The following is a 114,905-nucleotide window of genomic DNA, read 5'->3' on the forward strand; positions in this document are numbered from 1 at the left end:
TCTACCATTTCACCCCAAATCAATACTACTTATAACTCTTTTTTTCTTGTCAATAACCCTACAGAGAATAACTTTGTTTATTACACTTTGACTTTCGCAAAAGTGAATCTAGCGAAAAAATTTGCTGTAGAAGTGAACTCAAGTGAGCAAACCTTTCATCTATCAATATCCTTCATTCATCCCTGATGTATTTAAAACCCTGCTGATACTGAGGATAAAGTGTATCTCTCATACTTCAGCCTGTGGCTTTCATCTGTTCATTTTTGTTTACAGAATCACAGAATCTTTTAGGTTGGAGAAGACCTTTAAGATCATTGAGCCCAAGCCAAGCCCACCACCAAACCATGGCCCCAAGTGCCACTTTTAAATACCCCAGGGATGGCTGACTCAACCACCTCCCTGGGCAGCCTGTTACAGTGCTCAACCACCCTTCTGGTGAAGAAATTTTTTCTAAGATCCAATCTAAATCTCCTCTGGTGCAACTTGAGGCCATTTCCTTCTGTCCTGTTGCTCATTACCTGGGAGAAGAGGCCGTCCCCCACCAGGCTACACCCTCCTTTCAGGTGGTTGTAGAGTGATCAGGTCCCTCCTCAGCTTCATTTTCTCCAGGCTGAGCCTCCCCAGCTCCCTCAGCTGCTCCTCATCGGGAGGGACAAAAAAAGAGACCAAGAAGTTCAATTGTCTTCTGTTTTTGAGGTTTGTTATGTGGTCCTGTACCCAGATGTGACTTGGGCATGTGCCTGCTTTGTTGTCGTGCGTCAGCTGGGTGATCTCTGTTCCTCTGCAGGGCCCAGTGGGGAGTCTAAGGGCTGCAGCACACATCACCACAGGCTTGGACAGGGCCATGACCTTGTCTTGCCTCCTGGCCTCGAGCAGGGTCAACATTCTAGCTGTCTTTCATGGTCTGTTTCATCTCTTCCATGTTCCACTGCAAAAATGCACACTCCAGTTCCTCCAAAGCCTGGATTGGTGCAGTTTCTCTGAACTTTTCCTGAGTTTTTTGTCATACTTTCTGGATTGCTGATCATTCAGACCATGAGCTTGCTCTCATGGAACCACTTCCCTGTGGAATGCGCCTCGCTGGCACTGAACAGAGCTGAGGAATATCCTGTGCCATGGAGCTCTGCTCCTGCTCAGATATCCCAGGTTTCTTTGTTGTTATTGCAGGATGATGCTGGGTTATATTCAGCTTCTGGTTTCCTGTAGCTCCCAGGGCAAAAATTGCTTTTTTTTTTGGCACTGTAATCAATATATGGTGTTTCCCTGGTTGCATGTTCCGCAGGCAACATCCCTGCACATCAGTAGTGCGTTTAAGCTGGGAAGTACATCATGCGTGATGGCAAAGAAATCTGGTGTTTTGTGAAACCTTCAAATGTACTGAATTTTAGTGATTACTTGAAGAATAGCAGTGAGCTTCTTTCTCTAGACCAAGGCTGAATTGTTACCGTTCTGTGATTGTATTGCATTTGATTGAAATTTTGGTTAAGCCGTGGTTATGGTAACTAACAATTGATTTTGGATGTAGTGGCCATCAAAAGCACATCCCTCAGGTTTCTGAGGATGGTGGACTGGTTCCCCTGGTACCAGTTTTTGATGTGTGCTGATGATGCAGGTCTGTGATAGGGCTGACTTTTTGGCAACCTGCAGTTGTTCCTGTCATGAAAAGCCAGCCAGAGATTTCCCATAACTGCCTTACATGTGATTTTGGGATTATAAAGAAGGTTTTCTGAAAACTCTGAATATTTTCTGATGCCCTCTTACTAAGTCTGTGGTTAATGTATTTTACTGTCTCCCTCTCGGTGCGTCTGCTTTTCTTATCAAGCAAAATAGACATTTCAGCCTTGAATTCCCTGCACATTTGATGAAATCATCAGTTATTTAGCAGGATTGTTTTTAACCTCCAGCTTATTGGAGAAGCTCTGTGTTTTGGAAGGAAAAGATTTCTCAGTCCCAGCTGTACCTCATGCAACCTCTGTTCTCAGCAGTTAAGTACCATTCCAGTGCTGCTCTGATTGCAAGTGGCAAGGCCTGTGACATCAGAGGATGGCAGTTCATCATTTGTCTTAGTGGCACATCCATCTGCCTACAGCCTTGAGAGAGGTGGGCATATTTGATAGATTAATGTTAAATCAGTTTCTTAGCACTCTGCAAGGAGGAGCTTTATCACTGATGTGCCGTGTCATTTGGAGACTGAGGTTAACTTTTGCTTCTCTGCTTTGCTCCCTTACTCCCAGGATTGCAATAGAGAATCTTTGATCTCTATATTAGGGATGATTACAACTTTAGGAGAATTAATTAATTATGCTTTGCTTGATTTTCTCATCTGTAAAGTAGATAAGCAATGTATTTTGTGGGCGTGCTATGAGGGATTTTGAGAACCTCCCAAAGAAAATGTTGCTGGAATGAGAAATAGGAATTTTAGCAAAGTATAAACTGAGCTTTGTCAAAGTAGAAGGTTCTTACTATTCATGATTTTTGTTGTTGGTATTTGTGGAGTTTAATAATTAAACATTCTTACCAGAATTAGGAAAATGCTATCTTTTTTAACTTTTATAGATTCTTATGGATTTTTTTCTACAGCATTGATCACGTGCTCAACTTTTTCTTTCAAATATTGTCAAACTCTGATTGCAACTCATTTATTTTTATAACAAAATGCACATTATTAGAAGTAGGAAACCTTGTACTTGTGCTGTGCATTTCCATGAGGTTTTTGGGCAGGAAAAGGACAAAAAAGTGTGGCCTGAATTCATATTTGCTGTGTGCCAGTGCAAATGTGAATGAAGGCTGGGCTACACTTACTGGTGAACATTGCTCAGTCAGAAAATGAGTTTGAGGGATAAAGTGGTGTAGTGTGTACAATTTGATTCACTAAGTGGAAAAATTTGCTTTGCTAACATATTAAGGGACTGAAGGAACAAGGATCCTACCAAATTCAGCAATTTAACTGTGAAACTGGCATCTCCTCACTTGGTTTTACGTTTCCTCAGCTGCTTCCTTCAAGGTGGCACAAGCAGAGCATTATGAAAGCAATTGTGGGCTGTACATCTATTAATTCTCACAGTGGCGTGGTTTGTAACGGCAGTTTTTTGTGTCCACCTTCTATCTGACTGTTAACCCATTGCTTCTGTCGACACCAAGTTTGGCCTCCTGCTTTGCAGAGGGGGCTCCCAATGGCTTTTCCTGAACAGCTGGGCTGCTGATGGATTTATCCGAGTCGGGATGTTTTTTTCTCCTTGTACTGTAAACAGTGAAAGAGGTCGGTAGTGCCATCTGTTCTCACTGAGGTCCTGTGGGGCAAATGTGTTTCCACATTTGTGACCCTTGAATCTTTTAAATTGAGTAGTGTCCATCCTGGGTTCCTCTTCTGTTCCAGAATTTATCAGGAACATTTCTATATTAATTGATTTTGTCAGTATGACCAACTTCAGAAAGGAGAATAGGGGCTTTTCTGCCAGCACCCTGACTTACTTTTGATAAACATACCTCATTAAACCCATAATTTGACAAATATTCTTGATTGTGGTAGCTTAATAGTAACAACAGTAATAAAAATGTGACCTTTTTTTTTAATATAGCTCTTCTCATCCATGGAGTTCAAAGTACATTATGAAGGAGTGTAAGTTTTATTTTGCTCCTTTGTAGATGGAGAAATGACTGTAGAGAGATTAAATGTCCTGAAGACACTTTTTACGTAAGAAACAGATGTTGCCATATACAGGGAAGAGATCCTTTGGATCTTCATCCGGCACTTTCTTCTGTAAATAGAATTTAGGGAAATTCCTAATCCACATTTTTATAATATGGTCTCTATAATAGGATTTTTTGGCTGTGACTGTCTTCTGATTTAGATGAGCAGCTGATTTCCTATTCACTTAAATTGCTACTTAAGCAAATCACAGAGAGTTTTTCCAGTGTGGTTTATTTGCCTGACTCCTTTATGTCTGAGATAGCACATGGCATTTTTCCAGACACCAAAACATTTTCAGAATAACAACAAAAAGAAGTGTTATGAGTTAGGGCAGAGCCCTGAAGAATGGTATTATGCAGGTTTCTCATGGTGTAAAGCCCATATTAACAGGAAGGGTATTTCTGCCTTGCTCAGTCATGTGGTTCATGATCACAGTTTACACGAAAGGGCAACATTAGGGAAGTACTGCATGTGCTTTAAATTAATTCTAACATACTTGAACAGTTAGAGAGGGGAAGATCATTACATGACAGGGAGCTCCATGCAGGTTGTGGCATGAGTGCCATTGCTTTATACTGCCCATCCCACTTTGGAAATCGGTGGATGTGTAATGTGCTCCCGTAAAAATACGGGTTCAGTTTACAAATGTTTGCTCATGAAAACATAAGATGTAATGCAGAGGACACAGAAGGATGAAACAGGTCTGGTCCCTTGACCCTTTCTGCACACGGTGAGGCACAGCTAAGGGTGCAACAGAGTTTCTGTGTAAAGCCAAATTCTGCAACTAGAGAAATTTACATAATCTGGAAAAAATAAATCTGGAAACCGAAATGAGGAAACAGCTTACAATAGCCTGAGGAAGAAAACAGGTTATGTTACTAAGGGTTAGATTATGTAGAAGTTGGGTTATCAAGGGTATCATGAGATAACATCCTAAAAATACACTCTCTTGTACACTGCTAAAGAAAAAAATGGGATATGGCATGCACATGAATCAGAGGAATCATTATATCACTGGACTTCCATTCTGGAGACTGAGAGAACACGCTAAGAAGAAGAGGTTGTCTTTGAAAATGCAAAGCCTTCAGATCTTTTCTGGTACTGCAGAAAGGCAGCAGAACTCATAGCTGTTTTTCAGGAGGCTGGAGAACACCATACAGATTCAAGAGAAAAGCTGCTGTACATGCTGGGAGGGAGGAGAAGATGCTCAGAAAAAGAGGCCTGTAGACTTGGGGTCCTGTTCTCACTTCTGTCATTAGCACCAGCGAGTGTGTACAGTAAAAAACTATGGAACAGCAATTTCATTGCCCTCTTTCAAGGCATGGGACAACACACTTGAGAGCAGAGTCACAGAAATAGGACTGGAGCTCAGAAGTGCCTGTAGTTTGTCCTCCTGCCCAGAACACAGGCGTCAAGCATTTACCTCAGGCCTGTTACCATTTGAGATTTTAGGTTGGAAGCTGTACTGTTTATCCAAATGCTTCATTCTCTAACCTTTATAAAATGTTTTTGGCAAGTCTAACTCAAATTATCATTGTTGTAACATAGCTGAATCTGAGGACTTCCATGTCTAGGAAGAGAATCTGGTATTCCCAAGTGTTACTTCTATTCCCAAGTGCTACTTCCTCCACCGTGCTGCTTGTCAGTGCAAATCCATCAGTTCTGTGTCTTGGGCCATCCTGACTGCTGCTGTCACTTTCCTGGGTCAGGCTGGAAGAATGCAGACTGTCTGCCTCAGCAAAGAGTCTTTCAAAAGAGTCTTAATCATTAAATAAATGGATTAATTAATAGCTTGGGAGCTGAAGTTTAGCTGTAGTTACCCGATGCTCATGTGCTGCTGCCATCACAGAAGGAGCTGTTGTGATTCTCGATGGTGGAACTTCCATTTTTCTGGTTTAGAGAAGGTCACAGCTAAGTTTGTGCCTAACACAAGATCAGATATTTTACCAGCAGCTATCAAAAAGGTCAGCTTTACCTTGCTTGTTCTGAAGGGCTTGCAAGGATTTTCCAAAGTTACAATTGGAAAGCATCAGGAATAAATCTCAGAGCCCTCCCATAAAAGATGCTTATTTACTCAGTCTGTTCTCCTTGGGGATATTAGACCAACTCTTTGTACTTGATCATGATGTAAACAGTATGGTTATTGCCACAGTAAATTGCACCCAAGTGAATTTGTATTTTACTTCTGCAGACTGAGTGAAGTTGTATATACTGAACAGCCCTGTGGTGATAGATTAGATCCACACAAAAGCCAGTCAATAGCTTAAAACTTCCATGTGTTTGCAAATAAACAATTTTAACTGGAATTTTGATATGCAGCTGCTTAACAGCTGTCAGCCCCAGTGCCTGAGTTCCCATTTCCAGTGAAATGGTTGCTAATTGTGGGTATCCAGAAAGACTGTGTCATTCAGGAATGGCAGGGGGAGAGGTGGGGAGTATTGCAGAGTGCATGAGGAAGAGTTGCTTGGTTAGGCTAAAATGGAAGCTGGATTTAGAGCAGCACTAAGAGCTGGGTTAGCAAGAGGAGATCTGTGGTAGTGTCAGGACTGAAGTCAACAGCACTACTTGCTGTAAGAACTTTTAGCTGTAAGAACTTCATGGAATACAGTGGGGTTTTTTTTTATGTATTTCTAGCAGTCTGTGGAAGCCTACCATGCTATTGCTTGTGTTTGTGTAAGAATGATTTGTATTCTGAAAGCAATGGGTACTTATGAGACAGAGAGGCATTTTTCTGTATCTCTCCACTTAGTTGACATTTTTAGGGATATTTTGTACACATCATCTTACTCAGAGAAAACACAAATGATCCACTTAGAACTGAAAATAAATAATAAATAATTTGGTCTCCTGTAAATTGGACTTATAAAATAGCTTGATTGCAATTACCAGCTTTGCAGTAATCTTGAAGGAATTAAGATGAAATGGTGTTATCATAAGCAATAGTAAAAATGAAAATACACAGCCATTTGTCTTGATCTTGTGAAAGTGCAGAACATTCTTCTCTCTTCCGAAGGGGGACCATGGTCCCCCAAAAAGTAGAGTCACAACCATTCTGTGGCAGCACCAAGCAACCACAATCCTGGGTCCTGCTCTATCCCTCCTTGGGTTCAGAGATAATCATCCTGGGCAGTTCTTTCCATCGCTGACTCATAACATCACATGCTCTTTTCTCTGCACTTCTCCAAGGCCTGAGGTTCTTTTGTGGGGCCAGGGAAGAAGTATGGAGGATACAGTCTCTTTTCCTTTCTGATAATAATAATTCCAGGTTAATACCATCTGGAGTTACGCGGGTGAGCTGGCAGGTGTGACATGGTTGTGACAGCACAGTACCCACATTTTAAAACTCCCCCTCACTCTACACGGTGGGATTCATGTCCCAACAAGTGAGGCTGTTGTTTCAGGCTTTGTCCCCTTCTCTTTTGACACTCAGAAATGTTTGCCCAGATGGAGGAATCCACCTTTCAAGTCTAGCAGAGTCCTTCCCTGCTGGTAGCCTGTACATCGCCTGTCACTGCTGCCTTTATCCAGTGCACCTGTCTTAGAGAGGTGAAAGGTACAGCCTAGGACTGATTTTGTCAAGACTAGGCTGGTCTGTAGAGGCTAGGATATTTAAGTTCAAAGGGAAAATCCCAATGAAAATACTCACCAGATAAAATACATGAGCGATTGCACAATGTGTGCAGATGAAGCCCAACTCCATTATGGAAATTAGGTCATGATGGGACGTGCCTCTGCACAGTGGCTGTAAGAGATGCCAGTGGAAGAAATTGCAGGAAGGGGCATCTGGTTATAAAAGATGGGTACATATCTGTCTTTACATGCAGGCATGCACTAATGCACTTAGCATGCACCTCATTAATTTTATGGATAGGTGGATGGGTAGGGAGGAAGATAAATAGAGAGATGTATGCACATATGCTGAGTAAGAGTAAGAAACAACAACCAAAAAAACCAAACCAAAACCACAACCCAGGAATGAAAAGGCAAAAAATAGACTGCACTCATTGACACTTTCCAAGGTTCTTATGCTGGTTTTAGCATTTACAAGGTTGCTTTTTCCTCTGAAAAATGGATGAATGCTGCCTCTAACGCTTCTGTTTAGGCGCAAGAGCGATCCTGGATTTATGTGAGGGATGGAGAGCGGGATAGTGTTGGTATATTTAGATTCTATTTCATTTTTATTTCATATTCAGTAACGTTACAGAGACGGACTTCATTCCTCATTTCAAAGAGAAATCCACCAGATAGATTGCATTCACTGTGGGGAGAGGAATTTTGTCAAAACCAAGATGAAAGATGCCTTTCTGCAGTAGCCTTGATGTACTGGGAGGTGTGTTTCCTGAATGCTACTGGTAGGTGTATTTTTAAACTCTGGGTTCTGCATGTGGAAGAGTTTTCTTGGTTCTTCCAAAAGGCTGTCTGAGAAGCCTTGTACTTAGACCAGGTAGATCTGTGCTGCTCAGGAAGTCAGTATTTCAACTAGGCCAAGGTTACAGGACTGAAAAAAAGAGTATTTTGGACTTTTTTTTTTTAGAATGCCAACGTTATAAGAATGTTAATATATGTAAGGGGCCACTCATTTAAAGTAGCTCAGAATTATGTCGACTACAGGTTTTGCTGCAGTCCTTTAGTATCACAGGTAAATGATTCATGACTTTTGCCATCCTGGCATGTTTAAAGCTGTGATTTAAAAATTCAGACTTTCAGGGAAAACAGTTATAAATCTGATGTGGTTTTTTATATATTTTATAAATCTGATCTGATAATTATTTTTTTCCAAAGGAACAATTTAGCAGCTCACAGCTGCAGCTCTGTAGTCATCTTAGCATTTGCTTTTTATGATCCCTTTTTGCCATACTTAATCTCAGTTTAATTCTTTGGTTGTTTTACTGGAGAGGGAATAGTCCTTTGGTAGTGCATATATACCTATAGTGTTAGAAAAAATATTTTCCATATGCTGATGTTTTCTGTCCTTGCAGTCAAGTGATTCTGTTATCGTAAAATCTCCTCTGAAGTGCAAACCCAAGGCAGTGCAGGGAGCTGCAGCAGGGTGTCAGGAGCCAATGGGACTGGCAGCTTACTGTGAATGTTAACACGAGACTGCTGTTTGTTAGCTTGGAAATCCATTTGCTAGTTTTTCCCTGATCTGAACGTGTTTGGAAATAGGATGATGTAGGCATTTTCCTATTCATCAGCTTTCCATTTCTCCTGTGAATTTCCTGTCTTGCTCCGGGGCAGTCATTCAGGCTGTGGGGACTCTGGTCACCAGTGGCACAGCCAAGTTTCCTACAAGAGCAAATCTGGATCCTCTGTATTACCTTTTATACTTGACCTTGGGAATGGAGGAGGCAGGGGTGAGAGAAGTTTGTATGAGATGAAGAGATTTGACCTCATGAAACAGTTCTAAAACGATGCCCCCCTCAATTTACATGCAGGGAAGAGGAAAATCTGCTTTTTCTACAACACAAGATGGTGCTGGTCCTTCTGGTTGGATGTACAGCCTCTCATTTCAGTGTCTGAAGACCACTCGTTCTTTCTTTCTCCCTCACATCCTTGTCAGTCCATGCTTATCTCTTCCTCTGACTTATTTTTAGAAGCACTTACCTGAAAATAAAATGAACAGGTGGACTAGTACCTTTTCTGGGAGATTCTGTGGGAAGCTACAAGGCAATTAAAAAATGTTTAATATGTCTCTTTTTGTAATTTGGCTCCCATTCAGCCTTCTCCAGATCATCTGGTCTCTCTGCTGTCTAGATCCACTAGCTTTTAAAAAATGTCTTCATGCACACTTTTTAACCATTCACCTTGACCAGAAATACAAAAAAGAGTCAGAAAAACAAGACAGGACTGTGCTAGATGGGGTAAAAGGTAGTCAAGGGATGTATTATTCAGAGCTTTTTGCAGAGCTTCCTTTTTCTTCCTAGTGGTAATGGTAGTTTCACTCTTGATTCTCTTACTGAACTTGACTGTATTCATTTGGATTGTTCTGGGCTTAGTGAGTTTTGAAAGCAAGGGCTGGTCAGTGTCCAGTCCTGAGTGTTCCTTACTATCAGTTCATATGATCCATGGTAGGAAGGGAATGATTTTGTACATCCAAGCTTAATAACCTGAATTTGTAAAGCTAAATAGCAAAACTGCTGCTTGCATGGCTCACTATTATTTTTAGCACTGAAGAGGAGACAGGGGAGCAAAGGTTCATCTTTCCATACCAAATGTGCCTTTTGTTGAACAATGTGGTATTGCTGAGAGGCTTAATGTTCATCTTTCTGTTTTTAACCAGGTTTCTGTGAGATGCCATGCATCTGTTCGGCTTCTGTTCATAATGAGCTCATTCCTTGAGAGAATGGCTCTCTGCTCTTCTGGTACTGTACAGGCTCTTGTACCTGACAGAGACTTTGCAACTTGAATTGTTGCTGGAAACAGCCAAAGTAGAAAATGTGACTGATTTAACTGAAACAGCAGTCTGTGGATTTGGTTTGTGCTGTTTAAAGTATAAATGTTTTCTCCATTTTCCTTCAGAGTGCTAATTATTTTATGTTTAAAGAATGATTTGTGGAGGTGAGACAGTTGGTAGTAGTGGTATAATAAAGGAAAAATCACATTTTCCTGTGGAATAACTGATCCAAATTCAGTTTGGAAAAGTGCACTGATTTCTGAAAGCTTTTGCTCCCAATCTCCTGGAGTGCTGCAAAGCCTACCAGGCTGCATGGCCTCTGCTCCTGCCAGGGTTACCTGGGGAATACTTGGTCAATAAAATCCTCTGTTGCACCCAAGCAGTTCCAGTTTCTAACATTGGATTTCTAAGCAAAAGAGAGTGGTGATACTGTCAGATATGAAGGAAAAAACATATTTGCACCTTAAAAAAGCAGTGAAGTGACTTGGGAGTTTAAGAACTGCTTTAGAATTAGCTTAAGCACTGAAATAAGCTTAGTCTTTCAGTGAAACAAAGGGCCTGAGCTACTGTGAAGGTACAGGGCAAACCAGAGAGGTGCTATTTGCTAAAGCTGTGGCTGAAGCAAAAACCTGCATTCAGATTACTGAATAGTGGGGTTTAGGTCCTAGTCTGTGGCTCATAACTTGATAAGGAGATTACTGGTTTTATGGTGACTTGAAGAAAAAGAAATTTTTTTCATCACTTTAAGAAACTGCACATACAGCCACTTTTTAATGGAAAAACCCCACCTTACCAGGATTTAAATCTAATTTGAATTCTCTCTTAAGAGGGACATAAGATGCTGAATGTCAACTGAGTGATGCTTGTATGTTCTCTGTAGTGAAGTCTTGGTCTGCTACATATGGAAGACTTATCTGAGCCAAAGAGGGAAGTAAGGACAGAGAATAAGGAGCACAGGGGAAGAATGTGCCTTGCATTATCAGGGGATTGCAAATTCAGATAAAGTAAGACACAGACATTTTGTCAAAGAAGTTGGGTATGTAAGTTTAAAGCTTGCTCTAGGCAGTTTAACTTAGCCAGCACTTCCGACAACTGATAACCTGAAGTGACAATGACCTTGGCAGACTTACAAGGGCAAGACTTGCACAGGGATAAATTATTTCTTGATCAGTTCCTCAAGTACATGAGATGCAGTCCAGCATTCCTTTGGTATTGATTATGGATGTTTGTTTGATCCCAGAACAAACATTCTGATTGCATACTGCAGAAGTAGAACAGTCTCTCTGTATGTTTGAGCTTTTCTCTATCCATTTTATTATATCCTGGGGCATGGTGATGCTACTGAGTTTGTGCTGTGCTGCTCTCCCCACTTGCCTTCTTGACTCATCTGTTTTTAAAGCTGTAATGCACAGAGTAGGAAGTAGAGGTTTTGTTCAGTAACTATGTGTACAATCAGGATTTTTGGCCAGATTGTCTTTTTTTCTGGCTTCATTGCCTTCATGCCCAGGAGATGTTTCATGACCTTGGTGTGTGGACACACAACTCCAATAGCACAAATAGTTTTCAAGTGGCTGCTTTGAGGCTGTCAGTGTTTAGAGACACAGTGGAGGCAACTTAGCCACAGCGTCACTATTTTTAATCCACCCTCTGTGTACTGAATCACCGTACCTCTTGCTAAATCCGTCAGGGTCTGTGGGTGGTAAATGCTGCTAGGATGTAATTCCTTTTTCTTGTGAGGAGCTACCCAGACTCAGGAAATAAAATGCCATAGTGGTAACAGAGCTCATCTGTACCCTCCCCATGCTCATTGTAGTGATTTCTGTGTAGCAGAATTGGGCAGTTCTGTAGTCATAGACCTTTCCTGGAAGGTCATCATTTGTGGCCCAATGGACAGAGCCTGTTGATTTCTTGGACTAACTGAATGCTGTCAATGCCAAAAGTCCCACAGATATTTTCAGCTTAATATATAAAAATGCCTGTCATAAAAAAAAACAAACAACAAAAACCAAAAAACCAAAAACCCAGCCCCCAAAAATGTTATGTGATACCTCTGGGAAAGTGACAGCTGAAGAGTCCCTTCTAGATCTTCTGTTGAGTGACTTGCTGGGTTCAGAGATGCTTTTGCACATGCTACTTTGCCCATCTGTTCTCCCTGCTTCCTCAGATCCCCTGAGCAGACAGAGGAGTACAACTCAGACGACTTTTCTCTCTGCTCTTCAGAGAGAAGAAATTGTGTCAACTGCAATAAACTATTTGGATGCAAAAACCCCTGAGCTGGCAGGTAAAAAAATCCCAGCTAGTATCCCTGATGTGTGTAAGGTGAGCTGCCCAAAGAATCCCAGTCCCCTTGGTTTAGCAGTAGTTGCTGAATTACAGACCTGACATTTTTGGACAGCTGTGGTTTTTTGTTTGCTTGCCCCTGTGTTAGATATTTATGTGAAGGATATAATAGTGAGGTGAGAAATGGTTTAATTTATACCATTTTCTTTACCAGCACGGCCTTTAAGTCAATAACATGTTGTAAGATTCAACCTCTTTCTGAGCAAAATCTCTGCTGACAGCACATGATTGATTTAATTTTGCAGATGGGACAGATTTCCGTGTTGTGTCTCAACCTGTCTTATGATTACTTGCACGCAGACCTAGCCACTGACAACCCAAAAATGTTAATGTGGGTGAATGCTCACACATATGCCTTACACATATGTGAACACCCACTCCTTTATGCGTTGCTGGAGGAAAAAATATACTTGTACACAAGAATCCTGTTCTTTATACATGGCGAATAGAGGATGCAAAGTTATGCAGCCAGAAATAGGAGCAGGGGGTTGAAATGTCAGCTTCTAAAAAAAATATAAAATTAATATTCAATGGTTGTATATTCAAGAGGGCTGAGCATGACAGGGATTTGTACTTGGTCATCAATACTTCTTCCTTCAGTGGGTCAGCACTTGTTAACTCCAAATCTAAAACTCCTTTCACCTGGAGGCCTTCTCTTACCACACTCTTGTGGGATACCTGTCTGTCCCACAGCCCTAGGCCACTTGACACTAATTCCCAGTAATTGCTGTCAGTGTTGAAGGAAAAGCTGGTACTGAGTCAGCAAAGAGAGGGAATTGTTCTGCTGTCCCTGGAAGTTTTACATTTAGCACCACATTTAGTTGTCCCACAAGGCTGCTGTGGCTTCCCCTGTGTATTTTCTGAGTGTTGTCTGGTTCAGTGAAGACCACAGGAGTTCTGCATCAGAAGTAAAATGTCACAATTAAGCAGAGAAATTCAGGTTCCAAATTTTAATGGAACTATTTCTTATTGTAGAATATTCTGAGTTGGAAGGGGCCCGCAAGGATCATGGAAGTCCAGCTCCTGGCTCTGCACAGATTGCCCCATGGATAATCCATTTAGGATCATACTTTTAGAGATACACTGAAAGCATTTGAAAATATAAAATTTAGCTCACTTTTCAATTTTCTTTAACTTAGTGCCAATTTAGAAATTGATATTTCTGTTCAATAGACTTAGGTTGTAGTAGACTAATGCCAACAGAACTTTTCTGCCCTACTTGATCCTGTAACTTATAAAACTGAGCAGGGGAGACCCTGGGTCTCTCTGAAGGCTAGATTGTGACTCCAGTTTATTTGCACAACTGATGGCTTGAATTTCTTTTAGGTTCCAGAGTTTGTCCTCTAAGCATTTATTTTCCCGTTTAATGAAAAATCTTTGCCTGGGGCTGAGCCCTGGCACATGAGGTGGCATTTCAAGATCTAATGTTATTAAGGTAAAAAAAAAAAAAACCAAACCACTGGAGACCACTGATTTAATTGAAGGACTTCATTTTCAGAGGTGATTTATCCCAAATTTCTATAAGTCCATGGAAGTTGTGATTTTTGTGTCATTTTTTTGAGACTGGATCCTGACCTGAGACACCTCAATCATATGGCACCATGAGTGAGGAAGGACTTCTGGCCACTGTACTGAAATCTCTTTAAAACATGACCATCTGCCTAGTGTTCTGCAAAGGCAGGAAATACTAATTAGAGAATATTCTGACATCTCTGGATTTGTGACACGGCTGAATCTGACCCAATATATTCACAAAATTGAAGTTGATGCATATTGAAAACTGCACAGCTCAGTAACACTTTCTTTTCTGAACTGCTTTACCTTTGTGTAAATGTCTTTGTGAATGCCTTTTAAAAATATACTCATTTTTTCTATTATATTAGACAAAATGAGTATATTTTTAAAAGGCGTTCAGTTCAAATTTGCATGAAAATGGTACTGTTGCTACAGGATTTATTATGAACTGTTACATAAATAATCTGCTTTTAAACAGCCTCTAAATACCTATTTATGCAATGTAGCAGTTGAAAAGTTAGTATATATTTTAAGACTGACAGTAGCTTACTGTGTTCAGCATCTTTGGCTCATACAGCAGAACATTTTTCACTTAACAACATATTTGAAAAACCAAAGCAAATAGCAAGAGACATACTGCACACACACACACACACACACACACACACACACACACACACACACAATTTAAATATAAAGTTCAAGCCACATAATGAGTCAGCTGTGAGCAGGAAAGTATTAAATCTGATGTTTTTTTAGTAGATGTGTTCCTGTGCTTAGATGCTATAAAGGTTATTTGTCAATAGATAATGCTGTACATGCTATGAGTTGAGTGACCTAAGCTGAAAAGGTTTCTAAATGGATAAATGTTAAGAACTGGAACTGCACAGTCTGATCCCCTTAGCCAGGCCCATGAGAGGACTCCTCTTCAGCCACACTGTTCAGCTCTGCCTTGCTCTGTCTGCAGAACTGCTCACAGACCTGCTGCCTGCTTAACAAGGGCAGTGCCTGCATCCTCTTGCCCTTTTAACAGCAGTGGCTCTTAGTGATGTCTCCCTGCTTTTGAATCCAGCTTCTGACTCTGAAATGAGAACCTCTCCCATGGCCTCTGGGTGAGGTCATGCGTCCCCTGCTACCAAAACCAACTGCATTCTGTGAGTGGTTTCACCTTTTGTTAGACCATTAATGAATCTTGCTCCAAACATCAAGCTTAACAGCAAAATTGCAGGTTTTTAGTAGGCAGTGAAAAAATCTTGACATTGCTCCAGGCTTGTATTTGTGGGATTTTTATGCAATGTGCTTCTGGAATGGAGTGGAATATTGTATTCTGCCTACTCATTCTTCTGTTCTTCATGTAAATATATACTCAAGTGTTTGCTGGAGGCAGTGATTTTTTAAATCAAACAGGTTATATTTATTTAAGCGTGGATCTTCTATCCACTCCACCCGAGCAGGTGATAGCTCCTAAGATTGATTATTCAGGATGAACACCTCTACTTACTCGTGAATATGTCTTCTGCATGTGCAGGAGGGCACTTGCCCCATTCTGAAGCAGTCACCACTTCTGCTCTCAGATGCTGTCTCTGCTTTGGCCTCGCCATGTGAATTCTCCAGGCACTGCTTCTGCCTCCAGGTGCCCTTGGAGCAAGTTGCCATAGTGTAGGATTTGTCTTGTTCTTAAGTTTGTATGGCCACGCCGAAGAGCTGCTGTGTGAAATGAAGGCAGTGCCTGTCCCTGGCCTGCCCATATGGGCTGATCCACAGCGATTCCAGTGCACGAATGGAATGCCATGCAGGAACAGCTGAGAAGTGCACCTTGGTTCACTGGGACACAGTGGTGAGCATCCAACCCATATCCTGCCCACGGGGTGAGTTTGTTTCAGGGGTGCAAAGCTGTGGCTTTATATTTGAAATCTGGAGGAATAAGTAGCTGAAGTAATTAAGTTGTGTTTCTATTAAATTTTGAAATGAATATATGATTTTTTTCAGGTCTGTGTTAACAGTGCCAAGTGGGAAGACTCCTTGGGCAAAAGGTCTGACTGCTTAGAAATTGAAATGGTGCAGAATAGATGTAATATCTAGAAGATGATAGTTTTATCCTTTGGGCATATGTCTGTGTAGGCTGAAGAAATTAGTTGAGCTGGTCTCCCACCTCAGTTTTCTTAATGCCCTGTATGTGTTTTGTACAACATTTTGGTTTTATAAGCAATCATGCACATGTGGTTCCTGGTTGCTGTTTCAGACTCTGGAAAGTTCTGACTTGTATAATGGGTGTGGAATTATAAAGATTTAAATGGTGAAATATGTTAAATAAATAATATATGTCTTCAGAATCATCCTCAAAACTGAAGACTCAAGATATTCTTTGTTTTGAATGCCTCTTGAAGACTAGCACTTTCTAAATCACTGTCTTCTCAATCTCTTGGAAGCAGGGTGTGATCACCTGTAGCTTACAGTCTGTCCTTGTACTAGGTGCAGTCCTTTGAGCTGCAGAGGCCATAGGTAATCAATCCTGCATTCATTTTTCAACAAAAGAATTAATCTGACTGAAATTCAGTAGAATTTTGCATGGAGAGAGAACTGCAGAAATATTGTGAACCATGCACTTAGACTTTCACATTTTTAACCTGTTTGCCCTTGTGTGTCTGTCTAATGTGTGCAGATGTCCATGACTAGAGCTTTCTGTTAAAAAAAGGTCAGAAAAGGAAACACTGACCATATATATTCCCCCTTTTCTCTGCAGTGCATTAAGCAAGAGTGCAACGTGGCAAAATTTTTATTGCTGCTTCTTCCATTTATTCTCACTGAGAAAATTCCTATAGAATCGTGAACTATTGTGACGTGAGCCTTTTGTTTCATCCTGGTAATAGTAAATTTTGAGATCACAATCATACTCCATAGGTGAGGTCTCAGCAGAAGAGGTGGAATTCTGCCACCCTTTGTCACTGCATCTGTTGTATCACAGGTCTTGTCTTTGGAATCTTGATCCTAAGAACACCGCTGTGGCCATGAAAGGGCAATTTCAGGAGAGGGTGCAACTTCTCACTACATGATTTGGAAGATCAATTTGATTTTGGCTTGTGGCATACTGGGTCATTGAGAATGTGTTCTTCCTTCCCTTAGTTATGAGCTCTGTAGCTTCTGTCTGCTGCCATGTACCGTGGGAGAGGGTAGCTGATCCAGAAGATCCAGAGTTGATCCAGTGAAAGATGGTAGTGTGCTTTGGCCATGTCTTCAAGTCATGGAAGAAGCCTTTAACCATGGAAGGAGGTTTTATAGTTACAGAAGCCATGTGGATATTGAATTAAGAACCCAGAAGACACTTCAGACTGCAACAGGCTACTGACCACTTGCCTTTGATTTTGAACGCAATGTTCATGATGTAGCAAATTGTGTAGAATGTTTTCTTTTCAGGGATTTGCTTTTTCCTTGGCCAGACATGGGAATTGAGATAGCCCAGTGGAAGTTTCATCTCTGTTGTTGAAATGATGGATGTAGAAGGTTGAAGATGAGTTGTCTTTCATAGGAGGCATAAAACTGCTGTTCACGGGTATTTATCTTCTTTTGTTGTACAGGAGAGAGTGGAATCTTATCAAACTACACCAGGGAGATGTTTTCAAAGCAGAAGACTATAACTGTCTGTTTTGGTCCTTTGTGAGTGTCTGAGAGGAATGTTTTAAGTCAGGGTAGCTGCAAGCTGAGCACTTCTCTTAAAGTCTCATGTTTGACTCATCAACACTTTACAGTTGGCTGTAACAAATTCCACTGCCTGGTCTAGTCTGAAGGAACTATTTTTCCTTTGCTGTTTGTGCATCAGTATCCAAGTCTGGTGTTATGCAGGTGCACATTTTAAAGGGGAGCTCATTTTCAGACACTTAAGATGTTATTAGTCAGTCTGGGGCTGAGCAGATAGAAAGCAGCTTGGGGGAGAGAAGAAGCTTGGGGTCCTGGTGGATAAAAAGGTGGCCATGAGCCAGCAGTGTGCCCTTGCAGCAAAGGCAGCAGCAGCATCCTGAGCTGCACTGGGAAGAGAGAGGGACTGGAGCTTGTTTCCTGTAAGGAGAGGCCAGGAGAAGTGAGGCTGCTCAGCCTGGAGGAGAGAAAGCTTGTGGAAACTCTTACTGATGTGTGAAAATAACCTCAATGAGGAGGATAAAGACAGAGCCAGGCTCTCAATGGTGCCCAGTGGCAGCACGGGAGGTAAAAGGCACAAACTGAAACACAGGAGGTTTCCTCTGAACGTCTGCAGTCAGTTTTTGCACGGTGAGGCAGACCAAGCGCTGGTTTCCCAGAGAGGTGGTGGAGTCTCCATCTAAGGAGATTTTCAGTGCCTTACTGGACACAGTCCTGGGCAGCCTGCTCTAGCTGTCCCTGGTTGAGCTGGGGCTGTGGACTAGATGATCAGAAAGTCCCTTCCAGCCTCAGCAGTTCTGTTTTTCCGTGATATACCACATATCACCACGCATCAGAGGAAGCCTCTCTGTCAGATTTGTTCATCAGTCCTGTCAGGGAAACGGGAAGTGTGGGAGACTGGAACACTGTAAAGTTCTGGAATGGCTGAATGCAATGTGCAGGTCATGTTCAAAGTACATGGTCTTATGACAAGGGTGTGCTCAGGACATAAAGAAGCAGATGAAGATGTCAGGCCTGCTATTTAAAATTTTAAGTGTATCCAGCAAGATTTGTATACACACATGTGGACGTTTTTGCTCATCTTCCAGAACCTGGATAATTCCAGCCTGGAAATATGGCCTAAGAAATATTTAATTCAGGCCACATGTAACTACTCTTCCTCCCCTTTCATATCTCTTCTAACTTTAGTCCAGAAAAATGGTGCACTTGATCAGGGTGAAACAGTTTAGCAACCCTTTAAATACAGAGTTAAAGATCTGTATTGCAATATAAGTGAAGGAAATGACAGAAAATTAAAATGATGAAGACATTAGGCACAGCAGTGCTATTGTGGTTTGCTGTTAGTGTTACCAACCTTGTTATTGCTGTTATGAGTGGCATAGTTGTTTTTAGCATAGCCTGGCTACCATCCTCAGCTGAAATTAGGAAGTTTGTTGCACTGGTGTCTTGATGAACACACAACATGACCGTATGCTGCCTTGGCTCAAGTAGGACCAAACTGCTTAGGCACAGGTCGTCTTCTTCAGTGTCCTTGTGTTGCTGCTTCCGTGGTAGGAGCAGATGGCATAGCAGGAGTGTTCCTGGCTTGGTTAAAACAGGATGCAGAAGGTCAAATGACCTGGCTTTCATTGGAATATACTGGCTATTACAGTTAGGTGTTGTCTAGCAATCAGTGCTAGATGTAATTCTCCATTGCGCAGATTATACCAAATATCTCTCAAATATGGTGTGCGCATACCACACAGAAAGGAAGATTTTTAGAAGCTGCAAAGTGAGTGATTTCACAGACATTTTCAGATATTTTTTCCCATATCTGATTGTGAATGTGTGAATACTTTTTTGTTGGGTAGCAATGAAATGGCTGCTCTGTTGGCAGCATCTTGTAGTTGGTTACATAAAAGCCAACATGGCCTTGAAACCTTGAATCTGGACAGAGGGATGAAGAATATTATATTTTAAGCTCATGATTCAGTGACCTTAGTTCAACAGTGACAAGAGATTCCTGCCATCTAAGTAGATAATTAAATGAACTCACACGTGTAAAATGGATTTTCTGGTTGCTCAGATGTCTGTATCCCACACGGTCTCCTCATGACCTTTCACAGTTTCATCAGAGGTGCCAGTTTTGGATGAGATTGTGGAAGCTGAACAGTGCTTGGTTGTAGAGTTTAACTCTTTGGGATCAGAGAGTGCTGCTGGGGCAACAGGAGAAATTTGCAATCACCCTCTACTATGGGTTCTGTTGTTCTACTTCATAGCATTTTACATCCATGTGAAAAGGAAAATGACTTTTACACTTTTTCAGCTATATTCAGTGGTGTTTGCTCGGTGTATTTTGGTCTTGTGGATATGCTATTAAATTTATGGTGGCTTGTGATTTCTTGTTGTACTTGCTCCTGAAAGTGGGGAGGGATCTGCAAAGTGATTTTACCTCATTTTCTCCTTGATTGCTTTAGCATTAGATTGATGTACATTCTCTTTGTTCTGGCATGCATTTCTTGGCCTCTTAATTTTCAGCATAAAATGTAAATAGTTACTCACTGATCCACATGTATATGAAAAGGTGAAAGAGGTCAGTGAAGAGTCTAATGATGAGAGGGAGAGGAAAAGTGCTTTTGAAAATACATTTCTAGTTTGATTAGATTTTACCCTAGTTCGAAATATAAAATCTTTGCAAACTTGTAACTCCTGTAATGAGGTTTGGTTATATATTCAATCAATTCAATCTTCTGGCCAGCACACCATTAAGGAGGCATTTTCTAGTTCATAACTGCAGGAGAGACAATACAGAGACTTTGTGAGGAAGGCCTTGTGTGACTGTGAGATGGTCTGTTTTTTATAATTATCTTAATTGGTCTAGTAAAATATATTTCTTTTCCTGACAAATGCCTTGATGTATCCTGGAGGCAATCACAGCTACAACAGTATTACTGCTTCTCTGAAAGTCACAGCTGAATATGTCAGTGGGAGTCAAAGTAAAAGGTGCAATAGAAATGTTATGAATTATTATTAAGATACATGAGAAAGCTCTGCAGGGAAGAACTGGAACATCTTGGGAAATGGTCTGCAGTCAGCCAGCTGGGAAGGCTGAAGACAGAATGTTAATAGAAATGTTGTTTTTAAAAATCACCATGACATCAACATTTATATCAAGTGCCTTGTGCTGGAGCTGCTTATATAACTGAGATTATATTAGGTGTGATGAACAGATGTGTAGTCGAGAGGGCCTGTGCTGTGTTGGGGAAGGTGGAGTTGGCAGCGAGGCTTGTAGCTAAAGCTGCTTCGGTAGGAATCCTTACTTTCAGTGCCCTGTAACTTTTTACTGAAGCATTTACCTGAAATTCTCTGTTCTTGTTATCTGGCTTAATAGCTTCAGATTTCGGGACATATTAGGGCAAGATTTTTTAGATACCTGATTGTGCTCACTGTGATACCCCTTGGGTTGCCTGTTAAGAGTTATTTTGGATATAAGAATTAAAGATAGCTTCAACTGACCAGTGTTACTGGTGGGGGTTCCAGTAACATATTTTTGTCAGTTATAGGAAAGAAAAGCCCAGAACTGATAGGTACCATCATCAGAGAAATCAGTGTGGTATTTCCCTGGCAGTACTGTCCTCCATTAGTAGGAAGAGAAAGGGAAATGTCACAGTTCCAGACCAAGTAAACGAAAATGTAAGTTTTTGTAATTGTGAAGTAAAGCCCCTCTGGCAAAATTTCTTGGTTAGAGGTATGATAGTTAAGAAATACCAACATATAAAGTCTTTATATTGTGAGTATCTTCTAAAAAATGACATAAGCAATTCAGAAGTGGTTCAGGGACTAGAACAAGTGATGAATATTTCACTAAATATACTGTTGAAGATACTAGTTGCAAACATACTATATCCTTTTTTTATCCTTTAAGCAAAATATGCTTTAAGGCAGATTTCTTCTGAAGAGCCATGTCAGGAATAGGATATAAAGCGCAGATGCTACTCTGTAGAAGTGCACTTTTAATATTGCCTATTTTTATGACATTTTGAAGGTCAGCTGTCTAGGGAACACGATCAGGTTATGCAAGACGTTGAGAGGTCTGAGAAAGCTCTGCTGTCTTTTCTGGAGAGCTGTGGTTTCATCCCCCTTCTTGCCAAGGCAACCGTGACATATATAAAACCTGTGTTCACACAGACTTCACACAGAGGAAAGAAGCTGCATTGTTTTCTTTTGCAAAACCCATAAAAAAGTTTATGTCTAGATAATGAAAATTTGATACTATTCTACGACCCTCCTGTATTTATATATGAATATCTGCTTGCAAAGGGCTGGCTCTCTTGAGTAACCTGCATTGCTTGTGCTACTCACCGTGGCTGAAGTGTTGCTGCATTTTTAGATAAAACAACTCTTAATTAAAGTTATTCTCATCCCAGTCAGATTTTTGTCCTTCCTCTTTGCATATTGAAAGGAGACAGTTACGCCATAAATTACATCTTTTCACAAAACCCTAAGCTGAAATAGGATTTGGTCTTAAGGCAAAGTCACTGCTTCTTGGAATTCAATTTCTCAGCTATAATTATTTTCATTAATTTCTCTGTCACTGTCAATAGCTTTTTCTTCTCTACAAAGACATCAGAGGCTCCCTCTCGTGGCTGTGTTAATTTCATTTGTATTTCAGGTTTTTTTTTTTATAGAAAGCTGAATAAAGCAGAGTGCCTCCTAAGACTGAAAGCCCAAACCAAAAGAAAAAGTAATAATAATAATAATAATAATAATAATAATAATAATAATAATAATAATAATAATAATAACACCTGTTGTACAGAAGCAGCAATGTAGATTCAAAACAAAGAGGGAAAAGGGAATTTCTTGCAGGCAAAGCTGAAGCATATTTGCAGCACAATACAAGCTTTAACAGATTCATACCTCATTGCTAATGAACAGGTGCTTAGAAAGGAACAGGATTCATATTTCTACTGAGTGAAAATTAGACCCGTTATCTTATTTAGAGTGAGAAACTACTTTGATTTTTGACTTTTCTTAAATAGAATTGTAATGCACAGAGGTTTTTTTGAAATAGTGATGGGGTCTGTTGTGCTCAAAAAATGCATCACCCAATTCCCATTAGTAATTTATTTTGTATTTATTTTCCTCCCAGGCTTTCCAAGCATATGTAAAATAATTCAGCAGTTGGGTTCTGCTGCTTGTTAGGAATCCATCTGGTAAATAGCATGGCTGCAGGAAGTTGAAGCCAATGCATTTCATCTCATGGGCAAAGAGAGTGCACAGGCTGCTGTTGCTGCAGCTCAGCTGCCACGCTACCTGTGCGAAGGGGAAGGGACAGACACCAGCTCCAGGCAGCCCCTTCCAGCCCTAGAAGTAGCACTGACCCTCCCAGTTGCCAAAGCAAGGCTTTTTTTAAGCACCAGTTTGAAGTGCCCTTCCCATTTGTACCCTGGGAGTTTGTGCTGTCCAGTTCATTCACTTTCTGTAGGTCATGAAGGAGCTGTGCTCCCTCCTCGCCACCTTCTGCCTCTCCCCTTTCACTCTAAAAACTGCCCACAAACACAGCAGCCATAATATACAGCTAAAGCCCTTTAAATGGCCCACTGGTTTATAAAACTGGCAAATTTTCTGCAAAAGTTTGATGGAGCCTAGAATCTGTGACAAAAAAGCACAACCGAAGTGCAGAGAAGCTTGTGGGTTATAACTGGATTTTTATACAGTCGTGATTCTCGCAAGGATTTCAGTTTCGCTGGAGTCTGTAACAGTAGATGAGACAGTTTAAAACACTTCAGAACCTTTCTTCCCAAAGAGAAAATGTATCACACAATGTCATTACCAAAAAGAATGTAACTCTTCATTGCCATTATAAATCACACTAAAGCAATTTCCTCCCTCGTTTGGGTATGCTGGGTTTCAGAAGTAAGTGTAGCCATGTGGGTTTTTGGCACCAGATTAAGTTTACCTGATTACTGATTAAATGAACTGTAAAAGAAAATGCTGAACTCATCCCAGTTTGGAGTATCTGTTCTTGTAATTTTTCCATACCACGTAGAACAGCTGATAACCCTGAGAGAGCATCCCTTGCCTCCTGAGAGAAAGCTGAGATATTTCAGCCAGGATTGCATACAGAGGCTTTGAGAAGTAGCAGTTTCCTCAATTTTTCCATGGGATACAGTTATTTTACCTCAGCCTTCACTCAGTTTCCAGTTAGACTTGTGTATGTGGTATACTGTGTGTATAATTGTATCTATAGGAAATATGCTGAGTTTTGAAATGCACAGGGGCATATATCTATGCAGTTTTTCCATTAAGGTAGTGGAAAATAAAAACAATACAGTTATCATTCACATATATATATATCTCATATATATAGCATATATATGCATGCCTAGTTTCAGCAGGCTGCTGATCAGGCACAAGATGCTGCATTTTACAAGGGCAGAAGGTCTAAATGCTTGGAGGACAGGCCTGCTTTGTGAGTGGGAAAGAACTTTAGGTGAAGTCATGTGTGATATCTCAGTTAGGGAACTTGCAACTACCTGTGCAGGTCACTCCTGCCTGATGTGTGATGATTGATGTGCCTTTGGTGAGCAGCATGTGGGCTACCAAGTGGCTTGAGTCAGAAATCGGGAGCAGAGAGGGTTCTTTTCATCCCAGGAACAAGTATTTCTTAGCAATAAGCCAGGAGAGATCCACTAAAGTCTCTGTGTTTATAGGTACAGCAACGTATTCACAGACAATTAATGACATGTGAAGAAAGGTGGCTTTTTCCAGGAACAAATAGTTAAAAAGTTAACATTTTCAGTCCAAAGTTAGGTCAGACTATGTCTGAGACCAACAAGTGTGGCAAGATGCTTTCTTGTCTGTGGATTTTATTGCCTAAACTCAAAGACCTCATGGAGAACAATCCTCAAAGGGGAAAGCAGCTTGGTCTGCCAAGAATAAATGAATTAAATGGAGTTTTGAGATGGGGTTTAAAAGACAACTGGACTTCAAAGGGGAAAAATGGGGGAATAGGAAGGTGTCATAAAAAGATAAATTTAAGCTTGAGGAAAAACAAAGCAGCCAAAACGATATCCTGGGGAGAATGTGGAATAAAATTAGGACACAGGAGAAATGGAGAATAGGGATGTATGTTGAGGAAGAACAGGCTGAGGGTCTGGAACTTCACAAGGAAAAGAAAGGAAAACAGTGAAGGGAACTGGGGCTGTGCTCTCATTGACCAGGGTACAGTCCCACAAGGCTTCAGCAGAGCTGGGGGCTGGTGATGGGGCCCAGGAGCAGCCCCAGAAGCAGCCAGGGGATGAACCCAGAGCAGCAGAATGTCCTGATGGGCCCAGCATCGCTCCAAGTCTCACCCAGAAGATGGGGCTGGAGACTGGCACAGCTCTACAGCATAGCCCAGGCAAGGTCTGGGAGCCCATGGCTGAGCTACCCTGGAGCTCCTGGCCATGGGCAGAGGGTGTGAGTGGGGGATTCCAGGTGGGGCCAGTCAGTGCCCTCAGGGTCCTGGCAGAGATTGACACAATGGCAGAGACATTGCTGGGAATAACAGAGGCATGGGATTTAAGGCAGTTCTAGAGAGGCGGTTTTGGCACTGGACATTGGATCAAATCATATTGGGCAACTCCCATCAGTCAGAATGGGAAGGAAGAAAGGCAAATATTTTAATAGAGGTGTTTGGAAGGTGGCACCCAGCAGAGCCACAAAGGAAAGTTACATAAGGATAGAGGAGACATGGAAACAAAGGGGCATTATTGTTCTCAGGAGGACAGTAAGATGGGTAATGATGAAGAGAAAAGGGTCAACATAATGTGGTGGTCAGGGAGCCGGTACAGGGACCATATCAATATTCTTTTCCCACCAGCATTATCAGCAACCAAGCTCAGAGTTTTGAGTTGCTGGGGCCAAAAAATACCCATGTGTTTCATGTAACAAAGACAAGTAGTCCGCCTAATCTGGCAAGGCCTCCAAGAATTTTGCAAGAATGGGGTGGTGAGGCACTGGCACAGGTTTCCCAGAGAAGCTGTGGATGCCCCATCCCTGGAAGTGTTCAAAGCCTGGTTGGATGGGGCTCTGAACAACCTGCTCTAGTGGAAGGGTGTCCCTGCCCATAGTACAGGGGTTTGAACAAGTTACTAAAAACTAACTTGCTTTTAAAATTCTTTCCAACCCAAACCATTTTATGATTCCATGATTTCTGACCTTCCTAAAGCAGTTATTTCTGGTCTCAAACAAGCTCCAAGATAGTGTCAGATCATGTAAAAAAAAAAAAAAAAAAACCTTCAAAGGTGGTCAGAAAGTGAAAGTGGGAGTATATTCAGGCGTGTTCATCTCACTTTTAGCCATTATGTTGTGTGACACACTGGATGAGGCACTGACTGGCTGGGGTTTGGCTTTCTGCTCACCACTGTCCCGTTAGCCCATGCTGCTCATGACCTCTGTTTGTCTCCATGACCCCCACGGATTCTGGTCATCTGTAAATCTGTCTTCATTACAAGGTAATCTGCAGCCTGGTTATAGGAATTAAAAAATCATATGTAATCATTAGATTAGGACTGGCATGCTGTAGTCACAACAGCTGCTGAAAGGCCACGCTGACTTTATAAGCTGCTCAGCTAACTCAGTTATTCTGGGTACAAGAAAGAGCTTGTAAATATAAAGTGTAGATATAATAATTAGGAAGAACAGGATTTTCTAAATAACCCAACCGCTCTTGCAAGTCAGGAAGCTTGATGTGCTGCTCCTGTCAGGGAGACTGCAATTCACCAAATGCTGGAAGGCGGGCTCGGAAAGCTGTGCACGGAAAGAAATGGCTGAGCCAAATATTTTGTAAAAACAAAGTAAGATTTGAAGAGAGAGACCCTGAATTAAATCAGGCAACCTATTATGTGCGTGGCTGGAGTCTGGTGTAAGGAAGGAGCCAGACTCCTGCATTTATTTAGGTCTGCTTACTATATAATTCAGGGTAGTGAGGTGAACTAAGGATGAAGCATTAGCTTCAGCATAGAATTTTTATTCTGATCACTGGAGCCTAAAGTTATTAAAAGAACAAACACAATTATGATATCCTAGGGGACTGGCACAGATATAAATCTGGATATGCTGCCTGTTTCTCACAAAGCGTATGTATGGATCTGTGTGCTGCCTGCTCTTTATTTTAACTAGGTTTGCTGCAACTGTTGCTCTGAAAAGAACCATCTAGCACTCTGGGGAAAGAGAGGCTGCAGAAATCATCAAATGAATATCTATTAAGAAAAACAAGTTTCAAATAAATTGCTTGTGTATATGGTTAAAACTCCTGTCCCTTGAATAAGAACGAACTATCACTTTACTAGCTGTAGGCCTTTCCTAGTTCCCAGTTAATCAACTTACAGTACCATAACAATTTAATAACAGCTTATTCTTCCTCTGTTTCTTCAAAATGATGAGAAACTATTTTCATGAAAGGTAGGGATGTGAATGCTTTCTGAAGAACAAAAGCCCATAATCTTTAAATTTAACTAGCATATGTGATTTTCAGATTGGCTTTTCTGAAAATATTTTGAGCATCAGGTAGTTCAGCAATACCTATTATCTGTGCACAAGAATACCCTAACTCTCAATCTTTCAGCTGACTAATAGTGATGTGTATATGTTATATAAATTGTATTAGACTTGATCTGACAGTCTCAACTTCAGTGTTCTCAACTCCAAGTACTTTATGGAGTCCAATTTTTAGAGGTGTCATCAGAAAAAAAAAAAAAATCAAGTTTTTCTGATCCAAAAGGGTAGGCCATTAACCTTTGAGGAGGCTCCCACAGTATCTTACCAGCCTCTAAAGCTGTCCTGTGGGGCACTGCCCATCTCTGTTGCCTTTGACTGTGGGCCTCTCCCTCTCTTCCCTCCTGTCCCTCTCCAGTTCCATGTTTTAGCATCCAGTGAACCCTGTTGGGCTGCTTCTTGTGTTCCCACCTCTTCCTCTCTGACCTGCTAGTGGTATCAACATCCAAACAGCTCTCGGTCACCTTCCAGGCTAACATATTTCTGTATGTCCCTACATCCCAGTTCTGTGCCTTTGCCAAGTCTCTCCTGCTGCTCCTGCTCCAGTTCCTTTGGATTCTCTTCCATCCTCAGCTTCCTCTTCTTCTGCCTAAGTTCACTGCCATAGAACTGAAATGGAGCAACTTCCAGTATTTCCCTAAGATGCTATCTGTAATAGTCACAGGTTAAAGGGGAAAAAAAGAAAGAAAACCACAGGATCTGGCAATCAGGGACTTGGATCTCTCACTTCAAAATTTGAGATTTTAGAGTTGTTTTAAGGTAGTGAAGTTAAAAATATTGGAGGTATGATATAAAACAAAACATTGCTGTATTAAAATGAAGGTTGTGTCAGAATAATCTGTTAATCTCCTGAGAAAGCAGCCGGTTTCTCAAGGATGGAAAATATAGTAGATATTGTCCATCCTGACTTTTGTAAACTAGTTTAAGTATTTGTGAAGATCTGGGGTCATGGAAGAATTGGGAGAATTGATAGAAAACTGACTAGAGGGTAAACAGACTGATTTGTAAGGGGAAATACTGGACCAGAAGGGACTTTGTACACCAATGATTTTTTGGTGATGCCACAAAAATTGGTTATGCCAGTGGAATTTGTCATTAACATTTTTCTGGATTTTTTTATTTTAGGGGGTTAAACATGGTGGCTGCATAGTTACACAGCATTTTAATTATAAATGTTTGCATCTTGCTCACTGTCTCTTCTGTGACTTTGCTCTGAGTTGCTTGTTCCGATGCTGTGGGCAGCCTCCCATCGCTTTCTATCCATTGAGAGTTCCTTGGAAGGACTTTATGAGGAAAATGGGCACATGAGGATCAAGTGTAACACAATTATGAATCAAAAAGGAAGGGAAGAAAAATGTGTCTGCATCATCTTGACCTCCCACTGATTTTTCCAGTCTTCTCAGTATGGACAGAATAACTCACAGGACAGAGCACTAAAATGAGTAATTTAAGTTAAAAGTGTTTGGATATGATGACAATACTTCATTATTAGTGCCCAGCCAGACTCCTGCTGCCTTTCTGTACAATTTTAGGGTTTATCACATACTTGGAAAAGAGCAAGAAGATTATGTTCCATTTTTCTTCAGAAAATGCATTCTCATGAAGAGAAACAGAGTAAAAGCTGTGTTTTACGCTAACAGTACTAGCAGAACACAGAAGCATACAGGAACTTTTCAATATAGAAGAAAATCAGTTCTCCTTGGGTCCAGATTAGGACCAAAATCAATAAGGGTATTATTTTTTTTTCCCCAGTGGATCTTATCTGCTTGCTTTCTAAAAGCTTTGCTTGAGTAGAAACGCTTTGCAGGGTGATCTGAAGCAAATGTGGAAGGTGCAGTGCCAGTCCTCATGTAGGAAATACCTGGTGAACCCACAAGGCTACCACGTCTTCCTTTACATCTTCTAGACCTGTAGGTAAGTAATATCCCAGCTTTGCAAGGCTAAGTAAATAAGTACCTGCAAGTAAAGCACATACAGAGGAAAAGGTGAATAAAAAATATATGGCTGTGATGAGGTTGCTGTTTAAGAGGAAAGGCCGTGGTTTCATGGGTAGGTGCATATAGGGAAAAATCACCGTAGGGCATAAGAGCTGTCAGAGTATCCAGCAGCACCAGAGGATTTGTGATAAGAAATCAGTGCAAAAGCTGGAAACAGTGTCTGTCTGCTCTCCTGTTTTAGTATGTACCAGCTTGTTAAATCCCCTGTCTCTCAGTCTTCTCTAGCGTGTACTTCATTTAAAAGTTTCATATTACGATATTCACACATTAATCCTGATTGTCCCCATATCCAGTTCTGCCTGGTCTTGGGAAAGTATAAAATCCATTTATACAGCACAGCTGAAAAGCAAAAAATGCTTGGATTACCATACTGTGGTGTACAATAAAAATATAGAGTTATCTAGGGAAGCCTGTAGCTGATGAGAGCATAAATATCAACCCCCCAGCTCATACCCCTGTGTATTTGATTCCGGCATCTTATAGAAACAAGCATCTCTGCTGAACAGTGTGACATTTCATCACTTTGGATTTGCTGTGATGAATAATATTATATGCTATTGGTCTAGAAGAAGTATTGTTATAGTAACTAGCTCATGATTCATTTTTTATGGGTTTTTTTTGCTATATTTCCTAAGGGTTGCCTGTCTAGACTAAGATTGTTTAAACTAACTCATGGTAATTATTTTTTTCCAGAGTGCTAAAAATATGGGACAGATAAACAACAATACTTAGATACTGCTCTTTGAAAAACACAGCAGACCCATAAAATTCTTGAAAATATGGGAATTTTGTTTTATTTTATTTGTTACATTTTTATTAGTGGCCTCCCTATGTTGATATTAATCCAGTTTAGTGACCCAAGGCTGGATTCCCGCATTGACAGTATTGCAAGTCTAATGAAATCCTTAGACAGTTAATATATGAAATGTTACATCTGAGGATGAAAACAGAAATAGGGATGGTTGGTTTAAATCCAAGTAATGAGCTCACTTATTCATTTAAATCAGTAAAAAGAAAATCTTGGCATAAGTGATGTCTTAATATTTTATGTTCTGGATTTGTACATATTTAATTCCTTGTGATGGTGCTTATGGGTCACCAGTCCACAAACACACATTGGCAAATATCATCTTTATTACAGTGCCTTATCAGCAAAATGAATAGGAGGATGTGTTAGGTATTTGCCCATTTACTGAAGCATATAGAGAGCTTAGTGTGCATTTACTGCATTCCTGTTTTTGCTATGGTAAAACGTGGTGTTTGATTATTTTTTATAACTGCATTGTTTCAAAAATTAGTCATCCTTGTCAAACCATGTTTAGAACTTTTTATAGATAGAAATTAGAATAAGTAAATTAAATAGAAACTAGAATAAATAAAATAGAAATTAGAATTCATAGATGTTCAAAGTTCTGAAAAGAAATGTGGAACTACCATTTCCAAGAAGAACCTTTTAAAAGCAGTTTAAATTACCTTAAGGATAATAAATATGCACACAGATAAGCTTATTTAAGCACATTTAGTATTTTAAATTAACTTAGAAACATGAAATATTATTGGAAATTGAAGAAGTCATTTATTCTCACATACTTCTTTTTCACAGAATAGGAAAAAACCTTTCTGATTTTATAGTTCTTTAATTCCTGGTGGAGTTTGCAGCTTGAATAGAACTAATCATTAAACTGAACTGGGTGAGTAAATGTAGATTCAGAAAATATTCACGCTATATTTGCAGAAAGCTGACCAAACTTTGTCTTCAGGTTTTTTAATTATTTCTTCCTAATACTTGATTTGAGCTTACCCCAGTCTAGGCCTCAGATTACCAGTTTTATAATTTTCAATGGCTTTATTGGAAAAGTAAATATCCAGTTTAAGAGTTTAGGAGCTGGGAGGAGGTTTTGGGATTTATTGTGTGGCAAATTGGCTTTTTTCACCCTGAATTATATCCCAGGATAGCCATGGTAACTTTCTGTAACAAAAACACAGAAGAAGTGAGCTCTGTCAACAGAACCAGCAGCAAATTTGCTTCTGCCTTTTGTTTTTCATTTAAGTGATGGCAAGTTCAGCAGATCACAGAGCAGCACATGACATTTCATAAGGTTTCATAAATTATGCAGTCAGACTTGTTGTATTACAAAAGCCTGGGAGTAACAAGTGCTTCTTGCATTATAAATGAAATGGCTTATTTACAAAGATGGCATAGCTATATTAATTGTGAGAAGTTGTGATTAAAGGGATAGGCCTGTGCAGTTTAAGATGTTAATTAGAAGAAACTCCTTTTCCAGAAGAAACAAATGCATGTTTTTAGTTTGCTGTGGGTTTACTGAAGAGCTTTGCTGATTGTGTTCTGAATCACCTTCCTTCTCCAGCAATTTTAAGTGGTTTTTCCTTGTGTATTAGCCTGATGTCAAGGCAGTAAAAGAATCCTGCATCAAGGTTCACATTCAAAATTAAAACTGGTGATGGTTTCCATGGGTAGGAAATTCAGCTTGTTCCCTGCTGTATGACACTGGTCAGGCACCAGCTGGGGTGTGCTGTCAGCTGTGAGTGTTGAATGGTAATTGGAGTAACTAATTGGAGGCGTGACCCCTGAAATAAAGATGCTGTTATTACATCTGCAGTCGTCTATGCAGTGCCCAGGAACCTGCCCTGCTGACACTGCAGCTTGTGCTCCTTTCTCCCTGCTGCTGTTCCAAGGCAGGAGCAGTTCCTGGGTGGTTCCTAGAAGAATCCATTTTGTCCTCTGAGGACACTTTGTCCTGCTTTCGGCTCCTCACAGTCCTTCCCCCGTACCTGCCCTGGAGGGAGCAGCAGTTCTTGGGCTTTCTAGGGAGATGCCAGTTTGTTTTAGCACAAAAATGCCCAGGGACTTGTCATACCTGGGTAGGGATTTTAAGGTTGAGCTGATGGTCACCCTTAGGAGCACCTGTGAGTGAGTGCCCCTTTCCAAGGGCCCCCTGAGAAGAGGAGAAAGGGAGGTGGTGAACATGGTGGTGGGCAAGATTTGGGGGCACGGCCGTCTTTGAGGAGAGTGCAAGGGCAGGCAGTGGGTTGTGGTGAAGGAGGATAGAGAACACAGGTGGGAGGCCAGGGCTCTGCGAGGAGATGAAAGATCAGGAAAACAAGGAATTGCAAATGAGTCAACCTTTCAGCCTTTTGAATGAGCAATTGCTTCTCTTGGAGTCTGTTGCCCTTCATGCAGAGCTTTCATGTTTGTTTTTTACTGCAGATGGGTCAGTTTGGCACTCATGAGCTGCATTGCACACTGATCTTCTTTTTTCTGCTATGATGCTCTTGTGTTATAAGAAGGATAAAGAAGCTTAATGGTGTTCTTGATTTAATAGATCAGCTTGTGACTCAAGCAAAACACCTGCCCTTGGAGGTCTTTTTTGCTGTTCTGTTCCTCCTGCAAAGTAATTTGAACTTCTCTGTTTCTCCCAGTGGCTTGTTAGGCTGCCCTGGGCAAGGCTTAGCCAAGTGAGGAGGGATTTCCAGCAGTGCTGGGAGTTGGGAGCGTGTTCTGCAAGGATAGCAAGGGAGGTTGTGATTCACATCTTAAACAGGGCAGGGTTTTACAAAGCTGCTGAAGTCTCAGGGAAGCTTAAGCGTTAGTGACCCTTCAGGGATTAAGGAGAGTTTGGATTTTAGCAGGCATTTCACTAATGAAATCATAGCTTTATAATTAAATTTCACTTCCAAGTCTAGATGCTAATCGAAGCACGTCTTTCCTTTTCTTGTTCCTGGGGTACATGGGTAGTTCAATTAACATCATCAACAGCAAGGAAGCAAAAACAGCCAGAGGCACACAGCGCTGTGCCTACGTGGCTTTCACAGAAACGGGGCAGAAACTTCTAAAGGGATGAAAATGACTTTCCCTTTGTACAAGACAAGCAAGCCCTTGGCATGTTTGCACTCATGACCCTTTTGTTTTAGTCCCAGAATGGCTTTTTGCTGAGAGCTGGCCTAAGATAACCTGTTCCTACAGCGTTTACACGCTCCCTCTACAATGTGTGTGCAGGCAGTCTGGTCCTGCCACACTCTGTGAAGCCTCTGCCTCCCTCTGCTTCTGGTTGAGACAGATTTAGTGAACCCAAATGCAGGTGTTGATGTAAAAGAAGCCCATTCTCCATCCTGCTGAAGACAAACACTGAAAATACTCTCTATCTTGAATATTACTGCACATTATATGTCACTTCTCATTCACTGGGTGTATGTAACAAACTGAAATGAGTGATGCCTCTGTTTAAGAATGAGTGCAGCCAGTTCTGAGCTCACATGCATCATCAGTGTGTCACTGAAATGTTTTATAGCAGCTTTAGGGGCAAAGAAGTCCATCAAATCTAGATTAGAAATCACCTTGCCAGCACCATGAATTTACAAGGAGCTGTAAGATATGGAGGTGAGGGAAGAGGGAAACAAGGAAAACAAAACATGAAACTGAGAAAAAGAAACAGAGAAAAACAGATTTATGGAATGAACTGAGGGATTCTTCCTCATGCCTTTTTTTAGGCATGTCTGAAGCTCAGTTGTGGCTATCATGATTTCTTGTCATCACACATATGTAATTTTCCCCTGGATTCCAACATTTCAGGTTTTTCACTGGGGATGAGATGAATCATTTTATGTTTGAGAATGTACAATGCAGGCAGAATTTTAGGAGCAATCTGATCAAGCTTTTTGCAATGATTCATTTTATACCCCAAGAACGGCATTGCTTATTTTTCAGTCTTCTCGTTGACCTTACATTATTTTACCTGACTGACAATACCAAGTAATTTAGGTAAAGTAAGCATCCATATAATCTGCTTGAGAGTTATCCAAATAAAGAGCATTGCTATGTTCTGGTTAGTCCAACAGTAGAAATGTGGTAAAATTTCCCAAAACCCAAAATACATTCTGTATCAACTGCATGCTTTGTTGGTGATGATGACCTTATGTACTCATTAACTTTGCAAGGAGACATTATTGTCCATGATGTTTTACACCATATCCCTTAAAGGTGCTGTGATACAGAAAGTCTGCCACCTGGACCAAGTATTAACCTATTTTGATTACTGAAATAGTTCCAGTAGTAATTGTGTAGTCTTTGCTTTAGGGATTTAAAGCCAGGCAATAGCATCCCATAAAGTTGCTGCTAATGATGCAGTATTGATTATGATGGCTGCAATGTGAAAGTTTACTACTTTATTTAACAAGTGTGTTGTATCATTTTTACTAGTAGGTGGTGATAATGAGTTCCCCTTCCCACCTTTTAACCATGAGAAAAAGTCCAGTAATCTTCTTTTCCCCAAAGACTCATTGAAAGGTTTGTCAAGAAACAGAATCCATTGTAGTTCTAAGTAACTTTTTATCTTATTTGATATACCTTTTTCCAGAAGGGTAGCAGCTTTTTATTACAGCCAAAAGATTGTCTTTCTCTTCCAAAGACTTCTATTGTGGCTCTGGCTGAGAAGTTTTTTGGCTTTTTTCATCACGTTCTAAAGGGATTGGAGCATAAGATATCTATAGCATCTCATCTATAATGTAAGATTACTCCTCCCATTACAAAGTTACTGTATCACAACTTGGAGTAGCTGCTCTTAAATGTAGAGTTTTGAAAAAGAAAAGAAAACAAAGATTGTGAGAAAAAGAAAAAATTACCAAGCTGTATCTCATTGAAGACACGTATTTACAAATTTCTGATAGGGTAGAGCTTAACTAGATGAGATTATATGGAGAGGATTATTGTGTAAAGGGTCCAAGTCTGCTGTGATTAAGAAGAACTGGAAGATGGCAATTCTCAGGGATGTTTGAGCACTGTTGTTCTTGAATATTGTACCAGAAATTTTATACTTAAATTGGAAAAGACTGATGGACTTAGCTGTCAGCTAAATAAGCTGTTGAAATTTCAGCGCAGCTCTTGTGCAAGAGAGGAGCAGCCCTGGTGAAAATCAGAGCAGTTCCTGGTGTCTGGTGCAATTGCCCCTTTGGAACACCTGCAGTTCCTGTTGTGCACTGGAGATCCACAGCCCAGGGGCAGCCTCCCCACACCTTCCTCATACGTGTCCTTCCTCCTTCCCAGCCCAAGCACAGCCCTGGCTTCACTGCTTTGTGCCTGGATCATCTGGATCATCATACAGGTGCCTTCCACTGATTCCAGTAGGACTTTGATTTGGGCCAAATCTACTGTTGCTACCTATGGAGCAAAGAGGGGATTAGGGTATTGTTTGCTTTGCCTTCATGGCTTTACCACGAGATGTTCCCATATTGCATGTGCTGTCTGCCTAACTGGCTCTTCCCTGAGGCTTTTTCCTTCTCCCTTGCTTCAGGAACAAGCCAGGAAGCAGTGATCCAGTACCGAGTCCATGTGTCATCTCTTATGCAGTAGCTGAATAAAAGCTGGCTGCTGGCTCTGTAGAAACTAGAGGGTGCATAATTCAATTTTCCCATTTGTGTCCCAGTTCCAGAATTGGGAATTCCCCTTGGGGATAGGTTTGTCTGCTTGCTAACTGCACTCAAGAAAAAAACCTGAGAGACCAACACACTGCAAAAGGATCCCTAGGAGGAATGAAAATCTTTGTTTGTGAAGGGTCACCAGAAAAGTGGCAGTGGGGTCACAGAATTAGCCTGCACCAAGAAAGAAAACATTCTTGCCTTCCGTGTTGGGTTTTGTGCTGATTTTAGACACAAAATCTCTCACTTTGCATATTTGACTTAATGAAAACTGAGAAATGAGCTTGGCTCATTTTTTTTTTTTTTACCAGGCAAATTGTGTGTGACCTCAGCACCTTTCCTTTTTTGATGTTGTTGCAGAGGCAAAGTAGTAGGCAGTAGTGTACTTTTCCCTGATGCAGCCAGTGAGAAAGGACACATATCTCAAGGTGGGTTGCAATATTCCTTGCCTGACTGCAAATTCCAAGATTACTGAAGTAACAAAATTGATCTAAATGTCATGTTATCCCTTGGTTTAATGGGAAATAATTAAGATCTTCGCTGACATTATTAAAGGACATGGGTTTGCTGTCTGAAGCATAAGAAGCTTATTTTTAATCTCCAGTAAAAATGGACAGCCTTTCTCTGTTAATAAGTGTTGCCTACAGCGTGTAATCCCATGATCATAATGATGGTGCTTCTCCTTGTTCATCCCATTGGCAAATGACAGAGAGCCTGGGGTGATTTGCACTGGAGGAGTTGAGATGTGTGGCAGATGAGCAGGCATGGGTGGAATTCAAGGATGTGTTTGACTTGGTCACTGCACTGACCCTTCAGTTCCCTGGACAAACTGCGCTGGATGGAGGAGTGAAGCTGCACAGCAGCAGCTGCTCTGCTGCTCTTGTGCTGTTTCAGCCAGGAGAGGGGATGCTGGTGCAGAGAGAGGTCCATGGGTGTTGGGGCACTACAGAGAGGCACAGGCTGTTGGTCATGGAATTCAGGCTGGGTTCTGTCCATCACGTCACATCCTTGGGATTGTAGCCTGGCTGTGTTCAGCACAGGACTTGGAAATCAGGAATGCACAATCCACCCTGGTGACTCCACAGTGTGTCCTGCCTCTGATCTCACAGGAGCAGGCAATGGGAATGGGACACAGTGGCTCAGTATGGGCCTTCTGCTTCTCCACTAGAGGCTGTCAGCCAGGGGACTGAGCAGAGACATCCAGTGCTCAAATGCAAGAGCCCTTCATCACCTTCAGTGCTCTCCATTTGGCTGCCACAGTGTCACAACAAGCTCTTGGCAGAGGCAATGATTTAGCCTCGGGAAAAGGAGATTTATTTTGAAAAGTCCTTTACTATAATATCTTCCTTCTCTCTGACTGCACCGTGGAGTCATCTCAATCTTATCATGCAGGAAGTAGCTGAGGCTCTCTGATACTATTCTTTTAAAATCAAAACATTAAAACTATCATGCAATGATTTTCACATTTTCCAGGCATCCCTCCCGCAGGCATTAATTGCCCCCCTGCTGTTGCTGTTCCAAAGCTATTTTCTCTTTCTGTATGCAGCCCTTGTTCAGTGCTGCACTAAACCTTTGCTGCTTTGCAGTAAAAAAAAGCTTCCACTTCTGCAAAAGACATTGAAATGAGCTTGATAAAGTGATGAGCAGTCACATTTAATGGTTGCAACTTTTGGGGTTTAGTTTGTTATTTTACAGTTAATTTTGTAGAGGTAAAGGATTTTACAAACTCCCTTCTGGTGTCAATGAAATAATACAGCACTCCCATAACAGTGTTTGGAAAGTGTGGTAGGGCCACCAAGCCAAAGTGATAAGGGGGTCACATTCATCCAACATCACAGTGTCCCTTTCCCCTGTGGCAGATCTCCCTCCCATCTTGAAATATCCCTGTACTTAGCAGTTCTCTTGTTTCAATTACTGTGTCTTTGGATGGCAGTTAAGTTTTATGCCTCTTTACTTCCTCTTCCTCTCTGCTTCTGACACATTATTATTCTTACCAGTGACTGCACGAGACCTCCAAAATCCCACAGTCCCCAAAAGTAATTACAGATACATTACTGAGCAATCCCCACTGGTAGGCTGGGTCAAGTGCTTTATTTTTATCCAGGGCAGCTACCAAGGAGTGTGGTTGACTTTTGCTTCCCCAGTAGCTGCATGAAAAGACAGGACTGCTTCTGTCAGCTGAGCATTTCAGCTGTAACTGGGGGTGGGTCCTCTCCCAGCTCTGGAGGACCTGGTGCCCAAGCAGGGTTGTTTGTGATCAATATGGAAGATACAAGGTCCTCATGAAGGTAATGGATAAAGACAGAAAAAGCATGAGGAGTAAATGAGCACAGTTTGATTGTACCTTTGTCTGGCGCAGGGTTTGATGACCTGCAAGCGTGTGCTGATCCTGGAGCTCCTGAACATGGCTACAAGACGCCCAGCGCAGGTGTTTTCTTTGAAAGCGTGGTGGTCCGGTTCCATTGCCAAGAAGGATACAGGCTCAATGGTACTTCCAAAAAACTTTGTGTGAGACACTTTAATGGCTCCCTGAGCTGGAAACCCAGTGATAAACCTGTGTGCCTACAAGAAGGTAAGTCAGTTTTCTTCAAGCTCTTCACCATGTTGGTTCTTCTCACTTGTCCATGTTCCATGTCTGTGTGTCTCTGGACAGAACACAGCAGGCTGGACTCCATTTCAGTGTGTCTTAATGGATATATGTATTAATTTTTCATCCATAATCCTTGTTTGTCAGTTAAACTTGTACTGTGAGAGGCTGTGTGTGTTGAAAGGGCCATAAAGAAATGTGGAAACAGAATTTAACATCACCTTTTAACTAGTTACAAATTGATGCAGAGAGGAAAACCAGCCTCCATCGTAAGTTAACTGTAACTATTTATTAGAGCTGCCCACTTAATATTGTTTTCTGCAATATTTTACTAGCAAAATACAATCAATTTCCAATGCAACTGCTCCTGCTAATCAGGAATTTTAAGCAACAGTATTTTATGATGTATGCATAAGTCAAGTAGCAAAATCAAATGCACGACTGCAAAAGTTTAAAGCCAGGGTAGAAGTTTACTCTGAGATAATTCAGACTCTTATGGCATAAACCAATTTATTTTTATTGTATATTTGAAAATGTATTTGGTTTTAAATACTTAGGATGTTACATTGCTTTCTTCTTCTAGGTCTTAGAGGCAGGATTAATTTGAATTTTATAACTGTAAATTTTGGCCAAAGTATGCCCAAGCAGCACAAATTATTTATTTCACCAAGTATATTAAAGATATAACCTGTCCTTGTTGTTGATTTATTTTTGGTCAACAGAGCTATTAAAGTCAAGAGACATGAAAAGTGTTAAATAAAGTGTTTACATTTTAGTGTTGTGACTTCTTCACTGAAGACATTAACCATTGGCTCATTGTCTTCATGGTGGAGCGAGATAAATTCTACTTCAGGTTACCTTTCACCATTTAAAATCAAGTAAATACATGGACTTTATTCAGAGGTATTTGAAGACTTATGTGGCTCACAGGCACACTTACTGCATAGGATCGTGCATCATTTAGCCTTTATAAAAGCTGCAGGTACTTGTTTGTGATCCTGGGGGGCTGGGTGTGAGAATCCTGTGACAGGACAGGGATATGTGCCACAGCAGCGACAAGCACAGCACAGTCAGGATGTGCATGTGAAGGGAACAACCTTAAACAGTGGCCAGTGGGAAAGAGGTGCGTGGGATATTGGAGAGAGTAGTCAGAGGCAGCTGGTAAGGAGTGCGTGGGCTTTCAGGCAGCTGGCCTGTTGGCAGGAGAGCTTTCGGTAAAAGATGTTCTCCTGGACATGTGTGAGGCCAGGGGCTACAGAGCCATGAGGGGAACAGTCGTGAGCTGTCCCATGAGGTGACAGCTGATGTCTGGAAGTAAAGGCAAAGGGGTGCCAATAGCACCTCATCATATGGTCACATGGGTCAGCTTCAAAGGAACAACATGTTGCCTTTAAAAATAGCTATATGTGAAAATCGTGCCCTCTTCTGTGACAGCCACTTTTCATAAAAGACCTTGTCTCATCTCATGGTTATTTAAGAAAAAATACACAGAGAGTGACAGCAGCCTGTGTCTAAACTGGCTATTGGAACTACCAGGAAAAGCTTTAATACTTGGAAATTCTGTTTCCTTCAGTACAGCAGGGAACTAGGAATGTTGATGTGCATCTTTGAAATGTTGCCTGTATCATCCACTGCAGTTGTTAAAATAAGCATTAATGTGTTTTACTGAATATTCAAACCTCTTCCCAGGCCCTCCAGCCCAGTGGAAATCTGCGGAGGAAGTTTCTGATCACAATGCCATCAGCAAAAAATTGCCACTAATGTCATTGTGATCAACACTGGAGCCAGGTGTTCTCAAAAAAGAAAGAAATTGGAAGATGAGGATGTGATGGATGATGTGACAACAGTTGCTTTAGAGATAATAATTACTTTCCAGCACAGAACGCTTAAAAAGGATTGCTAGTCAATGCTCTGATCAAGCAAAGCACTTAAGCTGGAGCATAACTGTAATTATGTGATTAGTCTTGTTAAAGTTCTGTGCTCAAAATTAGCCAGATGCAAAAATGCTTCTTATTATTTGGACCAAAGAGTAGGACCCTGATTTAGGATTTAGTGGAGCAAGTGCTTAAGTACTTCCCTGATTAACATTATAATAATACCTCAGGTATTAGGTTACAGCATTAATTCTTCTTTCCAATGCACAATAGCACCACTGATTCAGAAGAAATACTAAGCAAAGGCTCAGTGGCAGTCCATGAAGCCTAAGCATTGGCTTAAGTGATTTTTAGATTGATCCTTTTGCATACTGGGAACAGAATATTGAGAGAGGGCCATGGCAGGGAGGTGGACAGTGTAGGAACGTGGCACATCTGGAGACGAGTTAAGAGTGAATTACAACAGGGTTTGTGACTCTCAGCTGTCTAATGACATACATAAAAGTCTTCATTGCAGAAATTCTGTAATGATATATAGAAAGAAATTTGAAATTTCAAGCACCTGCTGGAGAAGGGAGAAGTTAATGTTTTCCCATTCATCATTACCTATCACAAGGTGAAATAAACTTTATGCTGCGTTTACCATTTACAGCAGGGGCTGGCTGCTCCATGGGCTATGGCATGCTCTACATGCCTCTCATCCCAGCATCTATAAATGTCAGGCAGTGCCAGCTGAGCTTGAACAGTAAAAACACTCTGTACTTTGGAGTTCATTTATCCTCAGGAGTTTGGATTCGGCAAAGGATAATTATATGTCTATATGTTATGTACGTTTAATTGTCGTTATGTGTTTACTAGCACAATCTCTAATCACAAATGGATGCTATTTACCAAAGGAAGCAAAACAACCTGTTTCAGAATGTAATTGATTTTAGAACTAATACGTTTGCCTGGGGCTCTTCACCCAATCAATTTGATTTTATAGGTCTGTCATTTCTCGTTAAGAGGCAGGAGATTTTAAGTGTCAGGACGAGAATTAAGTTGCATGACTTGGTGCCCAGTGAATGCCCTGTCAAAAATCTGTATGCTTAGAGTTATGTTCTTATGTTGATCTACAGCATGTTGTGACTGTACCTTTCATCAGCTCTAATACGGTTATGCACATAAATACCAAACCTCTGAGGTAGGAATTTTGTATTTACTGTTTAAGAGCAGTATGTCATGTTGTTCACACTTTAATCTAATCTTCTCCCACTGTGATAATGTGGCTGCTGAGGCTGTTGCCCTACTTGGAACAAACGCTAGCTCTTTCCTATGAGATTGAATCTAAATTTACAGTCTGCATGGAGATGGCAACGAAGCGAAGAGCTGTGCCCTCCTCTCCCTGTGCTTCTGCAGGCAGACACCTTGGAGATGTTCTCAGTGCCTCATTCTCCCACTGACAGGGATGATAAACCTGCAGTGAAAGTAGTGGACTAGTAAATGGTTTGGCTACAGCTTTCCTGTAGGACGTTTAGCCCTCCGTTTGCTTTGCCTTTGTCCCTGAGTCTGTGAGATGACTGGAATATTTTTATTTCCCCATCTCTTTTCTGTCTTGCTTGGTGTTTGCTTATTCTTAAGTCTGGTTATGAGCACTCTGTGATGTTTGTAACCAGGCCACAGCTTACTGTTGCAATACAAGCAAAGACAATAAAGTGTTGTTTAATATGCACTAAAATACTGTGTTTGCCATCCACAGAACAATCCTAATAACGTGGTACTGTGGATTTAACACTAGTTTAAAAAAACAGGAGACAATATTGCTCTTAAATGTGTACTTTAAAGAGCACACAGTATAGATGAGCTGTGCCTGCATCAAACCAATTCATCATACTCCTTTCATCCTTCCTCCCTGTTTCTCTCTGTTCCCAGCCTGCCAGTGGTGTGATTCGATGTAGTCAAGGCTTATTCAGAGACTTGGCCACAGTGAGGTACATGGGACTACCAGACCTCTGCCTTTGAATTTACGTACAGATAGTAAACAGAACTGTGCCAGAGCAGGGATTGGGACACTGTTTTTCAATTGTACATGCTCTTACAGTCTTGCAAAGGTCCTTGACATGGTTTTGACCAACATCCAGCAGTACTCCCAAGTAAATCCTACATGCACCTTCTTGGATTAGCATGGACCAGGGATGATTTTTGCATGGTAAGGGCTCACCTGCAATAGATACAATCCATCCCAGGCCAGCTGGTACCCGTAGATGGTGTGGCCATCTCCATGGTGTCTTAGGTCATGCCTTCCTTCTGAGTTGCTGTTGTGGTCCAAGTGCTCTTGGGAGGAGGCAGGGTGATCTTCCTTCCCCATGGCCTGGAAGGAACAGTTTTGAGTGGTTCTGCATGGTTGGTACCCGAGAAAAACACTCTAACCGTACTGTTTAACAAATTTTCTTCATCAGACTGATCTTCTGTGATGGGGGACACACTTGGTTTGCTAAAGCCATGCGTTCCTAATATACAAATCTTCATGAAAGTTAGGGCAAGGTGAGCCCCTGTGCCTGTGTTGAGCCTGCTGGCTCTACCCCACCTCTTTCTGCCCCTGCAAGATAAGAAATGTGTCCTTTTGGCTGGCTCATTTTGATACTCACACAGTAGATATAAGCAGATCATGTAAGACTGCCAGAAAGGAGTGTAAGTCATAGCCTTTGCTGTTTGATGCTGGTTAAAGACTGTATATTCCCTTAAAAGGTTTAGCAGCTTCCACGGATTTGCTGAGAAGGACTTAGAATAAAGCAGTTTATTTTCTAAGACAGGACATTTTAAAATTCAGTCACTTCCTTCTAGCTTTTCCAAGCAGAATTTGTGCCAGCTAATCCAGTTGTTTGTGGAGAGGTGGCTACTGCAGTTTATGCCTGACTGAGTGCTAAACAATATGAATTCAGCCAGTGGGAAAGCATTTGCTTGCAAGGCATCAGGAAAAAGAGCTGTAATATTGTGGTCCATTGGTCTGGTGTTTAGCTGGGGCTTGTAATAAGCCTGTTATCAAAGTCAGCCAGGATGTGGCAGGCGGAGGACGGAGCAGTCTGCAACTTATCGCTGTTCTCTGCCAACATCTATCCGATTAAAATGATCCCATCTACAGCTGCTCCTTGGAATAATAGGGATGGAGTCCCTGTGATAGATCATTGTTACAGAATCAATTTCCCCCACTTTGAAAGTGAAATCTCATGTTTTACTGTGCTGTGTGTACACACACCTCTTTTATTTGTATAGCAACAGAAAGATGTTGTGGCAAGAGAGGGAGCTGTTCACTGACGTTATCTTCTGGCATCCATCTCCAACCTCCTGCTGCGTGGCTGCAAAGCAGGTTCTCCATCTCTCTCATCCCATCCTCTGGGGTGCCCAGGACAGCCTCTTCATGACAGCATTTATGGCTTAGTGGAAGGCCTTTCTTCTGGGACATCCTCTGCTGTCTTCTCTGCTGATTAACTTTATAGAGAGAGAGAAAACTGTTCCATCTTTGAAAGTAATGGCTGCACCCTTGGCAGTGTATTTTACAACCTCTAGTTAGGGCATGGATCCTCCCAGACTTGTGCATTTATAAATGAATAAATTCTAAGGAAACTTCTTGCTGCAGTTTCTCTGCTGGCCTGGCAGGCTGCCAGCCCTTCCTGCTAGCAGCAGCAGGAGGCACCTGCAGCAGCTGCCAAGAAGCTAAAAAGTAAAAAGAGAAATAGAAGAATTTTTAACTAATAACGTGCTCATGCCCCATACCAAAAAGTTAGCTAAGTACAATGTATTTTAGAAACATCTCTGTGATGGGAAGGTACAAAGTATGTTTCAACTAGGGGAGCAACACTGTGCCCCTTCAGGTCAGTAAAATTTACTGATGGAGTCTCAGAGTAATAGAACCCCACCTTAGTTTGCCTAACTAAATAAAAACACTATGAAATACATTTGCTCTTGGTAGTTTGTGAGTGCTGTGCTAAATGACAGTTTATCTTCCTTGTACTTGTGCTTCTAAACAAACAAGCTGTCACTGTCACTTTGCTTAGTGCATGCTAACAATTAATTGCTAAACACAAATTTAGCTTTGCCTTTTCCTCTTTAGCAAGAATTACCCATGAAAATGGCAGAAACTTTTGCTTCTATGCAAGTCTCAAAGGATTTATTTATTTTTTTACCTTAATAAATACAGTGTTCCTAAATGCATATAATTGTCTCATAGGAGAAGTGTTGGGGGAATAAAATAGCGTAACACAGACTTAAAATATTTTTTCTGTCTTTCTTGTGTTTGAAATACTTCCTGGGTTTTGATGCCTGGAAACTTTTATTACCATCTCTGTCATGGATTGACTGCTGGCAGACAAATAAAATTTTTCTCCCAATATTTAATCTTTCCTTGTCTTCTGTTTCATCTCACTTTGCTGTTGTGATGAGGATGAACTTTGAGGCACTCAGACTATTCCCTCATACCCTCTTGGCTTGTTTCTCTATTATTCAGTATTACCAGGGGATTTTTCCCCTGCTTCCACTTTCCACATCACACCACTTTCAGCATTCTGAGTTTCATTCTGTATTTTGGTGTCTTTGGCACTGGTACCTAGAGTAAGATCTGTGACTGTCTGATTAATGTGTCACAGGCAGGTGCTGGAGCCCGTCCCTGTATTATCACTTCAGGTCTGCAGTCCCTTCCTGAGAGTCTTATACAAGAACTCGAAATGCTGCTCAGGACCCTAAAAATCACATCCTCTAAGGGCATATGAATGCAGGCACACAAAACTATCTGGTTTAAAACACAGTCAAGGAGATTTAAAGTGAAGGCATCCTTATAATGAACTCTGTGGAATGGAGCTGGATAAATCCTTGTGAATGTAACTGATTTTCATCTGTCTCTCTGCTAAAACTGCAGCTTTTTCTGTGTTCCTCGTGCCATATCTGTATTTATCTTTTCTTTCGTCCTGTCCTTAGTGCTGTCAGAGTCTGCCTTCACCTGGAACCTTGGGATAGTCAGACTTCGGGGTGTAATTTGGACACATGATGAATGGAAGGTCAAAATTAACCACAGTCTTCATAAAGGCTCCTAATTCTGTTGGTTTTAAAAAGGCTGGGGGAACGATTCATTACTGTAGCACCTCAGCTTCTCCTGCAGTGCTACAGACTTCATAAAATGGTGGTTTACAAGGGAAAGGGCAGGTTTACTGAATTGCATGTATTTTCCAAACAATTTAAGCAGAGCACTTATATTGAATGCTAACTTCTGTTTAAGAGCTTGATTACTGAATAGCTAGCTATGTTTATTTAATTAAGTTACTATTTCTTTTTCTCATGAAGTCACAGATTGCCTTGTTCCACATGTTGAAGATGCAGAGGTTCATAACAAGACATACAGGACTGGCGATAAGTTAATAATCAGCTGTCATGAAGGATTCCAGATCCGTTACCCTGACTTAGACAACATGGTTTCCATATGTCAAGACGATGGAACATGGGATAATCTACCCATATGTCAAGGTTTAGTACTCCAGCACGTCCTGTTGTATAGCTCATGCAGCTTGTGGTAGTTTGCCAATATATTTTTTCCTGCAGTTGTAAGAATGTCAGTGATCTGATAAGCTCCACAGTGCAGTGTTTGAGTAGTGCTGCTGCTAAGATTTTTTTGATTTCTCCTCCCCTTTGCTCACTGCAGGAAAGATGTCGCTTCTTGAACATTCCCATGCTTATAAAACTACTTTAAATACTGCTTTTTTGTTTGCAAATCTCAAATCTGACACAGATACACTGCATCAAAAAGTTAGAAAAACCAAGCCAAGGTAATGAGCCATAAGTTCTGATGGGCATCTTGCATTTTTTCAGCAATTAATATGTGGAAAAATTTAAGCTTCTAACTGCACTTTATCTTCCTTTACCTTGTGCAGAAGGCAGGAGTAGAGGAGAGAAACTGGAACCTGTTTTTCTGTCAAAGTTTTCAGCAGAACTGCTGATTAGATTCACAGTCCATTAAACCTTTACGTATTGACTGAAAATTCAGGGTGTGCACGGGGATGATTTTGGCCAGAAAAGCCATTAGCTGTAGAACTAGAAATATCAACAGCATGGGATCCCAGCTCAGCTTAGACTGTGAGAAATGGCTGGGGGAAAGCCAGCTTTAGTGAATGAAAATTCAATAACCCTGGGCTCACTTTCCCTTCACATTTCTAATAAGCGCGTCTGAGTAGCACTGACTCTGTTTTAACCAAGTCACGTCTTGGTAACAAGCTTGGCCCACTGAACAGCAGCGAGAGATTTTAACTGAGGAGCAGACTGGGGTAGTCCCAACTTTCCTCAAACCCATCTGCTGCCTCGTAGGGCTAACACTTCTCTGTAGGCACTTAATTACACTGTCACAGCAATTTGCAGAGTCAGGGCAGGCAGGCAGGGGAGCTGGGACACTTCTCAGCAGCAATAGCACATCAGTCTGTCCCCCAAGATCTTGCCTTGGGCTGTGGCAGAAACTCAGACATATTACCAGGCTAGCTCAGCATTTTGGATGCACACATTGTATCTGAACAGGCCTAGCAGCAAAGGGGAGGCTTTGCAAAACCATAACAGAACAGGCATCGATTTTGGGGTATCCTATCAGCGATGGCATCACAAGTGGCGGTATGAAGTGTACAGCCCCTTTCTGTGGGGGTGCACCTCACACCTAATTTAGGTAGATTAAGACTCTTGCAATAAGGGGAGATGAATGCTTAAAAGGTTGATTTGCAGATGCTGCTGCATTTGCCAAAGATCCAGGTGCAAACTTTGTGACAGGCAATATTTACTGAGTAAGCAGAAGCACCCCAAGTACACCTTGGCTTGTTACTTCTGCTGCTGTGTTTATACTGTGAAACACAATCAATTGCTCCTACTCTACAGTCAATATAAACTGCTTTTCAAAATAAAAGCAGTCCTAATAAAAGTTAAGAAACCAACTGCACAAGACCCAAGTGCTGTGATTACCAGGCAGGCAGAGAATAGGCAATTCAGATTCCAGACCCTGCCATATTTTGCCAAACTCCATAAAGTTACTGCAGAATTCCAGAATTTTCTTTTTGCTATGTCAGGCACTGGTAAGATCAAAGCCACTTGTCTACTTGCTCTAGGTAGGCTGCCAGTTACATTTTTACAGCCCTTTCATTACAAAAGAGTCTTACGACACTAAGATATCTTTTTTTCCCTGCCAGAGCAGTGGGGAAGGATTGTACAATGTATAAGAATCTAACCTCTATTTTTGCCATGAGATAATAATATTAATTACTAGTATTATAATGATAATTATTATAATAATTTATATTATTATATTATCTATATTATTCTACAATATAGTCTTACTTAACTTATATATAATATAACATGATATGATATAATAATAATATATAATAGTGTATATAATATATAGTATATAATATCTAATATAATTATTTATATCTAATTAATATATGATATTATTTATATTGTTATAATTATTATAATTATATTATAATAACATCATTATGTTACTTAGCAAAAAATGGAAAAATTAAGTTTTTCAAGCAGCTTGACTTGTTTGGAGACCTAGGAATTTTCACAAATGCTTGGCTGTCATACAAATACAAATAAATCTCTGTCCTGCATGAACAGGAACATAATGAGCATTAAAATTCTGAGCCAGCAGGACCAAATTTTCCCTGCTGCAGTTCAGAGAAGAGTAAACTTGGTCTTGCTTGGGCAGTCTGTGCTCTTTCTGTCCCACTGGGGGCTGCTTATGTCGTCCTGCTCGATGGGCTGCTCAGTTTGCAGGAATTAGTGTGTTGTGAGGGGCATTCTTGATCAGAGTAGAAGCAGCAGCCAGCAGATAGGATGCTTGAAGCTTTATTTGAGCAGGGATATAACCAACTGCTTCAACAGCTACAAAATCATTGCTTTGGTGGTACAGCATGCTGAAAAAAGCTTTTAAGCTTTTTCTTTTATTTTCTTTTGGGTTTGTTCCTCTCCCTCAAAAGACCATTGCAAGGAAATGGCTGCTTGAAATGCTGCTGAGGATTTTTGTTTTAAATGCCAGTACCTTACAAGAAGTTCTCAGACTGATTTTTGTTTCCTTCTCTAGCTTAAAATTATGGGAGTCCTATGAACATCCTTCACAAATTCCTAGTAGTGGCAAGAGACCTATTTATGGACTGCCATAATGCAGCTTCCATTAGTCACATAGTTCTAAAATACTGTTTTTCATTCCATGATTACTAGTCATCTTTTTTCCACATTATTGCAAATTAAAAAATTAAACAGTATCAAGTATTACCCAGAGGGTCATTTCAGGGCCATGAGGAGTGACATGTTACAAAGACATGCCATCTGTTAAATTTGTTGCTCTTTGTTGCCCCAAGTTTGGTTGGTGACCATTTAACTGTCAGTGCTCAGTACCAGCCATGATACAAATCCCTCAGGAGTAATTCCAGAAGCAGAACTGGAACACAGTCTCTGATTCTGACTACATTTACAGTTTCTGATGATAACAGGTGCCTTAACTTTTTGATAACCTAGTCTGAGACCTCGCTCAATGTTTATCATGGGACTGCTGCTAGGAAGTCATGTCCCTTTAAACTTTCTCAGACTAGAATTTCAAAGTCATTAATTCTGCCTGCAAATCTTTTACAGTTGCGTGCACATTGTCACAGGACCGGTTTTAATATTTAAGAGGGTTTACATGCCTGTCATTTTTAGGAGGAATAAAACTCACCATTTATATAAATGACAATCTTAATTTATTAAAGATTTTACCTCAAAAAGAAATTGCCATCTGCTGAAACAGTGAATGTTTGTTAAACAAAATACCGTCAGTTTTGGAAAACCTTTCCTGGATTTGTTGGGAGCTAAGCCCACGCTAGCAAAGCGTGTGGGCTAAACAACAAAAGGGCTTGAAACAGGATAATGAGGCAGATATATCTGAGGGAGATGATGCAGACACGCCATTCATAGTGGAGAGGATGAAAAACGGCACACTCCTCAATTTAGAAACTGTAACTGAGATGTGTGAAGATGACTGAGATAAGCACTTGATAATAAAAGAAACCTCCCTCTTCTTAATTTGCAGGTTGCCTGAGGCCGTTGGTTCTTCCTCATAGTTACATTAACATATCTGAGTTCGGGGCCTCCTTCCCCGTAGGAACAGTGGTGTACTATCAGTGCTTTCCTGGATATAAACTAGAAGGGGCAGAGATCCTTGAGTGCATGTATAACCTTATCTGGTCAGATAGCCCACCTAGGTGCCTTGATGTGGAAGGTAAATGTCTTACTGTTTGTTTATCTTTCCAGTTTGCAGGATCTGCATGCTCTCTGTGATTCTAACTCAGGGCTGTAGCCACGGTTCCACTCTCAGTGGTGTTTCCACTGGCTGTGCAGAGCCTGTGTGGGTTCTGCTGTGTGCAGCCTGCTGTGCCCTCAGCTCTTGGTGTTCCCCAAGTAGTGTTTGCTCTCGCAGTGTCCCAAGTGCAAGAGGGAAAGCTCCTACTGACTGCTTTGCCTTTAAAATGCAAACTCTCTGCTGCCTTTCTGATCAAAACACTGAAGAAGTTACATAACTCACCTTCCTGTGCAGATGGTCCGAGCTCCTACACATATGGGTAGATTTCCATGATCAGCTAAAAAATACTCCACAGAAGCTCTTGGTTTGGGCTGTGCCAGCTGCAGTCATTATTCAGCGCCACACGCCGCTGCACACTCGAGTATTCGCTGTCTCTCGTAGTAGTTAACCTCAAAGAAGGATTGACAACTAAAATGACTGAGCTAATTTATTGATGAGGAACATAAAAACCATTCAGTGTGAAACAGGTAGATCCTACTAAGCCAAAAGGAATAATCTGTGACTAGAGCTGGGATGGAGGGTGTTGCAGTACATTTGTATTTGCAACCTAGACATTTAAAACAGTGATACCGGATGGATTGCTCCATACATTGCCAAAACTGCATAAACTACCCTCCTCCATCTTTACATCTTGAATGAAACATCCTAGGGAGTGATGAGAATCCAAATACATCCTCTGCATTTCGTTCCCCTGAAAGAATTACATTTTTGTTCTATTTCAAGCCTGTAAGGACGCTCTCAACGTGTAGAATTTAGCGAAAAGCAATTAGAGGAATTCATATGTGATGCTTATGTCACTGAACTAAATGCTAAGCATTCTGGAAGTGCAAAAATTTGCCAAAAGCATCAACAAAGTGGTAAACTGCACAAAAATAATTAAATGATCCTTATTTTTAGTTGGCAATTCAAGTTCCAAAATTCAAAAATGCCTTTGCAGTTTTGGAATGACAAAACAAGATGATTTTTTTGTTTGTTTATTTAGCTCACCATGAAAGATTAATCCTCAATCAGCTCTATGTAAGCCATTTTTGGAAGGCTTGTTTGCTGTTGTTTATAGCATGGAAAACACATTAAAAAATCAGAAGGACCCTGTTAGGCTTAATCCAAACAATATAACTGATTTGATAAAAATGACAGTTCTTCAGTTAGAAAAATAAGAGCATGAAAGTCAAGCACGTGAAGCAGAAAAAGTTGTGTCGTACTGTCACTTAACACAGGTGAGGATCCCAGCTGCTATCAAAATACCCAAGAAAACTCATGTGCTCAGTGTTTCTTGCTTGAATTATAAAGTCACAGAGAGGCTCTTTTTCTTGGTAATTTAAAACATGAGGCAAGAAATTCTGCCCTGACAGTTCTGCATTTTCAATCCCACGTCAAAAGTTACCATCCCCACTGAACTATGATGATCTGTGATGGAGGGATCAGTCGGTGTGTGCCAGACGCTGAGCCAAGGCCATCGGGGAGGCCTCCTGAGTTCTGGTTTCGATTCAGCCTCCCTTTGAATCACTTTCTTACTGCTCTCTTTAAATGCTAAACCTTTCTGTGGTGGTTTCACGTGGGCATCCCATCAGTGCATTTGTTAAGTGAACCACAGGAGAGCAAATCTGGAGCACAACACTTGCAAGAGCTGGTTCTGCTCAGCTTTGAGGGAGAAGAGCGAGCTTCCAGCAGCACTGAAAGGTCATTCCTGACAGTTCCCCTTGTGAACTCTGCTGTGGGGCTGCTTCAGCAGGTGTGCAGAGATCTTCAAAAAATCCAGATAGAGTAAATCAATTCGAGATGCCCTTGTTTGAAAGTGCTTGTTCAAGTGATTTATGCAAAGAGTGCCTGTCTCCAGGAATTTTTTTGCAATCCACTACTCTTAATTAGTGGACAAAATTCCTTCCCTGCATATTTTTTTGTTCTCCACCTTGCATTCCAATGTCAAGCTCATTCTTCAGCATTCCTTTTACGTGTGCGGTGTAATCTCACCAGGCAGTGTTTTTCGCAGAGGGAATCTTCAAATAACAAATTAATTCCATTTATTTCTTTCCATGTTCAATTAAAAATGTATTGTAATGACATTTCCTGTTCAGTATTTTAATATGGTAATGATTAAAAGCAAATGACTGCTAGGAAGCTATAGCAAACCATTTGAGAGCTTCTATTCTCCTATAAACAATGCTGCTTACAGCTTCCTCATTTAGATGTATGTTCTTGTTGAAGCCTCCACAGAAGGGATTTCTTAAATTTGTGTGTATTCACAAAAATACTATCCATCAATCTGGTGAAGTTTTTCCTCTTTGTTAGGGCAAATAAATTCTGAATGAAGGGTTTGTGGCTCTGTTTAAATAGAAGGTCACACCAGGGACCACGGGGCTCCTATTGGACATCAGGCTTTCTAATGCTTCCCAGCCTTACCCTCAGTATTGCTGAGCACAGAGCTTCCACCAGCTTGGGTGAGAGACTAATTTTTGTTTCTTAAGTTTTTGTTAAGTTTTTTTTTTTTTTTCTGATAAGTGAAATCAGTGCTGCTGTAGTCAGAGCAGAGATTAGGGTCTGTGTCACCTGGCGCTGAAGTGCAGCCAGCAGTGCAGAGCCAGCAGCGACTGCTCAGAAACAGCTGTTTGCATCTGGCCAGGGCACTGGGTATGGCTCTGGCAAAAAAGGATGCCTCTAGCTCAGATTGCCAAGTGTTTGCTGCTATGAGATCCTCCTCTTAAATGCTTGTACCTTTGCCAGATTTAAAACATTTGGATTGATTTTTCAGCCTCAAGCTGAATCATTTGGGCGGCTTCAGTTGAAATGGTTGAGCGATATCAGAGGACAGTAAAGGAAACAGTGTTGTTTTACCAGTTCTAGAAAATTTTACAGTCATTTAGAAGATAAGATGAAGCATCTTCATACTGAATTTTCTTCTTCTTTAACTTCCTTAATTTCCTTTTTTTTTCTAGTGGACTTCCACAATTACGCAGAAAGTTTTTAAACCTTCTTTTGTACTGAAACTCAATAGACAGTTCCAAGAAAATTGAAGGAAAATGGGATTTGGGTTTTTTAATTTGATTTTTAAATTACCAATTTGGGGTTAATTATCCATCTGTAGAAACTTATGTAAGTTAGTGATTGCCTTCTATAAAATCTGGTATGCAAAACTCGGGTGCAGAATTAATGAGAATGAAGAATACCACATGGGGTATAAATATTAATTGTAAAATAAATCAAAAGGCTTCCAAAAACATCAGAGGAGAACAAATACTTGAAAACATACCTGTATGGAACTCTGTGAAACAAAACATTTAAAACTAAGAGATGTTTATGACATGGTACTTTTAAGTGAATTAAGATGTTACACAGGATTTTGAGGAAAAAAACCCCCAAAAACCCCAAAGACCCTGAACCCAAGAAACCCCAAACCAAACTGAAAAAAGAAACCTTGGCCATGAGTACTTTGGGTGCATGATCTGCATATGATTACATTTCTTGCCATCTGGAGTCTGTATTTTAATATTTCATGCCCTCTGGAAATCTTCCAAGGAGATGTAGGGAATAGTTCTTATAAAGAGCTGGGTGGGAGTGGCAAGGGAAGCAGATAAAGAGAGGAAGGGCTGGGAGAATTTGATTATAGTGCCAGAAAATAAAGCAGTTGTGTGGATAGTGTCATTGGGAATTCCTGGCTTTGTATTTAAGAGTAGAAGGGAAAACAGGTTGATTCAATTTGCAAACAATAGACATGATCCTGTTATCTAAAATGTCTTGTTTCAGCATCATCCCAGCTGAACAGAAAAGCTGGTCTTGCAAGAAATCAAATATATTTCAATATCAAAACTTAGTTCTGCTTTCTGGGACCAGCTGAGGTTAAACTTGAAAGAATGTAAAATAGAAAATTTCAAATTTTTGTACGTAGATTCGAAATTAAAATGAAACAAATATGAGGAATAGATTTCAAAGGAGAGATTCAGTAGAGAGTAAAAACACAGAATAAAACCTGAAGGTATTTCTGAACTCTGGAATAAAAACCCACTTCATTGTGAGGGTAGATGAAAAGATACAAAGCTAAGCAACCATTAAGATACTGACAGGATTCTGAAAACTATAGAAACTGTGGAAGAAAGGTAGGAGAAGGAAAGAATTAAGAAATTTTACAACAAAGCTGGAAGTGCAAGGGAACCCAACCCCTCTTACCTGGGCACCAGGAGATTTCTGGAGAATAAAAATGGGTTAGCCAGATGAAAATCAAAACCAACAAAGTATGCTTCAGGGAAAAATTACTCTGGAAAGACAGGTAAAAATACAGAACAGAGCTTTAAAATTTTTCTTCTTACAAGCTTGGGGATAGACACTCAAGGAGAGGGGCTGATAATTCTGACTTAGAACCTAGAAAGTAAAGGGTATGACAGAAGGGGGTGATATTACAGATGAAATGCCATAGCCTTGTAGTAGTTCAAAACAAAATAGCTGAAACTTTGTAACCAGCTCCATGCTGGACACTTTGAAAGAAAGCTTCACAGATCTACATTCTTCTGTAACAATTCCTAATGCCACGAACAGTGATTGACACAGAGCTGTCGGTCTGATAAACTGGGAGCTTAAAATCCTTTAAATTCCTGAAGGAACAGAGCCACACTCTGAGAAAAAAGGATAGAAGTCAGCCTGTAATCAGTTATGTTCAGGAGATGGGATGAAGCAAGCAATCCTAAGCCTGAGATGTTATACATTGGTACAAATGGATTTCTCTCTGTGCTTCTCTGCTGACTTTGAGAAGGGTTTAGATAAATTCCAACATGACAGACTGATGTGTATCCTCAGGGATGATAATGTTGATGCAGCACATCTCCAACAGATAGAAGTCCTGTAGAGGGAGCAGAGGGCAGCAATACAAGCAACTTATGAAACACTGTGGTACTGAGAAATTAAGTGAGGTAGATACCAGGATTCTGTTTTAGGTTTGCACCTACTCAGCTTGCAGGCAGGAGGGAGAATAAATTAAATCTTACTCAACTGCCAAAGAGGTCGTCCAGGTTAACTGAGTTAATGTTATCATAGGACATATTGATAGCCTGGTTTTTAATAGCTCTGACTACAGTGGTATTTCACTGCCTACAGCAAAATGTGTGACTCAGAAGCTACAACCAGCAGTAAATGTTCAAATAGCAGCTGACAACCATATATCTAAGGACCTTTACTAGGGCAATACCTTTACGTCAGTGACATCTTTAGCCTGATACCCAAAGGATGAAATAGGCTGACAGTGTCTCACTCTGGGGGTGCTTGTCGTGGAAAGCAAGTGTGATGAAGAAGTTTAAGAGTATATTTTTCTTTAGAAAAAGTAATTCAATAACTCTGCTTGTTTCTGCACGGTAGACAGTTGTTTCATTCATCACCCAGGAGTGCAGAAATTATATGCATCCATGTATGAGTGTGGAAGGTGAGCACTTTAACTTGGAGTGTCTGGATTTTTGTGCTGTTGGAAAATGGTGAACTTGATCTGTTACCCACAGCTGAAGAGGTGTGGAAAATAAATGAACTCAAAAGGAGCACAGTGACATGAAATGCTAGACAGATAAGTCAAGTCATGCTGCTAAATAGTCATCCAATCTCTTAACTCCAGCAGCTGCATTGCAAAGTGAAACATGAAGAAAACTCATCCAAATCCAAGACAGAACGGATACACAACAAAGTGGGCTTTTTGCAGCTCTTGTTGTGAGGGATGGAGGATAGAGAACAGACTCCAAAGTCAAAGACATGGAAGAACATAAATAGCATTATATTTCTAAGTGACTGCTCCTTTTTTGCATTGCAGAAATCTTCTTTGATTTTGGCTGGGATTGAAATAGGTGCTTTCTCTACTGTCCTTAGTTTTTCAGGAAAGCAACAGAATGACATCTTGTAATCAGTTTCTTTCATGTCTTTGGTATTTCTTGTTGCACAGGACTGCCACAGTAAATCATTGTTTTACACCTGCTCTATCACCTCTGTAGCTTTCAGAAACTCCTTAGCATTTCCAGAATCAGCCAGACATCTCAACTTGTTCATGGAGCCATAATTTCTGCCCTGAAGTTCCATATTAGCTGCCAGATGCATGTAGTGTTTTACCCATAATGCTTTAAATATGCTGTGGGTTAGGTAGGGGAAAGCAGACAAAAATTCTTCCTGAGGGCTATTTTATGATATTAATCTCTATCTGACAAGGCTGCTTGGAAGGGAAAATAATGCATTGCCTACCTTGAAATCAAACATCCTTTATGGACATGTTAATTAAATTTGGCCACACAGTGCACTCACGGAACATCTTCCACAAATGGAGGGAGCTGTAGCTATGGACTCTGTGCATCAGGAAGTCTACTCACCTGTTCATTTCCAGAGATAAAACCCAATATTTAAAGGGTGGCACTTTCACCAATCAGTGTAGGCAGGCACTTGGGAACTGAATATAAATAACAGAAACCAGCACTCCTCCATGCCTTCCTGGCCTTGTAAGATGGTGTGTGAAATTACAGTGCTAAGATCATCTGCATCCCCCTTTTTTTTTAGCTTGTAACTCTCCATTGGGAGTGGGACCTTGTGCTTTTTCCTTCCTTATGTGGTATAGCTTGATTTCCTCTGCCTTCAGGTAAACCCTGGATTACAGCTTGTCTATTCCAGCATTCCTTGTCTCCATCAGTCCCTCACGACTGTAGGTAACCCCACACAAGCTCAAGGGATTCTTGCTTATAGCAAAGAGGAAAAAGCTATTCAAAAAACAGGGATTAAAGTAACATAAAAACCCACTGCTATATCCAGCTTTCAGTGAGCATTGGCTTTTTCAGACATTCCTGACAGGAGCCTTTGGCTGTTTGGTTTTCTTAGCCAGCTTCCTGACTGCTCTCTCTTCCCTCTTCTATTATACTTTTAACCACTTTGACCTTTTCCAGTCCTCAGGTTATCCTGGGATGCCTTTCAAATACCCAAGCCTTGATTTATTTTGGAGTTTTCTAATTCCTTACTGCAAAGTGTCTGTGTAATCCCAGCATCAGCTTCTCAAAGTCCTAAAAAGACCTTTGCTGATCATAAAGCCATTCACTCATGAGGGAAGGAAAAAAACAAAACTGGAAGCAAGTGATGAAGAAAACCAAAATTATCTGCTGTAAATGAGACCACAGTGCTCCAAGCACTCACATATTAATAATGAATATAAATATTTCCTTAAATGTAATTGCAGGCCATTTGCTAGAAGTTCTAACTATTTAGCTGCAATCTTGTTATAATTTTTTTGTGGTTTTAATGAAACTTTCACTGTTTAACTTGTAATTTATAGGAAAAAGATCACTTGGGGTGTGCTTCATCCTGTATTTGTTGTGAAATGTATTTGAAACTAAAGACTTCAGCATTGATATCAATGTTTCACAGGATGCTGTGCTGGGAAGGGCAGAGTTGTTGAGGTTGACTGTGAATTTGGCATGATGCTCCTGTAGGAGCTCAACTGACTGGAACTGCAAAACCTTCTGTGTAATTTGCAGTTCCAGGAAGGAAGTGTGTACTGTAAGTGATTGTAAAACATTGTCTGCTTCCATTTTGGAATCAGCTAATATTAAATTATTATTAAAACGTGTTTGAAAATAGTTTTATACTGTTTCATGGAATTCTCAGCGAGAATGGTTTGTCAAAGCTAGACCAGAGAAGCGGCTTTTCTTTAAAAAATTAGCTATTCAATTAATTTCATGCTCTGTAGAAGGTGAGAAGTTCTTCTCACTGTGTGCACATTGAAAGGTTTACCCCACTGTCAGATGTGGTTCAGAATTTCCCAGGGGTGGTTTGCTAGGGGTACAGCCAGCAGTCTGGAGCCAAGAGACCTGGGGTATGTTCCTGCCTACTTGAACATTTACTTGCTGAGTGGCTGAGAAGAAATTGTTTACCTGTTAGGTGTCTTTCCAGTAGAAAACATTGAAGTGGCATTGTGAAGGTTAAGTAATCAAGAAAGGTTAAGATTGAAAAGAATTTGGATACTATTGGCTAAGAATACAATACTGTTAATAATCCTTGCTCTAGGCTTTCAATAAATAAATTCTCTGGCAACTTGAGAGTTCAAAGTAAGCATCTTGTATCTTCATTACTTTACATCTTCAGTCAGGCTTAAATAGGATTTACTTTATATATGAGTAGTCAGTTGTTTCCCCCAAACTTTCTATTCTGTTATTACTCTTGGTGCTGTTGTTTTGCTGTGGGAATGAGTAGTCAGAAAATTTCCTGAAAGCATGGTGTCCCTTTCAGAACACAAATTCAATGCCCCCCAAGTTTGTTCCAGTACAACTGTAATAGGCACCAAGCCTCCCTTCACAGTGCCACCAGCATTCATTGAAGGAATGTTTCATTGGGATATTGTGAAGCTGATATTCGCCATAAATGAAAATTTACTCCAGTAATGCTTTCTGTTCTGCTTACATTCCTGAAGAGTCTCATTTTAAAAAAAGTCTCATTAAGAAGCTGTTCTTAGAATGAGATGTTTTGACAGGGCTTATTTTAAAGCAACTGGATTTGCTATTTCCTTCCTTTTACAAACCTGTAAATTTCATCTTCAAGCTTTTGATTGGATATGAGCAGTTAAGTCCTGTAGTTTTTCTTGCATCCTACTTAGAATACTGGACATTTTAATGGGAATTTTTGTTTTGCTGTTTTAGAATTTAAATACATTGGGTTTTGTAGATTTCTGTAAATTGAAATCTAAGTATAGAATAGAAAAATCCCTTTTTTAGTATTTAAAGTGCAGAATTCATTTCCTCAGGCTCTGTACTGTGCAGTGCAGGTGTGATTAATTTGCTGGTAGTACCTGTGGAAGTAGGTCTGTCAGGTGAACTGGACAGGAATTCTTTTGAATATGAGAGAAAAACTTCTTGGTTGATGATTTGTTCTATTCTGAATGTATGAAGGGTGATGACACTGAGGGAACCAAGAAACCAAGGTTTTTTTATTAGCACAGTGCTCATAAAGAAACAGGAAAAGGAACAAACATAATCTTCATCTTCTATGTTCCTATAAAAAATATAATTTTCAGATCTTGCATCTCTAAGCATGTGCTTGTTTGGAGGGAGTATGTGGAAAAAGATCCCTCCTTAGGCCCCAGAAGCCAGCCAGTAAAGCTTCAGGTGGGGACCTGGCCACCCTCGATGGGAAGGGTCAGACCTGCTGGGACATGCACAGCTGTGGTCTCGTGGAGTAAGTGACAGCTTGAATGAAACACTGGTTGGGATGCAGTGGCAAGGTGACAGCTGTCCAGATTCCTGGTGGTAATTAGTGTCCTGATGTGTACAAAAATGACCAGTGAGGGTCAGGAGAAGCTCTTGTCCTCTTCCAGTTTGTGAGCAAAGCAGACAGTGTCCCCCCCACCCTCAGATGATTCTCTGAGTGAGACACACCAGCATTTTCCTGCACACTGGAACTGGCAGGTTTTTATCTGTGTCTTTCTCATCTGGAAGTTTCATCTTAATCTGTTCTCACTCTTTGCATAATGAGCAGGCATTCACCATGTGTTTGGAAGAAGTGTTATTCTTTATAAGGTGCAAATGTCTCTAATCCTCTCCATTCCTGTGTCAGACAGAAATGGCTGGCCTTACCACCGGGGTTTTCTGCTAACCCAGCTAACCTAGAAATTAATGTCCTACACAAAAGGTGAACTGGTAGCTTGAGACAAATAATCACTGGTGGAAAATCAGCTTGCTTGTTCCTATCCCTTTTTTTTTTTATGAGCAAATGTCCTGTACTTCAAGACATTTTTGCTTTTAGTTTTTGGCTCACATAAAAAACTCTGGGCAAAACCTGAGTGATGTACCTGTCTACTATGACCACAGACTAAAACCACTAGCCTTTGAGCGTTGACTAAAACACGGGTTTGAGCAGTGTAAATATCTGTAACTGCACTGTTATCTCTCTACCAGTGGCTTTTAAAAAGTCATGCAGTGTCTTTATTCTCTGCCACTGATGTTAATTGAGAATATGCTAATGCCAGAAAATCTTCCCTCCCTCCTCCAGTTCCAGTGTCAACATTGCAGAATTACTGCAGGATCCTCAGGGCAGAGTTTAAAAAGCTTCTTGACCATAATGGGTAGGAAAAATCACTGGGTGAACCTCATTAATTCCTCAAGTGCCCTCAGCCTGTGCCACCCTCTGCTGGCCCTGCTCCCGGGGATGCAGCTCTGCGGAGGCTGTGATGGAGAGAATGTTCCGTGGGGCACACCAGCCCAACCACTGCTCCAGGCCACAGTGTCACCCTGCTGGTAACACAAGGCTCAGCTGCCCAGGTTTTAAGCTCTTCTTGATAGTGGTAGCCCTTCATTAAAATCAGCCAGAGCAGAAAGCTGATCTCAGAGGAGAGCCCTCAGCTCCAGCAGCTCCTAGGAGCAGGCAGGGAAGTCCATGAAATCGAATCAAATCAGGAATTCTTCCCTTCAATTTCCTTGAGTAACAGGACTCTTGAGCATCCAGCAAGGGATTTGTTTGCCATATAAACACAATTGCTCTTTCTTTTTGATGAATGATTCAACTTTTCAGCTGAGAATGCTGAGCTATAAAGTTCCTGTAAATCCCCTTACAGTCTGTGGCCAATTGCTGTACAAAGACAGATCCAGAGACCCAGGATCACCTGCTGCAGAACCACCAGCAGACACTGTTTGAATTATGTCCATCCCTCTGCCAAGCTCCAAAGTTAAGGACACAGGCATGTGGTCTTTTAATGCTGGTCGTCAGAAAATACTACTGGATTATCCATGCTGGATGTTGTAATTAGAGCATTAAAGTCTCCACAGCCTTATAAAGGGAAGATACTGAAAGCTGTTGGTAGTAAAGATTTACTATATTTAAGAACAGCACTTAGGGCTTTTTTTGATCTGTGGGAACATTCTGAAGTAGAATTCCCTTGTTTCTGTGATTATTGTGCATCCTGCTATTGGCAGTGAAAATGTACTTGTCAGATTATTTTGTCAGGCTTTTATTGTAATCAGTTTATGGCTCTTTTCATTCTGTGAGTTTGATGCATTTGCCTGAAGTCCATGGCTTGTAATTTCCAAACACAATTAGCATTCATCACTGGGAATGCTAGAATTTTAACTTTTCTAAAAAACTTCAGTGACCTTAGGTCACCTGAGTTTCCCTCCATATTTGATCTGACACATTCCTTTCATCCGTGTAACCGGTATCATATACTGGCACCTGGCATAAATAAGGGTTCAGACCCCATAAGGTGACTGGCTCTGCACTAAAAATTTTCTGGCCAAGAGCCAAGAGAGTTCAGCAGCCCTCCAGACTTTCATAATCTTTCTTTTCTGTGGTCAAAACCAAGGCCACTTGCTGGCTGTCCTTCCACTGGCTTTAAAGGACTTTGGATCAGGATAACCGTGGGAATGAAGTGAGTTGAGAAAAGGACTGAGTGTACGACTAAGAGCTCAAAGTGAGTTCATCTAGGGTTGTTTGTGGCATATCTTTGACTTGATTTGTGAAAAGAGGCTTTGAACCTGAGTGCTACGAGCTGTACGTGTGGGCCAGTTTGCCCATGGAAGAATCCCTGACTCTTGCAGCCCAGTTGACATAAGAATGAAGCACTGTTTCAGCTGAGCTAAAAGCCCTGTTCCAAACCTGTTTCATTGCATCTGCTGGTTCCCAGTGTTTCATGCAGGAGCTGTTGGCAGGTATGACTCCATAAACCTCGATTAATTCGTGACTAATGCTTGGCAGGGCAATGAAAAATTGTTTGCAGGAGCTCACAGGCAGCACCTGTACACAGACATTTCTCTTGAAATATAGATGTGTCCGTGGAAGGGGTGGCACTCTTTTTAGTGCTGGGACATATCCTACACAAAGAGTGATCCTCTTGTTTTTGGGTGTTATAAAACACACCTCCATTTGTAAACAGACTGACAGCTCCATATCTGGGTTGTCCCCACGTGCTTTAAATCTGCCTGGAAATGTGTCATTCCTGAGCTGACCCACATTGCTGGGATGCCAGCTTTGAGGGATTTTTCTATTCAGCAGGCTGCTTTGGCTCTCAATGACATTAAAAGGTTAGGGATGATGTAGCAGCTACATTGCTGGAGGGGAAAATTAGTTTCTCTGAGTGTTGCTCTTCGTGATAAGTTGTGTTCTACTTGCTCATTGCTAGAAAGGTTGTGGGCATCTACACATCTCTTGCACATTGCCAGAGCTTGGCAAAATTCAGTTGCAGAGAGTTTAAATTGTTCTCTTCCTTTATTCTCTTGCTCTAATCATGGGTAATAAAAATGTACCAGGTTTCCTTATGGTAGGCCAGGGTCATGGTTCTCACTGATCATTTTCTTTTTAATACAAGAATTATTAATAGGTGTTTTCCTATGATTTCAGTCTGACAACCTCGCTCTAATCTTAAGAAAATTGTTTTCAATCTTGAGTTGACTTCCCAGTAAAGTATTCCTCTTTCTTGTGGGCCCAGAGACTGTGGAAAGTGTGCAGAGCATTGAGGATGTGAATTTTTATGTGAATTACTTACTCTGATTTCGAGTTATTATTAAGCCTTGACAGTGAAAATGCAAACAAAACCATGTCTCTAGAGGATGGGGAATAGACATTGCTGCACATTGTAATCAGCCTCTCTTGAAGATTCATTTAATATCTTGTGTATTTTTTTATGAAATGCATTATTCATGTAACAAGATTCACAGGGAGAAGCAGCTGAATTGTAATTTCTGGGAAGATTCTTCTTCCCAGAGATGTCATTTTCATTATTTAAATCAATGCAGTAGGTCTTGTCTGCATGAGAGGCATGAAGTGAAGGGCCTGTAGATGGGGCACTGAGCCAGCTGGGAGCTGCCTCTGAAGGGAAATAAAAGCAGCCATCCAGTAACTGAAGCCACTTTTGGGTCAGTATGCAGTCATTTGAAACATCATTACACTTTGTAGGGTTGTTTTTTTCACTGTGCTAGAAGCACTTAAGAAAGCAGTGATCAACCAACACTTACACAGTGGAAAAGTTTCCTCTCCTGTAAAAATACTGCTTGTGAGCTGCTTTCCCCACTGCTCTTTTCCAGAGTGCTCCCTCAGTTCTCCATGGAGTTAATCTGCCTGGGCTGTCCTTCCAGGGCCGACAGGAAAAGCCCCACATGTTTATATTGCAATTCTTTCTTATTTACCTAACCCTAAGTAAACCACTCTACTTAATTAATACAAGCTCAGCCTCTGCTATATTTAAGACCTCACTCCACAAGTGGTCCCACGGAGATCAGTCAGGCTGCTCAGAAATAACAAAACACAAATACCACCAGTAGACTTTAAGCTCAACTTAATAAAATTATGGTGATACAGACCGCACATGCTTAAGCAACACTAGGTGCTTTGCATCTCTTGCAGCACTGCTGATGGCAAACTTATTTTTAAAAGGAATTTAATTAATGCATATAACCATTTAATTATGTTAATGGAAGAAAAAATAGCATGTTACAGCTGAATTATAGATGCTTCACGAAGAGCATGATTCTCCTTATTTTGGCTGCCCTGCTCCATCCCCATGCAGCCACTTGATGGGCATGTTGTCCCTTTTGTCTTTCTCTCACCCTCCTCTGCCCACAGAGGATAGGAAGCTTCCCAGATTCCACCTCAGTGACCCCTGGCATGTGCATCCCTCCACTGGTGTGGCTGGGCACCTGGCCTGGTGCCACTGGGGCGTACCCAGAGATGCAGGGAGCTGAGAGGGAGCCTGAAGTGTGCCTGCTGCATTTTGACCCTCTGAAGCTGCCCAGCGGTGGGTCGCTGGCATTAATGTCTTTCTCCTTTTCTCTTTGTTTGTTTGTTTGCCCAAGTCTGTCCACTACCTCCAATGGTGAGTCATGGAGACTACATCTGCCACCCGCGGCCTTGTGAGCGCTACAACCACGGGACGGTGGTGGAGTTCTACTGTGACCCTGGTTACACCCTCACCAACGACTACAAGTACATCACCTGCCAGTATGGAGAGTGGTTCCCCTCCTACCAGGTGTACTGTGTCAAAACAGGTAAAGGATGGTCCTCCCCTAATAGTCCTCCTGTCTTCTCATGGTCCCTCGTTTTGGAGAAAATTTGTAGGTTGGTAATGCCTGGTGACCTTCATCTATTTCATGGTTAAGTCATGAGCATTGATTTTAAGATGCTGCTGTTTTCAAACTGATTTTCAAGAGTCTCAGGTTTTGAAAAAGGCTAAATATAATGCATTCCTGAGATCCTGAATGATTCTAAACCATTTTGATCATTACCTCTATAAATGTATTTTTTAACATCTGGATATTTTTATGTGCATGCAAGGTAAGGTCATGATTGCATGTGTAAAAGACAAGTCAAGGGGGAAAAGCGAGATCCAGCCTCTGTGACAGACTAATGTTATGACTGCTTTTGGTACATGGCATATGTGTATACCATATTTGGTATAATACATATATGTGTTTTTACAAGTTGCATATTAAAATTGTCCTAACTGGCACTTCTGAGTCGTGTTGAATATAAAACAACAACTGGAAGATACAAGCACAACTCTTGTATTGTCTTTCTGTTACAGAACAAACCTGGCCAAATACACAGGAGACCCTCCTGACTACATGGAAAATAGTGGCATTTACTGCTACCAGTGTTTTATTAGTACTGCTACTGGTTATTTTAGCCAGAATGTTCCAGACCAAATTTAAGACGCATTTCCTTCCACGGTTTGTACTGGTTTCTTCCTTATTTTGAAGACTGAGGGCCTTGATTCAGTTTTCACACTCAGCACTCCTTGCTGGAGAGATGGAGTAGCTCATGAGCCTTGCAGATGCTTTGTTCTGCTCTGAGCAGAAGTCCCTGAACCTCTGGTGTGGAAGGGCATCTCCCCAAAAACCTGCAGTAGTCCTTCATGCAGCTAAGATAAAAGGCAAAGTTTGCCAGATTCACTCTGGGAGTAATTACCGCTCTTCTACTGAGAGCTGCTGTTTCTGTCTGTAAGAATAGCTGACAACATTTTTAAATACTCATTTTCAGGCGCTGGGGGAATTAAGTTTTTAACTACTGTAGACTTAGTAATGTAAGGTTTAAGAAAGAATTTCTTTTTTCTCTATGGAGAAATTTATATTAAAGGTTTGCTTTACCTTCATTAGTGTTATTTTCATCACAATCCATAAACATCTCCTGCATCTTCCTTTATTTCCATAAAATATCATGGAGCTGGCAGCATTTGTCATTGATTGACATAGTGTTCTTCATGAGGAAGGCCTATAGCCTGGACTTGTCTAGCTTACAGCTGAAATGGCTTTCAGTCCTCTCCTTTTCAGATGTTTTCATGTCTTAAAAGTACCTGGGTCCAATTCCCTCCTGCCTGGACTATACTGTTTAATAGGCTGCTGAACAGATACTTTAGGGTTTAATGGCCTAATAGAAATGTTTTGCTTAAAAAAGAAACCAGTTTAATACTGGTTAAGGAAGCCTCCATCCTTTGAAAGCAAGGCCTGAAGGAGGCCACAAATCCTGCCACCAAACCCTTGTCATCCAGCAGTAGTGATCTCAGTGCCTGTTTACTTGGGCTGTAAACACTTTTGTGCTCTAGCATCCATTTTGCCAGGGGTTCAGACACTTCTGCCTGGTGAACTACATCTGTGATCTTATATCCTTGATACCTACTGTGCACAGCACAGCAAATGGTGCTCCTTATCTCTTCCTCTTACCTGTTCACCTTCCCTTCTTGGAGCTGTTCTTCCCATTACCGGTTTCATTTTTTTCCCATTGTAACAGATTCCACCTGTCAACCCAAGCATAGTTTGGCAAACATTTCTGTGATTGTTAACGACCCTGTAGCTTCATTTGGCATGAGTAGAAAGTGCTGTGTTTACTGAAGTTCAGCTGTTGCTCCGAGTTGCTGCTGACACGCTCCTGCTCTCTGCGATAACCTTTCTGTGTTTGACGCAGAGGCAACCAGGAGGGCTCCATGGGCGACCCCGACTTCGTGGTGGTGGATGGTGTTCCTGTCATGCTGCCTTCCTACGATGAAGCTGTCAGCAGCGGCTTGAATGCCCTGGCACCCGGATACTCAGCTGCCGCAGACCAGGGGCATATTTTGCAGACAGAAGATCAGAATCCTCCTGCTTACCCTGGTCCCAGGATTCCAGACACGCAGCCCAGTGAATTTGAGACCTGTGACAGTAGGTCGGGTTCCTCTGAACTGCTCCAAAGTTTGTACCCATCCCTGACATGCCAAGCAGCAGTGCTTCCTGGCTCAGATCGAACTGACGTACCCCACAGCACTGATGGGGACGCTGCGTCCACGAGTCCCCGGATCGATATCACAGATGGTGAGTCTTGCATAGGTGCAATAGGTGAGTCCATGGACAGGGGACATCATTTGTTTGTGCTGGCAGAGCAGGAATTCACCCGGCTGACTCGTTTGTACTTTCTCCGTGGTTTTGTCTACGCCTTAATCTGAAACTTCTTTTAAATCATAGAACGCCATGGTTATAGAATTTCATGTCTTGTGGTATGTCCTTGCTAGCTGTGGTGCATGTGATTTGAATGCCAGGCCAGGAGGCTCCTGTCCAGACCCCATCTCATCAACAGGGATGTACAGCAGCAAAGCCAACCCTCATCTTGCCTGTGCTGGTCTGTTCATCTGCTCCTCAACTGCTGCGTTCACAGCTCCTTCACATACCCTGGCTTTCACAGCAAATGACAGGATTTTCTCCTTGAAAGAGAAAACAAATCGTATTTTCATACTGGGCCAAAATTAGCAGCCTTTACTAACAAACTCATCATGTCTGTGCATCCAGCAAAATGTTCCTTCCCTCTGAGGCATGTGAGCCTTAAGCTATGGACATGGAAGTCACAGTGTAAGGAGAATGTGCCCACAGGTCCCTGTGCCAGGAGGGAACTTGCCATGTATTATTACCTGCCTTTAAATCGAACATGAACATGTACTGAGACGGTTCCGTGGAGTTCTGATTGGTGCTGCTCAGCCTGTTAAAGAAACTAGATGGCTTTCCTTGGAGACATTTAGAGAGAGAGTTTCACATCCCACTCTCCATTGTCTCTGAGCTGAAGCCCAGTGTCCTAAATTCAGTGTGGGTGAAGGTCTGGGTGGAGGAAGTGTTCTGCTTTCAGAGGGATTTGGATAGTTTTACTGATACCAGAAGGGGAACAGTACACCCAGGAGAGGAGGAAATTATGGGGCTGCCAGTTAAAGTCCCTGCCACCTCTGAATGCTGCTTCAGTGATTAATGTAGTGATTAATGTAGCAAGGATTTTGCATTTAGGTTTTTGTGGTCCTAACTTGTTGGAGAAAATCTGTGTCGTTTTAGTTACCTAATTTTCATAAAGGTGCTAGAGTCTGAGTGGGTCTAGAATTGGCAATATCCCATGTCTTGTTCAGATATTTGCAATTTGCAGTTATGTCCATTTCTGGTTTTATGGAATTGGTAACAATAATACTCTGCAAAAGCAAAAAGGGAAATTTGCAATCAGCAGTCAATGCTATTTCTTTGTTTCTCCTAGAGATTCCTTTGATGGAAGAAGACCCTTAGCCTGCACTGAGTTGTGTCTTCATCACATTGCACTGTTGGGTGACATGAATCATGAGGATTCAGAGATAGAAAAGACTCTCTGTGGATTTGGGGAGGGTGTTTTCCTACTTAATCAATCTTCCACGTGATGATATCACCAGGTTGGGTGTATGTCTTAATCCACAGCGGGGATAACAGTGTCGGAATTTGGAACAGCAGCAGTTTTATGAATGAATCCTGGGGATTTGATGAGAGCAGATGTAGAAAAACAACTGTGGCTTTTTAGAAATGAAATGTGTATCTGCATCGCAGAAAGTCATATGGCTCTGTAAGAAATGCTATTGGATTTTGATACTAACTGCCTCACAAAAGCATGTCAAAATATGTAAAGTTGCTTATAAAGACTGCTTTAAATGATCTATGGACCTCTAGTTTATGAAGAATCCTTTCAAGTTTAAAAAATGTCCGTACTGAAACACACACAAAAAAAGAGGAAAGATCCTCTTTGACTTTCCTATGATAACCAGGAAATTTTTGATTTAGTTGTTGGTGACTTTGCTTCAGACCATGTCTGCAGAAAATATAACAGAAATGATTGGATTCATATATACTTTGATGTACAATAGCAAATATATATAAATATATATATATATATATATATTTAAAAACTCTTAAAGAGAAAGTAAAGGAAAGACTCCCAGGTAACATAACGATCTAGAGATTTTTTTTTAAAGGTAAGGCAGAATTTATATAGTAGACAATATTCAAAGTATCAATATTTGTATTTATGCAAGACTTCTGTGACTACATTGCATTTGATAAATACTACTGTAATATGAGAGATCTAGAAGATGTTAAAATTATGAAATAGATGCTTAAGAAATGTTGAACTGCCATGCTTCAACCTTTCTTAAGCCCTTAAATATATATATATATATATATATATATATATATATGCAAGTAATCTACAGTCATAGCCCAGAGCACTGCCTTGTCCTGTACATTGTGGTAGTATTCTGAGCCATTATTGTAGAATACTTTTTTAAAAAAATAATAAAGCTGAGTTTCAGTTCTTTTGACTTATCTGACTATTGTGTAGTTGACCTTTTTTTCCCTTCCTCACTTCTTTCCCCAGCTCCTACCTGAAGTTAGGAGGTAGCAGAACACCTGTCCTGTGGCATTTTCAGCTTTACATCCATTATCCAGCTGGAAACTGAGAGTGTGGTTCTGGTTCAGCAGAGCACACGGAATGGGTGCAGCAGGGGCACAGCTTCTGCAGATGCAATGTGGGTTTTGTTAAGGGTTTTCTCTGCTCTGCAGGCTGCGTCAGAGCATTGTGCTAAAGCCTGCATGAAGGGTTCACTCTGTGGTGTTGCAGGCTATTTGCTCTTTGTCAGGAAAATTCCTGGCTGTTTCAGGTACTTACTGAAATCTAAGCAGATTTTCTTGTCTTATTTTTGGTATTGTGCAGATGAAACATCCTAAACTGGCAGTGTTTGGAGTAATAACTCACTGTGTGTTAATGACAGAGATTGCAGTCATGTGGGCTAATCCAAACCAAAGGGGAAAATAAGTCTAAGTGCTGATTTTATGTACAAAGTAAATTAATAATATCTCTATTGCTGTAAATAGAGGATCACTACAAGCTGCCCTATTATTTTTTTATGATTGTTTAATGATTTATTTGTATTGTGGTAGCATTTAGTGGCCCCAATCATGAGTCAGGCTAGTGGAATAATAGATGTGCCGCAACCATTCAAGAAAAGTGTTTATGAGCATCCTGTCAGCAACTGTACATGACAGCAAGAAGCAAAAGCAGACCAAAAACTGTGGCGAGCTGATGTAATTATGTCAATTATCCTGTGGTAAGATTGATGAAAACACAGCAATTGGTACTGAAAAATATTCAATATGAGACATATTCCATATTATCCTCATTCTTGCTTACACAATATTTGCATTTTTCTTCTTCTGATTTGTCTCAGTTGCAGCTGTGTGTTCAGGTTTATCCCAGATATGTATCTATCAAGGTGTTTGTATTTTCTTGGCTACCCCTTCCTTTTTAGATCTCAAGCTTCCCAGAGGTGTTTGCACAACCAACTGATGCTTGGAATTATCAAGACAGGAATGCTGTAAAACCAACCCTGAAGTGAAGCATGCCCCAAGCCTCCAGTCAGTTACGTGATTTCAGTTTCATAATGCCATTGAAAAGTATTGAATTTACTTTAAATGCCTTATAAAATATTATGAAGTCCATCTTTGCTGGTCTTTTAGCAGCTTGTGAAATTTCATTCCTTATTAAATTTTTTTGCTTCCATTTATTAACTTCTGTTATGAAAGCTTCTTGATTAATATTTGGAGCTCTGAGGTTTTACAGATCTACACTGCTGTGTGTATTGTATTGCAGTCATTTCATAAAGGGAGCCAGACAGGGTAACTTAAGAAATGTAAATTAATGACTTATTAGACCATTTTTATTTTAAGAAGTGCAGAACTGCAAATACACCAGAAAACATGAATGTATTAATTTTGCCTGATAGCCTCTTGATTGCACTGTGCTAAAAGGGAAGAGAGTTTTACCATTTTTTTGCTTATGTTGGATAAGACTTCCTGAAAAGCTGTTTTGGGGGGGATTATTTGTGTGGTTGAGTTTGGGGGGTTTTGCATGCTTGAATATTTGGGGGGAAAGAGAGGACTTTTTTCTCATGCTAATTTTTTTCCACATAGGGCTTGAATTCTCATGAAAGAACTGCCTGCCCCTGGATCCACACCTGTGTCCCAAGCCACAGGGTGACACCCTGAGTCTGGGGCTGTCTCCAGGTGCCCCCAGCCTGCCCAGCAGCCTGGACACCTGGAGAACTCCACAGCTCCCTGGCCTAAGCCCTCAGGATGTTTTTGGGGCCTCAAGAGACAAGAGGGCTGCTATGATCATGGCAGGATATTCACTGTGTAAATGAGACCAGATGGGAGGATGAGCACATCTTATGCAGATCATAAGCTGTTTTCCCTTGAGCTAACTGGATGTGAATTAAAACAGATCCAGGAAAACCCTTGTTGGTGAGGGGAAAAGCAGCATGTTAGTGAAGATGGACAACCCATGTGCCTTCAGCAGAGAGAAAAAGGGTGTGTACTTTTTCCTGGAGTGAGAACTCCAGGAAAGAAAAACAAGAACTAGCTTCACCCTGCCAATATTTCTAAAAATGAGAAAAGAGGAGCAGAAGTGAGCAATGTGTCAGCCTTCAACACTGACTTACGAACGGGGACTTGACCTGCAGAGTGCTGGGTGAAGGGTGGGGATCCAAGGTCTCACAGGAGCTCTGCAGGGAGTGAATCACAACCTGAGCATGAGTCAACAGAACCTAGCTGTTGTGAAAATGTTAAATGTCAACACAGGAGTGTTTACACAGAGCTGTAACTTATAAAATGCATGAAGCAATCCTTCAGCTGCACTCAGCACTCATAAGGCCTCAGTTACAGCTGTGTGTCAAATGTTGAGCAATTTTTTTCCTCTTCAAGGGAAACATGGTGTAACTGGGTGGCAGCCAAGCAGAGAGAATCAAGCAGAGAGAATTGGAAGAACCTGTCCTGTCATCACAGGTCACAGATTTTGTAGCATTCAGTATGAACAACAGAAGACCAAAGAGAACACAGAAATTCAGTTTTCTGTAAGAAGCATATTTTGCAAAGAAGAAGGATTTTATTCATATAAGTAGGACAACAATAGTAGACTTAATTGAAGCTTGAGAGAATTAGGTTAGGTATTGGGAAAAATATTCTAGTCACAGGTTTGGTTACTGGGAGGGAGTGATTGTCTGAAGAAGCTGTAGAAACCTCTGAGAGATTTTTAAAGACTGTTTTAAATAAATAGAGGTCAGGAAAACACTGGGGGAGATGGACAGTGTGAACTTTGGGGCCCCTTCTCATTCTGTCTCTGCATGATTCCCAGCTTGTGAGAACTAAACTTGGCTGATGCCCAGTTTTCCCTGCAGACTAATTCCAAACTGATAGTACTGGCACAGTGGTCATCCAAACCAGAGCCAGAAATACTCTCTATTTCACCAACAGCAGCTTTCATGTAACGTGGGCTGAACTCCAATAAAATCCTTGAATTAAACCCTGTTGCATTGAAGTGACATTGATTTCAGAATTTTGTTCTGTGACAAATCCAAACTTGGGATTTTCTGGTCTTCATGTCTGTCTTAGGCCGTGAAATGAATGCAGCCTTTCTAATACTCCCTGCGCATTAGGTGAAGTAAATCCTCTCTTGGCAATTACCTGAAGACGCCTATTGAGTTCAATGAGAAACAGCAGCTCAGGCAACTGGAGCACAGAGCCCATTGTCATGTTTATGCAAAACTTGCTTCTCATGCCCAGAAGCTGTTTGTTCCTCCCTGCTCTGTGCTGTGGATGGTAGCACAGCTTGGCATGTCAGCTGTCAGAGGGGGAGAGGCACATCTCAAGCTCCTGTTCTTGATCTCTTGTGGATGCCCAGGCATGACTTGGGGGCAGAAAGAATTAGAAAGCAAGTAAACACCTGTTCCAAACCCAGGGGAATCTCCTATAGTCAAGGACACATCCAGTCCCTTCGGCACAGCTCCCAAAGGAATTGTACTACACTGGAGGGGAAGCTCCGTGGTGGAGGGGAGAGGGGCCCTGCTTTGCCTATCACTCTTCCAGGCCAAGGTGAACAACCAGAATAGACAGACAGCTCCTTCTTCCCCCATATAATGTATATAACTTACTTAATGTATTCAGATTTATCTCCTCACTACTATTATATATTAATTATACATTATATATTATATATTGTATATTATATGATGTAATCATTATAGATTATAGATTATTTAAATTTTATTATTTAATATACATCTATATCTATATATCTATCTATATCTATATGTGTACACTCTTCCAGTGGCACACAGCCCGTTCTTCCAGCCCTACATTTTCCAAGACAGGAAGATAGGTTATTTAACAACAACAGAAAGGGCTGAGGTTGAATTATGTTCTGTCCCGGTGTCAGAGCAGACTTTTAATAATTCACAAAGACCCCATAAAGAAATTGGATGGATGAGACTGACTGGGATTACTTTTCCTCAGCAAGGCAAAGGGGCCACCCTTCAGGGCAGGGGCAGCTGCTATGTGAGGACATTTTATAACCCAGGAAAATTGCATTCACCTGCTAAAATATATTAAGCAAAAACTTGGAGAAAGAAGAAAAGACGTTTAAATTTTTATAAAGTCCAGGGGACATGGATAGATTCCCCATCTTCTCCAGCAAGAACAGAGGGAGCTGTTTCCAAGTCCTGGAGCTCCAGCCACCCTTTTCCTTCACCTCTTCAATTCTGCCATCAGACTGGTTCTGCTTACAATAAGGGCCTTGGTTTTGGCTTGGATTCACTTTTTCCATTTTACTGTGTTTGCCTTCATTTGTCCTCTGCTTATCCTTCTATTTGCTCAGGTTTTTTGGTAACTAATACTGCTGTTCCAGTTTCATTTCGCCACCCCAGTCATGCTGGGAAGCAAAACAAGTTGCTTAATTGCAGTGCAGTACCCAGCAGGACACTTTCCCTCCTGTATAAGAGGTTGCTCTTATTTGTCTTGCTCATTTAAGTTCTCAGCAGAAAGGACAAGAAGGGACATGGAGCTCCTCATTCTGCTGGCAAATGGTCCATGAAAAGGGTTAGAAAGAGGCACTGAGGGGAGCCCACATTGCTTCGTGAGTGCTGTGTCTATGCCTCGGTCCCAGGACTGCCAGCTCACCAGCTTTCCCCAGGCCAGTATTCACAGGTGCGTGTGAATGCCCCTGTAAAAAACACAGTAGCCAAGGGTTTTAAGGATCTGCTAATGTTTTAGGGTGTTGTTAAGGTAATACCTTTTTAAAGACCCCCTCCTTTCTGAAACTGGTGAGCTCACATCTTCAGAAAATTGGCACTGATACGGTCCAGTTAGGGCACACAGGGTGCACAGCAGGTCACTTCATCTGCCTGCTTCCTGGTGCTCCAGTATGAATTTCTTGTCCCCTGGATATCTGCTTGAACTAAAGAGTTGCCAGTTGCTGAGCTGTCAGGTTCACATATTTCCTTTTTTCTTTTTTTTTCTTTTTAACCTAATGAGGCTGGATTTATTTTTAACATTCCTTATTACCATCCACTTCTGACTTCCATCCATCTACTGCTGAGTACATGCTGCTCTTGCCAAAGCAAGTGTCTTTGAGCAGCTCTGTGAGCCCCTGGAACTGTGCTGCCCTGCAGGGGATCGCATTTGCCACCGTTGTCCCTTCTATTAATTCCATAGCAGCACATGCTGCTCGCCCGCCTTGTTCAGTGCTCTCATGCTAATAACTCTGCAACCAGTTGTTATTTCTTTCATAACCATTACCATAGCTGCCTGTTGTTAATAATTCAGGGTTAATTACTTACCAAAAAGTTTAGCAGAACGATTTAGCTTCACTTAGCCTGTTCATTGATGGAGACTATAAATGTCTGCTCTGTCACTGATAGAGCCATTACTGGAGTTCAGTATAATTGGCTTTTACTGAAGTGCCGCAGCAAAAATGAGGGTTAGTCCAACTGGCAAAGGGAGCTGTCTGCTTGTACACCTCCATTGGATTTTGGGCAACCACTTGGGAAGAGAAGTGCCACAATAACTTAGCAAGTTTTCTTACATATCCATTCACATTGCAGCAGTGTGCAGTGTAGACAGAGCTACAGAATTGCTGAAGCCTGGCATTAAAAAAGACATCATGACAACTGTAAAGTGTCTAGCTTCTCAATTAGGCTTAGGGTGCTGGGCTGATCTATCACAAATGCATCTTATCTGGGGATAGGCATACCTACAGCAAGGCTTAGATGATAGTATTCTCTTTGGTTATGGAAAATGTGGGAGGAAAAATTGCCAAGAAGAAGCATCATTAAAGATTATGATGCCTCTTCAGTCAGTTTTCTCTGGTCTGGGAGGCTCCTTTTCCCTGAATTTTTGAATCTAGGAGCTGTTGCAGACAGAAGGCTCTGGATATACATGCTGCTCTCAGTTTCCAGTGAAATGAATGAGAACTGGGACCCCTTTCAGCAACGAGCTCTGTCTGACCGTGCAGTCAGGAGTCCCCATCTGATTCTCAGAAGCAGAAGAAAGGCCATGTGCTGCCTTCCACAGGAAGGCAGGGTTTAGCATTACACTTTAGAGCTAAACTGGACTCTGGAAAAATCTACCCAGATTTCTGATTTTACTGACAGCGTTTGCAGTGACTTGAGGCTGACTGGGTGCACTGTGGTACTGTGGACTCATTTGAGTCTTCACAACACAGGGCTGTGCAACAGGGCAACAGCCTTTGGTGCTCTAGGCAAAGACCAGCAAGGGAAACTAAGACAGTTTCCCTCTTAGATACTTATATAGCACTGCCTTCACCTTTGGGTACCTGAGTGTCCTAAATATGCCTACATATTTTCATATTTCAAATTATGGACAAGAATGTGATTAACTGCCTCCCTGACCTTCAGTTTCTTCATTGAGTCTGTGTCCCCAAACTGTATTTTATGTCACTAAGAGACAGCAGAAGTAAATCAAATATCTGCCTCCTCTAGAATATATAAAAAGAGAGGAAATCAAATGAGAATTCAAGGAATGTCATGAAATGAAAAGACAGGAAAGGAAACATAAATAAAGATAAATAAAGAATAAAATAAAATTCAAAAAAATCTTAGGAGCAGTTAAATTGTTGAAATGGACTGGAGTGAACTGCAGTGCAGTAAAATGAACTGAAAGTTACTGAATTATACTCCTTGAAATCTTGAGATTTCATTTCATGAAAGGAAATTAAATGAGAAATCAAGGCATGAAGTGAAATGAAAAGACAGGAAAGGGAATAGAATGAAGTAGAATTAAATACATATAAAAAAGAAAATACTGAAAGGGAAATAATGAAATTAAATGGAATGAAGCGTAGTGAAATGAACTAAAACAAAATTATATTCGTTCAAATATTGTGATTTCATTTCCTTGCATGAAATGAAGAATTTTGCATTCATGAAAGGAAATTAAATGAGAAGCCAAGGAATGAAGTGAAATGAAAAGACAGGAAAGGAAATAGAATTAAATTAATTTGAAAAAAAAATAATTGAGAAATGAAGGAAAAAGAATGGAATGGAATGGAATGGAATGGAATGGAATGGAATGGAATGGAATGGAATGGAATGGAATGGAATGGAATGGAATGGAATGGAATGAACCTTGATGAAATGATACTTATTGAAATCTTGAGATTTCATTTCATGAAAGGAAATTAAATGAGAAATAAAGGAAGGAAGTGAAATGAAGACAGGAAAGGAAAAATACTTAAATGTAATAAAATGCAGAAAAAGAGAAAATGGTGAAATTACATGAAAACTGTTGTGATTTCATGTTCACAACCTCTGGACCAGACCAGCTGGGAGTTGTGTGGCAAATAAGGATGGGTGTGACTGGGTTGCCCAAAAATAAAGAACTTCAGTAATGCATAAAGTAACAAAGGGTAGAAGCTGTACACTGTATGGCATCAACCTCAGAAGACGAGGTAATGGGTCAAACATCACAATATATATATATATAACACAAGCAACCAATCATGAACAAGAACCACAAACACTACCATATGTGGCAAACATACTTATCCAGTCATTAACAAGAATTGAAAACATAACCTTTTATAGAACTAACATATTAGCATAACTATACCCACAATCCTGTTTTCTTCATCATAACCTACTAGATGTTTTCCACGGCCTTAAATCAATACTTAACTCCAGATGGCAAACTCCCACAGAAAAAAATTAAATTAAACGGAATGAAGTGTAGTGAAATGAACCAAACCTTACTAAAATTATACTCACTGGAATCTTGAGATTTCAATTCCTTGCATGAAATGAAGAATTTTCATTTTACTGAAGGGAGTTAAATGAGAAATCAACAAATGAAATGCAACGGATAGAAAGGAAAGGAAATAGAATTAAATGAAATTAAATTTAATTGATAAAATATAAAATTCTCAAAGAAATTGAAAACAATGAAATAGAATGGAATGAAATTAAATTAAGCGCAGTGAAATTGTATTGGTTTAGCATTGCCTGGTTTTGGTAGTTGGTGGGACTACAGGAGTGGCTTCTGTGAGAAGCTGCTTGAAGCTTCTTCCATATTTATTTTCCATAGCAGACCCAGTTCCTGGTGACTCCAAAGATGGACATGCCACTGGTCAAGGCTGGGCCAATTAGAAATGGTTGCAAATCCTCTCAGGTTTTTGCCTCAGCAGTATTCAGCACTGTCAGATCTTTGTATGAGGATGTCCATCAGGCCTGGCTCTGTGAGGCAGTGAGTATTTTCAACTCCCATCAGCTCCGAAGTGAGTACCATTGAAAATTAAATAAATGTTTTTTTAAAAATAAATAAATCAAGCTTAGGAGTAGTCTCATTGTTGTGTTGTCCCCATGCATTAATTTTTCTCTTCACATTAGTCATGCACTTGAAGAACAGGAAGTTCATAATAGGGAAGCCAAATCTAGTGTTCCTAATTTGGACCCTGGAAAGAAATCCAGCTGGTAAACCAGAAAAATATTAGCCCATTATTACACTGAAATCTCAACACTTAGTGCAAGATGTGTTCATAAATGCTTTTCCTAGGAAGCAACAGCCTCTGCCCTGCAATTACATATTTAAGCTCTGTGGGAAAGATTTGTTTACTGAGTGAGAAAGGCACAAATCCCAGGCTGCTGGTCAGAAAGAGTCCTATGTAATCATCAGGATTACACCAACACAACAGTTCAAAGACCTTTGACATTTGACGAGTATTACTCTTTTTTACAGAGTGAAGAGAGTTTGGACCTTAAAAGGAAAGTGAACTGAGGCTTTGATTAGCAGAGCCACAAAAACAGAAATGGAGAATGACTTCGGAGAGCCATAAGTATATGCTGAAAGTTTACAGGGAAATTGCTGCCAAGCAGGTTGTGATACATTTTAAATTCCAAATGTAGATGGACTCGTATTTGCAGATGCCAAACACCACTGTTTCTATATTACTTGAAGAAGGTAGGAAATGCAAGAAACCCTGAAAAGCACAAATTTGTGACAACTGGCAAATGTTCCACTTGAGCAACTGCTTTACCCCTTGGCATGGTCATAGAGAATTGATTCTGCTCTCTTAGAAACAACAGCTGTTCACTGCTGAAGTCTATTTCTGGATTTGCACCATGTACTTTAGGGCAAAGGAGACAGAAGTTTATACTGATTAGCCCATCTGTACTGGGCCTTGACCCACACAGCTCCATCAGTACACTGGCCACAAAAGCCAGGAGCAAAGGTGGCCAGGCACCAAACTCTCTCAAATGTACAAAGAAAACAGTATCAGCAACACGTGGGGTTACTGAAAATGGCAAGCATGCTCTTTTCAGGCAAATATTTTTTGTGAGGTGATGGTTGCTTCAAATGTGAGTCACAGAAGTTTCTTGGCATCTACAGCATCTCTCTTTTCTTTAGGCAGTGATGCTCTATGGCAGGAGCAGGTGTAGATAAGAGCAGTGTTTTAGGGCTTGTGCTGATAGCACAAAATGAGCAGAAACTGCTGTCACATCAAAACAGGCGGAAAAAATACAGGAAGAGGTCATACAAAAGTGAAACACATTTCATGCCTGAAAGGTTGGACTTTCAGGTGTGCATGAAGCCAGAAGTGATGTGGCATCCTGCTCCAGGCACTTTCTCCAGTTACTTCTGGCTGGCAGGTGCTGTCTGCATAAGATCAGGAGTGCAAGGAATCACTTAGTGGAGTTTGGCTAAACTGGGCGAGGTGGAAGGAACTGCAGAACACCTGCTGCATTTTTCTGTTCTCTACTCACCTCATCAGTGTGATTCCCTGCTGTGGGGCAGGAGCTGGAGTGGATGGCCATCTCTCCAGAGAGGGCTATGGTGCCCACTGGGAAGCACAGCCTCTGGCACAGCTCTCTGGTGGGTGGGTCCTGCTTGTCTGCACCACTCTGGGACCCCTCCTGTCTGGACATATGCCGCCCTGAGAATTAAACCTTCTGATCTTGTTTTCATAGTTTCTAGCCACTTTCCCAGGAAAGTAACTATAAACATAGATGTTTATACATTCCATTAAAGAAATGTCTTTTGATGGACATTTCTCATGACCAGTGTGTTTGGGAAGGTAGAAACCTAACTATCCAATCCCTGGTCATTGTCAAGAATCTATAAATACTGGAGTCAAGGAAATAAACTTCTTCTTTTTCCCTATCATACACTGAGCCATGTCTGTGTGAATCATTTCGTGTCCTACAGTGACAGACATAGGAGCCAGAGGTGGCAGCAGCAGAGAGGCTGCCACCCAGCAGTCCTCCCTCTTGAACAAAGGAGTACTTCCATCTGCTTCTTGGTAAAAATGTGATCTAGTATTGAGACTTCAGGTTATTATTTTAATGCCTGCAGGAATCTTTCCATGTGAAAAAAAAAAAGTTAAGGACTTTTTCTCTAGGATGTCACATGCTTTGCTACTAAACCACTCTGGAGATCCTTAAATGAATAACATTCTGGGAGTGCAAGAAATGATGTGCTGGTTGTACACTCTCCTCATCCCTTGTGTTTTTGAGTGGCACAACATGACGTGTTGCAATTCATGTACCATTTTTACATTTGGAGAAGTGGCCAGGAGGGACCGAGCCAGCCATCCTGGCTGAGTGTGCTGTTGTTAACTGACACATGTCTCAAGTGCCACGGGAGTCACAAGGATACAAGGCTGTCGTGGAGGTGCTGGCTTTTAAACCCGAGCTGCCTGCACAACCCTGGCATATTGTCAGCACGTCCAGTTTTCAGTTTCATGGAAAATTTCTTCTGGTGTTACCAGTGTATTTTGCTTTACCTTCAACTCCCCTTTTTGTTAATACTGCAGAAACTTATGTCTTGAGGCTCTCTCCTGTCTTTCCCAATCCCATGTGCACTGTGTATTCCCAGGAGGTTTCCGCAGCAGAACCTGAGCTTGCACGAATGCTTCATGTGTACTCTCACATCCCCATGCCAGACAACTGAATAACATGAAAGCTGTCACAGGTCATTTTGCTACAGCCCCAAAGTTTGAAAGGCATTTAGGTTAGAATAAAACCAGATTTCAGCTCCAGTCAGCCTTTTTTTTGCAGGATACAGGGAACAGCTGGCTGGTGGATGTTGCCCGAACAAAGGTCTCCTTCTACTCCAAGTGGCCTCGGGGGGCAGCTGCTGCTGCTGTGTCTGGCTGGCCTGACAGCAGGGCTCAAAACAGGGATTTATCCTGTACAGCTGTGGAGGTCAGACAATCCAGGGCTGTATTTTATCCATAACGAACTGTGGGAGTACATTTTTCTCCTACAACCTACTCAGATCTGGGAGAGAAACAGAGCAAGCTGAACCAGTTCCTCCATCGCTATCCTTTTGCATATTTTTACCTTGGGTTTAAGAACCTAAACCAGGGTAAGCACAGCTCTGAGGGTTTCTTTTTGCCAAGATCTGACCGTGTTAGTTTCAACAGAGAAACTTCGGTTTCAGAACCTCAGTTTCAGTGTGTGCTAAAATGAAAATATCATCCTTTTCAAACTAAAATGTAATACATTTAATTATTCCTATGTTGAGATGGATAGAGCACTTTATTCAGTTGATCAAGCTTTGCTCAGTTAGCCTTTACTGAACTTGCTTTTCTCTTCTTTGCTCAAATTAACACAGTGATATTTGTAACAGAAGTCAGTGGTAGCCAAGGCTCTAAAGGCAGATAAATGCAAAAACCTGCCTCTCCAAAGCCTTTAGTCTCACTAAGAAAAAAGTTCACAGAAGGAGACTGAGATCAAAATCAATGCTACCTAACCCAGGAAAAAATTAATTTGCAGAAGTTCATTTTGGAGCCTTCTAGATACATAAAGAGAGAATAATTAAGTTTGTACATGGAGAATTTTATCTTTTCTTATTCTCTCCATTATGTGGACAAATTGTTGAGTTCTTCTTTGATAAAAATCTTTCTATAACACTTTAATTATTCCCAAAATACTGTTTTTTCACCCTGTCCCTTTTTTTTTTTCCTTAAAGTTAGAGGTTTATTAAAGAGATCACAGATTTTCCTATGTTACTTACGAAATTCATATGAGAAAAAATCAAATAATTCTTGGCATTTATTATGATAATTTTAACTGGGACTCATAAGGTAAAGGAACTTAATGGCATTAGCTCTGCAAGATCTGAGAATGTGCATCTCCAGAAATAATGACCTTATTACAGCGTTGATCTTGTGTGGGTGGAAGCCTGGTTTAGAAGGAGCCTGGGGGAAATGCTCATGTATTTCACCTGCCTATTGTACATTATAGGTGAGCTCAGAGGTACAATAAGATACACATTTGGTAAGTGTCTTACATGTAAGAAATGGGTAATTTAATGCATTAATCACTGGAGTGCAATTACAGGCCTTAATTTAGAAGATATTAGTCACTTGCCATAGATAACCTTCTGTGGCTATTAGAATTTCACAGGCTGAGTATATTACAACTGGCAAATGTCATTTGCACAACCAGCACACACAAGGGGCTGGTTTTGGCTGGAAGCACTCTTTTTTTCCTATATTAAATCCGCTCTATTAAATACAAGAGAGAGCACCTGTTTGGGTCTTATTTCAATAAAGGCTATATCCCGGCTGCATTTTAAGGGGCTTATAAAGATTGCACGTTATGTATTTTATGAACATGTTTAAGATGGGGTGGGATACACTGGAAATGTTATGAGCACATCAGTAGAAGACATTACAGCTGGTGATAAACCCTGGCAATAAACAGCCTATTAACCTGCTGCAGTCTTTATCAAAATGTGAGACAAATAAGTATAAAACCTGTTACAGCATTTACTGATCTTTTATAAATGAGCCTTCATATATGGTATTTTCTTGAAATTACTAGCATGTTTAAAATTAGGTCTCTCAGTGCTGAATTTCAAGAAGCTGCATAGATCTAGGAGACAGTAAAATTCTGTAAGTAATTGTTCCTAATTTTTGGTGGTTTTCCCATGCATCTTGGAGAGGAAATCTTTACCCCCTCTATCTCAATCCCTTTTGGTGCCTGCTAGATGTCTAGCTCACTGTGTGTATGTGACTTGCATAAGACAAGGGAGGAGCAAGAAATATGTCTGCACTTAACAGAGGCACCTTGGCAGGGAGACAACTTTTGTTTTTGTTTCCATCATTTCTTTCAAGTGACAGAACAGCATGAGAGGGCTGTGTAGGTGTGCCTTTTGTTGTCAAAATATAACATGCAGGACATGCTCATCTGCATCATTTGGAATTGTATTATTTCCTCTGTGCTAGAAGGCACTGAAAGGTGTCAGCACACTGCTACAGAAAATACAGCTGCATCAACAAACAACTTGGCTGTTTCTTTCCTCTCCGAGAGAGAGAACAACCACAGTAGCTGAATATTTTGGCATCTTTATTTTAGACTCTTGTGATTTATGCACATGAAGCCTGGGAGTTTTTAATAACTGGATCAAAAAGATTTAATCCAAAAGTCGTCAGCTGTAATAATGGTGTGCAGGCATCGTTCAGTGACAAATCAGCCACCGCACCAACCCCAAAAATGTTCCAGGCTGGATTTTCAACCCTAACTTAGTAAGAATTTTGCAGAGAAACACTTGTGTAAATTCATGAGATTTGTTAGCAGCAGGTGATTGTACAACAAACAGCAGTGAATACATTGCTTCCATGCTAAAAATGTACATTATGTATTGAACAAAAAGGTTTTCAAAAATTATAGCCATGAAAGGATAACAGTCCTGCTTACCTGCTGCTTCAGCTGCTTCTGAAGTTTTCACAAACTAGAACTGGCTTAGCTGGCACCTAAACTGTCACAGCATTTCAGACCTTGTTTTAGTAAAGTCAATATAAAATATCTCAGCCTTTTAGGTATATGGGCTAACAGCTGGAGGCCCAGGCTGACAGGATCTACAAAAACCGAGGTGCTTCCCACCTGCAATAAATGGATTATAAGTGAAGTATCTACATCAGACAATTGTTTGCGGCCTGTGAACTGGGTGCAAGCACGGTTAAATCATGATGCTGGCTCTTACTGTCACCACATAAAAAGAGGTGCTGTGGTGGTAGACTCAGTAGAAAAGAGACTTACTACAATATTCAGAACTGAAAGTATCCAGTTTCCTCTATTCAACTATAAAAGGGAGAAGCAGGACCAAAAAGAAAATAAATTATGTTTTTGAGCCTAAGTACCACAACCATTTCCTCAAGTTGTGAATTTGCACAAAAGTATTTGCTGCCAGATCCTTCTCTAATATCCCATGTGTCCTCAAAGAATTGTATAGGACTTTTCCTGTATTTTGGCTTTCTTCAATTCCCTGTGTTTTCTTAAAACATGCTATTCCAAATTTAGCCAAATTACTTGACTTCAAGGCCCCATTTTCTGTGGCCTTAGGACTGTTTCAGTGCCAGATCTGTCACCTGATTCAATGTAAGTATGATTTATCCCAGGCAACCAGAGAGGTGTATTAATACAATTTCATTTCATCAATTACTGCTCCCGTCTCCTCAATTGACTTATTTCCCTGATTACAAAATTTCAATGAGTACAATTTTTGCAAGGTTCTATCCTTTTCTCTGCACCTCGTTTCATCCAGATCCATGCCATTGGAGTTCAAACTGGATTTGACCAGGTGGTTCCCTTTCCCTCTCGTTAGCCACTGAGGCTCAGGAAGGGGCTTCCTCCAGCTATTGGAGATGCTTTAAAGAAGGCTCTAGGGAGGGCAGTGGCCAGGAGTGGGCAAGCAGGGGCCTGGCATAGTGGTTCATGCAGCCAAGGTAAGCAGGTTGGGTTACAGTCATCCTCCTCATTGTGAGGTTTATGTTTTGTGTTGGGATTTTGTTTGCTTGGGGTTTTTTTGGCTTTTTTTTTTGTTTTTATGTTTTGTTTTATGCTTTTTTGGTGGTTTTGTTGTTGTTGTTTGTTTGTTTTTGGGGTTTTTTTACCCCAGCAATGGTCTCCAAACAGTCAAAAGCTATGGCTAGTAAAAGTGTACCAACCCAAACAGAATCCCCAAAGAAGAATTTGTCTGTCCAGACCCCTTCCTGTAAGGATTGTTTGAGGCTGTCAGTAGTACAGGGGACAGTGCAAAAGACACCCTCATGTAGTGCAAAGAGGTGAATGATCTCCTCTGTCTGGTGCCAAGCTGAAGGAAAAAGTAAAAATAATTAGGAGTATTAGGGAAAGTGAAGGGGAAATAGACTGGTGGAGTTTTACCCTTCCATCCCTGATACAAGCCCCCCAGGAGTCAGAGGACCCCCAGTGCCTCTTACCATCAGGCAGGAGGAGACCTAGTAGGTGAAGGGGAGGGGAAATGGGTCCCTACTTGGGGAGGTAATAAAAATTCCTCTGGACCCCCACCACCTACCCAGGTGCCAATTCAGAATAGGTATGAGGCCCTCGACCCAGAGGGTCAGCCAGGTGCCATCAAAGAAAATAATCTGCCCAGAGATCCTCCCAATTACATTTTGTCTGTCAGATGGATCATGACCTCTAGCATTAAAAAGAAAAGAAGGGTAGTAGGTGCCTCCCTTCTGAGGGGAACAGAGGGCTCTGAATGTCCCCACAGGGAAGTTTGCTGCCTCTCTGGGGCCTGGGTATGGGGTATCAGCAGGAGACTCCCTAAGCTGATCCAGCCTTCTGATTATCACCTCCTGCTGATACTCCAGGTTGGCAGTGATGAGACTGAAGAGTACCAGGGCAATTAAAAGGGTCTTCAAGGCTCTGGGTTGATTGGTTGATGGGGCAGGAGCACAGGTGGTATTCTGCTCAGTCCCTTCAGGAGCAGGGATAAATGATGAAAGGAGCAGGAGAACCTGCATTATCAACAAGTGGCTTAAGAGTTGGTGCTATGGGCAGAACTTTGGGTTTTTTGATCATGGGGCAACATTTATGACACCTGGCCTACTAGAGGCAGATGGGCACCATTTAACTAAGAAGGGGCAAAAGGATTCTAGCCCATGTGGGGGCTGACTGAGAGGGCTTTCAACTAGGTTGGAAGGGCAAAGGGGATGCAACCAGGCTCTCCAGAAACAAGCCCAAGGAGGGTAAGCCAGAGTCAGGGGTGAAATCAGTAGCCCAGCTGAAGTGCGTGTACACTAATGCACGGGTAACAAACAAGAGGAGCTGGAAGCCATGGTACAGCAGGAAAGCTATGATGTAGTTGCCATCATGGAAATGTGGATGACTCACACAACTGGAGTGGTGCAATGGATGGTTTACAAGCTCTTCAGAAGAGACAGGCGAGGGAGAAAAGATGGAGGGGTGGCTCTATGTATTAGGGAGGCTCTTGATGCCGTGGACATTGTGATTAATAATGATAAGGTTGAATGGCTATGGGTAGGAATCGGGGGGAAGGCTGACATCCTGGTGGGAGTCTGCTATAGACCGCCTAACCAGGATGAAGAGGTGGATGACTTCTATAAAGAGCTGGTGCTTGTTTCAAGATCACCAACCCTTGTTCCTGTAGGTGACTTTAACCTGCCAGATATCTGCTGGGAGCTCACCACAGCAGAAAAGAGGCAGTCTAGGAGGTTCATAGAGTGTCTGGAAGACAATTTATCACAGCTGGTGAGCAAACCTACCATGGGAGTGACTATGCACAAAGATGGGTTGGTGGGAGATGTGGTGGTTGGAGGCTCTCTGGGGCACAGTGATCGTGAAATTATAGAGTTTTCAGTATTTGGTGAAACAAGAGGGAGCATTGAGAAAACATCCACACTGGATTACCAAAGGGCAGAATTTGGCCTGTTCAAAAGAATTACTTGGTGAGTACCTTGGGAAGCAGCCCTTGAAAACAAAGGAGTCCAGGAAGGATGGGCTTGCTTCAAAACAGAAATATTGAAGGCACAGGAACAGACTGTCCCTATGTGCCAAAAGATGAGCCAACAAAGAAACTGACTGGCCTGGGTGGGCAAGGAGCATTTGAAAGAACTAAGGAGAAAAAAAATTGGGTGTATCACCTCTGGAAGGTGATGCTAACTCCCTTAAATGTTTCCAGTATCTCTGGAAATGTTTAAGAAAGTTGCTAGGGCATGTAGGAAAAAAATAGAGAGGCAGAAGCCCAGTTTGAACTCAGTCTGGCCACTTCTGTGAAGGATAATAAGAAATATTTTTATAAATACATTAGTGGCAAAAGGAAGGGCAAGGACAACCTCAATTCTCTATTAAATGTGGGAGGGAATTTAGTAACTGAAGATGAGGAAAGACAGAGGTGCTTAACACCTTCTTTGCCTCATTTTTCAACAGGACAGGTTGTTCTCAGGACAACTGGCCTCCTGGGCTGGTAGACGGTGTTGGGGAGCAGAATAGCCCCCCTGTTATCCAGGAGGAAGCAGTGAGAGACCTGATGAGGCACTTAGATGTTCACAAGTCTGCAGGAACAGATGAGATCCACACTAGGGTGATGAGGGAGCTGGCAGATGAGCTTGCAAAGCCTCTCTCCACTGATCATTTACCATCAATCCTGGCTCAGTTGGGAGGCCCCAGATGACTGGAAGCTGACCAATGTGATGTCAAGAAAGGGGGGAGAGAAAGAGGATCCAGGAAACTACAGCCTGACCTTGGTGCCTGGCAAGATTATGGAACGGATCGTCATGTGGCACCTACAGGATGGCTGGGGGATCAGAACCAGCCAGCATGGGTTTAAGAGGGACACGGTCATGCCTGACCATCCTAATCTCCTTTTACAACCAAGGACCCACCTCATGAATGAAGGGAGGGTGGTGGATGTTGTCTACCTGGACTTGAGCAAAGCCTATGACACTGTCTCCACAGCATCCTCCTGGAAAAGCTGGCAGCCCAAGGCTTGGAGAGGTGCACTCCTCACTGGGTTAGAAATTGGCTGGATGGCTGGGCTCAGAGAGTGGTGGTGAACGGTGCCAGTCACAGTGGTGTCCTCTAGGTATCAGTGCTGGGGCCAGTCCTGTTTAACCTCTTCACTGATGATCTGGATGAAGGGATTGAGTCCACCATCAGTAAATTTGCAGATGACATCAAGCTGGAAACGTGTCAATCTGCTGGAGGATAGGAGGGCTCTGCAGATGGACCTGGACAGGCTGGATAGATGGGTCAAGTCCAGCAATACAAGGTTCAACAAGTCCAAGTGTGGAGTTTTGAACTTTGGCCACAACAACCCTTTGCATTGCTACAGGCTGGGGGCAGAGAGGCTGGACAGTGCCCAGGCAGAAGGGACCTGGGGGTGCTGGTGACAGCCAGCTGAACATGAGCCAGCAGTGTGCCCTGGGGGCCAAGAAGGCCAGCAGTATCCTGGCTTGGATCAGGAATAGCGAGGCTAGCAGGAGCAGGGAGCTCATTCTTCCCCTGCACTCGGCACTGGTGAGGCCAAACCTTGAGTGCTGTGTCCAGTTCTGGGCCCCTCAGTTTGGGAAGGATGTTGAGACACTTAACCATGTCCAGAGGAGGCAACAAGGCTGGTGAGGGGCTTGGAACACAAGCCCTATGAAGAATGGTTGAAGGAACTGGGGTTGTTCAGCCTGAGGAGGCTCAGGAGAGACTTTATCACTCTCTACAACTCCCTGAAAGGAGGCTGTAGTCAGGTGGGGGCTGGTCTCTTCTCCCAAGCAACCAGTGACAGAATGAGGACACATTTTTAAGCCATGCCAGGGGAAGTTTAGGTTAGATATCAGGAAAAATTCTTCACTGAAAGAGTGACTGGGCACTGGAATCATCTTCCCAGGGAGGTAATGGAGTCACCATCCCTGGAGATGTTTAAAAAAAGACTGGACATGGCACTCACTGCCAAGGCTTAGTTGATGAAGTGATGTTAGGTCATAGGTAGGACTTGATGATCTCAAAGGTCTTTTCCAACCTAGTTAATTCTGTGGTTCTGTGATCCCATTCCATTTTATTGTTTTTACTTTGGTGCAGAATTTCCTCTTTCTTTTTAAGCATTTCATTTTATCAATTTCTTCTCCTGTCCTTTTGTTTGACTTCATTTCCTGATTTTGGGATTTCAGTAATTATAATTTTGGCAAGCTTTAGTCCTTTTCACTGAACCTCATTTCATACCAATCCATTTCATTGTAGTAATTCCATTTCCAAATATTCTTTTCTTTATATTTCAATTGCATTTTGTTTTATCATATCGTCATTCCAGTGTTCCACTTTCTTCTCTGATTTCAAAATTTCATTTCCATTCATGAAATGAAATTCTTCATTTCATGAAAGAAAACAAAATCTTGTGAGTTCAATCAGGATAAATTTGGCAAGGTTTGGTCCTCTTACCTACACTTGATGTCATCCTATTCCATTTTATGGGAGGTGGCACCCCACTGTCAGCCAGTGTGATTGGATGTGAAAAGTGGCCATTTTCCATGGGAAGAAGAACTCATTTCCCCAGGGTCTGGGGGTCATGTCACAGGTGGTGTTGGGGGTTCCAAGAGCAGGCAGAGTCCTAGCTGATTGCAGCTTTGCTCTGGGAGAAATCCTGCGTTGTTTGTGAATCTAGGAGGTGGAACCCCAGTAGACTGGATACGAACAGTGGCCATTTTCCATGGGAAAAGCAGCTCATTTCCCCAGGATTCAGGGTGAACTCAGAGGTGGCCTTTGGTGCTCCAGTGGAAGCCAGAAATTTAGGTATTGACAGCTTTGGTCTGGGAAAAGTCCTGTTGTGTTCACAACTTTAGAAGGCAGCAGCATGCTTTAGGCCACTGTCTGCTTCTCATAAAATCCCATTGACTTTTATACTTTTATTGTTTTCACTTAATTGCAAAATTTTCTCTCTTTTAAAAGTATTTTATTTGATTAATTTAATCTCTTGTCTTTTTGTTTGATTTAATGTCCTGATTTTGGGGGTTTCAGTAAGTATAATTCTGCTATATTTTGGTCCTTTTCACTGTACTTCATTTCACTGCAATCCATTTGGTTTTAGTCACTCCATTTCTGAAATTCTTTTTTTTTTTTTTTAATTGTATTTTATTTCATCATATCTCCTTTCCAGAGTGTTTGTTACACTTTATTCTTTGATTTCAAGATTTCAAGTGCAGGGAAATGGACCAAATGTTGTCAAATGGATCCTCATATAAATCACAAGATTTCATTTCCTTTCATGAAATGAAGAATTTCCTTACATGAAAGGAAATAAAATGCTGAAGTCAGAGAACAAAGTAAACAAACTGACTGGGGTGAACTTCTAATAAAGTGAAATTCAGTTTAAAGAAATAAAATTCTGGAATGAAGTGATTGTAATCCAATGTAATGAGATTACATGAAGCACTCCCCTTTGCATGCCTTTTGTAGTTGCAATGTCCCTGGAGGTCTAGGCTTTATGGTACGCTATCACTTATAAGTACTTAATAAGTATAAGTAATTAAAGGTACATAACACAGATTAGTAATAGGCACTTTGGTGTCATCTCTGGCCCAGTTGATGCCGTAGAAAGCAGAATAGCTTAGGCAGGAAAGAGTAAGAATTTCCTGTCTAGATATTCTCATCATCTGATGGGATTCCAGGGGACATCAGGGACAGAAGGAGAGCTGACATCCTGTTATGAAGAGGAGGGCTCCAGAAGGAGCAATCTGGAGAAGAGAAGGGTCCACAACTTGGTGTGACTTGCAAGCAATAGCTGCCTTAGGCACTTAATTCCAAAAGAGGTTGAGATTTATGCAACCCCAAGAGAGTTGAGACTAATTTTACTTAATAATCTTAAAACATGGCCCTCAGAGCTGCATTTCCAGCTGTCCAGATTAGGTAACATTTTGTTTAACAAGATGTGTATTTTAGATCCAGTGCTTTAGGCTCCCATGTCTCCCATGCAATGTTACTGAATCCCCAGCTCTCTCCTGTGGGTCTGGCCATGCGAAAGTGAGCTCAAGAGTTATCTCAGGGGTGGTCACTTTTCCAAACAGCATCAATTTCCAGAAATTTTATCTAAATGTAACATGAAAACCTAAATTACTATAATTCTTTTAAAAATGGAAGTTACCCTGTCCTCTCTTTTACCTCCCCTTTTCATTCCTGGATTGCTCTCGAAGAATTACAGTAACAGGCAAATAAATCACTTCAGTTACAGATCTATAATTCAATCCTAACTTCTTTAGGAAGCCTAAGTATTCCACTTAGTATAAGGTAACGTAGGAAATGGAGTATAATGGCCATTAAAAATATGATCATAATGTGAATGGAGGATCACCTGCTTACAGTTATCTTGGGTCAGAGTAAGTGCAGATCAGAGAGTCAGCAGTACTGGAGGTAAGAGACAGATGTGCTGGCTCTTTCTGAAAGAAGACTAGAAGAAACAGCTTAAGCACCACGCAGCTGGCGAACACAAATGTTCACGTTTCTTAGACTGAGATGAGTCAGCCTGATCATCTCCTATAGATTAAAATGTAGCAAAGCCCATAAAAGCTGCCTCCTGTGCTCTGGCTGTGCATCCCTCAGTCTGGTTTTCCCTGGCCTGACCCTCTCGCATGGAATATGGGATGGTTTGGTTTGCAAGGGACTGTGAAGAGCACCCAGTTCCGATCCCTCTGCCATGGGCAGGGACACCTTCCACAAGACCAGGCTGCTCAAAGCCCCATCCAACCTGACCACGAACGCTTCCAGGGAACAGGCTTCTCTGGGAAACCTGTTCCAGTGCCCCACCACCTTCACAGTGAAGAATTTCTTCCCAAAATCTAATCCAAATCTAATCTAAATGTTGTCAGTTTATAGCCATTCACCCTTGTTCTAGCACTATATGCCTTTGTAAAAAGTCCTTCTGCTCTCTTGTGGCCGTCCTTTAAGTACTGGAAGTGCTCTAAGGTCTCCCTGGAGCCTTCTCTTCTCCAGGCTGAGCAGCTCCAGCTGTCTCAGCCTGTCTTCACAGGAGAGATGCTCCAGCCCTCTAAGAATCTTTGCGACCGTCCTCTGGACCTGCTCCAACACTTCCTTCTTTTATTGGGGCCCTAGAGCTCAGTATCCAGCAGCCGATCTTGGAAATGCAGGGAGGATATCCATTCTGCTGGTGAATTTACTTCACTGATGATTCCACCTTTTAAATTTTTTTTGTTGTTGTTTGGTTTGTCTTTTTTTTTTTTTTTTTTTTTTCCCCCGGTTCCATATCCATATAATCACCACTTCCCTGTACTCCCTACCCCTGCGGCACCCCAGCTCTCCGGCTCTGCCCTTGGCTGACTCTGCCTTGCGTGAGTGAGCAGCTCAGCCGCGCAGCTCGGTCTCCCTGGGGCTCTGCTTTTCCCTCCGGAGCCGTCCCCGGCAGGTGGAGGAGGCAGTCCGGCTCCAGCCGCCCGGTGTGTATGCGGGGAGCAGGCGGGGAGCACGGCGGGCTGGCCGGGCGGGACGCGGGGCCGGGCTGCGGGCGGGGGGGAGCGGCAGCCCCGAGCGGCTCCAGCACTGCCCACGGCGCTCCGAGGGGCAGTTCCAGCCTCTACCCACCCTCGACAGCCCCTCTTTCCACCGGCCCTTTAAGCCGCCGAGAAAGAAGGTTGTCCACCGCTAGGAGAAGGTTTTGGCAGCAGAACTTCTCGTTTTTCACTGTGGAATTTAGCACTCATTCGCTTTTTCCGCCCCCGCCTTGAGGCGGACAGGGATTACTACACTCTTTTTATGGGGGAAAAAAACTAGATCAGTGGGGTACAAAGTCCCCAAGAGTCACAAAGGTGTTGGAGGTGGGACTTGATAAGACAAGGCTGCATCTGCACCTGGCCTTTGAAGAGCTCGGTTTGTGGGGTTTCAGCAGTTCCTGGACTTCAGCACTTGAGGACCAAGTGTTTTGCTTTTGCAGACAGCCAGCAGTGCCCAAGTCTGGCAGGGCTGACAGGCCAGCATCTAATCTGGCTACATGGCATAGGTGTTCTAGCTCAGACCTAGCATAAAACACAGCAGTGTTGTAAAATGGAGCAGTGGACTGTTGCTGTATTTCTTTAATTCCGTGACTTACAGCTGGGAGCGTTCACCCAGGTCATGGGAGAGTTCAGTCCACAGATCTTTGCCCAAGGATGAATGAGACATATCTCTTCTGCTTAATTTGCAACAGGCTACTTTTGGCCTCCTCTGGCTTCCTTGTGAAGCTGTGTCATTATGTAAGAACTTTCAGAAGCTGAGTGAGGTGGTGAAAGACAGGAAGTAGAGGGCAGGGCAAGAAGGACCTCCAGAGTGTTCTCTGAGGGTTGAACACATGCATAATCAGAATATGGAAGCAGCCCAGAGCAGATCTTCCCTTTTCCTTCCCTTGGCCCCATACAAAGCATCTCCCAACCCGTTATTAGGCTGAAACGTATTTGATTTAGAGAATTTTGAACATTATTCACTCAGCTGGAAGAGATATAACAGAAGAGGAGAGTGCCTCCTGTCCAAAATAACCAATGCTTCCACAGGTAGTGGGTATGAGCGTGAAAAAAGGGTTTGGTGTTGCATTGTGAAGAAAATAGAGCTGACTGCAGCTGTTTTACTTGACAGATTAAATTGCTAAATAAAGACATAGCTGGCTTTCTCTCTGGAAAGACCTGGGTAGGGAGACAATTTAAAATATAACCTCCATGGGGATTTCTGTTTTGGCAATCCCTCAGTGTCTCACCACAGGTCTTTATGGATTCAGAAATCAGGTGCATGCTCTGGATGCACTGCATGCAGGGTGTAATTCAGTCTCCTGCTTCCACTCTAAATGCCTTCCCTGCAGCTCAGCCTGTGTTCTTCCTGGCTGGGTTGGAACTATCTTGTATAAGGGTAATCAGTAGATAAACAACTGATCTGGGATATAGGCAGGTGAGCCCTAGGACTCTCCTGCCATGCTGGGAGCCAATGGAACACCAAGAGCCTCCCATAGGAATGGTTTTAGGAAGGCTACCAGATACTTTTCCACCTTCTTCACTTGGTAGGTCTTCATTGCATCACAGGTTTGACAGTACAGAATTGAATTTTGTCAGCCATACTAGTGAGTGAAATTTTCACATTTTTCTCTTCTACCACCAAGAGCAAATTCAAATTCATTCAGATCTAAAGCCTATTTCAAATAAATTCAAACATCTCAATTCCAGGAAAGTCTGGTGCAGGTTTCTAATTTTACCTAAAAGCTGGGCAGATTTTGTCTCTCTTTGTATTATATTTATGGTCCTTTTGTCACTGGAGCAGCTTGTTGTCTTTTGATTGCTTTTTTAAAATGCATGTGCAAAAAAAATACTTGCAAAAGCGAACGTCTCTTTTACAATTTGTTCCATTTGGCTCCATACATTCAAGAATCTGTTTCCATACTTTTAAAACAAGTTTTTAATAAATAATGTGCCCAGATTTGATCCCAGAAGTGCAGGAGTGGTAACCATGTCATTCCCCCTCTGGCTGGTCACTGTTATTCATCTTTGCTGACTTCAGGCTACCAAACAATTACCACTGTTTTATGCCTGACAACTGTTTCACGGGCATGACAGCAATGATGAGCTTTATAAAAAGGTGAGACCTTTAAAAATAACTGTACAGAGCTGTGCTTGTGACCCCAGGAGTTGCAGTCTGAGTGCTGCTTCTCCACTTCGTCAAGAATTCACTGCTTCCTGAAGAATTTCTGTCTCATCTGTGAAAGCTGGCTTCCTGTAACTTAAAAACTTGACTGTCATTCCTAAGACTCCTTTCCTATTATCACTTTGATCTTTTCCAGGTGAGAGCTTAAATCCTGGCTGCTTCTAATTATCCTTCAAACAGAAAAAAGGAGCATTGTGTCCCTGGGCTAAATCCACTTTGTGAAAAACACAGTCCAAAGTTATAGCAAAGAGGGAAGGGAAACTAACAGGAAAGAGACTGTTTGTCCCCCAGGGTGGCTTCTAATGTAGACCAGGCAGTTCTCACATGACAGCTTTCATAAAATAAGGAAAACATGGGCTCAAGATGTGAGGTAAGGATACCTGAGTGGTGACTGTGACTGCCCACAGGTGGTTTGTGCAACTTTGAACGAGTGTCACTGCTGGAAAACAACAAGAGCAAAAAATTTGGCAAAACAAAAAAAACAAAACAAACAAAACAAACAAAAAACAACAACAACAACAAAAAAACCCACCAAACAAAAAACCCCCAAACCTCCAAATGAATCTTCACTGTCCTCTTCACTGAAGCCCTGCTTTGTTAGGACCTGGAAACTGGTTGTTGGTCCTCGTCTGAGGCCCAGCTGAGGTTCTTTCTGCCTTCATGGTGTCCTGTGACACACAGGGCAGAGCTGGGCTGTCCAGGGCTGGCTCCTGGGCCAGTGGCCAGTGCTGGGGCCTTGCTGGAACAAACCCAGCTGGCTGCTGGGCAGGGAAAAAGGAGCAGGCTGGCTCTGCTCAGCAGGGACACACTCAAAGCAGTGCTAGAGGCTAAAACCAGCTGAGCTGGGGCCAAAAGCTGAGATCTGGGGCTAGGGCACTCTCTCTCTGCCTATCCAATTTATTCCTCTCCTCCACAGAGTAGCCCAGAGCATGTTTTAGTCTTTATTTTCAAGTTTATTTTCCTATCCTTCTGGGGACTGCTCTCTTGTAAAGAACTCTTACACTATAATTAGTGGAATCACATCTGTCTTTGTGTGTTTGCATCTCATCATATAATCTGATGGGATAGCAAAACAAACAAATAAATACAAACAGGAAGTAGACCATTACACCCAAACCAGTACTGACTTTTATGGTCCTTCTGCTCTGTCAGGTCATTAAATGCCTTATTGCCTTATGCTTTTCTCCATCAATGATAGGAACTGTCACAGTGCTCAATTACATTGTAAGATGCTTCCTGATTTTAAGAAGAAATATGCTATATTTGGATTAAGCATCCTGACAACTTAAGGGAGAGGCTGAGGGGGTGGGATGGGGCACAATCATTAATCATCTGATGAATGAAATAGTTTCTTTTTTAGACCTTAATTGGCTAGAGGGGCCCCATGACAAAAAAGTTTACACTGCACAACTTTTTGTGAGCACAAATGCATATATTATGATGGCCTAAAGCCCAGGCAAAAGCTTGAAGCTTTATTTTTGTTTCACTAAGTTGATTTGATCTAATCAGATAACAGCAGAAATACAAATTTTCATTCATAGCAGTTGGCCTTATCTGACCAGTCTAAGAACAAAGGCTTACTATTTCTCAATATGTTTTTCAAGATCTTTTTTATGGCCTAAATAAATATTACAAACTCCTTGTCAGTAGGCTTTCTGTTAGATTAAAAGCAAAAAGATGCTCTTTGAAGGTCTTTGGGTTTGTTTCTTTTCTGAGAAATTTTACCAAGCACCAAATATGAATAGTCCTTCACAGTCAGTGAATATCATCAGCCTCTGGGAAAGATAATCATAATTTTTGCCATGAGTGAGGAAAGCATGAATGATACTAGGGCATCAGACAATGATGTTTTGTTCTGCACTTTCTCCAAGAAGTAGGAATGATTCTCATTTCCCTACAGAATTGTGACTTGGGAGTATAATGAGAAGACTGCACAAGAGAGACTCCTTTGGATGGCTGGAAGGCACCCAAGATCTGAAGAAGGAGATTGAGAGACATTTGTCTATTCATGTGAATTTTCATGGGGTTTAGGCAGCAATTGCACAGCAACTTTTCCAGTGCATTTTTGTAGGGGGTGTGGAAAGGGGAGCAGCAAGTGCTTTCTAAATCTCCATGAGACAGTTGCTACTCTGGCATGAATAGCAAAAAGAGACAGTCTAAGCCCTTCTTTTCAGCTTTAGTCCAGGCTCTGCTTACTGACAGTCTCTCTGGGTGTCCTCAGGCAGGACCACTTTCCCCCTTCCCTTTACTGCTTACCCTTTCCAACATCTGTGCAGTAGAAGGAAACAAAATCTCACATGCTGGGCTCTGGTTCTCTGAACTTCAGTGCTCCAGTTTTCAATAATGAAATTCTAAATAATTGACAGGACAAGACAATATAGACTCAAGCTCCACCAGGGAGGTTCAGGTTGGACATCAGGAAGAATTTTTTCACTGAAAGGGTATTTAGACATTGGGAGAGGGAGCCCAGGGAAGCAGTGGAGTCACCATCCCTGGAAGTGTTCAAGAAACAGCTGGACTTGGCAATCAGTGATACATTTTAGTTGGCATGGTGGTGTTTGGTCAAGGGTTGGACTTGGTGATCTTGGTATTCCAACCTTAAAGATTCTGTGACTCTATGATTCTGTGAATTAAACATTTACACATCCCTTCATCTCCATGTCCCTGCATAGACACATAATTGAATGGGGTGAACCTCATTTTGTGGGAAGAGTGTTCTTCCCAAAAGGTTTTACATGCTAACGTACAGTGGTGAAGGGTTGCAAAAACTGCTACATGATGGGATTATGATAAATTGTGAGTCTTTGCTGTCTTCATGAGAGCAGTAAGAGACATTTCTTACTGCCAGCATCCCGCTGCTGCCCGTGGATTCAGGGGATGAGGTCATAACTTAGGCAGAAAGGGAGCAAAGAGTTTACAAATGAAATCTTGCTTGTCGCTAAGCCAGAGAAAAATTGGAGTGTAACAATGGCTAAAAGATTGTTACATGTTTTTTTAGCTTACAAGAATGTGGAAAAGCAGGTCAATGTAAAAGAAATTATGTCCAAAAATATTTCCCTGTTTTCTTATATTCCCATAACAAAAATAAAACTACATTTTAAAATTTAAAAACAACATTTTCTGATTCTTGCTCCCTAAACATTCTGAACTTTTTCTTGCTGTCTGTTGTACACATATCCATTAAATATTGACTTTCAAAGTATTTACTCTTTGTCACTGCTTTTGATGATGCTGTGATTTTGCCCAAACTTTAAAAGCAGCCATCTCATCTGGGATGAAAATGTAAATGTCTGAAAGATAAATGTAATTTAAAATTATTTGTGCTAAACACTTCATATCAAGGTGTCAAGAAGAAGCAATATAATAGTTATTGAATATTAAAAGGCTAACTTGGTGTTTTGTCTTCATGGCTCAAGCAAAGAGAGAAGTAAATAAGTAAACAAGATCTACTGTATGTTTAGCTGTGTCTTTTTTAATAACTTACAATATTCTGTAGTCACAACAAACGCCATGTAGTTTACTGCTTACAAAGTCCCCTTTAAAAGTGCATGCTAGGTCAAAAAAGAGGTTTGTAAGTACAATTATTTTTTAGTACTTGGAATTATTCCCCATAGAAGAAGTTAACATTTCTTCTTTTTTTTCTAAAGTACAGTACACAGACAAGGCCTTTAGGGCTAATAAATTGCTCTGCTCTTTACTATGCTCAATAAAAGAGAATTTTGATGTTCACTGCCTGCAATTTGATTTCCTTTGCGGCACAGCCTAAATTCCTTAGTGAGACAAAACACAAATGAAGTTTGAATGCCAGGGCTTCAGAAATCAACTCTTATCATACATCCCTAATCTCTTTTACTTTCAAGGATCAGAGCTTGTCTCAAGCACATGAGATTGTCTTAAAAATGACAAGATCACTATTTTAAGTTGTGAGCTATGTGGGTTTCCCACTTAGTGTTTGAGCCTCTAGGGTGAAAATTCACAGACTCACTCCAGTGGTCAAAGCTGCTACAAGTGAAGGTTTTAATATAATCAGATGACTTGGACAACATCACCAAATATGTTTGATACAGTGGGATCATGTCAGATATGAGACTGGATTGTACTGTAGTATCCTTGTATTTCTATGGAGCAGGTAGTCTCTAAAAATTGTCTGGATCTTTCCTTTGGTATTTGCAGTGGGAATGTCATAGTGGCTTCTACTGACATACTTTCTGATTTCCCAGGAATCCCCTTGTATGGCAGCAATAAGCCTAATTTTAATTTAATTTAATGATGCAGTATTCTGCAGAAAATTTTGTACTTGTCCTTTAAAGAGGGAGGCATGCTCAAATCAGAACAGTAATCGTTCAAAGCCCCACTTTTTTCCCTCTCTGAAGTAGATTTACCTTGCAGACATTAGTTGGCCGCTGGGGGTTTGGTTCTACAAGAATTCACACTTAACAATCTTTAAGCAGATTGTGCTGGAGGACACAAAAATTCACCCATTGGGTCTTTATTTCATTTCAATAAATGCTTGGCTAAAAGCAGAAGCAGATGGATGCAATCTTAGTTAGAATGTTGGGAGTTATTTTAGAGTACACTACACAAACAACTACTTTAGGGCTAATAATTTGCTCTGTTCTTTACCATGCTCAATAAATCGACCTTCCTTGCTTTGAAGAGGTTTTTGTCTAAGATAGAGAGGGTGACAGGCAGACAGATGGCATAATGCAAGGAAAATACAGAGTGGGAATAAATGGATTCATCAGCAAGCTGCATAAATTCTATGCAGCTGTCTCAGTTTAGGGCAAATTTGGGAGGAGACTTTTGAAGGGGTCCCTCCAGAAAGCAAATTCAAGTGTCTCTTTTCCCTATCTCTTCAGGAGACATAACTTTCCTTCAAGAAACGTGGAAAAAATTGTTTATTTACCAAGCAAAGTGTTCACAAACATGAGAAAATGAGTAATACTAAACAATGGAACCTTTAATTTTTCAGTTTTGAAGAGATGGCAAATTTAGAGAGATTTTTCATAGGGTGTAGCTCAGCTTGCTCAGTCTCTTATCAGTCCTTATCAGAAAAAGGAAAACCACAATTTTTGTATAAGTTAGGAATTTACAGTTTGGGAAATGTAGTTTTTCATAAAACATGAAATCTTGGAGCACAGTTTTAGGTTACTGCTATTTTTTTTTTCTTTCTGTCACTGGTAGTCTCATTCCTGCTACACTTTCAAATCTATTTCCAGCTGTTTCCAGAACAGTTGCACATTGTCAGATTACCCTGAGGCTCAAGGAGTCCCAAAAGATGTTAAAAAACTCATGGCTGTTAAGCATGAATGACATGTGACAACTCTGTGTGACAACAATCTGAATTCCAAACAGGTGATTGTCCAAACAAGGAGAGAACTCAAGGAAAAAGTGGCTTTTTGCCTGCTCTGTTGAGATGACTGGGTGCCTGCACTTTACTTGGACAATCCAAACTGTTTTAGTCTTTTTGGAAAAGCTAATTAAGGAGTGAAGCTAATACACCAGCATTACCAGTTCCATGGTGTAGATTAAAAAGCCAGGCCAAGATTTTTACTCTTACCTGGTGGGTTTTAAGGAACATAAAGGAGAGTTATATTTTAGGTCGTAGGAGGTCCTCACATCTTTTTGGGATGCGTTTTCTGACCAAACAGCCTATCAGGTGATGCTTGTTAGACTTCAGAGAAAGGATAAATCCCAAATCACAAGTCATTTTTAGGGTGACATTAGTCCTCTCTTCTACAGCTGTTAAAAATGTGCTCTGAGACTCACTGCAAAGACAACCAACTGCAGAACTAATTCTCACTATTGCTTTTTTTTCACATAGGTTCATGATGTTGTGCCATCAGCTCCTCCTTGTCTTTGGCCTGTCTCTGGCTAGTGGGGTGTGTGCATCTAGAAGGTGCTACTCAGAAGACCAAGTCTCTATATATTTATTCTGCAACCTCACAGATGTTCCACCTGTGCCAAATGATACAATGAAGCTTTTCCTAACTTACAACTTTATCAGACAAGTGACTGTGACTTCGTTTCCACTGCTGGAGCACTTGTTGCTGCTGGAACTCGGAACCCAGTTTGTCCATCCTGTTACCATAGGAAAAGGAGCGTTCAGGAACCTGCCAAACCTTTGTATCTTAGACTTGGGAGACAATAAGGTTCTTCAGCTGGATCTTGATGCTTTTGTGGGCTTGCCAAGCCTGACTGTCCTCCGTCTGTTTCACAACTACCTTGGAGACTCCATCCTGGAAGAACGTTACTTTCAAGATTTGAGGTCATTAGAAGAATTGGATCTTTCAGCAAATGAAATCACAAAACTTCATCCTCATCCCTTATTTTATAATCTAACAGCCTTGAAAAGTGTGAACCTGAAATTCAACAAGATATCCAACTTCTGCCAAACCAATCTTACCAGCTTCCAAGGAAAGCACTTTTTATATTTTAACCTCGGTTCTAATCATTTGTACAAGACAGAACGTGTGGCCTGGGCCAGCTGCCCCAATCCTTTTAAAGATATTACATTTAGCTTACTAGACCTTAGTGACAATGGCTGGAGCACAGAGAGAGTCCAGTATCTCTCTACAGCCATTAAAGGGACTCAAATCAGTTATTTAATATTTAGCACTCATATAATGGGTTCGGGATTTGGCTTTGATAACTTAAAAAATCCAGATATTTCTACTTTTGCAGGACTAGGAAGAAGTAATCTTAATTTCTTTGATATTTCACATGGTTACATTTTCTCTCTCAATTCTTTAATCTTTCAAAGTCTTGGTAATCTGGAATCACTAAACCTTTCCAAAAACAAGATAAACCAAATCCAAAGACAAGCATTTTTTGGCTTGGGCAACCTAAAAACTCTCAACCTCTCAAGTAACCTTTTGGGTGAGTTGTATGATCATACTTTTGAGGGTCTACGTGGTGTAATGCATATTTATTTACAGCAAAATCATATTGGGATGATTGGTGACAAATCATTCAGGCAGTTAGTAAATCTGAAAATAATTGATCTCCGAGATAATGCCATTAAAAGACTCCCTTCCTTTCCACATCTGACCTCTGCATTTTTAGGTGACAATAAGCTAATGTCTGTAGCTGATGGGGCAATAACTGCAACACACCTCGAATTAGAAAGAAATTGGTTGTCCAACCTAGGTGACCTGTATATTCTTTTCCAAATTCCAGATCTGCAGTATATCTTCTTAAAACACAACCGGTTCTCTGACTGTGTGAAGAGTGCTAATGTTATAGAAAACAATCAGTTAATATACATGGATCTAGGTGGAAATATGTTACAGCTGGTGTGGGAGAGAGATTTATGTTTGGATGTGTTTGGGGCACTGCCCAAACTTCAAGTTCTACATCTGAATAACAACTACCTTAGTGCTCTTCCACTGGAGATTTTTAGAGGTCTAACATCTCTTAAAAGACTTAACCTGGCTTCTAACATGTTGTCTCATCTTTCTCCTGGGCTTTTCCCGCAAAGCCTAAGAAACCTAAACTTATCTGGAAACCAGCTTTTTTCCCCTGAGCCTGAAGTCTTTATGACTTTGAGTATTCTGGATATAACACATAATAATTATGTCTGTGATTGTGCTTTAAAGAGCCTGCTAGTGTGGCTGAATGAAACCAATGTGACCCTGGCTGGCTCCCCCTCTGACAGGTACTGTGTGTACCCCCCTGCCTTTGAAGGCTTACCCCTGTCATATCTGACATACGATGATTGTGATGAAGATGAACTCCAGCAGACACTCAGATGCTCACTGTTCATCTTCTTCTTGGTCATTCTTCTCGTGTTTATGGTGGCAGCCATCATTTTCACCCGCTGCCGGGGGATTTGTTTCGTCTGGTATAAAACCATCGCCAAAAGACTGATAGACAACCAGCGACGAGTAGCAGATAAAAGTGAATACAAATATGATGCATATCTGTGCTACAACAAAAATGACTTTGAATGGGTCCAGAATTCTTTGCTAAAGCACCTGGATTCGCAGTATTTTGATAAAAACAGATTTACCTTGTGTTTTGAGGAAAGAGATTTCTTGCCTGGGGAAGAACATATCAACAATATTCGTGATGCCATTTGGAACAGCAGGAAAACAATCTGCATTGTGACCAAGCAGTTTCTCAAAGATGGGTGGTGTGTGGAAGCCTTTAATTTTGCCCAGAGCAGGTACTTCTGCGATCTGAAGGATGTCCTCATTATGATAGTGGTTGGGTCACTTTCTCAGTATCAACTGATGAAACACAAACCAATCCGAAACTTCTTACAAAGGAGCCAGTATTTGCGGTGGCCTGAAGATTATCAAGATGTAGACTGGTTTTTAGATAACCTTTCTTGCCAAATTCTGAAGGAAAAAATAGTGCAGAGGAAAACCAGTGGTATAGAGCTGCAGCCTATAGCAACTGTCTCACATTGACTGTGTGAGTTCCTGGCAAGCAGCCCATTTCCAACTGTGCCGTGGCAGGAATAAACAGAAGTTGGCTTCATCTTTCCTTGAAAAGACATGCAGAACAATAACTGTTTCGGTGTAAATCCCTCAGAACACAGAGACAAAGCAACCAGCAGATTTATGAACGTGCAATTGTTTGACTACATCATGCATTTTCAGAAGAATTGAATGAATCACAGATGCTTCACATTTTGGATGCATCTTCAGGCACTTTAGTCCTGATTTTTGGAGTAATGCTTAATGGTCTGTTTCAGCTACAGAAGGATGCTCATGGTTATTTTTTTCAAAGGCAGCCCATGGTACTGTCCAGGAGTGACGAAAAATGCTCTCAGGCGCTGCCAAACCTGTTCATTGTGGTTCCTGGACTACTTAATTCTTGCTGCACTGGTAATTTTTCATGTTCTGTTTCACAGTACAATCATTGTTTTGCACCTTTATGCTTTATACTGGTGTAACACAGATTTCATTTGTTTATTTTCTTCTCAATTAACCTCAGCTCAGTTGGAACATACAAACTTTGGACTCCATTCATGCCCTTCCCCTCCACCAACTTCTCTGCTTGGTGGTCTAACTACAGTCATGGTCTACAACATTTGCTACTTTTTCAGCTTTGGTGCTTTTTCACTTGACTTGCTTCCTGCCCTGCAGAGAGGAACCAGTGTTCCTTTTGGATTTGAAACAAGCCTGAGCTTGGAAAGGAAACAAGAAACTACCTCAGGAGCTGTGCAGGCTGTACCCTGGTGACAGGGCTTTTGCATTCTGGGAGTGGGAAATACACTTTTACTTTGTAGTTGTCCAGTGTAATTTGGGTTGTCCTCAGCACATCCTGTGTGCTCATCAGTTCTAAGGTGTTTTCTTGCTTCTGTTTAAATGTTTTTTCTAGAGACATTAATTCTTGCCTCTCTCTTACTTCTCTAATTATTTTACCACTGTCTGCTCAGGTATGTCTTCAAGGGGTTGTTTGGGGTCATTTTAATAAAAGTCTGACTCAGTGTCCACTGTTACAGAACCTGCACCTATTATTTTGATTGTGACAAACTCCTTGAGAGCACTGTTCACCTCTGCGCATTTACTCAACGAAAGCTTACTGAAATAATCTCAGTGTGGTCTCAGTGAGATTTTTTGCAGTAGTGAGGAGGCAGGAATGGGTGGTTTTATAAGTTGTCTGCCTCGACCTTAGCTGCAAACAAATAACATCATCTTAACTGTTTCGATAGAGATGAAAGAGTGTAATCCACTTTGTGTGAATGTAGTTGCTGGAATATAGATGTGCCTGTGGCTGATCTAATTTACTCTCAGCACAGTATAGACGATTTCTATTGATAAAATTACTACAGCAAAATATCTCTTCATTCTCAGTAAGTGTAGTCATTCAGGAAGGCAAAAAGAGCTAAACCTTGGGATGTTTTCCAGGCAGCACGGGACACGGGGTTGCAATGAAAGAAGGGATTGACTATGCTGGTGGAGCCCTGGGTGTCGCTGTTGGCTCAGGTAACAGCCCGGCTTTCCTGAGCCCCTGCAGGGCTGCTGCAGCTGCTGGCAGGAGGGGAAAACCCTGCTGCAAGGACAGGGCTGGGAAAGCGCCAGCAGCCCTGGCTCCCCAGAGCCCCCTGTGAGCCGTCAGAAAAGCCACCACAGGCATTTCAGCTCCCTGCATTTCTTATATTTCTCTAAAAATGTCCAACTCTTTCTCCTTCTGCCCCGTCAACCAGTGCAGATATTTATGGGCATCCTTTAAATGCAGAGGCTGTACCAGGGAGTATTTCAAATAAAACCCACTGGCAGATAGCCAAAGCAGGAATGAATCTGTACAGCAAAGATCATCTGCAGGTCCAGGTGCTTAGTCTAGGGATCTGTGCATGGTATAAGAGCTGGGCATTTAAAAGCACCCTTAAGAAATTATATTTTAATGAGTATCACAAGATATTTTGGTCAAGTTTTAGAGCCCTCTCCGCTTAGGACCTTACTGTGTATTTACAAGATACTCCTGTCACTTCAGATGCTTAAAACTTTCTCCTGATAACCTGTGTATGCAGGAATGACAAGTAGGAGATGGCTTAAACCAAGGCTTTTCCATTTCATCTGAAAAGCTTCTGTCTATTTCATGCTTATGCCGCTGGTGGGAGGTGGCTACATAAGGTTTGCATGTACTTCAGGCTTTGGAAAGGTCTGACTTTTTACATGGAGGTTTTAATAAAACCCTTGGATGAAATTTCATTGTCTGCCTCTATCCTTAAAAAACAATTTCAAAACTTAAAGAGACAACACCTGTGCTGAAAGAGGATGGAAAAACTTCTGCCACTTCTAAGGCAACTTAGAAATGAAGAATTAGTCCAGCCTCCATCTTGAAAATTCTATTACAAGGGGTCCACAAAAAGTAGCAAAAGGATTTTTGGAGAACATGGTACTGAATCCTTCCTGACTCGAGTGGTTGCAGGCAAATGAATAACTGCAGTGTCAAATTTTAAAGAGATCCAAAATAAATTTATTTTTTACTCTTTGTGAAGCCATTCCAAGCCCGAGACTCTCAGAACACATACAGTTGGTACAGCCTGTCCTATATGATGAAAAATTGCCTTCAAATAGATCACATGGCCCTGATCACCACCTCTGTAGAGTCAGCTATCTTAAATGACACAGCCTGGGGAATTGTTGAGAAAGGACTTGTGCTGACTTTATACTCCTCTGCTCAGCAGGAACCACAAAAGCATCCTGTACAAAAGTGGAGAATGACTATGCTTGATCAATTCAGACCATAAATTGAGCCTCAACCTCATAACTATTGATCGGATTTCCTTCAGGCTCACTGGGAACATTACTGCTCTATCAGAATTTTATGGCTCCTTAGTTAAGGATACTCTCATCATTTTTACTCACCTTCCTCAGTAAAAAACATTAACTTGTTGGAGAGGGTCCAGAATAGGGTATGAAGTGTGGCACTGGCTCTAAAGCAAGCTATTCAGGGGGAAGCTGGTGAATGTATTCACAGTAGCAGCACAGGGAAGGACAGTGACTCAGTGCCCCACAGTATCAGCTCAGATATAAAATAGAAAAGCCCAGTCCTACCATTGCAACATATATTATAAACACTAATTGGTCAAATGGGCCGTGCTGTTCAACAATGACATCTATCCAGCCTCTCAGAGTCCAAGGATTGCAAGGGCTCCTCCTTGAAATCCAGGCACTCAGGACCAGAATCCAGATTCTACACACATGTCCCTATGGAAACTAGCAGAAGCAAACAATTGTACATATTATTTCACATTTTACATCATCATCATTATTATTATTATTATTATTATTATTATTATTATTATTATTATTATTATTATTATTATTTCCCACACAGTGAAATCAGGTATCCCCTCCCATCTGACATGCACAGTATTCTCAGTGAAGTCCAATTATACTTGTTAATCCCTATCATGTTGTTAGGGAATCCAACAGTATCCTGTTGTTAATTAACAAGGTGATCTAACTACTGACAGTGTCCAGCACTGCTCCCACCCCAACACCTGCGTGGAGAGCACAAGCACAGATACCGAGAGCTCAGTCTCAAGAGGGCCACTCCTACACACATTGCCCAGAAACACTCTGCCTTCAATTTTCTTGTGTCACATCATTAACTCAGCTCGTTTGCTGACTTCTGGGTCTTTTTTCAGCATGACATCTCTCCTTCTCCCTGCCAGTGACCATCTGCATTTCAGATCATTGGACCCCACCGTCTCAATTTCATGTGGTGCCCATTATTTTACAACGGCTTTAACATGTTCTCTTCTTGCTGGAGCTGCAGCCCAGTTAAATCACAAAGCAAGGCCCATGCCTGGGAAAATACAGATGGAGAGCAGGACACAGCTGAGCGTGTGGTTGCTGAAGCTTCACATGTGAATCTCTGGATTTGCATAAAGTTGGGAAGTTGGGTTGGGTTCCATGAGAAGTGCAAACAAGGAGCAAGCAACGACAGACAAGGAACAAGATATGTCTTTAGGGTCTGACTCTACAAACATGAGCAAGCATAATGCCCTAATGTAGTAAGAAAATCTACCTGGAAATAGCCTGAGAAAATATTGGCAGGGTTTCTTTACACTCACACAGTACTGCCAAACAGTAAGCAGGCAGTTCTGTAAAATAAGGCTTCCAAAGTCAGAGACTGGTGTAAAAAAAAACCCCAAGGAATAGAAAACAATTATAAATGTCTGGTATTTGACCCTGTAAGACCACATTTTCACACTTTCCACATGGTCAAAAGATGATAGCTATTCATACAGTCTGTAAATACAAGAGCCAAGAAATTGCCCGAGTATTTCAGGATTTCTTCTTAGTTGTGAAGAACACCTAAGTTAGTCAGGCCTGGAATAAAGAACTTTAGGAAGATGATGGAGAAAAGACAGGCCTTTCCAGCTTCCCAGTCCTCTGTGGGCAGTGATCTTATATCACACATATCCTCTTCCATTTATGCAAGATGTTTCAGTAGTTGCAGTTAAATAGGATCAGCAAGAGTACAGCCTTGTCTGCGATGAAATAACATGAAGGAGAAATGACAATATGAACACTTCCCATACTGACAAATTGCCATCAGCAGTCCTCACAAGGCCTCTCCTGGTGGTTATTCCATTAGGCTGCCTGTCAGACTCTGGGAAAGTAGGAAACACTTTTGGAATGCCAAACAGCTCGTTCTGCCTTTGATACGAGCACTTCTTCACACTCAGCTTTCAGCTACCTGTTTTCTGATTTCTGCCTCCCGAAGATGAGCTGAGTGTCTCGGTCTTCAGTCTCACTCTGCTGCTCCTGGCAGCCATCAAAAATTCCTCACACACCTGGAACAGAGCTGCAGGTGCTGCTCCACCAGTATTTCTTTAACTAAACAAAAGCAGCAAAAGCAAAGTTTAGGAGGTGAGTTTTACCCAAAAGGCAATGTCAGCACTAACTTGAACCAGGGAACACCGTATGCCAAGCAGGTACTTGAAGTTTTAATTTCAGCCTTGCATCACATCTAGAAATTACTGTTGGGCCAGGCCAACTGCCTACATGATTCCTCCTCTCTGTACAGATTGACAGGAGGCTTCTCTTCCCTCTCAAAAGTTAACTTTTCTTTTTGTATTGTGTATATACAGTGCAGTGAGTGCCAAAAATAAGTCTACATTTCCTTTCCCAATATGCAAAAGTCAAAATGTAGGTATGACATGAGTTATTTTATAGTGCAAAGATTATCTATTCATAGCAGACTCTGTTTGTTTCAGACATGTGGCTTTCCTTCCTCTTAGATAGTCTATTGTTTGTCATTTTCATTTGTATTAAAAATAATGTCTTTGAGAACTGCAAGCAACAGAGAAAAAAAAATATATTTCTTCTGAAACTAACAATTCTCCAAACAGGAAGGTTAGCTTTTTCCTGTTTAGACATTATGTTCAAAGAGAGGAAGTTGGGATTTTCAACGATAATAATAATTACATGGTATGTAAACATCAGTAAGTATCAAAGAAAGCTTCACTCTTTATTTAGTGTGTCCCAAAAGCTGTTTAGAGTATTTTTACCAGTTCAGCAGCCTCTTGCAAAACTGGATTTATGAGCAGTCATTGCACTGGATTGATCACCATATACAAGATTCCACAGTGTAAGAAATCAGGCTGCTTCAAGCCTGCATGGAGGGCACTGACAGACAGGAGTGGAGCAAATGGAAAATCCTCATGCAAACCAACAGTTTGAGATATCAGATTTGCAGTTTTGGGGGAGAGTGTTGAGTCAGGATTATACCTACCAGGCTGTTCATGCTGCTGCGTAAAGCAAGGTAATTCAAGTCACAAGGTCTGTTGATGCTGTTCCTAAAAATTGGATTGGCAATGTAATTTCAGCATTGAGATCAGGTACAGTATCAAAACACATATTTGGCACATGTGGGACTTTGTAGTGGTAAACCTAGAAGTGTTTTATAAAGATGAATGCATGTCATTATCTCCTGTAAAGATGGAGGAATTGAGGCAGAGAGAATCAGGTTATGTACCTTTGGGCACTGGCACCGCTGGGAAGAGAGCTCGGGTTTGTTAAAGCTCTTAGGTCTGTTTGCTTGGTTTAGTAGGAGTTTTACAATGGGCATTTTTATTACCTTCAAACTAAAGTCTTCTGTTTATCAGCAGAACTAATTAACAGTGTAAGGCCTCCACTTAATGGCTACCTGTCTCCCATGAGGGTCAGAACGGGTTTTACAGGGAGGAGAAGGCAGCTGAAGAGTCTGATCCAGTGTCACCAGCTTGATCTGACCCTACTCAGGATGGCAGCAAGAATCCACTGGGCATTTCACTGGGAGGTGCTAACACTTCTCAGGTACCCACATGGTCTGGTACTTCTGACAAGGGCCTGCAAATTCGGAATGATAGGAAAACCCATGAAAAACATGTGACCCCATAAGGACATTGTCCTCATTAAGATGAACCTATGGGAATGAGTATGACCTATGAGCAATGGAGTAGGGAGAGCAGGGAGAAGGCAAGATAATTTGAAGTGCATGAACTCTATTTTGAGAACTCTCAGATACTTAAAATTCATGAGTGATCATGAAAAATCTTTGGAATGGGCCATTTGGATATATTGCTTCAAAACAATGACACCTAAGAATTTAATGCAAGTAAGGAAAAAAAAAGGTGAAACAAGAAATTGTAGAGAGTATGAGAAATGAACACAACTATCCTAGCTATAACTTCCTTTTATGCAAACATCTGGTGTTCTGGAATTTATTCACTTTAACTCATCAGAAAGGAAAACCCACACACCCAGCTTTCCCTTTGTGATGGTGAGAAATGCCAGGGTGAATCACTTACTTCGTGTAAGAGTGCTAGCACCTGCAGCTCTCCTGACATAAACATTCAACACTCCCAAAGAGCAGGCCTTGAATTTCTCGCTTTTTCTGGGGAGAGCAGCCTCCAAGCTGCATTCCAACTGTGTGTTGGAAGCAACCTTGCAACTTTCAGTTATCAGCTTCCTTAATTTCAAACTTCAACTGCTTTGCAACTCCCTTTTGTAACCTCCCTTGTTCTGTACTGTCAGACATCCCTGCAACATCTTTTGTTATAAATAGATTTGCAGGCACCCAGGAAAAGCCAATTCTGTGCTGCAGGGGAGGACTGAGAGCAGCTGACAAGTACCATGAATGTCTGTGTGATTAAATACAAGTTAGGAAGGATCTGCAAACCATTTACCCGCTTATGTCCACCATACTCTCTACCCAGGCTTCAGGGAAAAGCCACAGATCAATCACAGACCTTCCTCATGTCTCTGAAGCCTGGGCTGCACTTTTGCTGCCAGAGGTAAGACCATCATGAAGATGCCAGCTCAGTCTTCAGCTGTAGGAGCCAGTGCTTGACAGACCTCGTGGCATGAGGGAAAATATGGGCTGGGGTGGAAGAAAGAGAAATCCAGAACACACTTCACCTTTGCCAAATCCCTTGATACTCTTCAGGGACACATCCAGCAAGAACTAAAATGTAGGTTGTTGGTTAGTACAAAGCCAGTGTTATTTCACTCAGTTTTGTCTTTACAATTCTTTATCACGAGCAATTTTGGAATGTGACTTGATGGAGAGCAGACCCAAGCTGGGAATGACAGAGCTTGATTCAAATAAAGCGTGAATTTCTTCTTTTTTGTTCCTAAACTTGAGACATGCTTTAGAAAAGCCCATGCAATTTTCTGCCCTGTTTTCCATTTTTGTGCAATTCTCCTCACTGAATATGGAAACAAATCACTCAAGACAGAGGTTAGGAAATATCTTTAGTCTGATTTGAAAGAGCTGAAGAGCCCAGAGAAGCAGCACTACCAACAACAGCTGCAGGAAAGTTTTATCTGAAGCCAACAGAAGTTTTCAGTGTGAAGAAAGTGGAGCTGCACTACTACAGAGGGCACTGTCCCTGTCTGCTCACTTTCTGTTCACATTGTGGATGACCAAATGGAAGACAAAGAAAGGTATGAGAGGCCAACAACCTGAAATAATGGAGACAAATTCAACTTTTAAAGAATCTTGTGCAAATCACCCTCTTCATGCCTCACTTTTTCTTCTTTCTTGTGAGAAGACAGCATAAGCCCTGTATGATTAGGGTGCTGGAATACATTGAAAATACATTAAAACTGAGAGGCAATTAAAAAACATGCTAATGAAGCAATGTAAACACAGAAGACAGAGAAGAGCTTAGCCTTTTTTAACTTAACTCCTCTTAAGAGACAAATCCATAGGCTTATCCTATGTCCATGGAAGTACACTGGGACTCGTCTTCACACCCAGGAGAACTTACAGTAAGGACAGACGTTACTTCAGGTTTTTTTGGTAAAACTGGAAAATCTTTCCTATTTAGCATGAATTCTGAAAAGAAAATGATGTAGTTCACTAGAAAGTGGGAACCCACTCCCCCTGGGTGTTCTTCCTTTCAAGTATTTGCTCATACTTCTGTGGTTGTTTTTGCTAACAGTGTCCTTTTCAGCAGTGTTCTTCTCTGAAGAGACTCATTCATAATATTCTCATTTGGGTACACACACATTCGCCCCTTGACACTTCAGAAATCTGCAGTTCCATTTGTACCCCAGCACACACATCAGAAGGCTGTTTAAAAAGCCCCAGGAAGTTTGCTCAGACATGCTATTTTAGGAGACCTGGACTGGGTCTTGGAATTTTACAATATTTAGAGGATTTGGCACCGTGACTGTTTCCACACCAGGCCACGTGTGCCGTCAGAACATGGAGCGTACACCTCGTGAGGGAGGAATAAGCTACCTGCAAGCTGAGCAATAAGGAGGGAAGCCTATAAAATGCTAAAGAGGGCTGTAGTAAATGATTTGGGGAAGACTGACCCAGTCAGCCCAGAGCCTGACCCCGAAGAGAGAGCCAGACCAGGCTGCAGGTGGCCAACCGCAGTGCACATGCAGGGGACACATCCGTGCCCTGCAAGGAGGAAGGGCACACAGGAAAGCTTGTCCTGCCTGAGGATGGGTTATAACACAGTTTGGAGGTAGCTGAAGGGACAGAACTAATCTTGTTCACATTACAGCATTACAGGGCATACAGCTACAAAGCCTGACACCCCCTCTGCACAACTCCACTAGGCTGACATGTGTTACAGCCCTAAAATCACTGGGAGATAAAAGGGCTGCCCAGTTGTATCTAGCCTGAGGAATAAAAAAAAAACCCTGCAGTTTTCTACAGAGCTCAAACATACTTGGGAGCTGCCAGAGGCACCAGAGGTACACCTTTTTAGTCCATCCTGCTGATACTGTGGTGAGGAGGCAGCAGTGGCACTCCACAACCTTTATCCTTCTCATCCAACAGGCAGCCTGGGACACCTGCACCCTGACTGACCTCACAGAGCTGCACCAGGGACACTCTTATTGGTAAACAATCATTTCTGCCACTCAAGTTACTCTCCATGGGCTCCTTGCAGGGTCCAAGATTTGGGAGGGATCCACGACTCACCTCAGGTTTGTATGTACTCAGTATTTGCAAGCCCTTAGGGAAGAGGCCTGACACTATAAATTAGGACCATCAGGAATATCTGGAGAATGAATATTTTACAAAGTAGGTTGCTGCAAGTGACCATTATGGTTGGGCTGTTCTGACTTCTCAGAAACATATTTCTCAGATGTCTGTTCTTCCATGGGAGCAGGACATGTATCCAGAAACCGGCTCATGCTTCACGTTCATGAGACACAGCAATGGGTAATGAGATTCACTGAACAGACCTGCATCAACAGCGGCACAACAGCAGCTCTCTCAGCAAAGCCTCACCTTTCCTACTGCCATGCTGTAGACTTCCCAGATGGCCTCAGAGCTTTTAACCCAGTAACTTACTGCTCCCTGACCTTGGTTTTACCCCTTTGAAGGAAAAGCTCAGCAGGAGACACTCTGAAGGGATACACTCGTACTTCACACACAGAAGAAGCGGCTTTTCTTCCAGTGACCCTTTGGTAGCCCTTACTGAGGTTGGAGATCTCCCCATATCCTGTTGACTGTTTCATTGGCATGACAAAGCAGCACATCCTGCCTGAACCTATGAACCTGAGGCCAGACCTCATCTTGAGAGCTCCAGGACACATGCATTAGTGGTGCCTGATGATCTACCCCAATCTGTTTGGTGCCTCAGTCACTGGAACGTGGCGCTGCAAAATGCCGCCGGGTTCTGGAATGTGCGTCTGGAGCCAGAATCTTCACCTAGAGCTGCCACACCCCCAAAACACCCTCCACAGCAAAACCAGCACAGATTGCAGACAGGAGCTGCTGGGTTTATTCTGACTTCCTGCAAAGACTAGAGATGTATCGAGCCTCAGTTTTCAAAGTAGCGTCTGGGATCAATGCAAACCTTTGTCACAAGTGGCTCAAGGTGGAAGGTTCAGGCTGCCTCCCACCGAGATCCAGCAGCTGCATACATCCCTGACAGACTGATAGCTGTTTACACAGCAGTAAATATTTTCTTACCCCATCTATTTATACTTTCATGTCACTTCAGAATTATTTATGTTTTTATTTTAAATCAAAGATACCAAGAAGGCTATATAATTCTGTGTGTTACTTCACAGTTTGATAGAGAAAACATGACCTAGAAGGGTAAGAGTCTGAGAAGTGAGATGTGATTACTGTAGCAGAAAGATTAATTAAATAAAATTCCTCAAGATCTAATCCCTCCTGCCCAGCTCCCTCTTGGCTTTTATGACTGCTCTGCATGTTTCAATCTACCCACTGAGAAGTCATTGAAGGGGATAAAGGTTGCAGCCCACCTGCCTGGCACCCACTGACTTTGAGGAGGATGGGAAAAACATCCTTGACTGGTTTTTCCTTCCAGACTTATGAGAAATAAACGCAATCACTAAATTGGTGACTGGTTAATGGATTTTTTGGGTTTCATGAGTCATCTGAGACGTGAACCTAAGAAATATGTGGATGGTCATAAGCTGGATAAACTGGGGAGGATAAGTCTTACACAATTATGCTGTGGTAAAAAGAAAACCAGAGGCCACAAGTCAGAAAATAACAAAAGGGTTTGAAAATCAGAGAAAAGTAGACGAAAACAAAAAGTGCAGAGAAACACAAACAGGCCTTTCACACTTTAAGCAACCTAAGATCTGACCCAGCTTCATCAACAGAAAGATACCCAGGGAGTTCCACAGATATTTTAGTTTTTAAAAAAATGCATTTTTACTACATCTTTAGTAGATTAATCCTGTGGCAAGAAGAATCTTTGTTTTCCAAAATTTTAGCAGTTCTTGAAAAAATTTTGAAAACAGTATTAGATCTTGATGGGGCACATCAGATGATCTCAGAGCTGGGCCAGCTTCTGACTTACAGCATTCAAAATTGTCAAGATTATGCAGATGTTGTCTTAAGCATTTTTAAAATACACAACAGTCTATGAATTCCACATTGAAAAAGGGAAAAATTAGAGAAAGGGACCAGCACAGTGACTCACAATTCAAATCTCCCTTACAAAAGAGATGTCTCTATCCCTTCCCATGATGTGAGTCACAGTTCTCTGATATGGGCCAGAAATCTGCCCTGTAGTCCTCAGAAAATGGTGTTCTTAACACAGCAGTATTTAATGATTAAGGAATCACAAGGTCTCTTTGAAAAACAAAAGGGGCTGCTACACCCAGGTTCCAAGCAAATCGCATGACCCCTGGAGAGAAGACATCCTTGTGGATGAATGTGGGATGGGAAAACAAAGATACAAGGACTGGTCTTGATGAGGCACAATCTCTGTGTTTTCCCCATGACAATAATACAGTTCCACACCCATAACAGGAATTCATTTGGCAACAGAAGCTTATCAATATGTATTTTAAATAATTTCCAGGTTTTGATGCCTCCAGGAACTTCTTCAAAAGTTGTCTTGGCAATCAGGCACTTCTGTTTCACAAATCAGAGTCTCAAGCACACATGAAAATCAGCTACCCAGGAACTGCTCTCAGCAGGAGCCCTGAGGAGCATCTGCCCTGGTACATTACCTTCCCCATTAGCCTCCTGAAATTAGGTTTGACTTTGCAAAAAGGAGTGTGCAGGTACCCTTGTCAGCTCCAGAGGCAGGAGACAGGAATGGCACTTTAATGATCCACTTAAAAGTAATGAAACAGCCATTTATCCTAATTGGAGGAGCACTAATTATATCAGAAAGTGGCACACTCTTAGATGGCAGAGTGCAAATGCTATCTAATCAAACGTAATGAATAGGTAAGGTGTCCTGACAGAGCATCTGTGCATCACTCATGCATTCCTGCAAACAGAAAAATTAGCCTGTAGGGTGCTGATCTGGAACTGGAGGTTTTAAAATGGAAAGTTAATTATAATGGTTGGATACATGTTCTTTATCTAAAAACATGTTCACACCATGAGCCTCAAGGGATGTTTTCCTTTTGAAAGAAATGAAAGTGGCTGGAACATGAGGGTACATCTGGGAACATGTGAGGCACTCCTTTCTATCCATAGGATAGAAGGAGGAGCCTTGAGACAGTCTTTGAGTAAAGACAGCGCAACTGGTAAATCACAGGGGTGAATCTTATACTGCAATGTCTTTATTGTCTCTCTAATTGGCTCCCAGCAAGCAGAAGAGAAAGGCCTTTGGCACTGCTGCTGGGAGGAGAAGGTCAATCCCAGCGTCTTCCCAGCCTGACAGGCTGGAGGGCAGCAGAAGCAGAAGCCCTGAGCTGGCACAAAGAACCTCACAAATCCTTTAGGACAGCAGTGGGGCCACTTAAACCAGGCTCTGAGTGAGACCTCATTTGCTCTGCATTAACCAGGAGAAGGGTGACTGGGATGCAAGGACTGGGAATGGACATGAAACAAGGATCAGTAAAGAGGTCCTGGAGAGCAGCACTCCTGGAAGAGGAGATTATTATTGCAAAGGGAGCACAGGGGTCTTGTCTTCAGCAGTCACAGAGGATGCATTTCTATTGAGTGAGCTGGGCTTTCTATGAGCTGTTCATTGATGGGATCCCAACAGCTATGAAAAAAAAAAAAAAAAAAGAAAATAAATCTTTGACACCTTTTAAAAAAACCTCTAATGAGGAATTGCAGTGAATTGACAAAGTTGAAACCTCTGCCAATGAAAGGAAGTCATCAGAATTTGCTCCTGTGAGCGACGTACAATGTTAAAGTCAGAAAACATTTACCCCCAAGCCACATTAGTCGGAGCCTTAAAATATTAGCAGAATTGGCTGCATGGAAGCCCTGCAAACAGCACTGGGTTTATACACTGAAGATGCCAAGTAAACACACAAGTCTTGACCAAACAAGTACTGCACTGACAACTCAACTGGAAAAAGGGGAAAAAAAAAAGTCATGAGGGATGTAATAAAACTCCAAGCAAAATGAGCTCCCAGCCGAAAAACCAAAACAAACCTCAACAACTCAGGATAAAAAGACATTCACAGCCTCTGAATGCTTACTGAGATTAGACATAAAAGCCTCTTCAACTTTTCTTGAGTTGTGCTTTCCTCTTAATGTCAAAGGGTACCCTGCTGCATAGGAAGATGTTTATACCCTCTCATGGGAAGCCAGAGGCTTCAGATAAGGGAGTGTCTTTGGAATAAGAGAGCTTTAAAGGCTTGAGAGGATAGACTTTATTATCAGCCAACCCTCTATTGGGTTGGTGAGATTCCTGTTTGATTTGGCTGCAGTCTCTAGCCTCAAGTTCCTGCCTGAGCTTTTAAAATAGAACAAGATCTCCCTGCAGCTGAAAAAGGGCGAAGGGTGGAACATGTAAATAGCAATTAAAGCAAAAATCTTGTTTTTAAACACCCTCCCCCAAAAGACATTCTGTGCTCTTCCCCAGTGGCCAAGGCTGGCCAGCTGACAAAGCCAGTTTGCTCCACAAACCAGCTCAAGTAAAATGTGACTTGCCCAGATGTTTCAACCTGCAGATGACAACACAGCCCTGACATCACTCTTTTTTTGGTCTCATGATTAGAAATTCAGCCAAAAGGACACACTCCTTGACTGGGGTTCAAGAGTGCTGGGGGCTGTCATGGCCTCCCCAGCAGCCTGCTACGTAATCACCTTGGGGCATCTCTGCTGCTTTAACTTTTTGAGCTATTTTTCACTATTTTAACTTTCTGAACTATTTTTGAATAAGGAGTTCTGCATTAGGTATTAGCATAAATTCTTACAAACGGTGGGGTTTG

At 41.5% G+C, this 114,905-nt stretch overlaps 2 protein-coding genes and 1 long non-coding RNA gene across 3 annotated transcripts; all 3 read left to right on the plus strand.

Annotated features, from left to right (window-relative positions):
* The first annotated feature begins 1,560 nt into the window (after positions 1-1,560).
* Positions 1,561-67,623, plus strand: SUSD4 (sushi domain containing 4). Its single transcript, XM_088052348.1, has 8 exons — positions 1,561-1,612; positions 37,884-38,096; positions 45,299-45,478; positions 49,059-49,247; positions 63,101-63,292; positions 63,829-63,973; positions 65,205-65,587; positions 66,780-67,623. The coding sequence occupies exons 1-8, from the start codon at positions 1,561-1,563 to the stop codon at positions 66,806-66,808; spliced, it is 1,383 nt and encodes a 460-aa protein (XP_087908474.1). The 3' UTR covers positions 66,809-67,623.
* Positions 67,624-67,761: 138 nt separating this feature from the next.
* Positions 67,762-70,901, plus strand: LOC148184592 (uncharacterized). The gene is made up of 2 exons (XR_015772186.1): positions 67,762-68,963; positions 69,515-70,901. It is a non-coding gene; the product is annotated as an uncharacterized LOC148184592 (long non-coding RNA).
* A 19,056-nt stretch (positions 70,902-89,957) lies between these two features.
* On the plus strand, positions 89,958-102,804 carry TLR5 (toll like receptor 5). Its single transcript, XM_014252836.2, has 2 exons — positions 89,958-90,092; positions 98,138-102,804. The coding sequence occupies exon 2, from the start codon at positions 98,142-98,144 to the stop codon at positions 100,725-100,727; it is 2,586 nt and encodes an 861-aa protein (XP_014108311.2). The 5' UTR covers positions 89,958-90,092; positions 98,138-98,141; the 3' UTR covers positions 100,728-102,804.
* Positions 102,805-114,905: the final 12,101 nt, after the last annotated feature.

Source organism: Pseudopodoces humilis, chromosome 3 (genome assembly GCF_049639895.1).
Source record: "Pseudopodoces humilis isolate 2021_Gansu_Grassland_sample_001 chromosome 3, ASM4963989v1, whole genome shotgun sequence".
NCBI classification, from domain to species: domain Eukaryota; kingdom Metazoa; phylum Chordata; class Aves; order Passeriformes; family Paridae; genus Pseudopodoces; species Pseudopodoces humilis.

What these genes read in the sequence shown, in the direction of transcription:
- SUSD4 (XM_088052348.1), top strand. Translation starts at nt 1,561, where the DNA reads ATGGTGGACTGGTTCCCCTGGTACCAGTTTTTGATGTGTGCTGATGAT. An exon ending in AAGACGCATTTCCTTCCACG is followed by an intron (nt 63,974 to 65,204) that starts GTTTGTACTGGT and finishes TGTTTGACGCAG; the next exon opens with AGGCAACCAGGAGGGCTCCA. An exon ending in CCGGATCGATATCACAGATG is followed by an intron (nt 65,588 to 66,779) that starts GTGAGTCTTGCA and finishes TGTTTCTCCTAG; the next exon opens with AGATTCCTTTGATGGAAGAA.
- TLR5 (XM_014252836.2), top strand. Translation starts at nt 98,142, where the DNA reads ATGATGTTGTGCCATCAGCTCCTCCTTGTCTTTGGCCTGTCTCTGGCT.